This window comes from Pholcus phalangioides, unplaced genomic scaffold (genome assembly GCF_987345545.1).
Source record: "Pholcus phalangioides strain wild (caught in Gottingen) unplaced genomic scaffold, Ppha-v1.0 ptg000008l_1, whole genome shotgun sequence".
Lineage (NCBI taxonomy): Eukaryota > Metazoa > Arthropoda > Arachnida > Araneae > Pholcidae > Pholcus > Pholcus phalangioides.
Genome location: NW_028301601.1, coordinates 34,341,643 through 34,485,821, shown reverse-complemented (window position 1 = coordinate 34,485,821; position 144,179 = coordinate 34,341,643). Strand labels below are relative to the sequence as shown.

The 144,179-nt window shown below is 34.5% G+C and overlaps 1 protein-coding gene across 1 annotated transcript; it reads right to left on the bottom strand.

Moving 5' to 3' along the window:
* Positions 1 to 29,475: 29,475 nt before the first annotated feature.
* LOC149084200 (uncharacterized) lies at positions 29,476 to 138,501 on the bottom strand. The gene is made up of 5 exons (XM_089235456.1): positions 138,066 to 138,501; positions 75,589 to 75,957; positions 69,999 to 70,310; positions 33,869 to 33,975; positions 29,476 to 30,220 (listed from the first exon to the last, which is right to left on the bottom strand). Exons 1-4 carry the CDS (start codon positions 138,145 to 138,147, stop codon positions 33,878 to 33,880), a joined length of 861 nt encoding a protein of 286 aa, XP_089091582.1. The 5' UTR covers positions 138,148 to 138,501; the 3' UTR covers positions 29,476 to 30,220; positions 33,869 to 33,877.
* Between the last annotated feature and the right edge of the window lie 5,678 nt (positions 138,502 to 144,179).

The window sequence follows — 144,179 nt, the reverse complement described above, 5'->3', positions numbered from 1 at the left end:
CAATCTACCTGGGCAGAGAAGCCATAAGACCTGTGAAGGAAGTGAAATATTTGGGATGTATTCTAAACCAATCATTATCCTTCGTTCCGCAAATAAATCACGTAAGAACTAAGGCTACCCAAACCATGGGAATGATGTCACGCATTACATTTCCAAGTGCAAGACTAACTCTTAAAAACAAAGTCATATTGTTTAAATCAATCATTAGACCTATCATGACCTATGCCGCCCCAGTATGGGCTCATGTTTCAAAAACCAACATGCAGCGTCTGCAAAGTCAACAGAATAAAATACTGAGAACTCTTGTGCGTGCACCAAAGTACATCAGAGGGGCTGACATTAGAAAAGACCTGAAGATTCCAACCATCCTCAGCTACATCCAACAAATCTCAGAGGATCACTTTGAAAGGATGAGGAACTCAGAATACGAGCATCTGAGAGAGCTGGTCGATTACAACCCACGTGAAAGACTAAAATTTCTTAGGCCTCAAAACGTGCTGCACGTGCCATGGTCGGTGCGTTAGGGTCTGAACTACTGAGCTGTATAATCTTTGTCTATCATAATATTTTTGTACTTTTAATTTGCTATCGAAATAATCGATCAACTCTATTGCATAGAGTGGTATTGTGGTTTGATGTACATGACTGATCTTGCACTGCATCAATTTGTATAATTTCGGCTAACGCACTTGTTTTTCTATGACTTCTTTTGTATGTTAGATTTATTTTTTATTATTATTTTCTCATTAGTGCATTATGTAGCGTTTTGGTGAATTGTACATAAGTAATTTCATTTTGGTGTCTATTATAATATACATTTATCGCATAATATGTATGTGTATATATGTGTGTGTATGTATTTATATATATGTGTATATATACATTTTTTTTTTTTTTTTTTTTTTTTTTTTTTTTTTTTTTTTTTTTTTTTTTTACTACTATTGATTTTACTGATCAACTGCTCTATTGCATAGAGTGCCATTTTGGAGAAGTTTGTCTGATCTTCGTGTATTTTACTATTCTGATGGTAGCATTTATCGGACTGTATGTGTTTTTTTTTTTTTTTTTTCTCTATTAACTTACAAGCACTTCACATCTACACAAACACGCACAAACTTGTCTATAACCCTCTTCATAGCTAGCAAGAGCAGTCTGTAAGTCGCCAGGCAGCCCCTTTGGGCTGGGCAGCGACGAGAAAAATTAAATTCTGTCTGTCTGTAGGTCCAATCACCAATGAATTGTTTTCATGCAGAGCCCTCTTTCGACAAAATCGTTAACTAAGTTTTCTGTCAGTACCTACGACGGAGATCCTCCGTCAGAAAAACGTTTTTGCAAATCGCATTCAAATGTGATAATTTCCAATTATTATGAATTATCAAGTATTTACGAAATTACGGAGCACCCTGTATATGGCTATGTATGGATGTAAATATTCATCATACAAAACCCCCAATTTAAAATAAATCTTCTTTTTCCGAAGAGCACATTTTAATTCACTGCGGATTTCAAGTTGCAACTTTATCCACACAAATGGGCTGTTTAGAGACAATAATGAATTATTTCACTGATAAAATCGGGAATTTGTCAAGATTGGCGATTTTCCTGTTTATCAACAGGATTTCATGCATTTTCCCTGCAAAATATGGTAAAATTTCGAATTCATACAAATGATTTGAAGCATCTGATTATAATTTTTAAGTAGCCCGCGGCATGTTTAAAGATGACTTTTTGTGACCCTCGCAGAGTTCAAAATCACTTGAGCCCCCAAAGGTATATTTACAGATCACATGAAGGACCCGCGCCATAGCTCTAGTTCACTTAAACGACCCGTGACACAGCTCCAGAGAATTTAAGGGATCCGCAGCATCTTTACAGGTCACTTTAGTGACCAGCGACACTGTTTAGGTCACTTAAGTGACCCGCAGCTAATTTTCTTATCATTCAAGTGACCTGCAGAACATTTATAGATCACTGAAGTGAACTGCGATACATTTATGGATCGCTTCAGTAACATGCGGCGCTGTTCCAGATCGCTTAAGCGACACATAAGCCCCGTTCAAATGTGCAAGATTGGGGAGTCGCTTTGGTGATAATTATCAACATGGCAATTTTTTTCCACTCGCAGGGAAAACAAAGGTAGGAGAGAAGCTCATCAAAAAAGCCCATCTTTCTTGGGGTGGATTGGTGGTCGGCACCGACCTTCTCTCCCATAATCCTTTGCGCCGCGAAAACTACTGCAAGTTCCTTCGTCAGCCATCTTGAATCACACACTTTCGTTAAACCCACGTAACCAGTGACGACTTCCGGAAAGAAGAGGGGGATTACCGGCATAAACTAAACGTCATGTGAATGGTTCGTAGCGAAAATCCCCGTTACCGGGAAGTTCCCGGGATGTTTTATTGCACATGTGAACGGGGCTATATGTATATAGATCACTGACCTGCGTCACATTTAGAGATCACACTTAAGTAACCCACGGTGTTGTTCCAGATCACTTAGGTGACCTGTGGCACATTTAGAGATCACTTAAGTAATCTGCGGCGCTGTTTCAGATCAATTTAGTGATCTGTTGCACATATGTAGATCACTTAAGTGACCGGCGGTACATTAATAGATCACTCAAATGACTTGCGGTGCATTTACAGGTCACTTAAGTGGCCTGCGGCACATTTACAGATCAGTTAAGTGACCTGCGGGGATGTTCCAGATAATTTAGTAAAGAGACCCGTGACACGTTTTAAAATACATGAAGTCGCCCGCACTCCTCTAGAGATTTTAGACACCCTCAGTCTAATATAATTTATTTTTGGTAACAACAAAAAGATTTCACCGAATCTTCGATGTCGTTATACTCGAGTTTAACTATATAACATATAAAAAAAAGCGTTTTGTACACCTTTATATTCTTATGAGAATTCGAATACTTGTAAATTTCAACGACATATTATAGGTTCAATTTTTTTGATTATCGATATCTAAATCTGTCGCAATCAACATCCTGAAGTTTCCCATTGTCATTTAATGAAATTTAACATAAATAATTAATTTTGCATCCCATCCACTCGACCTAAGGAATTTTCACACGAGCGTAATGTGCTTAATATTAGGATGATGAGAGTCACCGAGGGCTTTCTACCATCATAACCTTTTCTTCGTCGTTCATTTTGCACCGTCACAAATTATATATAAAAAAAAAAAAGAGGAGAACATTTTTCCAGGCGTCTTTTGAACTTCTCGAGAAATAGGGAGAAAGACTTGTATAGTTCAAGAGGGGGAGTAGCTCTCAGGGCTTAAACTTTTGGTAAGTTCTCTTCTAGCAAAGGAGAGGTAGGTATTCGGAATAAGAAAAAGGCAAAGAAAAAGAATGATCTCGAAGCAAACATCAGAGGCTTTGCTGCGAAGATTGATGAGGGTTAATAAATTCTCTTGAATCCAACTACTCAATTATGCATGCAGTCTAATGCATCCGTTTTGTCCCTTTTGCTGTGTGCACGTGGCTTTAACTTGCCGCTTCTCTTCTCTTTTTTTTATTCTACTGCACTTTAATTTGCCTGTTATAAAACTCCTTAAAAATCTTCTTAGGACTCGTTCTCACTTCACTTTACTTTAAAAGCAGTAAAAATATATTGAAATTTACGAAGTGATACAAATTTGCGTTTCTCATAAAAATTTTGCACCTGATTAGCCGAATTCGAAACTTTCTCTTATCCGTCTCCAACATCTATTAGTACTTTTAGCTAAAAACCAGTGGTTTCCCACCTTTTTTTCTTCCTCGCACCCTCAGAGCAATGCCACTTACCTCCACGCAACTCCTTGGATAATACGTTTTTTATCTCTTAGAAAGTTCAGGTTTTTTTTCTTTCTGTAATTGATTACATTAATTATCCAATAGTTAACTTCTGTGAATTCTTTTACTTATTGATTAATGTCTTTTACGATTACTTTCTATGGATAATGTTTAATTTTGGCTTCATTTTCTTTTGGAAATTATTAAATAGTTCTTCACTTATATAATGATTTCAGCTGTAACAACTATAAATTAATGCTTCTTTGAAACTTGACTGAATTTTTTTGACGTTTTTCCTGAGTCACGTGTGTTCACAATAATATCAAATCTGTGTACAACATGCTAATAAGAGTAAGGGGAACCCAAGAGGTACTAATGTAAGGGGAAACCACGAAATATTTTAAGTAAATAATAATATTTTTTCTCACCCGAAATGGAAAACAAACGGTCACTAATCAAAAAAGAAACTTTTACAACGCAAAATTCGTATGACACGTTTCTGCGAGCAGAAGTCAAAATATTGGTATGATTCATATTTTTTTTAGTAAATGAATAATTCGATTTTTATCATCATTTTATATATATAAAAAAATTTTTTAATGAATAATTTTTTTTCCATCTCTCACCCCAAAAAACTGTTCTCCCGCACCCGTAGGAGAGCGGCTGAGAACCTATGCTATAAATATAGGTGGTTGCAAGTTTAAAGCAATGTTTCTAAACACTATTGTCCACCCATGGGCAACCTTTTGGTCATACTTTCTGTCATCATTTCATTTAGAAGAGCGAGTCTGTTTCTACTTATTGAATTGAATCGAAATATGGTAAAAGTATATTTTTGGTAAATAAATATGTTATAATATACATGTATAATACGTTATAATATATAAGTATAATACGTTATAATATATAAGTATAATACGTTATAATATATAAGTATAATACGTTATAATATATAAGTATAATACGTTATAATATATAAGTATAATACGTTATAATATATAAGTATAATTTGCTATAACATATATGTATGGTAAAATTATATCTGTTCTCAAAAAATTCATTAATTTTTTGAGAACAAATGTTTTATACCGTGTGCGGAAAATTTATCGCCAACAATTCTCCACTAAGCAATTTACAGAAGGGAAAATTTACCGCAGTAAATATTCAACGCTACGCAGTTAACTGACTACGCAGCAATTTACTGCTGGGAAAATTCAATTAAGATTTCATTATTGATGAAAGAAATAAGGATTTCATTATTGATGAAAGAAATAAGGTTTCATTATTGATGAAAGAAATAAGGATTTCATTATTGATGAAGGAAATTTTCTCTTCCTAAAGATTTCATTATTGATGAAGGAAATTTTCTCTTCCTAAAGATTTCATTATTAATGAAAGAAATTTTATGTTTCTCAAGTTTTCATTATTGACGAATGAAATTTCGTCTTCCTCAAGATTTCATTGTTTATGAATGGAATTAATATTTCATGAATGAATGAAATGAATCATGGTTAATGAAATTTCTTCAAGTTTTGCTAAGTTATGATTACGTGTCTCTTTTTCAAGATTTCATTATGGATGCTTGCGATTTTCATAAGTGGATTATGCACCTCTGTTGCGTGTGTACCATTTTTTCCCTCAAAGTAGCGAAAATTACATCTGTGGATTATATGCATGTTGTTGTTAACATCACAGTAATCTAACTTCCAGTGTAAATTGTTTTACTAACTATTTCGTCACATTATTTCATTCTCTTAGAAATGAACGGACATACAAATATCGGCAGATTTTACCATAAATTCAGAAGATATTGAGCTAAGTGTAGTATTAAGTAGTTACTATATATTTTCAACATTTTTTGGGAATTTTTTCGCTTCAGAAAATCTTAGAAATGGACTTTTAACGATATCCAAGAGTCAAGTATCCCGTTTTTTTCGCACTCAATTCTTCTTCCCATAGCCCATCATTTTCTTCAGAAAAGAGGAATCGACGTAGTCAGAGGGTGAGAGAAAAAAAAAAAGATAGTGTTAAAGGTTGAGGAAGAGCTCATCTCTTTTTCTCCAAAGAGTAGGTGATGAGGAAGGACATGGAGGTAAACATCTTCCAAGTCCCATTTAATGAGCTGTAACGAGAAAAGACTGAAAGTACAGTTAGTGATAATTGAAGGCGGGCCAAAAGACCTGCGGATGGATCAAGATATAAGGTGAAGTAAAAAAAAAAAAAGGATGCCAACCTTGGGCTGATGCTGAAGCACACATTCAGAGAACGATCATCATACTTAGGCTTAACGAGCTACTTTCAGAGCCTTAGCTGAACCATATGCGGATCAAGTAAATTGTTACCGAAAGGTATGAGAAGGAAAAAAAAAACACCCATGAGGATAAGTCCAGGGTGAGTATCAAAGAGGTGACGAATTTTTTATATGTCAATCTTCAGAAAAGAATTACCCTTTGATTTTAAGAATAATCAAAGTTTTTTTCTTGTACCTAGAAATGCTCATGATAACGTTGAGAAAGAAAATTTTTTCATGTTGATTAACGAAATGGCAAACTACATAATGTTCTAATTATGTATGTACAAATGCTGCAGGAGAACTAGCTGGAAGCTAATAAAAGAATGGAGCCTTTTTTAATGCGAATTCTTTCTCCATCTAAATGAAAATATTTTGTCTAAACCTGAGATGCACTTCGTTGAAAATAACATAAATTAAATCCAATTAGCTAGAGTTTTGAGATCAAATCGTTCAAGTTTTGAGATCAAATTTCTCAATTTTGGAACTAAAATAAATCAAATTTGAAGTTGAAGTAACTGAGCGTAGTAGAAATTTCATCCTTAGATGTGGAGTTCCAGAGAGAGAAAAAAAGACTTATCCAATCATCTGCATAAATAGTATAGTCTGCAGTGGTGTATAATTCGCAGATTTCATTTATCAATAATATAGTGTTAAGGAATAGAGGGTGGGAGGACATGTTTCTGACGTTCTTGAAAAAAAAAAGTCAGAAAAAAAAAATTAGGAAGAAAGTTGAAAATTCAGTTACTACTTGTATGCAACAGTAGCTGAATGTCTTTAAAATGTATGGTTGCTGTTTATTTCTAAAGGTAGGAAATAATGTTAAAGAGGTTGATAAAATAATTAAAATTGACAGTTTGTTTACTATGGTGTTACCAAGTATATGAATATAATCGTCAGATTCAATATTTGCTATTTCGAGAAAAAAAAGTATCATCGTATAGTCCGCACCGGAGTCCGGCACAAAACTCTTAACTGGTATTGTGGGGTCATCTTGACCTCATGCATTGCTCATTTTTTACCCCTTGAGAAAGAAATGCATCTGAATCAACCTATTTCAGTACCTTTCAAGTCAGCTGTTCACACGTGTTTAGCAAATTTATGATGATTTTGTTCTTTTTCATCCTCTATATCCTTGATCAAAGTTTTCGTGGGGTCAAAATGAAGCCCCTACAACAATGCGTAAGGCTTTTTTTTGTCTGATGACCGCAGTGTTCAAGTCGAAATAGTGTCTCGAAAGAGCGATTTTTTCTCGATTATAGAGTTTTCTCTATAATAGTTTCAAATTAATCGTGAAGCATGGGATATCCGAGGTTGAGCATAAGAGTAGTGCTGTCAGTGAATTGTATGCAAGATCTGAGTTATCGACATGTTGTGTTGCTGTTTGCAAGAACTGCGTTTCTGACTTCGAATAAGACTAACTTTGTTGCTTTTGAAAATATGCTACATATTATTTCAATTTGTAAATTTCATTTTCTGGGTATATTTTGATCATATGCCATTTTTTAATCATGAAAGTTGTGTTTAAAAAGTTATTATATAAATTTTAAAAAAATGTCAGATTCATATATCTCTCAATTTCTTTCAAATGTGTATGTTAGAGAAAATTTTGAGATAGTAAATACAGAAATTCGAAGAAAAAGTATTTGTTGGCTCAAAAAACTGATAGATGAATGAAGTCACGTGAAAAAACTATTGCTGTTATTAAAACTCTTTTCATTGATTTTTTAAATGCATCAATACAAGTTGGAGTCAAAATGGCCCACGATGCCGTTTAAGCACAAAATTTTCACAACGCTAGTCAAGGCATAACCTGCATGCGATGATTTCATTCATCAAAAATGAAATCTTGAGGAAACGAAGATGTGGATCATCTTCAGATGTGGATTTGTTGGAAAAATTAAAATTTTCCTAATCGTAATCATACGCAATCTATTAAATCTATTATTCTTTAAAAGAATTTTTTCGTGAAAATGCGAATATTTCTAAATATCTATTTATATCCCACAATCCCAGAAAAATAAAGCTGCAGATGATAAACAGGGCATTATAAAATCCGCATTTGCGAATTCCAAATGTGTTAAACGTGTATACTGTGGAATTATATACTCAAGCAAAAAAATTACTATGCTACTTTTCAATTTGGGACATGCAGTTAAAAATTTTTTTGGACGACGGAATATAGGGAGAGAAACATTTTTTTGAGAAAAAAATCTTTTTGTGTTATTTATACTGAGAGTATATTTCTTTTTTTCTTTTTATCACTCCTTCTATTATTTAACATTGAACAAGAGCTGACTCCTCCACTCGCATTTGATTGATTGGCAAGGGTCGATGGAAAACATGTTTTACAGTAAAAACAACTTCAATGTGTTTTTGGAAGACGAGATATTTCGGGGTTGCTGAAATAAAAAGCAGAGAAAGTTTGACGAGCTCTCTCGGGATTGTCGTGAAACGGTTAAATACTATGTTTTTTGATCAGCATTCAAGGAAGTTATCCACATTTCAATTTTGGAAATTTTCCCTTTTGAAATAAAATTTGTGGAAATGTTACATTTTGCATAAAATTGCAGCTGGTCAAGTATTCCACTATCGCCATGGTGGTGGTCGGCTGAAGTTGGTTTTCTGTTATTCCCAACTTCAAGGCGCGAATGCGAACCGATCTCCCCTTTAAAAAGTCTCGTCACAGAGAGCAACTGGCCTACGCAACAATACAATTATTCAATCATTACACTTCACTCATTGTTAGAAAAATTGATATCACATGAAAGCACTACACACGACAAGCATTACACAGAAAAAAACTTCACGTCAGGTTCACTACACATACACATATATATACGAACATGTACCAGTTCGTTAGAAATTCCGTCGAGAAATATGTACGAGGTGCATATTTGGTTCAGTAGTTCAGTAGTAGTAGCTGGTGAAGTCTGAAGAATTAGACATTTCTACGTCAGCTGTTGGTTTCACCTAGCCCAGGAAGGTATCCTTACTGCTCTCTCGTCATTGATATAAGAAACACGATTATTCTGCAGTGCAACCTCACAAAACTTCACGACAGTACAAACGATACACAGAAACAAACTCCACGGAAGGTTCACTACCCGCACACATTCCTCCATGTGCCAATTCAATGGTTTTAACAGCTGGCAGATCTGTTGGTGTCTAAATCTGTAAATATCAATCTTTACAGGCAAAGCTCACAATTGCTGACAATGCCACCAGATGGCGACTTATCTGAGAATGATGCTATCCATTCAAAGATTTTTAACAGCTGGCTGATGCGAAGATATATTTTGGCCTGAGTTAGATCCGTCTGCCCATGTACGGTCCCGTTCAGTACACACGAGCTACAAGGAAAGATTGAGATGTTCGTTGCCTCTGTAGTCTAGTGGTCTAGACGTGGGTTGGATTCCCCGCAGGGGCAGTTGAATTTTCTCTGTTTCCAAATACATCTTCTCATCAGCCAGCTGTTAAAAACCTTTTGTATAGATAGCGGAGACTGACATCATCCTCGGTTGTGCCAATTCATTAGAAGTTCCGCAGAGGAATATGAACAAGGTTCATGTCTCGTTTAGTAGTAGTAGAACCTCGCATAACGGACTCTTCCACAAATGGACATTTTTTTGGAATTACGTAGTCGGGACTCAATGTGCTTTACTGTCCATCAACGGGTACTCCTCATCAGTGGACAAACTTTTAGGTCCCACGGGTTACCGTTTTCGAGAGGTTCTACCAAACCTCATCGTAATTTTTACAAAAATATTTCCGTTGAAATAAACACTGCTGCGTAATCCGATAGAGCTCATCCCAAACATTTAGAAAACTTTCAAAAATGAATTTCGAAAAAAATGGAAATGTTCCCTTTTGAAAATAAGCTTCTCAAATGCAGTATGATATAAATGCTTGAAATCACAGTGAAACCCCTCTTTTGCGAGACAAAAAAAAAACTCCTTAAAAGAGGGGTGACCGTATCAGAAGGAGAGGGGTCCTTTAATTGTAATATTTATTACTAACAATAACTGAAATGGTTTTTCATTTGAATATGAATGAAATTCTGTCAATATGAGATGCTTTCATGAAAGTCATGAAATACATAATTATTCATAGATACGAAATTAAAATTACAAAAAGAAACGTTCCACAAAGTTTGTATACTGAACTAGATTGTTTTGGAAAATGATGAATCGCAGTTTCGTGGGTTTTGCTATTTCAACGCATTAAAAATTCATTTTGAGGTTTCGAGATTAAATTCGATGACTTCCCGTGATTGCGTTTACAGGAAAATGCATTCCATCAATGCATTGAATTCATTTATAATAGCACTAACTCCAATTTTTGCGTGTTTCACTGTATGTGAGACACACACACACACATCAATTGTTTCTCTTATTGATAGAGAGTGACGATTATAGTCGAGCTGGCTATATTCAACAGCGTGGAATAATGCAAAATATAGGAGCACAACCGGCAAGACATGGTTTCAGATTCTAAACGGATATCTGAAGTGCCAAACATTTATAACCTCCAAGTAGAAATTTCATCGAAGTATCGGAACATAAAAAGTTGATCAAATATTTAAACTTTTGCTGTCATCTAGTGAGTGTAATTCGAAACAAAATTGCAACTATCGACGTCCGTACAGGGGTTTTAGTCCAATACAAGAAATGAGGAAAATCGTGTCCATGACCGCATCTGAGGTTGACTGTTGATCAGGGGTTCGAAACACATTATTTAAATGGGCTTTTGCCGGGATATTTTTATTTGGCCGTAAGACAGGAGTGACCGTTAATAGGGGTTTCACTGTTCTTATATTTCCAGGTACGCAATACTGGTTCAAATAAAAAGCATTTATGCACTTTGAAATATGATAATGCATACAACATGGAGATTATAATATGATATAATAATGATAGTGATAGGAACCGAGAGACACCCAGGCTCTGTCACACTCAATATGATATAATAATATATATTGCCTCTTAATTTTTAAATTCTCTGAAAACTGAAATTTCTAAATCAATGAATGTTTGCGGATTGAAATCCAACAAAACCAATCAGAACACGAAAATAAAAATCATAAGCAACTTATTAGAAAAAGCTGATATGACAGAGGTTTGAAAACACAGAAACTAAGCGAAATTGCGTTGTTTGTTGTTAAAACGTGGTATTTCAGCATCACAGTTAACCAAGGGTTTTTATTGAAGATGTACAGTCAATTATATTTAGAATTCCTTGAATTGAAATTTGTTCGTAGAAGGCACTCGAAGAGAATTCTAAAATAAATCTCCAATGAGATCCCGAAACATTTGAATGTAAGCCATAATCCAATTAAAATTGATGTAGACGAGTAGTGACGAGTATTGAAATTCTTGCTTCCATGATAACCCAGAGATTAGTTCATACCCGTAACAAAATTGAATTTTCAAACTTTTCTACATACTTTTAACAAGACTTTTCACAGAACTCCTCAGGCAGTGAGTGAAAATTTCCTTCACAGTCCAATGAAAGTTTCCGATCCAGGAACACGTGCGCAATATTTCTGGTAGAGCATGTTTCTAGACCATAATGCTAAACAAACAACTCCTCACAGATATTGGGGGATAGGCGCAATAGATGATTTTCTATGATTTTAATAGATTTCTACACAAGGAAATGTTGTATTACTTTGTATGATTCCACGAGAGTATCTGTTCTCAATCTTCTACATTGAAAAGGGGATTCTAAAATAGATCTGAATCGCAAATGCAGAATTACATTCGAGGAAAGTCCTGGAACAAAATTACGCACGAACGATTAGAATATCAGACATTTTGAGCTTATGTGTCCGATCCGTGCTGGGGAAATATTTCCAATTAAAAGTTAAATCTTGAGATGTTTGACTAGTCCGCTTGCATTAATGATTTTCCTAGCGAATTATAAGATCTGCTGGCGTAGTTTCTCTCTCTATGGAGACTGAAGTTATCTATTCAGAATTTTACGATTATGTAACAAACTGGGATTGCTGAAATTAACTGATACATTCGTTGCTATGATTATGTTCATATATAAGATTAAACAATAGCGAAGAAAGAACAGAAATTTATCATTATCTTTTCTTTGAAAGAATGAAATACCATATTTACTCGCGTATAGATCGATGCTTTCATTCAGTTTTCACTTGCTACAGAAACTCTAATTCGTCTTATATGCGCAAGTATATGAATATCTAAAAAACAAAATTGCCACCAAAAGAGAAAAAATAAAGTCAAGTGAAGAATAGAGGAATTAACATAAAAAATTACTCCAGAACTTATAATAATTTTGTCTCATTGAAAATACAATTTGAAATTTATTTAAAATTAAATACTGATGCACAATTTAGTGTCAGAATGAAGGAGTAAAATAATTGAAAAACTAATCAATAGGGAAATTGAAAATCAATGAATAAAGCAATTGAAGCTCGCCCCCGTCCCCGTTTTTGATTCAAGGCCCTCGGCCGGGCACAGGATTCCAACAGAGCCAGGAGAGCAGCTGGTGCTCAGGCAGACACAGTATATTCAAAAAAAAAAAAAAATTTCGAAGCACCCACCCCAAAAACTTATTCAGAAATCCCCTGTGCAATGTAACCTCGACCCGTGTTCGCCAATACGCATCTAGATGTGTGACTCCTCCAAATTTCACTGAGGAGTACATACTCCTTCAAATATTTTATATGGTTGCTTTTTTATTATTTTTTTGTTCTTTCTGGAAAAAGAATCGCATCCCTTTTCAAAACTACCCTCCTCCTTGACATCGTGGGGAAGAATGAAATTAATCTTTAGAATGATTTTTGTCGGATAAAACATTGATCCCCGAATTACGTCACACTGCACTTGCGTAGCCTTACCCTAAAAATCCAAAAATCCCATACTAGTGTGTGTGAATAAACGAAATAAAGAGATGAATCAATATAAATAGAATTTACTCTATTTCGCTCTTAAAAATCATACCTCGTCTTATTTGGGACTAAATACGGTAAGTTCATTGAAAGTTGTTCCAGAAATTAATTGTCACTTGAATTAATTTGAAATTGATTTTTTGGAAGATTGATTATGAATGTTCTGTTTTGTTATCAAGGATATGTTTTTTGTTACGATTTTTAAAACACAGTAAATCTCCGTTATAACGACAGTTCACAATCACGGGGAAACTTGTCGTTAGAGTAGACTTCTGGTTATAACCGTATTCTGCATGTTAGGTGTGTTGAATGTATCCCAGCTCTCTGTGGAGATATTCTAAAGGAAGACGGGCTGCATTCGCGCCTTGAAGCAAAATACCAGCAGGAAACAAACTTCAGTCTGCCACTATTGCCCCCACCAGTGGAGTTCGAACCTAACGGGAGTCTAGAATGATGAGACCACTACTACTACTTAACCGTGCATGCACCTCGTACACATTCCTCCACAGAATTTGTAACGAATTGGTAGATGTTGGAATGTGTACAACAAGTACTGTGTACACGTACAGTACTTGTGAATATAACGTGGTTTGTTTCTGTGTAATACTTGTTATGCGTAATGCTGCCATCTGTCATCAATTTTTGTAACTATGAGAGAAATGTAATGATTGAATAATTGAAGAATGATGAGACCAGATGACCGCACATCGGTTATTTCAGAATTATTCAAAGAAATATTTGAAAAATAATTCACAGGATTTACTAAAAATAAATATATTAAGAGCAACTGCAAAGTCACTGAAATTAATTTAAAAGAAAATCATATAATTTATTTATTGAGTTAAAATACACATTGATGTTTTCATTTAAAAAAAAAATTCCTTGGGGTTAGTGATTCAGTTCCTAGCACATAGATAGTTACGGCTTGGCGGGCGTCTCTCGTTCACGACGTCGTCGCTGCGCAACTATGTTTTTCTAATTGTGCGGAAATTCGTCAAAATTACGTTAATTATCATCATCAGAATGATGAAATAACTGTTTATCGATTTCGTTCGGGGCAAATCAAAAGTATACTTCACGTCTGGGTACTTCTGCGAGTATCAATGGTTCTTACGGTTACCGTATAGTGTCGTCGTGGAAACAGTTTCTCTTCTGCTGGAAAGTGTCGTCTCTTTTCAACTGTCTTGTTTTGGATGGTGGTTCCGGTCTTTGCAGATAATTCGAATTCTTGAAGCAGTGAAAGTGAAGTGTCGTCGGAACTGGTGCACTTGCTGTTTTGTTTTGCACTTTGTTTTTGGGCAGAAAACTGGAGCTGAGATTGGCGGCTCGAGGTTTCTCCTTCGCCGCCATTTTCTGGTAGCCCGACTGGGGTAAGTACAATTGTTGTATGCGCTCTGCCCCCCAGTAAATATGCCGCTTAATTGCCCTTATTCCGATAAGATTGAGTTGGCAAAAGTACTTGAGCTTTGCAAACTTGCTGAGAATAGTGTTGATGATGAGGATAATGACTTGGAGTCATTTTTACAAAAATTCAAACCATGGATATGTGAAAAATATGACTTAGCTAATGATGGTATTGTTGATAACTGTGAAATTACGAAATATTTGCAAAATGTTATCTCGTCTTATGTTGAATATTAGGCAGAACCTTCAAATGGGTATATTATAAATAATTTGGTCACTAATGCTATGAAGTTCTTTGATAACATAAATGATTATGGTTGTATTCATAAGTTGACAAACAGATTCAAGAAAACTGAAGTTGTAACGGTGGCCCATAGACCAATCCAAAGTAAAATCATCGCATCCGTTAAACAACAAGCTTAAAAGCTGTGTACTTTGTGAAGCAGTAAGCCCAAAAGTGCCACCGAAAAATACCCTAACTAAAGGGCCTATGATACCCAATCGAAGGATAGATGTGATTGAGGACAGTGAAAAAGCTTCAAAACACAAAATCTCTGATATTGCTCCTACTGTAGAGGAGCGTAAAGCCAAAATATTATTGGCTAAAATGAAAACTCGCGATGAAAATGTCAAGTCCCTGTACACCGACTCGATACCCAGTACTAGAGCTATCACAGTCGAAGAACTACGACATAATAATAAAAAAGGATAAAAGCCTAAAAATAAAGTTTAAAGTGTTGAAAATTCTCTATCTACCCTAGCAAAGGAAACAATACAAAGGGGGCAGTGAATGTGCCCCAATCACCCACTGCGGTGGATGGCAGCTCTGTGACTGTGGACCGCGCCGGTGGCGTTGATGATGGTTCTAGTTGTGAACGTGAGTAAGGACTTCCTCATTTATCAACGGAGATGTGACAGAAATTGCTCTTGAGCAGAATACTGATGTCAACGGGGGCTTTACTGAAGTAAATCGAAGACGTAAAAAAGCCCCCCCGCCAACGTTCCTCAAATAGTACTTACTAAATGGGGGGATGATTGGATATCAAGTTTTAAGAAAATAAGAGAACTCTGTGAATTCGTTCCTGTATCGGAACCCACCAATAAAAATATATTACTTAATGTTTTTTCAGTAAACGACCATCATACTACAACCAAATTTCTTAATAGTCAGGGTATAGAGTATCATATCTATCAACTTGAGTCGAAAAGGACTAAAATTTGTCAACCGTGGCCTACCGGCTAATGTCAATATTGATGAAATCTCTCAAGATCTGGAAAAGAAAGGGTTCGAGGTCATCAAAATTTGTAATATGAAAAGTTATATGACCGGAAGAATACTTCCACTCGTTCTCATCGAGGTACCAATTGGTTGTAAGGAAATGACATATATTCTGGACATTGATGATTTTCCAATAGAGATTGAGCGCTACATGGGGAAAAGATTCCCTCTGCAATGCCGGAACTGTCTCCTCTTTGGACATACATCCTATTATTGTTTTCGAGAAAAAAAGGAATATAAAAGAAAAGGAGAAATTAAGAAAAAAATTGAATTAGAAAAAAAAGAGGAGATATATTTGAATATATATATATATTTTATCGTGCATTTCTATTTTTATTAGTTCTGCATAAGTTATCCTATTATATTCCACTTTACCTACTTTGCCACTGGTATATTGTACTTATTCTTGTATTCGTATGTGTTATTATCTTATATGTATTGTATGTGTTATATGGTTTTGTCTACCAACTATTTTTTTTTAAATATTGAATATTTTAATTCTCCCCCCTTACTGTGACATTTAGAGTGCATACTACATTTGTACTTTGGACGTGACGATGTTTACACAAACACACACTCATGCTTTACACACATACATGAACAAACTTGTCTTTTTCCGTCACAACGCCTCAGAAAGGCTATTTGTAAGTCGTCAGATAGCCTCATTGGGCTGGGAAACGACGAAATAAATTAAATTCTGTAATTTTTAAAACACAAACGCAAAACATTTTGGGGCCAAGATATCTTGAGCCCCCATGTCTCATAAGAACTTATCCAAGAAATGAATCCAAAATTTGAAAAAAGGAAATGGTTCCAGAATTATTATAAAAAATAATAACTCCAGAATTATTGCAAGGAATAATAAAAAAAATTACTCTACGATAACAGGAATATTTATTACAGAGAAAAATATTAGGACTACTGAAACAAATATTATAGAAATATTTTTAAGAATTACTGAAACAAATATTATAGAAATATTTTTAAGAATTACTGAAACAAATATTATAGAAATATTTTTAAGGATTACTGAAACAAATATTATAGAAATATTTTTAAGAATTACTGAAACAAATATTATAGAAATATTTTTAAGAATTACTAAAACAAATATTATAGAAATATTTTTAAGAATTACTGAAAGATATATTTTTAAGAATTACTGAAAGATATATTTTTGAGAATTACTGAAAGATATATTTTTAACAATTACTGAAAGAAATATTTAAGAAAGAATTGCTATTTACTATTTTTCTGCAATTTTTTTCTGTGAGTCACATTGTCTAACAATTTCATTCTCATTATGTGATTTCAAAATTTGCATTTTGTTTAATTATTGAAAAAAATTCAAATTGATAAGACAAATATAATGAAATAATTTTTTTTATGAATAACACTATTTAATACTTTGAGGGACACATTTATCTATTGAGACACCACTGCATACTTGTAATTCCTTGTAGATTTGTAGGGCGCAGTAGTCCAGGTTTATAAGATACTCGCCCAAAATGCCAAAAGATGTTTAGAGTTACGACATCGATACTCGGTTCGTCCTCGTCAGAAACTTTCCTGACGCAGGGGTACAACAGATACGGCGAAATTACCATAGAAAAAAATTGCTACCCCAGTGAGTCTCACACCGAAGGGTCAGCGCACGAACCTCTCGGTGAGTGTGAAAAAAAAGCTGCTGTTTTCGGTCTAATTAGCCCTCGAGTGCAGAAAATAACCGTAGTACGACATCAAAGATTAAAAATTGTAAATTTGGATATCATCTTAGAGTTTTAAATACCGCAGTATAACTTGGTGGTCCCCGGTTGTCAAGGAAACTATTAGTTTTGCCTATGACGTCTGAAAGGTCGAAGACCCTTCTTCTGTATTTCATTTAATCACCGATACATAGAAAAATAAACTTATCTCTTCGTTACATTCATCAGATTTGAAATTCACAGCATAAAGTGGATGATATATACAATGTAGAGGTTGAGTGTTCCTCCCGAGATGTCAAGGATCAATGTTACGAAATCCATTTATAAAAGATTTATAAATAATGTTTTCAAGATAAGCATACGAAAACATTTCTAATTAATGTTTCTAATTAGAAACGGGTGTCTCATAAATATATATGGATATACTTGAGTTTAACTGCAATTAAATTTGGCTTTGATCATAGTTTCCAATCTTATGAAATATCCTAAAAAGTATTTTGACAGAGAAACAAATTCAACTCATGAAATTTCAGATAGTTTTGAATAATTAATTAATTGGTACTTACTTTTATGGCAGATTAAATTCATAAATTTTTGACTTGGAATGAATTTGACATTTATTTCATATCGTTAATCGAGATTTCAATATCAGTTAGTAATTAATCTGTACACATAAAATGACACGTCCTGTCTGAGTGATTCACTGATTCATCATCGTCCAGCCAAAACCACTGAAGCTATAAGCATGAAATTCTATCAGTGGTTTTACTTCATGACGTAAAGACTAAATACGAAGGGTGTTTTTTCGAAATTTTAACCCTAAGAGATCATACGTGAAGTTCAAAGGTTTTTGATCATTTTTGTCGCACCACGGTCATTTTCTGCACACGAGGGCTAATTAGACAATTAGCTAATTAGACAACTACAATTTATTGCCGATTCTGAACGGCAGGCTTGTTTTGTCAGGGAATCCTTGCGGTAGCAATGATTTTTCCCCTGCGGTCTTGTCGTATCCCTGTGTCAGGAAAGTTTTCTGACTAGGACGAACCGGGTATCGAACTCGCGACACCTCTAAACATCCTTTGGTACTTTAGGTGAGCATCTTATCGACCTGGGCTACCGCGCCCAGTTCAAAGGTTACAAGAGAAATCACACGGAGCCGAAATCGGTGAAGCTACAAATGTGAAAATTGTTCAGTAGTTTTATTTCATGACATAAAGGCTCACAAAGACGGGTTTTTCGAAAATTCGACATCCGAAAGGGGTGAAAGGTTACATAGAGAAATTATGACAAGTTGAAGCTGCAAATATGAAATTTGGTCAGTAGTTCTATGTCATGATGAAAAGATTCACTAACAAAGGGTTTTTAGAAATTGCACCTCTAAAGGGGTCACAATGGAGTTCAAAGGTTATATACAGGCATCAAGCAGAGCCGAGCTGATACCGCTGAAACTCAAAATATGAAATTTGGTCAGTATTATATTTTATAGTATAGACACCTACTAAGACGGGATTTCTGAGAATTCAACATTCAAGTGGATTGTGATAGGTTTAAATGCTAGATGGGCGAATGATCGCCTAGTAATTTTCAGATTACCAAATCCTAAATCCACGTGAGCGAAGCTACGGATAACAGCTAGTTATTTAGTATATATATATATACATACACAGGTAATTCTCTGTTTCTCTGCAATAGAACTCATGCTGCAGTGAAACTTACATCAAATTCAATTAGAACTTTGGTATTCTGTGTATCGTGGTTATAGGAATCAAATTACTAATTGACCTTTTTTTAAATTTAGATGATCTAATTATTTTGAATTTTTGTTGAAAATTTGGTATAAATTTATTTTTATTGCTTTAAAATGCATGGAGATGGGTCATAAAATGAGCTTTCGTTTGGAAAAGTCTCTCCGCAGAGAGCAGGAAGACGTTCAACACGATATTAACATATCAAGAATGCTCAAGTATTAACCATCTTCACTTTTAAAAACACGAATGCCAATTGGCAGCACTGGTAAGATACGAAACAAGCATTTCTCTGATTATTTAAATACGTTAGGGGCCGCATACTCAGGACACACATTACGGCATGTACCGTTTCTTTAGAAATTATGCTGAGGAATGTGTACGTAGTGCATGTACAGTTGGGTCGTAGTGTAAGAGTCACAAAATAATTTTTCTCAACTAATTTCATTCTTATTCCTCGTTTTTATATCCAAGTCATCCACATCTTGGAGAGCATCTGAGACAGAATTTTTCGGATCTTCACCGTATTTCTAAATAGATCCCATAGTGAATTTTGTGCAATGAAAAATTGAAAAAGAAGATAAAGGTGAATGATGCTTGGTTCAAAGGCTAGAGATTCATCACAATGCCTCCTAGAGGTACATGCAGGAGGAGGGATGTCATGGAGGTTTCGTATCTCTCCCCTACAGACGATAAAAATTGTTTTTATATTTTTGTAAAAGAAAAAAAAAAGAATTAGATTCCATCTATAGTGCTGTTAATTTAAAATGTTTCTGAAAGTTAGGAGTTAAAAATTTCTCTGGAAAAGATCCCTTGTGCTTTACAAACCCTATGTGTTTCCTTCAAAGGTCTATTTTGCGTGCGACTTCGTATTTTAGAGTAAGAATCCTCGATACTGTATTTGATATAGCATAGTAGAGTGCAAGACCCCTCCCACGAGATTCAGGTATTTTCCCTGAAACACCAAATGATACCGAATTTTCGGTTTCTAATTAGGTGTTTGCGATTACTTGATTAAGAGTGCAACGGAACCACATGATTCAAAATTGAGTCAAAATTTAAATTACTCGTATAATGGTCTGGATGGGGGAACATATCAGAGTGAACACATGGGAGTAAATATGGCTCCTGACCAAAAAAAAAAAAAAAAAAAAATATAGGTTCCAGTTGTTCATAACCTAGACATGATAAAAATAATATTTGTACCTCACTTATCGCCAACTATTTTTTTGTGAATGTCTCTGACTTTGATACCCAAGAAGTATTCAAAGTACTTAACCTTCTTTTTTTCCTACATTGACGAGATTTCTCGTAAAAGCGAAAGCACTGTATGATTTGTCGAGTCATGTTAGTTGCTTCAATGATACTTATTACAGCCACGACAAGCCCAAATATTATGCAAAGCCGAATTCTCGCCCAAACAATTGTTTTTTATTGGAAAGCATTCATCGGTTAAAAAATGGAAGAAAAGATGCTTCGTGTAAAACGATGTGGAATCTCACAGAAGCTACCAAATTCTGTTGTGCTATTTTTAATTCAGATCCTAAAAATAATCATGCCAATGGCAGGGTAAGATAAATTTGAATAAAAGTTCAAATTTTAGAATATAGACAGATATAAGGATGGACTTTTTAGAGATCTGTAATCAAAACTCTCCTTCGCAATTTTAAAATGCTTCCATATCCACAGGAATCTAAACTTTTTATGTCCAATGCATTATATTCCCTGTAATGTTTACTTAAATTTTCGGACCGAAAAAAAAAGAATAATCCTTTCATTTTGAAATAATATACATCTTGGAAAAAAAAGAATAAGCAATGGATCGAAATAAGAGATGGTGATGAGTTCAGCATCACGAGTCTCGACAAAATGTCCCTGGTAATCCGAACGGACTATGTTTCGACGCATCCATGAAGTTGAATTACATCCTAGACTCGTTGTTCAACATCGGAATTCTTAGCGGAGTAAAGAAAAGATTACTTTCTTCCTTTCTCAAAAGATTAAACGAACAAAAATGTAAAAGAAACCGAAACTTTTTTTTAGAGATGAAATCGAGGTTGAACAAGAAAATAGAACTAGGAAAAAACAAACTAAGCCGGGACACACATCGCGAAAATCCCAACACCACATATACATTCCTAAGGGCAAGGTGAAGGAAAAGGACGTCATACTCCTCCGGGATAAAGCACAGAGAAAAAAAATACCATCAAAAAACCGTGTATACAAAAGGAAAGGATAAAAGAGAGGAGGGGAAAAAAAAGCACTGAAAACTAATACGTGGTCAATCTGCTGTGGTAATATGTTTGCCGTTAACAATATCGGAGTAGGACACGGTAAGAAAAGGTGGGGTTGAAGCACAAATATCCTGCAAGTGAAAGGACGCAAACAGCAGTGAAAAAAAATGGGTGGCGGTGGACAAGGAATAGGATGAACCAGGAGAAAAATAAGGCTAAAAAAGAAAATAGCTGAAGAGCAAAGAGGATGAGAGGAACCTAGGGATGAGGTTGGTATAAGAAAAAGATAGTCCCATAAAGATCTGATCAGCACCAACAAAGCCGGGAGTGTTATCTTTGTAAGCTGATCCCATGGGGTAGGTATAGGTGGCGGAAGACATCACATTGATCAGGAGCTACGATGTTGAAAAAAAAAATATATATATATAAGGAGAAGAAGGGTATAAGGGCTGTTGGAACAGCCCCTGGGCGAACAAGGATTCCCTTGCCACGGAACTCAATGGTATCTCTTCTTGTTCACTCTCTCTCTCTCCCCTCTTTTTGGTTTCTTGTTTTCTCTTGTGAAAGATACCAAGATCTTGGCCTAAATAGAGTCTTGATTAAATAAGCTTTCAGATATCTCTCTGTTCATGGTCTTACCTATTTTTCTACGTTTTTTTTTTGTTATTTTCTCTGTTCTACTTCGGGCAATGTAATTTTTCTTGATAGGATGATTATCCCTTAAAATGTGTTGTTGTTCTTCAATTTTTATACCTTTTGTATTTTTATTGGATGGTTATGTACCATTCGTAGTATCTAAGCCGTAGAAATTAAGAGTAAATTAAAGAAAATAATAACTAATGTTTTAAAATTATTTTTAAAACTTTGGAAAGTATTTTATTATTTTATGAAGCTATTTGAGTTCATTAACATTATTTCGATCCCTCTAGATCAGTGGTTCTTAACATTTTTACATCAATGCCCCCCCCCCCCCCCAGCATATTTTCGTCTCATGACCCCTAGGCCTGGGCCCCTCACGACCAGCTTTGAGACTATTTCTACATCTTAAAGCTGCGTTATTTTTTGTGTAGTCCATAGGCCAAGGAAAACCACAGAAACTATCTTCAACTCGTTTTTCGACAAAAAGAGTCTCTAACTCACGGTAATGGTTTCATCCAACTGCACAAAATTACCCTCTCCAATCATATGGGTACACTTGCACATGAATGTCATAAATCCTGCTTTTGCAGATTGACCTCTCTCAAGTGCTGCTTCAAAGTTGAGACCGAGGAGAAGCCGGACCATGCACATATTTTACTCCCGCTATCTCGAGAACAGCTATAAATGTTAATCTCTACAAGCATTACAGAGGCTCGCATGGTAATGGAAAGTCAACGCTGTGGGTTTGCTAGGATCGAGCAAGATCCCTCTGGCATGAGCAAACATGTTCCTATCACGCCCTCACGATCTTTGCTCCACAGATAAATTTTCATCAAACATCCGTTAGATATTTCATAAGTATTATGTGCAATCAATTTTTCTTGTTTTGCAAATACCAATATTAATAAGAAAGGAAGGAGATTTGTGTGAATTTATGCAGCATCTTGTTACAATACAAGTCCATAAAATATTCCGAAAGGTTTTATCAGGATCGTGTACATTTTTATATATCACAAATATGCGTGCTACTTGGTAAACCTACACTACAGCGTGTCCATTGAATGATTATGATAAATTAATGATATTAACGTCGGAAGGTAGACGTCCTCGAAAGTTCAACAGCAGGAAGAATGGTTATCGAGAGAAATGCGATAACAATAACTTTCATACAACATTATTCATAAGCGACTTAATGACAAATCACACTGAGCATGGTACCACGCCGTATTTCCGGATAATTCATATAAAAGTTGGATTATGGAACGCCGCCCGCGTAAATAAATTTTAAATATATATAAAAAACAACTGGAAAAAATTAGTTGAAAAATAAATAAATAAAATTATGGCGTGAAAGTAATGGTTTGGAAATTTAATGGCTTCTCAATAAAAATGCAGCAAATAGTGCATTCCAATATGTATCACTTCTTTTAATACAAGATTTCCTCGCAAGACTGGTTATTTTTGGAGATGATGATGATTACAAGGAAGAAAATTCATCTCTGCCTCCCACGATGTCTCGAACCGCGGTCTCTCGTATGCCGGACGAGTGCTCTACCAACTAAGCTATGGAAACAGAAAGGATATTTCAACCTTGAGCGTATATATATATGTTGAAAGGCTACGGCATAAGCACGCACCAACTAAGCTGTTTCCATAGCTTAGTTGGTAGAGCACTCGTCCGGGTTTCAAGTCACCGTGGGGGCAGAGATGCATTTTTTTCCTTGTAATCATCATTATCTCCAAAAACAACCAGTATTTAGAGGAATCTTATATTAACGAGTGGTGAGGATGTTTCTACATGAGCTCTCTTGGTATTCAACTTGAAAGTTGTGTAGTCATTTTCTGGGCACTGTGTACAAGTATCAAGGTTATCATACCCTAATCACATGATCCACCAATATTTTGGACAGATATGATGGTAGTATCTGTGATGCATCACTCAAAAAACTGTTTTCGAATTGATTTTTTTTAAGAAGCTTTACTTCTTTAAAAAAAATACACATTTTTTTTCGCCCATCAATAACAATAAATCAATTTCATTAATTCACGTTTGTTATATATTTACATCACTTCCATAGAATATTTACTATTTTTTCTTAGACGCGGAGAAGGATTTTTTCCCGAATTCCGTTATTTTTTTATCGGATTTTTGTTCACAAAAGTAAGAAAAAAAGGAACTTCATAGGAAGCTGAACTGAAACCAATATCGAAGAACCAAGTGCTAGCGTATTCGTATTGTGAAATCCCGGTGTTTTTCCTTCTATTCGTGATCATCAAATTTCTACTTTAAGAGAAAGGGGAGGGAGGGGGGGGGGATAAAAACTCTCTTGTTGTCATCAAGTGCAGTTGGTTCCCTTCCTTTAGACAGACGTCAAGGAATAGAATGTCTCGAAGACAACAACAGCAGCAGCAGGAGAGAACGAAGGATATATATATCATGACCACGCCCGAGAGTCAGTCCTATTCAGATAACGAGAATACTCGTACATAGAGCATCATAGTAATACTTAAAGGAGAAAGAAAAAGAATTTCTGAATATAAGAATCTCTTAGTGATCAATATTGGGTGTACTGTTCGAGATATTTCCAATGTTAGAATCGATACAGACATCTGTGGGTTTTTACTTGAATTGGTAATCAAATATCTCATGGGCGAATACATATTTTTTTTCTTTCTTCCCTCTTAAATACGATACTGTTTGTTTCTAGGAATTTGAGTTTTTCCTTCGAATCGTGGGACGTAGAAAAAATGGTACAATACACTCCAGAAAAAAAACCTCAAAATTTATTATTTTTACTTGTTTTATTTTCGACCTGTGGTGTGGCATTTCTATCCAAACCGATTCTTCATTTTTGGTTTTTGGTTGAATGATGCATTATATTTCCACAGAGTGACTAGATTCGTTGAAATATCATTGTGTATAAGAAGTTTGGGTTACACAGAATACCATTTTTATTTTTTGTTTTCGATTATCCCAATTCATAACACGATAGATACCTGATACTTGTATTCCTGTAGAATTTGGATCGTTTATCGTTGACAAATGTATCGTATTTAGAAATAAATGTTATGTCTGACAAAATATCATTGAATAGTTTTTAAGGGTGATATGGAATAGTTGGGTGATATGAAAAAAAGAGGGGCTCAAAACATTGTTTCAAATTTATCAAAAACAAGGTTTAATGGGTCAATGATAATGAAAATCCGAATTTCATTCTTTTTGCTTGTAGTTGATGATGTGGTCGTGTCATAGTCAATGGGTTTCCAAATGTTGTTTCATGGCAGCTTTTATTTGGTTCAACATGATCAAACGCCACTAAACCCTTAACTATTCTGGAACCCATAGAGCTTTCAAAGAAGAAAAATGTTTTGTAACTAATACTCGCAAAGCTGTTTTTTACTTTGAAATTTTAACGAGCTAGTGTCTTTAAAAAACCAGCAGATTGAAAGAAGGGTATAAATCAAGGTAAGAAGCATTATCCATTAGTTTATGCTGTTTTCGCACAATTTTACTCCGGTCATTGAATTTAAATATCTCGGTGAATATTGTACTTCAAAATGTGATTTTTTTTGTTGACGTCAGTAGAGACGTGGCAACAACTTTTTAATTGGCTTTAAGGTCACAAGGTTGTCCATATAAAAAGTTAATATCTTTATTTTAATAACTATATTTTAGTTATGTTTCTCACTTGCAACACGAATCACGTATCCGAGTTACGTTATTTGGATACTTTTTGTAATCAGAATCATCCCTATAGAATAAACGGTTTGTCAGTAAAATGTGACAATGGGGAATTACCTGCATATAGATATTATATGTAAAAAATATTATACACTGTTAGATACACATATTATACACATAAATAGTTTATCACTGTTTCACTTGAGCGTCATGCTTAAAGGCGGATAAAACCCGGCATTCCATATTACTCGGCTATAATATATTCCAAAAAACCCGCATTGCCTCTAATCTGGACAGAAAGGGGATTCATAGACACTCTTCTTAACCGTACATGAAACCTCGTACACCTTTCTCCATACCGGAATTAATAACGAATTGGTACATGCCGGAATGTGTGTTCTGAATGTAGGTGTGGCCTCTAATGTATATATGCTTGCCAGAATTGTGCATGTTTTTGCTGGTGCTGCTACCCACCTTTCATATTTTGCAAGTGAAGATGGTAAATGTTTGAATTTTTGTGTTATGGTAGTATCGTGTTGCAGGTCCGCCTGCTTTCTGCAGAGAAGCTTTTCAAATGAGAGACCGACTCGCATTCACTCCTCGCAAAGTTGGAAAACCCACAGACAACCAACTTCAGCTGACAACCACTGTGCCGTCAATGGGGGCTCGAACCTGGATTCTCACGATACCCACACCATCCCACAGCGGCGATTCGTGAAGATTGTCCGTAACCAATGAAATTATATTGTTGATTATAAACTGGAAGTGAGATATGAAGTGCGTTTTATAGTTGAGTGAATTGTCCAAAATCTTAAGGGTATTATGAGCAGAATTCTCGCGCATGCCTACGGTTATCCAGCGCACACATGGGGAAGCATCACCTTACGTTGGGTAAACGTGGTCGTCAGGTTGAGCCGGCTGCGATCACTCAAAGATAGTGAATTCCGCAGAGTAATGTGTACCAGATGCATGCACGGTTATGTAGTAGTATTCGAAGGCAGTCAGTGCCACAGTGCTCTGAAGAAATTACTGAGCACGAAGTTCAATACAAATTAGCAAAGAACGATGTCGACATAAAAGTGCGCGGGATGGAAGCCATGAGAACAAAATATGTTTACAGCTGAGGAAATGAACCACTTTGTTGACGAGACATGACCAAGCGAATACAATGAATCCTGGCACGAAATCTACGACTGTGTCTCTGACGTAATTTTCCTGTGTAGTTTAAAGCTGAACGCCAGGTCAGCTATAGTGACATGATCGGGAACTCTGTGTTATTATCCACTTAATTAATTAAGATGGAAATAAGTGCCGTGGGAAACACAGAATTAGAATATGTTGGTGGCGCCCAAACAGCGGTCCATACGTTATATACCGCTTATACCATATACCGCTTTTAAGTGAGCTTTGGTTCAGATACAGATAGATCACAGCCTGCGGTATAATTATAGACCACTTCAGTGATCCTCGACACATTTATAGATCAATTAAGTGGGCAGCGGCATATTCTAATTTTAATTTAGTGGTCCGTGGTACATTTGCAGATCTCTAACTTCACAGGCTATTAAGAGATCTGAACCTCAGGTTTCTTACGTGATCTGTAAATGTGCCACGGGCCATAAACTGATCTGTAAATGTGCCACGGACCATAAACTGATCTGTAAATGTGCCACGGACCATAAACTGATCTTTAAGTTCGTCGCGGGGTGTGGAATTGTACTGCGGCCCATTATTTGATATGGTATTACGCTGCTTTTAGTTCATTTTCACATAACTATGTTCAGGAAGGGCCGTGGATTGAGCACGTATTATCTAAGCTTAGGGTGGCCAACTTCTCACTGTTCGATGTTCGGCATAATGGTAAGCTGCCGCTTCGCGGAGAGCACCCGGGCAACACTTTGGTGCATAAGCTACACCCATAAAATTACCCGGAAAATTCATAAATTTGTCTCCGGTTTATGGTGGAAACAGGCAATTTAGTCATTAAAATTTTTCCCTGGGCTCCTCATAAACTGATACATATCCATTGTTTTTCTGGCTCCCAGCTAGTATATGCACTGAATCACAAAATTTACTGTTTATTTTCCCAATTATTTCATTAAGTTACATCCATAATATGAATTTTACAGACAAAACACTTTTTTTTATAGTTTTCTGCAATTATTTTTGACCTGATCTCCTGATTTGGCAACCGGTGGGGCCACACGGGACAAGGAATTGATTCACGCACCAATAGACTTACAGAGGAGTTCTACTATTGGGATGGAAAGCGTGACAAAAGCCGGCCATGTGAATGATATCAACTACCATGGGTAAACCCCTGATGGAACCAAGTTAAAATAGACCAGCTTCGCATTGGCTCAGTCGGGCCACCTGTAGATGCGAGAGTATGTGCGCACACGCACCATTAACTGGTGCTCTTGGATGTCCATGATGATTACAAGAAACCAGATTCACGATACACGTATTCTTATTGCTTGAGATACTTTCTTGGAACAGAATATCCTGTGTTATCCTGTGTAACAAATATCCTGCGAGTCCTGTATTTTGATTTGAGAAAGTGCTAGTCCGCTTCAACGTGGAATGCCACCAACTGACAAAAAAAAAAAAACACACGCGCACACACAAACCGTGTTCGGGTGTAGAACTCTCTTGTTCAACGAAACAATATGAATCCGACCTTACAATATAACACATTGTTTGCTCTTTGAACGTATTAGGGTGTACGGTTGTGGCAACTATTAACGACGGTTTTTGTTAAATAGGTGCTGTCATCGATGTTACGACGTAAAAGTGAGGAGCTTGATATAAGTGAATGTCACCTATCGATGTCGCAGACTAATTTCTTCAAGAGAATAAATTTTTTGTATCCGTCAGTCAATACGCTGAAACTTATCTGACGGGGTTCGACATTCGCAGCTCTAAGGTTGAAAAGCCTCAGAAAAATACATCCAGTCTATAAAGAAAATTAGTAAAAGAGACCAAAGAGCCAGAGAAACAAATATAATATTTATTCCGATTTATCTTACAGTGCTCAGAGTTCAAAAATGCGATGTCAGCCACGACGGTGACCAATCAATAACAAAGTGAAGAATAAACTTTATAGCATTTGTAAAAGTCACACTCTATAGTGTGCGTATGAATCATATACGTACATACGTATGTGTACACATATACATATGAATTATTGCATGAATGAAGTATTTACGTCATCTAGGATTTTTCAAGCATTTCATTTTTATTTCCACTTTAGCAAATTTCACGAAATACCAGTAGAAGTAAGGTAAATTATTAAAAAAAATTAATAATTACGCTTTCAATTCCGAGCTGAAAACAATAATGAAAAATAATTTAATTATCTGTTTAATTATATCAGTTTTTTAATACTTACAATTATAGTGAATAAATACTGTAGTTCAATTGGTATGGATTTTTTTTTCAAAAGTATTATTTTTTCAACATAAAAGAAAAATAAATAGTTTTGTATTGTATTATCAAAATAACAATAATATATTTAATTGAGTTAACTGTATAGATTATATTGAACGCTTTCCCAGTTTCATTTGCGTATGATTGAATTATACAACAAAATTATCTTTTTAGACTTCAGATACCTGGGAAATTAATGAATTGAATTTATTTAATGTTAAAAAAAATAATAAGTTAGTATTAAAATAATAAAATATTATTTTATTTAATAAGATTAAAATATAAAAAGATATATATTAAAAATAGCAAAAAATATTTATGGCGGTGCCTTATTGTTATTTATATATATAATAGGGTATAGAGTATATATTTTTCTCTTAAATCTTTCACGAAAAGAATACCAATTTTTTTAAAATTCCATTTGTTTTTTATTGATGAATAAATGAATAATATGATGTGAAAATAAATGCTTTAAACTTTATCCCGGATAATATACGCAATAATAATATCAAAATCAAATATATTTCCCGTATTGTTTTAGATGAATACATTTTTATTATTCAAATTGCATGCCTGACAAATTTCAGTATAGTAATATCTGTATTTATATAATTAAAATTTCAAAATAAAGAAGATAGAAACGCATATTCCGTCATTATAGTACTGAAATTAAACTGTGCCATTTTTTATTTGTATAAGAAAATCAGTGAAAATAAAACAAAAATAGTATAATTTTCTGCAATGATTAATATTTTTCGAAAATTTAGTTCGATATAATTTCCGTTATCCTTTTACGATTCATATCAGAAGTCATTTAAATGAAAGTATGTATCATTATATTTAAACACCATATTGTTCTCCGTACAACACACAGAGTCCTTCCAGGATTTATGACACATGGATATAACTAGACACCGATATTAAATGACCATTTTGGGGGGTCTCCATTTCGACATTTATTTGAGTCGTTTCCACGTGAATATCATATAACAAGAATCATTTCTTTTTGATAGTGTCTTTATATCATTGATACTGTCCAGCTCAGATAGCGGATGGTGTATATCCAAAGTAAGAATGTCTATTCCCATAACGGTAGGCACCTACAGAAAGAAAATAATTATTATATACCGTCGAATTTAATATGTTAAAATGATAATCATTACTACTAATGCAGTAATAGCCTAACGGAGACTCCCCGTTGGCAACACTTTTGCCTATTAAATCCCTATCCCGTGGATTAGGGATTTAATGTATTTCACTCCCCTTTAGCGGACAGTAAAATCAGGAAAACTAATTTTTTCTGTAGTCTAATTTATTAATTTTTGAGCATAAACCGAGAATTATGATCATGTTTGATCCCAAGCTCGTGTTAGTAAATATGATAAATCGTTAATAAATTACTTAATTGATCCAGGATAGTGAAATCTAATGGTAATGGCTTTGTTTCTTGATAACGTGTGAAGAAAGCCACCATGAAAGTTTTACACATCTTCTTTACACTTATTTTAATGTAATTTTTTTCACAAAATATGTGTGGTGTACGCATCATGTACGGACAAACACAGTTACTTGGTTTAATGAAGAAAAGAAATGTTATAATTTTTTTTCATATTTATCAGACTTTTCAACTTCATTTGGGAATTAAGCATAATCACCGGTAAAATGTAGTAAAATTTAATCAAACTTTTTTTTTATCGAGACGATTGATGATTATGCGTAATCACCGGGCTATCACGTTTGCAGTTATACAGTTTACACACATTTTAATACATATACATTTTAACGATAAAATGTATAGAAACCGATTGCTAACGAAGCCAAACGTCGTATAAATGTGAAAGTCGCATAAATGAAGCTAAATTCTACATCGCACCTCTCCACGTGTATCCGGTTAACCCAGCGAACCGTTTTTCATTTGGTTTACTTTTCCGCTTTTTATTTATTTTTAAACTTTCTACGGACTTTTTGCCGACCCTGCATTTCATGCTTAACGAATTTTTGAAAGGTTCTTTCTTTTAAAGTTATCATTTTATAAATTACAAAATTAAATCATGAATAAACAGTACTCACGTTTTGCACAGTAAACAAATGAAACTTCTATGACGATGTATGGAAGAATAAATAAGTAATACGCATCTGGATGCATGATTCACTGATAAAATTCACTCCCTATTTTGTTGAGGAGTGAAAGTGCACCTTCAAATTTTTGATAATACATTTATTTGTTTTTGTAGTATATTTCACTGGTGAAAAAAATACCCTTTATCGTTTTGGAGAGGAGTGAAATTACCCTTCAAAATTATATTTTTCGGATAACGCTGCACCCGTAAATCCAAATATTTTTAAGAATCGAAGGTGCTCAAGACACCCATGACATAAATAATCCAACAGGAATTATCCGAGCTCCGAATGATTACGAAGGAGAGATTTCTGTATCCAAGAAAACTCTCGGAATTATCTGGCATTGCCAACAGAAAGAATAACGTTTCGATATCACTGCTTGCCAATCAGTCTAGTCACAGGATTTCTCAGCGTCACACCGAGTTATTTGCTCTTGACAGTCCATGACGTTTCCGTGCACGTACCACCGTGAGTTTGGAAAGGGGGAGGGGGGGGGGGAGGGATGAAGATGATTGTTCTACCAAGTTTTAGTTAGTTTTGTCCTCTGTCTACCACCACCAACCAGTTGGGGTATTTCTATCTCACACACACACACCACCTGTAACTTTCTCTCACAATCCCCAGCAAAATCAATACAAACGAGTAACACCCTGGATCTGATACATCCACGATGTATATATGCGTTTGTATTTCTAACAAACTAGTCATTTAGGACGGAATCTTTTTTTTTTTATGTCTGTGTGTATTGGAGGCTGGCGTACAAAGTGTCACGCAATTGCGTGGATGTAACATTGGGTTCCTATTCTATTTCTTTGGTTACGTTGATCATATAGGTTTACTTTGCAACACTCCAGGTTAAAATCACGGATATATAGGATTTGGTATACGATAAAAACGTGTCCATACCGTTCTAGTAATACTTTTCTTATCATCCTATTGTAAAGAACTGCTGTAATTTGTGATTGGCATCGAATGGTTAGGACAGTTTCGCATGAAACTTTCATGAATGTATAGTGTCCGCAACTATGCATCGTTTCCTGTAAATGCAAAATGCGGCCTTTATCTCGTCAACCGTTCGTCGTAGAGATATGATTCCAACTTAAAAAATGCTCTAAAGGTGTTGAAAAAGTGAGGCGTTCCATTCCAAAACTCACTCATCGACGTTTTTTACAATTCGTGTTATCGATACCATTCCTTTCTATAGGAAAGCTGCACAGTTTTCAAGGTTTAATCCTTTCCAAAACACTTCCTATTTTTTATTTTAACTGTTAGGAGGACGCATGTATAATTACAATAAAGAAACATTTTATTGAGTTCCTGTAACATTTACCAAAACACGATGAGTGTATTTTGGAAACGCCTCAATTACGCTGTACCAGTTTTGACAGTAAAAATACATGGTTTCAAAAAAAATCTAAATTTTTTACAGTTTCTTTGTCCTCTAACTTCCAATTAGACAGTTGTTGTTCTGTATTTCTTGAGGCAGACAGAAAGAAAAATAATGTTTCCTTGTGCAATAATTCGCTAAGATATTTGAATTTAAAAACGGAGAAAATTTATAAAATAATAGCAAAAACTAATGTGCAACGCTTCTTTTCCCTCATTTGTGCTATTCTTTCCCAAATTTTCTCTTGAAACAGTTTTTGTGAAACTTTTCTTGTGAAACGTACAACGCCAAACTTGGTGATCAAATTCGAATGGAAATGCTTCTATTGTGTATCGGAGCAGTTTCATTCCATGATTTGGAAACAGTTATCCCGTGCAGCACTACAATCGGTATCGAAAACACCCGGAAGTGATGAATGCTAGAATTATTTCCTAACCTTCCATTAAGGCGTTCTGTTCATTAAGGCTGAAGCTTTCTAACTTTCTGATGAATAACTACAGCTATAGATAGGTAGCTCTGAATACGTAACCTTTTATTATGTACACTCTATATGCATTTCTAAAAATAATCTGTTCTAAACATAATGTTCTATTTCTTTTTTACCCTTTAAATGGTTTTTAAAATTTTCCCTGATCCACATTATAACTGCGGTAACGGAAATAAATTAACCTTATAAAAATTACCACTTATGTTTAAGGAGAATTTTTTTCCCCCGATTACGTGAGCTGATAAATGCTTTCCTTCCTAGCACTGGAAATGAAAAAAAAAAAAAGAACAAGGAAGGGAGAGAAAAAGTCTATCGTTTTCTGTGTTATTGCTGTACGCTTAATGGTATACTATTTCAAAGCGAAAGGGAAAACATCCTTTCTCTGTCTGCCTCTCTTTCTTTTCTGTTTCATCAGACATTGAACAAAAGCTGACTCCGCCTACTGGCAGTTGATTGACAAGTTGGGAGGGATAGGAAACATGTTTGACTGTAAAAACAACTTCAACGCAGTAGCTTGGTTTGCGATTGTCGGAATGAGAGGGTTTTAAAAACCCCGAAATATATTTCGGAACTGCCGAAATCACGCGGATAAAGTTGGAAGAGATGTTTCGTCATTGCCGTTTTGGGAGTTAAAAAAAAACCACGCGCTGTTTCATGCATGGCTATGTTATTTCATTGTTATGAAGGATGCATTTTTTAAATGTTAACTTGGATCATATTTTGCACATCAATCATGCCTAAATTTATGCTCACCCAGTATTATTAAGGAAATCTTATGAGGAGCCACTTCATGGCGAACCACATCATTGACATAATCCAATAATTTATCGTTACTGGGCTGGCTCTGTCTGTTAGGCTTCCTGTAATGATAAATAAATAAATAAAGATTTATATACAGATATCCATATCAAAAACCAAATTAATATCTCACAAATGATATGGATTTTTTATCCATATCACTTGTGATTTACCCTGGATTTTTATTCTTCGAATATCATATAAAAAATAATTTAATATATTGTATTTAAGGTTACAGAAGAAATAATAGAAAATTGCTAATTGGTACTGGGTGCGTTCGGATCAGCAAGCGCGGGGCTCCTTCTTTCAAAACTTATTTTTGTTTGATAATCAGTGACAATGTGTATTTGGGTGTTACTACGTGTCAATTAAGAGGCACAACCATTTCTTTTAACAGAACAGGGCTATCCGAATAAGTTCACTACCGAAAATGCTTTGGGGGGGGGGTATTTTTGACACCCGTGAGAGCTGGCTTTCAGTGATTAAATACTGAACGAAATTGTGAAATATAATGTAATAAAAATCAAAAGTTCATATTTATATGTTAAAGCTAGGAGAGATAGAGAGAGAGAGAGAAACAAAATCAGAATGAATAAAAATTTTCGGAAATAATTCTGGCCTCGCTTTAACCGGTGGTTTTGCGTCTGGACGCTGTTAAGACGCTGCAGTGTATTACAGATCAGTCGATTGAGAAAACTGGAGCCCACCTTTCTGCCGAAGAAATACAGAATATACTGTATTAGGGTGGTATATTTGAGCTGACACTACTCAGACCTATTTAACGCCTGTTCTGGTGAATGTGTTTCGTTGATAGATAGTACTAGGTAGATACGCTGTATGGTTCATGGACAGCAAAAGAAGAAAATATCTGCAATTTAAAATGCACCACATTTTCACCTACTGGCCAAAAGTCGAACTATTTTTATTGCAGCTTCCTTTTCCCTATAGTCCATATAACCTACATGCCGAGTTTCAACGAAATATGCCCACCAAAATAGGAGCTACACAAGTTTGCGTAGTGTCAGTTTATTTATAACTACCCTGAAAGGAAGAACAAAAACACATGCGTGTTCAAGCGTCGTTTGAATCATGGAGAACTGAATGATAACATTCAATCGACACTAACATCAAATATGGCATGTTTGTAGCCTGATGATCCAAGTTGTACCTGCGCATGAGGCAAGTTCTTTCATGCACGTCTGAGGAGCTGTTCGAATTAGCGAGTGTGCTTGATCCACTGAATAATATTGCAAAAAATTATATGGAACACGGCAATTCATGTAATGAGATCATTAAAATATTATTTTTCATTTTATCGAAAAATAAATGTGAGGATACTCGGTGATAGGTGAGACAACCATAATTTCTTATGGGCAATATACTTATATGTCATCATAATTATTGGTTCTTTATTGCACTTATTGGATTGCTGTATTTTCGGTATAGTTTGGATATGTATTCAACATCCATAATTTTTATGGGCATATTTTTTTCAACCGCCTCGTTAGGCATTTTCTGAGTACGACAAAGAAATTCCATATTTGCAAATGCAACATTCGCCAATGTATTTAAATTCAAAAATCAGAGGAAAGTGGGAAAAGAACAAAATAAATACGGGAAAGAAGCGTTGCTCATTATTTTATGCTGTTTTTTCACTACTTTCCTCCGATTTCTGAATTCAAATATCTCTGAAAGGTTATATGAATAATTATGAAATCACCCTGTATATTCCTATGAACAATAATTAAAATGAATAATATTGCAAAATGGAATATTGCTACTTATTTTTCAAACCAAAAAACGCGTTACCATCAATGTCCGTATTGCACATTTCTTCTGTGAAATCATAATTCATTTTAATATTATTTGAATATTATTTTTTGTGAGAACAATCATTTTTATACGTCAATGAATATTTTTTACATATTTATTCCTGAAATAAGAAAATATTTCTAGATTATTCAAGTACTTGCAAAATTTTTCCGGCATCGTCAGAAAATAAAACAAAAAAACTGGGGAAATCCTATTTGGGATTCATAACACGCATGTTTATGAGTGAGTTCGGCACTGCCGCCTGATTTACAATATATTTTTCGAGAACATCATAAAGATGAGTTGATACGGTAAATCTAAACGAAACGAAAATATCTGAAGTAATTTTTATTGAAAAAAGGAGAAGGAATCCAACAATTCGCATTCGTTTTATATAGATATATAGAGAAAAAAAAAATATGAGGGCCACAGCTTGGCTCGGCTCGGCCTGGGCTCCACTCTGAAGCTCCAGGGGTAATTACAACCTCGGTCGACTACAGAGACCTCTCCTGGAAGAGATTAGGAGAGCGTGTAAACATTGTGGGGGCTATTGATTGATATTGACCAGAAGGCAACAACAGCGCGACATTTACACGGTCGGCCATTTTGTCAGCCAACGTAATAACCTGTACGAACCCCCCCCCGTCCCCCCCACTGTACCATCAACCTGTCTCCAACATCTTTGGGTTCTTATAGTTGTTGGGAAAAATTTCTTGCTAGCTGGTTTGGTGCTCGACGGAAACCAAAAACTGATTGGATAGGGTCACGCTCGATATGCTCGCTCTTGTGCCGTGAGAAAATTTCATGCGGGAGAAAAAGACTTTTTTTTTTGTTTTTATTATAAATCTAATAATTAAGAGCGAAATCAATGAAAGTGAATCAAACCTGATAATTAATGGAAAACAATTAATTAAATGCAATTACGGTTGCACAACGGCTTTGCATTTATTATTTAGTTAAAATGCGTCGGAAGTAGGGATATATTATTCACAAAGTTTTTGAGACGAGAAAGGTCATGAAATTCGCATTGGATTTATTCATGTATAAAGATTTATTCGTCTATTAATTTATATAAAACTCATTAACCCTTTCAGACCTAGTGTCCATCTCAATAGACATAACCTTCAAATGTCAACAGTAAATTTATCTCTTGTTATAGATGAGGTTCATTATTGGCTTTTTGGTATTGACGTCAATTCCTTTACTGAAACCGAAATATATTACTACAGTCGAATCCCGTTTTAACGAATATCGTTATAGCGAAAATCTCGTTTTAACGAACACTCTTCTAATCCCTCAAATAAGTTTACATAGGAACAATGCAAACAACATGAAATTCCTTTATAACGAAATATCGTTATAACGAAGTGATTTCTCCGGTCTCTTGGAGTTCGTTATAACGAGATTCGACTGTATGTTGATAACACTACGGTTACAACGCCGCCACAATTTATGTCAGTCATCGGTGCTGCTTGCTTACACAATAAAGTATGTTTTTATTCCTTTGTCAAAAAATATTTTTACTGTAGAATTTTCTTCACTATTCTCTTACGGCCTCCCTGTACCTTATACCATACAGGATTTTTTTTTTTATTTGTACTCGTATTTAAACATTTGCATGAAGATAATGGGATGTCTGTTTAGATGGACAAACTAGGTTTTAGAGGTAGCAAAACTTCTTCCAGAATTTTGTTGTCGTTCTTATGTTTAAAATTTTAATTATATCTTTGATGGAAAGGGATTCTATGGTAAAGAATTTAAAAAAATGAGCAAATTTATTTCAGGGGTTATTTGTAATGTACAGGGTGCTCCAAAAGACCGCGACGTATTAAAAAAAAATCAAAATAAACTCAACAAACTGACATCTTACAGTGATCGTTGCAACATCATGGCCAGGCCCGTCATTTCAATTTTTTCAGGGGGGGGGCATATATTCACCGTATGCATGTATATATATACACCATTTCTAGTGTATTTTATGAAGCACGGAAGGGGGGGGGGGAAATCACCCTCTTCCCCACACAAATGACAGGCCTGGTCATGGCCGAGTATTATTTTTGGGGAATTAAAAGAGTTTGCACCAAATTCCATGCAGTGCTTGCATTGTACATGAAAACATGTAAGCAGAAAAGCGAGATTTTGACATAATACGCCATCAGTAACAATTAAGATTTGAGTTTTTACCTGTTTTTCGCCACGCACCGTTACACTTTGATGGATATACCCTTTGTAGGGCAAGCCAGTCGTATCTTAAATTTACTTTATTCAATTTGCTAACATCATCAGTAGTATCAATTGCACGTAATAAAGTATCGATTTTTTTGCATGATTTGTTTCACGACCCTTCCAATTAAAAACTTAAAGTAAGTGCTGTGCGTGGAAACAAAATTAGTCAATATTCAATTTACCATTTTCGCAATCATTGCCTCAATTTTTTTCTCTTTTTTTTTGGAAAATGCCGGACTAATTCGGAGACATGATACGTCAATTAACGAATTTCTTTTCCAAGCATTCAAAACTTTATTACTCACGAGATCAGCACGATAAACCAATCACAGTGTCCAAAGTAGACAAAACATCCTATGAAATATCCCATTGATTGAAATTACCGATTTCTAAATACATTACAGATATCAGAATTTACGAGTCAGTCTATATTTACCAATATATCATAAGTCATACTTTATTTCAGTTGAAAATTCGTTTAACACTTGTCCAATATGCCCTTGTTTAACCAATAAATCGAATTTGAATTGACCTACGCCCGAGTGAATCCAAGTAGACTATCGGGAAAATAGAAATAACAATAGTAGCAGCAGCACCGAGTTATGAATCAATGCAAATATTTCATCTCGTTGTTCAATGTATTTCATTCTTTCTCCTCCCTATACCACGAGACCCTCCAGGGTAAAGTTGCGGAGCCAGCAAGAAACAAGACGCATAACCCAAAATATAAGGGGGAAGTAAACGCTGCAGGGCACAATTCGAGTGAGGAAAATATGCATATGTCGTCGTTGTTTGGATAGACGAATATTTCAAAACGACTTATGGCCATGTGCTGACTTTTCCGGGGATACAAGAAAATATATTTTCATATCCTTATTCCATAGTGTCTTACTCGAAACAAAAATTATTTCTCCCTTCTGTGACATTAGATGCGTGAAAAAACAAAATTTCAGCCGCGTTTGTTTTCTTTCGTACACCATCCATGACGTTTTTTCTGGTTTCTAACAAATCAAAATTGTATTGTACAAATCCTCTCGCGTAAACACGAACATGAAATATACATTTATATATATTACGTGTACATATATACAACAAGGCTTTGAAGAATTCTGCACGTATGGTCTGTTCATCAGGATGAGAGCCTAAGACTATTGTCGATCTTTGTCGTTTTCATGGCAAGGGAGACATTAGAGTCAAGATTTCGATCTGTGGAAAGTGGCTATAACGTTTTTATGGCTTTCTGGTAAGCCTAAAATCCATTGGAGGCATTTTTATTTTTGTGGATTGGCACATACATGGATACATACTTTTATCGGATCGACTTCCATAAAGAATACGCAATTCTTACGGTTGTTATAACATGGATTCGCGTGATGGGTAGATCACAGCCACGTATCAGGTAGGAAGCATCAAAAATGTTTTAATAAAAATTGATTTTACATCATTGATAATAATTTAAAGTGTTATAAATGCTCATCGGACTTAGTATGACGCGTGGTTCATCTATGGATCCATTCATATAGGGAGATAAAATAGTTTCTTTCTCTGTGTGTGAATCCAACTTGACTGATTTTGACAAAGCTAACATTTATATTTAATTTTCTATCAAATAGAACAGATAATGAGAATTTGTGTGACAAATTTATGAGTGATTATTTAATGATTTTTCGAAGATGATTGAAATATTTTTGCAATGGCATATACGTACTTGAAAATTTTGATTGAGACACGTCATTTAAAATCCCAAATTCTTTTCTATTCACAAAATAAATTAAAATTGTAACATTCCTAAAAGCTCTCTTATATGCATATTATTGTTTTAAATCTTAATTTCCATGCATCATTTATTTAGATGAATTCTCATTCTATGCATATTTAATATTGATTTTTTTGAATTACGATGGTTTTAAACACTGTTTTCAACTCGCTCTTTGAAAAATGCAGTGTGCATTAATTGTTGTATATTTCTCAACATCTACGAAAAGAATTTTCAACCCAATAGTATGCATTCAATTATGAACACTACTAGAGAAAACAAAAATTCCCCAATGATTCTTCTTAGTTATTTAGGAAACAAACATTTTACCAAAAATGGCGAAAGAAACAACTATGACCTTTTGAATTTCTGACGAACAATGACGTACTTCCAACTATCACCTAAAAAACAGGAGTGACATTTTACAACCTAAAAGGCAAAATTTATTGCCAAAATTTACCTTAGAAGAAAAATACTTTTACGAAAATTCACGTAGAAAGCAGCAAAATATTTTTACCAAAATTTAACTAAGAAGCGAAATATATTTCTCTACATTCACATAAGAAACGTAAAATGACTTCTTGATAAGTTTCCAACAAATAAAGATTTTCTGAAATAATTTATAAAAACATTTTCCTCAACCATTCAACAGTTATTTAAGAGTCGTCAAATTTTCCTGAAAATTATTCGACCAATAACGAATTTTCTAGGCTTTACATGATGAAAGACAATTTATTTAGCAAAAATTATCTAAAAAATATCGAAGACCTTTTCAAAAATTTCCCAGAAACGCCTATGATTTTTTCAAACATTTCATAGCAAACACTGATGGCATTTTCCACAATTATTTAAGAAACAACAATGACATTTTCAAAAATTACATATTAACATTGCCTTTTTGTTAAAAAAATTATCTTTTAAGAATCTATGGACGGATAATTTCTTTTTCAAATTTCACAACCAAAGACTCGAAATTTCTTCAATTAACATACAATTTTACTGCATTTTAGATGAACAAAATACTGTTTGAGAAAAATAACTTAACATTACATTAAGAAAAAAAACCCATTTTAATGGAAATCATTTAATATTGAAAAAGGAAACATTTAATACCAATTTTCAAAATGCAAGATTTTTACAGAAATTAAACGGAAAGTAATAATAAATGCATACTAATGAAGCTTTGAACGTGTTTTTTTATGCATCATATTTATATTTTGTTTTCTTTTCAAGTTATTTGAATGAAATAATAGAAATTCTTTTCTATTCACAAATAAATTAAATATTTAAAATTCCTAAAAGCTTGTGTATGTATATATATATATTTTTTAACTTTCTTCACTTTCCATATATATCATTTATTTAGATGAACTTTCATTCTATGCATGTTTAATATTGGATTTAGTGATGCGTAAAAATGTTATAGGAAATGGAAAAAAAAATACCAAGAAAATAAAATAGGAGTTTATATAGAGCATAAGATATTCTCTCGAAATCGATTAAGAGTGTTCCTCTCGGAAAAACTGTTTAAATTAAGAATTCATACATAAAGCTGAAAATTCATAAATGAAGATGCCTGCGGATTTGCATAAATATATGCTGCATAAGACATGCTTATACCATCATTTAGAAGTCACTTGAACCTCATTTAAATGAGTTTTAGAATCGATGGAAGGCTCGAGAAGAATTCATTAAAAATCATGAATTTTGGGTACCTTCTTAAGAAAAAAATTACTTATAATATGCGTGTTTAGAGATTGAGATTTACTTCTTATGTTTATTGTAGGGTTGTTTCTTTTGAACGTAAATTAACGGAACAAATTCAGAGAATATTTTTCGATGCAAGTTTATTCAGAAGCACGTGTTTAAAATGTTTGATGGTGATTCAATTCTGAATAGCAATTGCTTCTCCATTTTGTGAGGAATTTATTTATAAGTATTTCGCTTGTAATACAAAGGTTTGTTGTTGTCAACTTCCGTAGGCAGAAAAAAGAGAAGATTCGGTGTGATGAGTTTACGATTTATGATATAGATGGCGATAGCCAGGGTAAACACAAACTTTCTGCTAGACATTCTCAATGATTTGATGTGAATTTTCGGTTCATGTGATATATTAATTGGAAACGTCTCATATCATCATATGTGAGAGTTACATATCGGAGAGATAAATGGTATCGGGAGAATTTTTTTAAAAGGTAAGCAGCATCAATCTAAACAAAGTATTAAATGCAATACTAGTGTATATACGTAGATCTTTTAAGTAATTTATCCTTTCAAATAGAGTTTTTTTTTTCCATTTGATTAATATACTTGGACTATTATACAGGGCGACCGGTTGAGTCCGTTGGTCGTAAATTACTGGCGAACGAGTGATCCTAAAGGCATACATCTAATTAGAAAAAGTATTCGAATAACGTGCGGATCTCTGGCAGGTCATTCATATACAGGGTGATTCAAAATTCATGGGACTCCTATCCAATCATTTTTGGCCATGAAATATATGGTCGAATCACAATAGTGAAGGCGGTAGTGGGTGTTTTTACAGAGTGGAACAACAGCCAATCAATAAATCAAAATAATATATTTTTGCTGCGATTTGTGATATCAACCATTCCAGGGTGCATAGCAGTGTATTGTAATAGGCATACTCATAGTGCAACCTGGATAACGCAAATTCTATCGCAAGCCATTGTACCTGTTGGCACAGCATAACCTTGATGGTCCTAAGAACCAATAGAAAACAAACCGCGATCCAATGAGAAAGTGCATATGTATCCGTGAGTGGTTGATAGTACATATCGCAGCAAAACCGTCAGAAAAATATAATATTTGTTTCTGAAGAAATGTTGTTGTGCACACTCTGAAATCATCCTCTACCGCTTTTGATATTGTGATAAAGGAAATCAAATTTCTACACAAATACATTTACTTTCTAATGCTGGTAAATTTATTCAAAACCTAGAAAACATGCATACACATGAGGTCTTATTATATTGTTTCAATAATAATAATAATAACAATGAATAGTATTATTATTATAAGAAATATTAATAATAAATATGAAGAAATTCAAGAAGTATTTATCGTATTTTGCAAGGTAAAATTCTGTGGTTTAAAAATGCATATGAATATAAGCCAGACTGCAGATAGCGTTTGATTCAAAAAAGTGTGATTTCTGTTCCCGAATGAACAAAAATGATGTGATTTTAGCTTAATGATAACCATAATTATGACGTATAAAATCACTGTCAATAGACCATATTGAGTTTCAGATTAACACGTTACAACCAAATTTGAATACGAAGAATAAAAAGAGCATGAGAAAACACAACAATCCATTATAAAGGTTTCTCTCAATTTTATGTATGTAAAGAATCATAATAAAAAAAATCATGTTCAAAATTTTCTTGTGTATTAAAACAAATAAGCTTTCCTTAATCAAAATTGACCAGAAATTTAGCACAAGAAGAAACAATTAACCAACAATTAAGAAAATATTAAAATTGTTTTCGAAATGCAGGTAGATTTCTAACGTGATGAGAAATTCCTCCATATATGAGATATCGTCGCATTGCGTTAATAATAATAATTATCATCAGGCTAGTTCAGTTCAACATGTGTTTAGCGTATTTTGTGAGGTTTAGTTCTGCGGTTAAAAAGTGTTCACACATACATAAATCCAGTCTATATATAGACAGCGTTAGATTCAAATGAATATAACTTTCTCTGCAATTGCCGCATGAACGAAAATAATTTGATAGTAGCTTAACTATCATGTCACAATTATGACGTGAGAACGTATCGCCAATAGAGAAAACTGCGTTTCAGATTAACACGTTAAAACCACATTCTAATACGCAGGATAAAAAGCTACACGAAAAATACTATGATGACTTTGTCTTCTCATTTTTTTTTACGCATATAAGGAGATCATGTTCGAAAATTTTCTGCGAATTAAACTATATCAATTTTCCTTAATCAGAAAAGACCAGAAACTTCAGACAAGAAGAAAGCCATCAACATAAATTCAAAGATAATTTACACAGAAAAAAAAAAGGAGTTTATTTTCTAATGCAAGTAAATTTCTTTAGAAATCAGGAAACCCAGCATATACATGAGATCTTGTATAGAAAGCAAAAGAAAAAAAAAATCATACATTTTATATCAGCGTCTCGCTCACTAATAGGTAATATAGTCTCGGTGGGTGTTTATAACCATGGAATCACTTTTATGAAGACATTTTAACGAGACACTCTCTTTTGCCCACCAACCTTTTGCGGACGAGATTTCACAAGCCTCAGTGGAGAAGCAAAAGCTAATTTTTCGCTGTGCTGCGTTTTCCTGTTTCCATTTTCCTCTCTCACTAATGCGAGGGGGCATTACAACTGTGATTTATATAAATTGGGAGATGGTTTCAGTCATTTTTCCACATACCCTCCCTCTCTATCTCTTTCTCTTCTCGCTCTCTGTTTGCTAGCATCATCTACATCCACACGAATTTTGCTTTCGGCAAAATGCTTTTCTCTCATTTCACGGTGTTGAAGACGCCCTTCAACGAAAATAATCTAGTACTGCCTTCCCTCTAATTTGCTTCGAATCGCACAAACCGTTTTAAAGCAAAATAAACGTAAAATAGATGATGTCGGGGGAGCGACACAACTCCTTTTGCACTTAGTGGGGTAAAATTCAGATAATTTCAAATACTACTTGTATGCCTTTTACGAGTAAATGATGGCGGTGGAGCTAGATAGGTGCCTGATGATTTCGATAGTAGTATTGAATGACTAAAAGAGGTATAACTATGTTTTTTTGAGGTGATTAAATTGCCGTAGTTACACAATGGGAAAATTTTGCGGAAACAATGAACGATCCAAACTCATGGAGTTGGAAATTTGCTTATAATTAAAATTATGTAGTAGATATTCTGACTATTTAAATGTGCAGTTAAAAAAATGAGGTTGATGTACAGAAATGTTGACATGAAACAGGCTGTTACGCAAGCATTCGAAAAGAATGAAAACTTTAAGATTGATTATAGAATAATGATTTTTACATGTCCCCCAATCAAAAATTGCATTTTTCTATTCTATTTATCGTGATAAAAAAATTTCTTCCAAATATTTAGATAGAAATTCACTGAGATATAAGCGATTGAAATTATTGATAAATGCCAGAGTTCACTTGTGTTTGAGGTATTAAAAATTCGTATCTATTTCAGCTCCTAAAATCTGATCAAATCCCACAGTTTAAGAAGGTGTCAACCCCTGAAGTGAAATTTTCAAAAATGACTTCAAAAAAATATTTCATTCGATTGCAAATGAAATATTAAATATTCCATTTGATTGCAAATAAAATATTAAATATTAAGTGTCAATCGGTTAATTTGTTCTTTCAAAATGAAAAAAAGTAATAAATTATAGTGTAAATGTATACAAAGAAAAAACACTTTGAACGTAGTTTTCTCAGATTATAGTTTTTACGTATGATTAAAAAAAACTGCTACACCAAAAAATCTGAAATTCTGCAGAGATGATGTTTATTTGACGTGTATTAGTAAAATGATATATGTAATATTACGGAATGCATGTATTATTAGATATGTACATCCTTATCATATGTATACACAATGATGCAAATTAGATACGGTTATAATTGCTGAGATGTATAGACACGATAATGAATGCAGTTGATGAATGAAATAATAATGTTGAGTTACAAACAAACGAGGCGTTGATCAGGCCGTTTAAAAATATCGATTGCTAAAACATGCTTATAATAATGTAAAAGAAAAAAAAGAGAAGAAAAATGTATAGGAGTTTCATAAATATATTTTCTTTTGAATACAAGTCAAGAAGGATAAACATGGCAAACAAGTATACAAGAAGAAAATGCTTCTCGATTTTCATTAAACGCACTTCTTTATTAAACACACTATATAAATAAGATTATCATGATCTTTTCAAATAAAATACTATATATTACAAAAAATTTAAAAATTTTATCGTGATTTTTTTTTTGTTTTAGAAAGTATATTTATTAAAAAATTTAGTTTTACTGAATTATTTCCATAGCTGAAGAATATATTCAGGTAAAATAAATTAAAATAGAACGAACTTGTGCTCATTCGAATAACTGTTTTTAACCAGGCGGTATTTATGCATTAAACAACTACATAAATATTTTTCTCCTAACACAAACCAACACCGAATACAAATACGATCTTTCCACGATCATAAATCCATCATGATATGAACCTCAAGAAATTTATTGCTAAAACTTGCTTATAATAAAGTAGAAAAAAAGAAACAACATATAAGGTTTTTATAAATGTCTTTTCCTGAATACAAGCCAAGAAGGATAAATATGAAAACAAGTATACAAGAAAAAAAAAATGCTTCTCGATCTTATCTTGCACGTATTTCTCCAGAGAAAGGCACGAGAAAGAATGGAGCCTTGACTAGACTGGAAAGAATACAAAACTCTCTCTCTCTCTCTCTCATTGCTATAACTTTAACGTCAGATAAAATAAACAATAAATCTACAAAATAATGCCGCCGTTGCCTTATCGTGTACACCTCGCGTATTTATTTATTTTATTTTTTTGCCTCCTTATCAAAAAAAAAAAGGGGGGGGGGCTAGATGCTTAATATAACCAGGAGCAATTCCCAGCGTGTTTCTTTCTCTCTCATACACACTGAACTCAGGATCGATGCCATGCACAGTAGTAAGCAGTATTAGGCGGCTAGGCGGCCCTGGTGTAATGGCACGCGAGGCAACGATGTAAGAAAAAAAAAATGAAAGGAACGCGAATTATTATTTTAGTTTTTTTTTCCTCAGTTTAAACGATTTTTTTTGTGCTCAATTTGGCGTTTTTGCCTGAGGTTAGGCGGCTTTTTTTTTGCTTTTATTCAGCGTATTATGCCCAGGGATCCTTTTTTCTTTATCCCTATTTATTTCTATATATTGTTCTTTCGTGTTCCTTTATCCAATTTCCACTTTTTCCGTCTAATATTTATCTTTTCCCCGAAGGCCCTTGCGTTAAATTATTAAGAATATTATTTTTTTTTCCTTCGGCATCGTAGAAGCGGCTATTTTTTTCCGTCTTATTTCTTGTTATTAACTTAATTGTGAGTAAAGGCTGAAGTATATATAAAAAAAAATTAGCTATTTTTTTCCCCTTGGATAAGCAAATTTGAGCGAGATAATCCTTATCAAGAAAATAGTAAATTTTATATGTTGAATAATTCAAGATGGATTTTATAATTTTCAAGTGATAAATCCGATAGGGTTTTAGTGAAAAAAGTATGAAAATTCAACATTAAAAAAATTATTATTATTATTCTGGGAGACATTACACGTTTTACTACCAAAGTCAAACTTCCCTTATACACTAATCTATAAAATAATTTTCTGGCTAAAACGATTACTTGAATCCCTCTTTCGGTTAAGTGATCTTATACGTTTTAACAGTAGAAGGGCCGTTATATCTAAAAGGGCGTTATACTTAAAAGAAAGTATCCTTTTAATGCAATATATTAATCAAATTAAATTTTTACAATAAAAAACAAAGAAGCATTATCTCACATGGTTATATTGTTAATGCTGAAGAAATTTGCGTTTCCTTAAGCATACAGGGTGTTCATAAAATCCCTTCCCAACTATAAATATGAAAATTTAGAGGGCAACTGTGGAAAAGATTCACAATGAAAAAAGATAGATAAACATTTCACTTACATTACATCGTATATTGCTGCATTTCGATGATGCCCACATTTTTAAATGTATATCACGGTTTTTTTGTTCCCTTTATTCAGTTGTTCGCGTACGCTATGGATAACATACATTATTATGCCCCTATAAATTTGCGCTGTGTTTAAAAAGTCTCGCCACAGAGAGCAAAAGACTTAGCAACAGTACAAATGTAATTCAATCATAACACATCACTCACTTCACTTCTGAAATATAGATGACAGCACTGCAAAATCAAACACAACACTACATACGCACTCAGACTGTTAGGTACACACACAGTTACACTTTCGGCACAACTCACTTCGTAGTAAATCGCCCATAGATGGTGATAGACCTGAGTTGTGCTCGGTTTGAAAGAAAGGAAGGAAGTATTGATTGGTCAGAGACAATTCTAGGTTATGTGGTCGCAGGGAATTTTTCTCTAATAGGGTTCTTAATAATTGGAATAGCTTACCCCCGGCGGTAGTAAATTGTAACACGATTCACAAGTTTAAAAAGAAATACAATAAACATGTTGGGGTATATCGAGAAGTTATTCATACTTAGAATGAGACAACCCTTCTTTATGAGCATTTTATAATATTTCATCATGTAACTTATATATATTGTTCGTAATTGCATTTCTAACTGGGTTGCTGTATTTTTGAAATATACCTCGTTGGGAATTTTGCTTTTTGTGCTGTTGTATTTGTATTTGTTTTAAATTAACTTTTGAAAAATATACAATTTAAGAAACAGTACATTTTTTTTTTGCCAGAATATCTGATCCAGACCAGTCACTTCCGGAATCGCTACTTTCTCTTTGGAGCAGAAAATCGTAGAAAGCTTTCTAAGCAGATGATGGCGTGAAGATTTGTGAAATATCAAACTAAAACAAGAATTGAAATTAAAAATTAAAAAAAAAATCGGTGTTTGGTGTTAGAGATGTGTAACTTTTCATACTGGCATAGTACAGGATATGCCAGTATATAGCAATAGAAAATATGTACAAAACTTTTCAAATAAATCAATGGTTAGTTACTATTTTCAATGATTTTTCAAATACAGCATAGCATCATGCTTAAAGGTATGAGACCCCTTATACTTCTTTAGCTTGAACGAGGGCATACCAAAATTGGAAATACATTAAACGTGTCTGTTTCGAGCTTCTATGCTGTACGCGATTTACTGCCGTTAACAAATTGAATTGGAAATGAAGACGCCATCTATCGATAGTCACCTCAAGCTCGTTAAGGAAAATATATTTTTATTCCCAGCATCGAACTTGGGACATGACGGCAACCTTCATGGTGGTAGACGAGCATGACACCACGACGCCACTCGGACGCTCAATTTCGAGCCGTGAAATATGTTCGTTCTGTAACTGTGAATCAATAGACACATGGAAACGCGTCTTTCTTTCGTATCCTTTATGCATAACTAATAGGCAAAAATACACCCTACTTGAAATATGAAATTTGTTGCTGTTACGGTAAATGTGATAAATCCGGTTATTATATGCACAATCACCAAACTCAATGTAAAGTTTGATAAATTTACCCAAATTTATCACTTTCACCGGTAATTATGCATAGTACCCAAGCGTCGTTGGTAAATCTAATCATATCATATTTATTTGTGAAAAAAAATGTTTTCAGTGAAATTTATGATTTTAGAGGAAATTTATTCACACTGATTATTAATAAATCTTCTGATCATAAACTTCCATTGATTCAGGACTTGTAATTTCAGGTTTTGGCTTTTAATAATTTTTTCTATTAAACGACAAATATGAGAAAATTACTTGTTTTTACTAAATTCAGAAAATTATAATTTCTAAAATATGTTTTTCAAGTTGTTTAGGCAGTTTTTATTTGGATATTATAGGGGAAACTTGTAGATAAAAATCACCGTAGCCGCAACATGCAAAATGCCAACGAGATGGTTGAAAAAAAGATGCCCATAAAAAGTATGGATGCCAAATATGTAGCCAAAATATACCAACCGAATATAAAAACACATTCGAAAGAAAAAATAATAATTAGTACCAGATTCCTAGAAAGACCGGTTATATTTTTTGGGATGATGATTACAAGGAAGAAAATTCATCTCTGCCCCCACGAGGACTCGAACCCCCGCCTCTCGTTTGCCGGACGACTGCTGTCGAAGAAATATTCTAGACATTGTCTCTGTTTCCATAGTTCTTAGTAGTAGAGCACTCGTCCTGCAAACGAGAGACCGGGGTTCGGGTCCCAGTGTGGGCAGAGATGAATTTTCTTTCTTGCAGTCATCATCTCTCAAAATATAACAAGTCTTTCGAGGAATCTTGTATTAACAAGTAACATTCCTACATACATATAATAATTAGTTCTATAATACTCTGCCCATAAAGATTATCTTTTGCTTAATATGAGTGTGGATAGCTTCTCGATTTATCCCAATATGTTTATTGTACTTCTTTCTGAACGTATCAATTGTGTTAGAACTCACGACGCCGGAGATAAGCTATTCCACTTATTGACTACTATTTTTATTTCAAATGCTTTAAGCCGTTTATCCTTATCTTGAATAGTTTTTTTTAAATGGTTCTTTTTTTTTTTTCAAAACAGGAACTTACTGGACCACCCTGTATTTATTTCATAAATTACAAATAAGAAACGGAGTCAAATCTGAGAACAGAATTCCAAAAAGATATAGATTTTATTTTCTATAACTTAATTCGGTGGAAAAAAAAAATGACGTGGGGATCTCTGGAAATCTGATTACCGTATGTTTTCCATCCGTTTCTCTTTAGTATTAAGGTTCTTTTTTTTTGTTTTGGCATCAAGCTTGATAATATTTCTGGCCTGCACAAAACTTAGATTGGCCTGTACTTCGATCAAAGGGGGTTGGAGAGAAAGAAAAATTCCAATTTCCCATCGGGTTCGTCCTGCTTTGTTTTGTTCGTTCTCTACATCCTTCTCGTGTTTACGAGCTTGGAGATTCCCGAGCCAAAATCTATATATGTTCCATCAATAAATCCAATCTTAAAGGAAGGGTAAAGCACACTTCGGCAATCACATTTTCGTTCTTATATTTTATCTATTACGTTATCTATTTTTTTGCTTGTCCTTTTCCCCTACTCTGTGAATAAAAATTACTGATTTCCTACGAGACTGTAACTGAAAGAATGCCTATTTGGTAGAGATTTGCCTTGAAATATTTTGCATTCTCCAACGTCCGCGTAGAGATTGCTTTGTCCGGAGTCCGTATTAGTCCATATATTTTGTAGCTTGTTTATCATATTTTTTAATTGAAAATATACTCTAAAAATCATGTGCCGATGGAATATAATCGAAAAAAATGCTTGAGGGGAATCGATTCTCTGTACTCTCTATCTTGATGACCGTAATGATGTAGATAATGTAAAAATGCGTTGTGGCTAAGGATATTGATTGGAGTTTGAGAGTAATGAGTTCTCATCGTTTGATATACAGGGTAGGCAAAAAATCCGTAGAAACTTTAAAAATTCATAAAAACCAGAAAAATAACCGAAATAAAAAACTGTTTGCACGGTTAGCATTGCTAGGTCACGGGGATTTTTTTGATCAGATATAAATAACTCAAAAACAGCCGATAGGTAGCGCTGACGTACACATGTCAAAGAAAAGATACACAAATAATAAACAGAATGCCTCCAAATCTGTTGTTCCCCATGACCACCACCACTGGGGATAACACATGCAGGTGAGTCACATATCAACGGCAGAGTGCAGCAGGTCCACTTACATGGTTTACAACAGTGAACTGATTGTCGATTAGGAGCGCATGTTCTTATAACCATCTCATTTGCATATTGCTACCGAAGTCGCTCGTACCAGCGTCACTTCTCGCCGGTTTTTTTAGTTATTTTTGATCGGGTTAGCATCGATAGGTCACGGAACTTTTTTTTATCAGAAAATAAATCACTGGTTTCTAGACTGTTTTCTACTGATCATTATTTGCAGTCATCTTCCTTCATTGACTCTGCTATGATGGAGAGATTTTTCGAAAAAAAATGGCCTTGTTTAGCAGAGAGTTGAACCTGCTAACGTAATTAAATCATTGATAAACATCAGCTGAATTGAACATCATTTTATCTACCTAACTACTTTTTCGTCGTTCCCTGGCCCGAATGGGCAATCGGACGACTTACAAACTGCCACGACGGGCGTGTGAAGAGAAAGACAAGGATGTGCATGTGAATCAGTCAGTAATGTGGTGTGTTAGAGAATTTGTCCAGTCGAGAAAAAGGGCTTTAGTAGGAAATTCACTGAGTTCTAAAATTATTCAGAAAATGTGAAGTCAAAGCTGGGCACAAATGTCATTTAAAATTATTTAAACGTTGAACTTTGTTTCTCGCTGTCTAACCTGAACTATGACGTCACTACAAGAGAAACATCATTGGTTGGAATCGGAGCTTCTTTCCTATTGGTCGAGAAAGTATTCATCAAATATTCGAATATGTTGATGAAAATTTCTTGGTCCAAAGTGACTGCCTGCAGAGAGAAAGGGGAAAAAACCAGCCCGTGAAGGCTGTAACCCAAAAGACCCTCTGATGGTAAATAAGTCACTTCATCATTATCAACGACATAGCTCGTTGGAGCGTGTTAAAATATTTAACGTGCCATATATTATATATAGACTGGCTTCTATCAGTCTCTGTTTAACCTCTTCGGGATCTTGGAGATGATTTATCAAGATTTCGTTGCGAGTTTCCTTGATGGTTACAACAAGCATGTTTACAGGATCAGATTGATTTTAATCTTCGGCAGTACCAACCGCCGAATAACTGGAGTTTATTGTTCTTATTCAACACTATTTTACCTTGTATACGTGTGTGATGTTGTAGAATATGTGCATCATTTAATGGATAAAAAAAATTGTCGGTGTATGAATTTTTTTCATTTATTTTGAGAGCATGGGGTTAATAAAGCATTTTCAGTGTATTTTTGGAATATTGATTATATATGTTGCATGTGTAATGATGATTCAGATCCCGATTGTATGCATTCGTCTAACTAGTTTCAAGATATAGATGGTATATGTCCCTTTGCTTATGCTCAAATTTTTCAATTACGCTGTGACGTTTTTGTCCTATTGAACACGAACCGTTGTCTTCCAGAGGAACTTTCAAATAAATGTGAAATAAAGTGAAATCGTGCGTTGCTGAATCATAAATGAAAATAACTCGCAAAATTAATGAGTACATAGATTAACTCAGTTAAATAACATAAATTAACATTATTAAAAACATTTAATAAAATTTAAATAATATAAATTAAAAAATCCTTGAAAAATGAATGATGGTTGACATGTGTCAACAAACAATAGATTATTTTTATGGACCTATTAGAAGGGCACTTTAGTCCCGTGGGGTCACAGAGTGAATGTTCCTAATCTATATATTTTATACGTGGTTTTTTTGTTTCTGTCTTTTTGTACCAGTATTTTCTGTATTTTATATCTTTTGCATCAGATTCTACTTGTAGTGTTATTGTCAAATTAAAAAAAATCTAACGTTTGATTTCTTAACATGAGTGCGTTACATTAGTATTAGATGCGAACAAGTAGTTTAGCAGGAAAAGAAAGAAATCTCGAATTGCTTGTATGACATGATCTCCTGCGTATTTTCCGCAGATGCTACTGTTTCGAGGAAAAAAATAACATTTTATAACTCGCAGTGACCTATAATCTACGCATGTACGACACCCGTAGCTATTAAGTTTGTCTCCGACAATAAAATCTTGAAAAATGGAAGGATTGGTCACACATATCTTCTTCAGAAGAAAGGGGAAGAAAACTGATTATTTTGCTTGCATCTGTGTACTATAAAGATGCTATCTCTTATTTATAAATAAATCAAGTTTTACATAAAAGTTATTCGTAGAAAAAAAATGTTTCTTAAAACTCTATCACCAACATCTATTGCCTCAACATTAAAGCCTTTTTATTTTAGCAATGACAAAAACACATATTTTTAGAGCTGATTTTTCTCAATGAAAAATATTTTCTAATTCCCCTTATAATAATCGAATTACTGAACATCATTTCCTTTTTTAAGGTGGACCGATTGTTCGAAAAATGCCAGTGTTAGCAGTTGAAGCTTCCAACGTAATTAAATACTCAGGTGTAAGTGGAACTAGATCATATTACCTTGTGTATCTTTTAAAGGATATAAAATTTTTTTGGAACGGGAAATCTCTTCATTTATATTTGAAATTAATTCCTAATTTTACATTTTATAGGGTATTCAGTGATTTCTGCTTTATCGGTTAAAGGGTTAATATTCCAAAATCTGAACGGAGAAGGTAGAAATAAGTGGTCATTCAAGTATTACGTATTGGATGGGGGGGGGGGGGAGTGTTTTCGATCTGCTGACTTTTGATGACAAGGGGGGGGGCAAGGTTTGGGTGATGCTTACGTCATCAGCCACCCTTTATATGAAATATTCTTGATAGCATCTTACTCGGTGCGCCAAAAGCTAGAAAAAACTTTCACTAGTTTGTTTTTGATACGCAGGCTAAGGATTTACCATATACAAATACAACACCACAACAGGCAAAATGCCCAACAAGGTAACTGAGAAAAACATGCCCATAACAAATATGGATGTCATATATTTCAAAAATACAGTAACCAAATTAAAAACAATATATACACATGATTTAGATGCACATAATTAGAGGGTATGTCGCTGAGCTCTTAGCCTTCAAATAGCATTGGAATTAACAGAAATTGATCATAATAACATATAAAAGGTATTTTCTTTCGAAATTTTTATGTATTTTTTAATATTTTTTGCATTTAAAAAATAAATTTTTGATCGTCGGGGGGGGGGGGGACCAGACGCGCTATCCTCCCCTCCCCCCCGGTTACGTCCCTGATGCCACCAATATTCGTTAGGAGGTAGAGGGCAGAGCTGTGACGAAATTTAGCTGACAAGAGTATTGCTGACGGGGGGGAGGAGGGGGGGTCGAAATGAGAAAAAAATTCCTAACGTAGTATGAATCCTAACACACAACGGTCTCTATAAGCTCTTCATCCTTGAATCATATACATATATATTTATTTATCATTATTATTTTTTTTCATAATTTCTTTTTTTATGTGGTTGCTGTATTTAAAATATAGGACATCCATATTTGTTATGAGCATTTTTTTCTCAGCCATCTCGTTGGACATTCTTCTTGTTGTGGCCTTGTAATTGTATTTGCGTTTTGTTTTCTTGACTGATTTGCTTTATGATATGCCAAAATGCCTCTTAAAAAGAAAATTTCATTTTTAAAAGTTATTTATATAATTAATTTGGATGGCTATTTTTACTAGGATCATTAGATTAAGGCGATTAACGTGAGGTATAAATAACTCAACCTCAGGTCTTAACTTGAAAAGAGAATAATTATAAACCATTTAAAACTTCTCAAAATCATATTACCCGAGCACCCACTTATGTAGACCAATGGAAGGAAGAAGATAATCTGCACGAAGACTTCATTTAAATCATAATAATTATAATCCGCGTATTCTCGGCACACGAAAGTAGTGTGGTATCAAATTGGACGATAAACAAATTTAACTGAATAAATGGTAATGGAAAACGTAGGGACGAAAATAAAAGGCTTTTCGGAGAAGAAGAATATATAGCTTTTCTCAAGCTTTCTGAAAACAAAAAAGGACCAATAAAATGTCTGAAAAATTTGAAGGACCACTTCTGTCCCGTATTACGGGACATTCCTGCCATTTTGGTTGTTTCGATTCTTTTAGTACATATTTGTCCCGTTTTTCCAACGATGTGTGCTAATTTGAATTTGTAATTTTTTCTAAAGTCGTGGATACACAGCGTTTTCATAATACAAAATAATGTTATGATTATCATGGAAAAGAAATTATAAATATTCATCCCACATATTTGGGAGGTTTAACGTTATGTTCACAATTTTTTTGGAATTTTAATCACGATTGGTCATTGCCTCTAATTCTGACAAAGTTTCTTTATGGTAATTTGCGGTGTCCCGTATTTTATGGAACATTATTTAAGATCCCATTTCACTGAATTTTGTTTTTCCTCAATGAAATATGTGTTGTTTTTTTTAATCAGCTCATCTGAATATATTTTCGCAAAATACATTTTCTTTTACTACAACAGTAGACCTTTATTCCTACAAACTTCGGCAATTTTAGCAGTAATTAACAAATTTCATTTGAAGCAATAAATTACAATTTCCGGTAAAATTTAGTGATATCCCGTATTTAAGTTCGCAATTTCCTACGTTTGCTTCGATGATGCACGGTGAACCTAACTATGAAGGTATATTTTTATTTGAATCCATAGGCGTATAACTAATATCAATCACAACAGGTGAATAATTAGATCTAATCTACTTGCGGACCAGTCTGCTATGCTATTGTTATGGATCACCTCTGGCCGGCGGTTGAGAAACCCTGCAATAACTTGAAACGGAATGTCACGCAGCAACAGAAAAGTTATGAATTATTGATATACAAGCATATTTGTAAATACTTTATCATGAAATTGTACAACAAAATGCAGCCTTATACGAGTAAGATGGGTTCCGTTCAACCGCCTAGACATATGCAAAATTCTCCTAGAGACAATGATGAAAGAAAATGTAAGACGTGATCGCCGAAAGCGTTTGTTTTAAGACTATAGGAGAAAGAAAAAAAAACCACCAACGGCTGGATACGAAACTAAACCAGAAAAAGAGGGATTAGAAAAAAAATACAAAACCCTACTGGATATAAGAAAGAGATGAAGAAAATAGCATATATCCAACCAGCAGCGGTCTTATGAAAGGAAAAAGGAACAAAAAACACACACCGTGAATATTCTAGAGTGGCCGGTATGAAAGTATTTGAATTTTCTAGAAATCGCCAGAGCAGTTTCTTGGATGCGCAGTCTTGTAGTCTTTTGTTCAACGCAGCGTGTCCATCCAAGGGAAAATAAAATATATATATATAAAAAAATGGTTGGATAAATGGACATAGGAGCGTCGCTGAGAAAAAGCTTTTCCTATCATTTTTTTCTTTCTGCATCTAATATTAGATTTACTCTTGCATTTCGATGAAAGCTACTTTTTCTCCTCTCCATTTTTTTTCCCTTTCCTTGTCCAAGACTTCTGCTAGAAATACTTTTGAGTATTTCTTTGAATAAGGGCCTAGAAAATGCTCTGCATAAAATGTATTTTGAATGAATGGTATAAGAGAATAAAAAAAAACACTATATGTTGTTATTTTATAAGTTTACGATGTGTATGAAATTTACGATGCTGTATTTGATTGATTTGAAATGCATGTATTATGAAGATAAATATCATACGGGGGAATGGCGAAAAATAAACAAGATGTTATTTTGGATAGGGAATGATGTTATATTTAGTTTACGTTTGGGAATGATGAATTAAAAATAGTTTTCCAACGTTTTGTCGTTTAACGAGTGGTTTTGCGAGAGATATTTGAAGGGGTTACACTATAAAATAAGTTGCTATATATAGAGCAATTTAATATTTGGATACAGAATATTTGACGAACAACTCTCATTGTATTCAAATGCCCAAACTCAAGTTATACGAGTACATTGCACTACTATACTTGCATCCAACTTGTAAACAATCCTCTGAGAAATTTTCAACGAATTGGCAATTGTCGGAACCTATAATGGAATATGTTTGATTTTCGTGTTATACAGGTGTTGCCATCTGCCTTTTATTTCTCGAAGTGAAAATAGTATACGCCCGAATTTTCATGTCATACTCTATAAGTATCACGTTGAAGGTCTGCCGGCTCTCTCTGGGGAGACTTTTTTTTCAAACGGGAGACTGGATTATATCCGCGCCTCGAAGTTAAAATTTTGTAGGAACTTCTAGGATATCATCTGTAAGTTGCCGTTTGTACAAGGGGATTTATAGGTGTGAGCTTTCATAGGTGCCAGCGTGCATAGTAAGTAAGTCCCTTTATCGTGGAATAACTCTCGAACCGTTAATTCTAGAATCATTCATGCAAATTACATAAAATGGTATCCAAATAACGTAAAGTTCTCATATACGTCATCCGTATTGCAAGATGCTAGTTATTTAAATAAAAAATAATAATTTTTATTCAGTCACCCTGTCCTAAAAAACCAATTAGGGATATTTTCCTGTCTCTCCTGAGCCCAACAAAAATTCCATGTTTTTGTGTAAAATATTCGCTTGGATGCGAAATACACTGAAAATGAGGCGAAAGGTAAATAACATATGAAGCATAGAACGAACTTGTCTGTTAGTTTACGCGGTTCTTTCCGTTATTTTTAATGACTTTGATTTCTAATTCAAATAATTATCTCAGCGAGTATTGCATTGAGAAATATGGATTTCTTTTGGGTTCACAAGAAGCAGCGCAACAACTTTCTATTCGGGTTTTTTGTTTCAATGACTATAAAGTGTTATACAACGTATCTGAGTTGGACACGTCATTTCAATGCTTTATTTAATTGGAATTATGCTTCTAGTATCAATGGTTCGTCAGTAATTCTAAGATAAAAGAACTTAAGCACACCCTTCATATATGTGAATTCCAACCTAGGTCTCCACAGCTGAAAAGTTGATTTCTCGACTAATATGCAAACATTAACAATGAATTCTATATAAAAAATGAAATGATTATTTTTCAGTTTATATTGGCATGGCTATTTTTTAATTACTTATTTAATTTTACTAAACAGTTTATCACTAACCAAAAGTTTCGACCTTAGGAATAGGGATCTCAAGCTTGTTTTGCTACGATCTCTTCAAATGAAAGTCGGATCCTGGTTATAGTAAATGATTTTCAAGTGAATGACTTTTTAGTAAAATATTTTGTTGAACAATTTTTTTCTTCATTGAGAACTTGCGTAAGCACACAAAAATTCAATTTCTCTAATAGCAAATATGCAACGCAATCTTAATAAGAGCATTATAAAAAATGATGGTGGTTTGTGTGCACAGTATGATGATTATCAAATCAATACTGATACAGTTTGAGAGTTTGACGACTATTATTTACATAAACGATTTTTATTATCAAGGGTATGTTAGAAAATGATGAACATCGTCGGAAGAATTTCCATTTGAATTCCTAATAAAATGTTTTCCCTCAAACAGCGTTACTTGAAACCGACAATTGTTTTCAGTATTATTTTAAACTAATAAGTGTATATAGTTGCGCCCAAAATTTTGAAGAAAAAAGAAATTGGTACTAAACAACGTAATAGAAGTATTTAAGTATTAATGCGTATAATGTCGTTGAGAGCTATGGGGTATTGAAACAATTTTTTTTTTTGACACGGTATAAGAAAAACGTTATTACACACATAGGGGCGCGGTAGCCCAGGTCGACAAGATACTCGCCTCAAGTATCAAAGGATGTTTAGAAGTGTCGCGAGTTCGATACCCGGTTCGTCCTTATCAGAAAACTTTCCTGACACAGAGGCTCAACAGAAACGGCGGCATGACCACAGAAAAAAATTGTTATCACAAGGAGTCCCCCCCCCATCGAGGGATTACGGCATCAACCTCTCGATGAGTATAAAAAACAAGCCTGCCGTTCGGAATCGGCAATGAATTGTAGGTCCCGGTCTAAAAAAAAACTTAGCCCTCTTGTGCGGAACATGACCGTGGTACGACAAAAATTATCAAATGATTATTACACGCATTCTTGAAGTACAACATCTACACAAATCCTATTATTACTAATATAAGAATTTTATTTTATCAATATTTCCATATGCCAGTATTAAAATATTCCAAACATTGTATAAAGACTGAATTTTTTTTTTTTTAATATATGACTCATAATAATCACATAAAGGAAAAATTAAAAAAAAAACAAACAATCATTCATTTTATTCTACACAAATATTATCAAAATATTTGCTTAAACTCTCAGGTAATTAGCAAAATTCTCTCTTTCCAATTAAAAAAAAGTGCAAAATATCAATTACAATAAGGTGATTATTTCCCTCACCTCTGTTAATTCATATCTCGTATCTTATAGAACATATTCTTTTTGAAAATCTCCAATGAAAATACTTTCAAATATTTCCAACATATTACCGATATTTGCTTTCCCCATTGTTTTTATTATTATTTTTTTCCAATGTTGATTGGAAATTTCCACAAAATTACGAGAATATATCTCCTCAAATAACAAATATTTGTCTCTATTCATTACAAAACCGGTTAAATTACCCTTACGTGCTTTGCCAGTGTTTGTTCAGATGTTTGTAATTGATAAAGACACGCGCATTCATACAAAAGAAAAATCATATCGAAATTCTTTCAGGAAAATTTGAATAAATTGTTCTGTTGTTGAAAGAAGGAAAAAAAGTCGGTATTTATTCCGTGTTTGCTAAATGTTCACGTGGTCAAGATACAATCGTGGGCTCGAGATTTAACAGCTTTAAATTCACCAGAAATTAATTTATACCACAAAAATAAATACATATTATTTTCCCAATCTATCTTAGATATAATATATTTGCGTATATATATTTGTGCTTTTCTAAAAAGTATTTTATTTTATGATTTCAGGTTTTAGGCTGCATTGAGTAAATGGTGATATACGAACTAGAAGATACCTGAATATAATGGATATAAATAATGGTAATTTTTTTTTTAACTGTGAGCATATATAAAACGAGTTTATTTTAATTCACGCATGCATATTTATTAGGATGTGTTCCATGTTTTTAATATCCAAAAGTTTTTAATAGAGTTATTAAATCAAATTTCTATCTAAATCTGTTCTTTCTATTCTCACAACTATATCGTCCATATGCAAAAAATAAAAGGAGTTTCACCTTCAATACATTTTTTTAAACACTTAAATTGAAAATACTACACTGTTATTTTGAAACCAGCAATGGGCCACTTCTGGCACACAGTCCGTAGTTTCTCCATCACTATCATATACCATTTTACCACTAGAAACAATTTACAAAAAAAACTGTTTTCTTTCTCTGAGGTTATGTAATGAATATAACAATGTTAAGAGGCGAAAGCCTTCATTTAATATATTTAAAAACGCTTTAAAAATTGTGTGCCACAGAGTAACTGTGCCAACAGATACTGAACGGTTTATTTTATTTGATAATTATTAACACCGTGATTTTGAAATGAATCTTGTCACAAGTTACTGTTTTTGACCAAGAAGGATAATATCCCTGTGGGTTAAATGGTGTCTATATAGAAACTTCCACTCCACTTGTTAATACAAGATTCATTGAAAGACTAGTTATTTGTGAAGCTGAATAATAACAAGGAAGGAAATACATCACTGCTCCCACGAAAACTCGAACCCCGGTCTGTACCTTCTAAGCTACGGAAGCAGTCACGAACTATTAGTTGATTGCTGCCGCCGTCCATGTATGGAGCCTTTCAACATATATATACGCTCTAAGGTTAAAATATTCTTTCTGCTTCCATAGCTTAGATGGTAGAACCCTCGTCCGGCAAGCGAGAGACCGGGGTTCGAGTCCACGTGGGGGCTGTGCTGAATTTTCTTCCTTGTAATCTTCATCTCCACAAATAACCAGTCTTTCAATAAATCTTCTATTAAATGGTGCCTGTTTTGTAATGGCCTTTCTATCTTGTTTCTTGTGTTGTCTTATAAAAAAAAAAGAAATAGAGTGCAGCTTTAAAATAGATAAATCTAGCGCTTGAAAAAAGTAGTTACGCTATAGCTTAATAATACAGTTTGAATAGAGCAATTATCATTGTTAATAACATAGCTTAAATAAATAAATCGCTGTGGCTCCTAATATGTTCTGAGTAGATATGAGAGATTAAGTACAGCTTATATAATATAGCTTGAATAGATGAAGTGTTATAGTCCAGTGTTTCTCAAACTATTGCTGCCCGCGGCTACCATATATCCTTCAGCTGCGGTTCCTCCTGAATATTCTTCAGAAAATCACCCCAGGGCACTGAACGGGCCACACATCAATGCACCAACTTCTCGTGACGCCCCTCGAGTTTCAACAGATGCATTATCTTAGATGGTAATGCCACATTATTAGATGAGAGTTTAATATACCTAATAATATCGTTTTGTTAAATAAATCGTTATATCTAATCATATTTCTTTTCTAAATAAGTGTAATATAGCATTTATGAAATTAGTATGGATATAAAGACAAAAAAAAAGGTATATGATTTAACCCAGGGTTGCACAAGTTGGGTCTCCTGGCAGACGATTTTCTCTTGAGGTTCTTATTTAAACTCGTTTATGTACTGTGCGAATTTCAGAACCTCTTAACCTATTCCCGGAAGTGTTGATTTTTCTGTATTCGGGTCTGTGATAACCAACCCGTACAGTAAAGCGAAACTTCTTTTTTCAATGTTAATTGGTATGGTTATTCCAAAATTGACTGTAAAAATAAGATATGAATACTTATATTTTTGTAGTATAAGGTTTATTTCACATACATTAAACAATAATTTTATTCTTTTCGTCATTAAGTTTCTGCTTTTGTATGAATAATGTTATGAATAATCCAGAACTCTGTTAATTTGAAATTTACTATAACATAGTATAGTAATGGTTTATTGTATTCATTTTGTATTTACTGGAACAGTCCTATACAGTCTTACCGTCTTGTACGGTAAGTCATTTTGATGCAAGCAGTGTTCTCAAAATAAATTACCGTTTGCTCCAACCAGTCGCAAGTTTGCCATATATGAATGGAAGTTGCCAGCAATCTCTATTTTTTTTTAAATTCATCTTTTCATTATTGAGACCAATTCAGACAATCTTACTACTCAACGTACTCCAACGTTTATCTGTTACGTACTCCCAATCATTATCGTGTTCTTTGTAGGATTCGAATCCACATCTATCACGGGAACTAGGCGTGTTTGTCTTGACCAATTTTCTTTCTCGTGAACTCTACGTTTTCATCATTCATTTCTTGAAGAAAAAGATTTGCCTTGTATTCACCCTCCTTTGTTTCCATACATCGATGTCATCTTTTAAAGATTCCGGGGCTTTACCATTTCCGACGACAGATTCCGTATGCATTGAAGCAGCTTCAAAAACATGTGATGTTGAATAGAAAAACAAACCTTTCCTATTTTCACGAACACAGATACAATCCCTAACGTTTTCTCTTTCGAAAAAGACAATTTTCCAATGACATTTCCTCTATCGGTGTGAATAAAGTATCTCTCTCTAGCGATAGTCTGACTTGATTTATTTATGGACAGGGATTCGCACCTTGGTATCTAGTTTCTTATGATTCTTTCATGTCAGCCTGCATCCCCCCTGAAATCCAGCCTGTAATTGGCGGGATATATTAAGGAACTGCCTTTCTTTAGTTGTGTAGAGGAGATGAGGTTACGTTATATAAATGATCGATTAATAATTGATAGATAGTGAATTTGACCAACTCCAGAACCCACTTTTAAAACAATTCCTTTATTGATAAAGATTAATGTTCTACAAAGGCGTAATTTTTAACGAATGCGTTTAGCGAGGGTACAGGAAAGCTCAAAACTGTATACATTCCTTGATGCAAATGTCTTTAATCCCTTCCATGTTTTTTTTTTCCTCGCTCGTTCTTTCAATGAAAGATACTTTTTCTTCCCCTATGCAGGTATTCACCAAAAGTTGAAACAGTATTCCGGAGAAAACAAGTGTGAAAAAAAAGATTATTCTTGTCAGAATATTTTTCATATGCTTTCACCTACAGGACAACTTGCACAAACAGGTTTAGCGATTCAATAGCAATAGGCGATTGTGCGATATATAGAGATTGGGGGGGGGGGGGAGAAATGAGTTAATATTCACAAACATCATTGGAGTAGGTAGCGATTCTCGATCGATGAACAAGTATTTGTTCTAATTTGCTTGTCTTTTTGAAACAATCTTCGTTTATTATAATTATATTTTTTATTTTTATAACAAGCGATTCTAAAAATTCCTGCACGAGGAACTGTTTACATAACTTCGTATGGAAAGCAAACCGAGAAAACCAGAATTTATTAAAAACTATGAATTTTTTACATGAAGCTCAAGCCGACCCTCTCTCACGAGTCTGTGAAACACTTCTACGCGCCCATAAATTCAATCACCCTCTACTTAAATTGAGCTTTCAGATTCTAGCCCCATATCTAAATCAGTGACTCGGAATGGAAGAGATATATCAGATAAAGAATTATAGAAATTAACTCTCAAGCGGAATTAATCTTGTGTGAGAAAAAAAAACAAAAACTGTCTGATGTAACACACAATGTACAAATATCTATATAATGTGAAATAAACTGATAGCAAACTATATACAAGTGGAACTTCGGTTAACGAGTTTAATTCTTTCCGTCAATGTGTTCGTTATGCGAATCAAACTTCCCCATAGGAAATAATAGAAACTCGGATAATTCATTCCACAATTATTCATTCACATAAAAATAAACCACAAAAACGACATTCAATCAATAATTCGACACAAAAGAAAAAAAATCAATAATTAGACATAATAATGTACAATACAATAAAATATACATAATATAAATAACGCCATAAATAGACATACAATACTATAATGCTTATATACAGACATTATTGACTATTAACTTACTCTAAATGACGAGAGAGAGGAGGACTATCGTTTACGACAATTCACAGATTTTGCAAACTTATTTTATTGCATGACTTTCAAAAAGAGCCTTATCCAAAGACACTAGCTTTTACCTCCTTTTTAGGATTTCTAGGAAATATGAAATTGCAGTGTTCGTTGGACAGATTCCTTGCTCGCACACTGCTACAGCTTTATTTTGGTGGTTATTTTCTACAGAGTTTTGTACAGATTCCCACATTCTACACATTTCTCTAATCTCATTTTATGTGAGGGATATCTCCTTACTTCTCTCTTTCACAAACGAGATACCGTCCATAAACTCTTGCTGGTGCATGCAAAAGAGATCCATCGCTTCATCTATCGTCAGCTCCTACACATTTTTCACCACTAGTTCTTAAATGCCATCCTCATGCACCCCCAGTCCATCGTCTTCCCCAATCACACAATCTCTTCGACAAGTAGTGGCTTCTGTTCATGAGCTAGCCCCTCTAAAATCATGCTCAATAATTAAAATCAGCCCAGTTTTCTCCAAGCAGAATTTGAAAAAAAAAACCTTCAAGGCTTCAAGCATGGCAATGTTAATTTTCCGAGTGATGCACGCTTACCGGAGACTCTAGGGGAGAATATTACCGCAATTCCATAACACGTACGTGGGCGGAAGTAAAAAAATATTCAGCTCAGTTGTGGTAACACGGAAATGAATGAACAAAGCACAAAAGTTTTGGGAATCATCTCTCGTTAACCGAGTCAAAATTTGTTAAAAAGTTTTGCTCGTTATGCGAATTTCTCGTTAAGCGAATTGCTCGTTAATCAAACCACTCGTTAACCGAAGTTCTACTGTAATTACGAATTATCGTAGGTGCAAACTTGCATCCATTCCATAAGTCCGAGACCACTCATTTTTTTCCACCATCTTAATAAGACGTATAGAAAAATTATTGGGGTTTTCTTTAGCTCCCTCTCAAATTTTTTCAATAAATCCACGACTTCATGGATTGTACTCGATAATGTTTGTGATTTGATAACGCACTAGTTTCAGTTTCAAATCTTCTCTCTGTATGGAATTATTCTAATGTACAACCTCTCAAGCAAAGAACAAGCAAATGAAATATGGGAAAGATTTCGAGTGAAAATTGTGTTTTTCTCCAGGTACTCGCACAAAAACTTCTCCAGGTTACAAAAAATCGAATAGAGAGCTCGCTTTAATTCTTAAAAAGGTCTCTTCGGTTCTCCTAAAGCCATTCTTCCGTTTTTCCGAGACCTAGTTCGCCTTGCAATGAAGTATGCTGTAAGGTTCTGGGGACCATACCTACTGAAGAATATAGACATGGTTGAGGGTGCAGAGAAGAGCTAAGCGTGATCTTGTTGGCACACGGGGAATGAATTATAAAGAGAAACTTCATTTTTTGAACATGTTTACATTGAAAGAACGCAGGTGTCAGGGATATGATTGAAGTGATGAAAATTAATTTTCAACGGGATGGATAGTGTGGACCGTGAATTATTAATTCCCCGTCAATCGGCTGGTTTGAGAAGAGGACACCAGCATCGATTAGTCGGTTGGTAAGGAACAATTGTAAGTTGTGATGTCGCAGGGAGTTTTTTCTCTAATGGGGTTGTGAATTAATGGAATAGCTTATACTCGGGTTTCGTGAATTGTAACACAATTGACACGTTTAAAAAGAAGTACGATAAACATATTGGGTAGAATCGAGAAGCTATCCATACTTATAATAAGACAACCATAACCATTTTTATCTGTGGGTTTTGTATTATATTTTATAATGCATACATAGTTTTTAGGTTTTATAATTACATTTTTAATTGGGTTGTATTTTAGAAATATATGACATCCATATATGTTGAGGGCAACTTTTTCTCAGTAATCTTGTTCAGTATTTTCCCATGTTGTAGCCTTGCATTTGTATTCGCATAAGGTTACTTCCTTATCTCAAATCACCGCACACAGTAGGTGGCAAGTGAAATACAAATGTGTATTTTGTATTTCTTTCATAGCACTTCCGACGCAATATTAAGTCAGAAACATTGGGCAAATAAAATCAATTGAAATATATGTGTATATAATTCGTGGTTGTTTTATGAATGATAATTCAATACGGAAGAGGGGTAAATTTAATGAATGGGTAAACAAGAAAGTTTGTTAAGAACGAGAGGAAGGCGCCGAGACCATAAATCCATATCTGGGGTAAGCGAGTGTTCTTTGAAGAAGCTCATGGCATGTGCGTCGATATTTTAAAAGCTCGTGTGAAATGCATGCCGACGTTTAGAAAGCGTCAGCAAACATTTGAGAACCCTGGTGAGTGAAGGATAATGTTAATTGTGAGGAAAGCCAGGAGTTTTGTATGCAGCTATCACACTGATTGCAAAACTTAATGCAGTTGCTGATCATAGAAATTCCCAACATCCATATTGATTACAAATGTCCAAAAATACCTTTGATGAAATAAAAATTTCTTTACGCAACACGGATCAGTAGTTAAGACTTATCAGTAGTTTTTTTTTTGCTACAAAAGGAGTCCTTGACCTTCATTTCATTGCTGAAGGGAGAAAGGTCTGTGAACTTCATTTTGTTCGTAAAAGGGGTCTGTGGCCTTGTGGCCTTCATTGTGTTGGTACAAAGGGACTGTGTGGCTTTCACTTCATTGGCACAAAGTGTCCTTGACCTTCATTTTATTGGTGGAAAGGCTCCTCAGTCTTCATTTTGGGGTCCATTCACAGGGTTGCTGTTGCTTTCAGCTGTCATTTTGATTGTGCAAAAGGTCCATCGGACGTAAAAAGATAAGAATCTCTGATCAATACCAAAAAAGTAGTTTTTTTTAAGAAAATAAAAAAAAAATATCCCTTATATGTCAAATATGGCATATTCCGCAACTTGAATCATCATAATAACAATACTTGAACGCAATCAAATGGTGTGCCGTTCAACTGATAATAAGCCAGAATGTAATCGAGATAAATTAGTGCTTTGGTGACTGCGTGCATCACTGTCTTAGAAGCACTTGTTGAAAGTGTTCGTTTTGCTAGATAGAAGAAATCTATAACTCAAGTATATTTATAATTACGATGATTCATTGATGCATGTTTTGGGGTTGGACCTTCGCCTGCACGCATTCACTGAAATCCCTAGAATGTATCCAAATAGAATACAGAGCCTGAAAGCGATTTTGAATTTTAAAACGTACAAGCAGTCCACTTTTCTGTAAAGAAAAAATATAAGTATCTTCTGATTCTTCTATAATAAACACCATAGGGCATGGAAAATTAAATGGGTGCGATAACTGCTTGTTGTCACGATTTTATAGGATTCTCTGCCATTTCATGCTTATTCACGGGAAAAATAACATATTTATGTCGAATCGTTTTCGTGATGAGTTTATGGAACGTGAAAGTCATCGTTCCGTGCGGTTCACGAGAGAAAAATACTTGTTAAAATAACTTAACGGGGCTATTCGAGATAAATAGATAAAGATTTACTGCTGAAAACAATACGCCTTGGAATGGGGGGGGGGACAATTTTATAACAAGAAGAGAAGGCGGTTTTGATACGTTTCCAGATTTGATCATTATCAGATGCACTCTTCTTTGTCTTATATTTTCTCGTTTTCTGAGTTCCTAGCCGCTGGTGATTTTTCCTCCTTGTTCACAATTATTCCTGTGCTGAAGGAGAACGGGGTAGAATGTGATTTTAAAATGCGTATCTATTGATAGCATTGAACTCATTGAAGGAAATAAGAGTTTAGATGCAATTGTTCCCTTGAAATTCATTAGAAAGATACACATTCGGAAAATTCTCACAAGCAGTTGATAACAATGGCATGTGAATAATTTCCGTTGCAGAAAAGTTCACTTATCGAATTTAGGAGTATCATATTCATTGCTTTTATCGATGGATGGATGATATGAGCTATAAAGTTTTCTTCATTTTTCTTAATTGAATTTAGTGAAATTGATTACTTTCTATGCCAAGGATGCTCAACATTTTCAAGAGTGTTGGCCAGCCTCTTGAATGACGGTCGCGGAACACTTGTAGGGTTTGATAGCGTTTTTAGGACCAACGATACCGATTTAAACAGTTCAACATTTCTAATTGGGTGCCGCAATTAAAATTTCAGATAACAATAAGGGTCATTATTTTTCCCGAATCAACTCCTCCGGAATATATTCAAAGGTTTAAATTAGTCAAGGGTAAGAAGTGTGAACATTCCACGTGTTAAAATATTAGCGTTTTTCATCAATCCGCATACATTTAGGGTTTGATAGCTCTGGCTACATCAGAGGATTCCACAAGCTACATTCAACTCATGCTCTACGTCAGGGGTCTTCAACCCATAATTCGTGGCCAAATGTGGCGGTCCGAGATTTTTTCCGTGACCCACCGATCGTTTTTAGAAAATGACTACTTTACATAGAAAAGCGATTAAATTCCAACAAAAATTGTTGAAGAGCTCTGCTCACTGAAATCTGTACTGATTTAGAACTGTGAGATAATTTCCCAGATTCAAAAGTAAAGCTGTGCATTTGATACATTAAAAGGGCCGTCGTAACGCATTCGGGGATACCTATGATTTCATATAGGGCTACATAAATATGAATGAAAAAAATAATTTCATCATTGATAAAAATTTATATTTAATGAAAAGTGTAGTTATAGAATTACTGGAAGAAATAATTGAAGAATCATTTACGATAATTTCGGTATGGTCTCAAGTAATTTTCAGAATTCTCAAGAGTTATTTCAGAATTGTTAAAAATAATAATTAATGAAAAAAATTAAGATGTTTTGAGCGAAATAATTAAATAATTAATGAAAATTTAAAATTAATGAAAAGGTAACTTCAGAATTATCGGAACAAATTTTATATTTAATAAAAGAAATAATTGATTAAAACGAATTAATTATTTAATTAATTTTTTTCATCAAAAAGTGAATAGAATTTCCAATTTAATGAAAAAAAATAAATTCAGAGTTAGTAAATATGCCCAATTATTTTGTGGAACCCTGTTTAATAACCGAGAATATCACGGTCTGTGGGTCTTCCGGTACGCTTCGTGGAAAGTTTAATTTGGCCCGCAATGTCTGAGAGAAAAGTTGAAGACTCCCCTGCTCTACGTCGTTAAATAAACTAGGTTTCGTTATGATATTAGCTTCGTTCATTCATAAAGAGTTTTCCCTAATTAAAATGTGCTAGATAAGGGTTTTCGGCATATTGCTCAATATCTTAATGAATACCATTGGTATATAGTCAAGAAAGAGATGAAAATCTTATTTCAGGAGTGACTTTGAGAACTATAATATTTGGAGCTCATACATTTAGTACGCCCTACTAAAAGCAAATCAGTTAGGCTGTCCTTCCATGCTAACTCGAGCTGAAACCCTTTTTCTCTTCTGGAAAAAGGGGTCTACCTAGTATTATACGATCTGGGAAGTCCAGATACCAGACTAATTAACCGTACATGATCCAGGCTGTATCCTGTATCGACCATTGTCAATTTTAGCCATTGGGTGAAGTACCCGGCTATTTTGCACAAGAAGATGACAATTTGAATCAAACTCGAGCCTCAGAAGTACAAGCGTACTAGTGGCACCTTATCGGAATTGTTCATAATTTGAAATCTAATTGAGATGTACAAGTTCATCACGTCTCGTACAGGAAGATGTGCAGTCGGGGGAACGGGGCGACAACTCATATGACCATCACGAACGATGTCAGAAGATTTATATGAAAAAATATACTGCATTTACTTGTCTGAAGCAGCAGTCAAATTCCATTACCCAATTGGTATAAAGGGAATTCAAAACAAGGTTGCGCATATTTTTCAGCAAATACAAAGCATCTTTCGTAAACAAGAAGAGTTAAGCAAGGATATGGTTTGAAAAGAAGGAACATTGAGTGATTTTTTTTTCTTACCTGGTGTGTACAAAATCTTCTTTTGGTTTTCGTAATCAGTCCCAGGTATAGAAAGAATGCACTCGAACGTCGTGGGTTGCTCTCTTCGAAGTTCTCTGTCCCTAATTTCACGCGATACCTGGATGGTGTAAGCACCACCTCTGTCCTGGGCGACAGTCTTCACACCGGACACAACGGACTGGTCATCCTGTTCATCGTCTGTACGGAAAAGAGTTAACTTTGGCATCGGGAAAACTCCTTCAGCTTCACATATGACATTAACTGCGTCGTGCGTCATCTTCGTGAAGTTGAAAGCAAAACTTTTCGGTGGAGCTGCGAAAACAAATGGAATCGAAATAAAAATGTGGATTTTTCGGTAAATGTCTTCTTCAAAATTAGATGTAATATGAACTTATATTACTTCTATGTTACGATTCTATGTTTTTAAGAATGTAGTCGGTTGATTGTACACACGATACAGATGTCGAACGAATTTGGAATTATACTTATATGCCCAGTGACGAAATGACGCCAGTTTAAATCAGATGGGATTTATGCAGGATGAGATGCTGAGAATTACCTCGAACGAGCGGAATTATGCATGAGACTAAGGCGAATTCGCGTTTTAGTGAGCAATACTACTACTACACCGTGCATGCACTTCGCAAACGTTCCTCTGGGAAATTTCTAATGATTAAGTGCATGTCGGATGTGCAATCGTGTGTATTTGCCTATACCATGTGTGGCCTGAACAAGTTCATAATGTCAAAGTTTTTAAAATCGGCCATGACCAACAGAATCCAGCCTGAACGATTAGATAATTATAAACATATTAAATAAATTAGCCGGAGTTGCGCAGATCGCCCGTTCTGAATAAGAGGCTAATCATACTTATAATTCTCTATAATTATAACTCTATAAATGATAATTATAATTTATAGAGTTATTTTATAGTTTTGTATTTGTAGTTACTTCATAGTTGAGTAAATTAATTTATCAAACGTCCAAATAATTAGTAAGAACTGCAGAATTCTCGTTCAAGAGGTTGAAGGCGACTGTGGTTTAGAATTACTAGCATGAGAGCAGCACCAAAACTTTCTAGTTAGACGCTACTTGTATAGCGTCGGATAGATGTGACTGTGCCACTACGTAAATTTCAGAATAAATGTTTTATGTGGAATTCAGAAATTTCAAACATATCGTCAGCTCATAATGATAATCTCGTGTATACACAATTTCTTTCGAAATTCACTTTCGACAGTTTTATATTCAGGACATAATATCGCACCAATTACAGCTGCTAAAAAAATAATAATCGGCAGTGATTTTCTCTTTATGGGGAAAAAATATACCATATATATGTGTGTGTGTGTTGTGCAATAGGACGCGTTCAATTTTTTCTTTCTCTTCCTGTAAAGTTGGGAATTTTGGATGCACGAGGTTTCATTGCTAGGTGATGGTATGCTCTTCTGCTTTTACTCATTGTCGGATGAATATTTCTGTTCCATTGTTGAGATAAATCTTTTCTTTTTGGCAATTCATTCTTGCGGCAACAATGATCAAGAAAAGACTGTAATATCTCTATATAAAGACCATATTTCAAATCGTCTCTTCTGGAGTTCCGACGGTGAAGGTTAGTTCAAAAGGTTGACTGATTCTGTTTCGTTTTAGGCAAAGTAGAGTTTTCTGAAGAAATCAATTTCTTCATGGAGTTGGTGGAATGAAACGTGTAACTTTCCGCATTTAAATGTGGAAAGGCAACTTGTACTCTTAGCGAACGTGGTTGTCAACGCGGTGGGTCATTTGGGAGGAAGGCCATCGTCCGATCCCTGAAGTACGGAAGAATCCTCCAGTTCTCGTTCGGAAGGGTGAGGCTTTGGTTGATTAAGAGTCACCGTTAAGCGGAGGCTCCCATCGTTTCGTCAAGTGAGACATGTTTGTTGAGACAAGTATTTCAATGATGTCTCCCTTTTCGTGAAGCTGATAGGACGAGAATAAAGATTCCTTGGGTTTCACTTGGATTTTTTATTAAACCTCAAGTTTGAAAGGTGTTTCGTTCAACCGCTAACCTTCGGTAACTTTTTGTGACTTTGAAACCACAGAGCTGACTTCAGGGATGTTGTTGGGTTTGTGGCTCGTCGGAACTCCAGCAGCAAATAAAAAAAATATCAATAAAGGAAAGACCCGAGGAAGAGTATAGAAGAACAAAGTAATCAGGCAAAACAAATTATACATTAATGTAAATACAGGATTGTGTCTAAGGGAAGACCTGAAATTTTCTTGGAATGGGAAAAAACATCGCACAGTGCGTATTTCCATATATAAAGGAGCTGAAATAGGGATAGTCATGGCTAAGTAAGAGCTAAAACCTTGTAGTTTTCTTGTTTTATTCACTGAACTACAGAATCGTTAAGTGAGAAAAGTTGAATAAATTTTTAGTTAAAAATGTAACTAAACTTAGTTACAATTTTTTTTTCTGAATTATGATGACATTGTACGAAAGCAAAGCTGTTTCCTATACTTTTGATGAAAATCATATACTTTACTCTATAAAGTGAAATATCTGAGTAAATCACGAGTGGAAAATACAACTAAGTGTTCTTTATTGCATACGTTTACACTAGAATTCATTAGTTTCTCCCTTAAATATATATGAAAGATAATAATTTATAATAATAATAATAATAATTTTTAGTATACTATTCGCAACTGAATGAAATATTTTGTGATGTCATTTTTGAAAATTTGACATAGAGGGTCGTGACATCCCTTAAATAAACTCTTACTGAATATTGGGTATGTATCTTGAATCCTGATGAGAAATTTTTTTTACACAATTGAAAAATTTTTCCCGAATTATTATGAGAATAATAATTATATATATTATGTATAATTATTTATTTTCTTAAAATAAATAGATTTCTCTGAATACGATCGAATTTAATCTGAGCCAGTTTTATTTATAAATTCATCTTCGAAGGATCAACGGATTTCTCAGTCGTATCTAAAAGAATCCTCATTGGTTCGAGTAAATATTTTCTAAGCCTTTCTATTTTTAGTAATAATATTTTTTCTCCGTGGCATTTCCTTATTAGAAATGGTACTTTAGTTCCAAAAGACTTCACTAATCTCAGAAATCTAGTATCTTTAGCAGCAAACGTAAGTGGGAAGTTTGGTAATTTTTTTTTGGGTATTTTTTCTTCTAAAGAAAGGGGAAATTTCTTTTACTTCTCTCTAGAAATGTTTGTGTACTGTAATTTTCGTTCCTGGTATATCCCGAATATATATACATGAATACGCTTCCTAGTTGAGAGTGAATTCAGTGCCGCTTAATTTCACTCGAATTAGCCGCCTCGCAATTACCAAGATCATTATATAAAACAGAAGAAAAAAAGGAAAAATCCAAGTTCATGAGAGGAAAATTTTCATGCTCAGGTCATTAGTTTTCTTAATTCTCTCATCGCCCGTCGTGATTTCTTCCAGATCTAGTTCTGGAACATTCTCCTAGTTGTTATTATTATTACCATTATTATTTTTTTTCTCTTAACTTTAATCAACGTTTTATTTGAAAACTCCTGGCAACCATTACTCCAAAGTTTAACACTTTAGAAAATTGGAAAATTCTCATCAGCAATCACAGCGTGCTAGCATGTATTGGATAGAAAAGGTATAACTATGTGCATAAATCTTAATTTGAGATGATGCGACTTTGTTCAACTGGTACTTTTCATTTTCATTCGCTGTGATTACTTAGAGGAGAGAAAATTAGTACAGATCATCAGAGGAAAATATGTTTTGTTACTAATTTTCAGCGTATTCAGGGGGGATTTGTACAGTTGACAGTCTAATAGGCTGGCACGAATGTAATTGAAATTCAACATTGGCTGAGGGTGCTCTGAAAATGAAAAGAGGTGTATTTAAAAAGGTAGTATACCCCTGTACTACTTCAGGAAATAATACATTTCGGCTCGGTGTATAACGGTGTCACTTAAAACTCATCTGTGCCATAACAAATGCTGAATAGCTGAGGAATCATATGGGGAAAAGCATTGTTCAAAACTGATTTGCATATTTGCAAAATAGCGAAAAATATATGTCATAGTATTAAATAGGCGGAGATTTACCATTTCACGCGTGTATAAGAAACTGTTTCTCATTTTTCTGTTGTTCAAATATTTCTATTTTATTTTAAAAAAAACAGATGGCATTTGAACAAAAAAAAAAAATCGAAGTTAAGCCATGACGTGAAACCTTTGAAATAATCGATTTTACAAACCTTATATCGAACTTGAGGGATAAAAAACAGAGAAAGACCACGCTAGAGTTTCTTTCTAAACCAGGCAAATTCAAAAACATGTTTCAGGAAAAAGTGTGACGTCACTATTAACTCTAAAGCCAATCACTATTCCATAACTTCTTTTATTTCCAATGATATCCATGACATCACTTTTAAAGAGGCAACCCTGTTTTTTTTTGTTCTCGAAGTTCAACTAAGAATCTTTTCTTCTTCACCAGTAGGCTATAGGCTCCTTAGACTATGTTCGTCGTCCATCCATCTTCGGAAGTGATGCGTAATCATTAAAAAAGCAGGATATGGATCAGTGATTGGCCATAGCGATAATATTGACATCACTCTTTCATTCAAAGATGCCGGATGAGTCAGCGTGGGATTTCAGGAAGCTCCTCCTTGTACGAGTACTATACTACATCCACACGTGATGCTACACGATGCCTAAGATTTATATTCTACACGCTCTAGAACTCTAAAACATTTTTAGTAATTCAGATCATAAATAGATGATATGGTAGGCTATTGCGTCTTGCGATTGGAAAAGCTTATAAGAGTGAGGTGCCAAGTAAAGATGTAATTTCAAACTGGAATCAAATATTTATTTTTCTCTGAGTCATCATTTCAACCCCCTTTATCCTAATTTGCAAATACTCCGTTCGTCCAATAAATAAATAAAATAAAGTGAAAATATGTCACAGATTCTAGAACTTTCTTGAATCACCAAATAACAGAATCAAGATGAGTATTCAGATCGCGGCACTAATTTTATGAGCTCTTGCAATATCTCAATATTTACTATTTAGATATGTTTGGCATCAATGCTTCACAAAACTACTTGATGAATCAAGGACAAGTTGTGAATGACTCCTCAATTTCATCTCATTTCTTAGGCTCTCGACTGAATTTAAGAGGACTTAAGCAATCAAAGTATTCGAATAACTATTCGCCTTTTTATGATGATGTCCTTTGAATAGTTATGGGACTAATGTGTTGTGCCATTCTGGAACGTGATATTGCCTTCAGAAAGTAAAATGTGTGCTGATGAGTAAATATGGTCATTAAGTGGCTAAGTGTGCTAAAATACTCAACGGAGTTCATTTTATGGCTCACCTTTGTCCATAGCAACTATAACAATCGCAGGTCAAAATACTTCCTCCTGAGGATAGAGGGTAATAAAGTAAGTGCAGTAAAATATGTTACAGCTGGCAATGTGTGTATATTTGTTCAAGCAGTTTATATGTATAAACATTATTCCAAAGCTTAAATCTCCAGTCATGAGCAATGAGCTTGATAATAAAACATTATATGCGTTGTGCATACCGTAAACTACCATCACTTGTTCCTCGACGTCTTGACTCAAAATAGACACGACGTGGCACGAATATCTCCCACTTAGGTCTGTTGTGGGGCGAAGGATGTTCAGCGCCCTATATCTAGTGTGTAGGCTGGACGGGGACACGGTATAGTCTAAATTTAAACGGTCCTGTAGCCGTGGGGATGTCGACCTAGAATTCAGTTCGGGGATCCATTGGTAGATTGGCAGTGGGTCGTCGTTGAGGAACCACTTCACGACAAGCCTCTTGTCCTGGTCCGAGTAGGTGTACTCACAGTCCAGCACGACTGAGTCTTCGGTGCCGTTTTGAACCCATCTTGGCATAGAGAGGCGGGTGATTTGCACCGCCGCCGAGCCTAATATTAGAAAGAAAGAAAAAATGATTATCGTAAAAGGTGTTTCAAAATGCACAATAAATGAGAATAATTTCTAACATTTACTCTAGAAAGACGGATCGGGGGACTATACCTAGAAAGATGGAAGGGGTCTGTGTGATCCGTTTGCTTTTTCCAGCAATTTTTGAACATTTTAATGTTTTACAGCATAGTACAATAATGAGTTTCTCGTCTCCTATTGGCGTGGGAAGGTCTTACTATATTTCATACGCTTCCATCTACAACAGTTTCTTCGTAACCGACGGACGGGATATTTTTAAAATCTCAGATATTTATGGAATTATGTTGATGTTTGGGAGTAGTTGTAAGGATTTCATTGGTTGTTTCAATGTGATCTGCGTTTGTTTATAGTAGCATTTCATTTTGTATCAAGCTGAGGAATTTCTGGAGGTATAATTTCATTCTGATTCGCACATCCATCATCAATACTGTTGCTTATACTTCACAAAAGATCGCATTGGGTAGTTTTCATTCTCCTCTGAATTCGCATCATTAGCACTATTGTTTTTCCTCACACAATCTTTGCTAAGTTCTGAAAAGTTTTATCTTTGAAGAAAATCTCTCTGTTTGAAATTTCTACAGCAATCATAAGCACGTGGATATTTCTACTTTGCAGAACAAACAAAATTGGATAAAATGATTAAAATACTTGACAACAAAAGTTGAGACACACCTGCTGACCGACATCTACAGACAAGAATGAAGGTAAAATAAGTCTCATGAATAGTGATTAACACCGTATTAGATGCACAACGTGACTATCAGAAGAATTTCGATCTTACAAAATCAATTGTGACAATGTTGGTAGCATTATATGGCGAAAGTGCTCTAAAATATATGGGAAGGTCCGTGTGATTACCCCTTCCGTCTTTCTTGGTATATCCGTTCTTATCTCCATTGCTAATGAAGGTAATGAAAAAGCTTTGTTGTACGCTAAGAACATGATAATTTGGGAGAAGCCGAGAACTTTTAAAGATTTTGGGCTACTTGAGATATGGGAACAGAGAGAGCGCGAACGGTCACACAGACCCCGTTCGTCTTTCTAGTGTTAAATCAAAAACCACAAATCCATGTTAAACATATATTTATTTTTCAAAAAAATAATTCAGATATAATTCTTCAAACTATATTCCCGAAAAAAAATGTTTTCGAAAACACAGTGCTCGATGCACAATGATATTCGATGCTAACTATATATTTTATAATAGAAAGCACCACTTCATTATCATTTGAATATGAAACAAAATGGACGCTAAAATATACTACTACTACTTAACCGTACAATGTTCCTCATACACATTTCACTGCTGATTGCTAAAAAAACAGTTACATGGAGGAACGTGTTTAATGTGTAAATGCATATCCTTAACGTATTTTTGTTGTTAGAGTTATACTTGTTTCATTGCATATTAGTGCTGTCATCTGTCTCATATGTGTTCCCATGTCTGGTATGTCCCATGTGTTCTGTTACTTTCAACGTAACAATTCGAATTTTTTCTCAATATAAGTTGGCTAAAATTTCGAATACACATTGTACTTTTGTGTCCAACTTCTTGAATATCCTAAAATGTTATCGCTCAAAAAATTCGATTTCTTTTTAATTTTGTTCCCGCGTTTACTTATTTGCATAATATAACCTATTTCTTTAATTTATATTGATTTTTTTTTTGTTCTCATATATAATGACATTGGGCTCTAGCAAAGCTTAGTTACATCAATATGTCATGTTGTCTCTTGCGTTCCCTGTATGTCATTCACTCTTCAAATTGGAGTTCTGAGTCCAAAGTCTTTGAAAAAGACTCAATTGGCATATCGAACTCACGAAACCTCTGAGAGTACTTCTGTAAAGTAGAAGAATATATCTGTGGTGTTTGGTCAGAACATAACTCCAAAATCACATTTTTGAGATATAAGCATTTTCATTGTCATTTAAAAATAAGAAATAAAGCATACACACAAATGCAAATGAAAATATACGTCAGCATGTTGTTTAGCCGTACGCTCATATTTGTGCATTTATCTCACTTCTAATTAGTTATAATTAGCAAGACTTACTACTACATCAAACAGCCAAGTTTTGGAGATATCATGTTCTGACCAAACACACAGATATTTGACTTTCGGTATATCACCCTGTAGGTTGCGATTCATTTATAAAATCAAGATTACTCACCAGTTCTGCGTGACCCCACCAAAAAGTAATCGATTTACGAAATTGACTTCTATTTCTACGATTCAAGAAAAGAGATATGTGTTTAAATACATAAGGGTTGGATTTCTATCCGTTTGTATATCCCAATACAATCACACGTCCAACGAAATAAATGGTGGATAATATAAAGAAACCATAAACGATACAGAAAAAAAAGAGTAAATAAATCCCCAACGGGGAGAATGAAGTGCGACGCCATAAGTTATCGAACGTAAGGTTTTCATAATAAATCATGCAGAAAGATGTTTTTAATCTTCAGTAAAAGAACTGGGGTGGGTTGGAAGAATAAGGAGAATCTTGGGTGTAAGTGATTGATACTAACGTGTACTTTGAACACCGCCATTGTTATTTATTACACCAAGGATTGTATGGGGTAGAGGGAGGAGGAGGAGCCTGATCAAACACCAGGAGTATGTACCGAGAGCTAAGACAGAGAGAACGGTCATTAAATACAATCCATCTCCCACCTCTTTTCCTGAATAAAAAAATAAATAAATAAAAGATCACCATCGAGACCACCACCATACCACCATTGTGTGATTTATGCCTACTTGTATCGCGGCATAAATGAATAACCTGCCACAGCGCGTATTTGCTGAATTCGCAGCGGTTGGGTGGAAAGAGCGCGCGCGCGCTAGTATGTGTGCCTAAGAAACCTCCAGAGCTATTTTAATGTCGTTATCGAAAGACCGACGATCACACTCGAGTTGTTTACGAGGTTCGAATTTGCATAACAAGTTATCGGCGTATTATGTGTGGATTTCTGTTGATATGGAATCGTTGAAGTTGTTAATGGTAGGCTTTGTTTTTTTTTTTTGGAGCTGGAAAAAAAAAATCATTTTAAATTCCCCGTGGTGAGCAGAGATTGGAGTTTTCGCGTTTCTCCTGGCGGAAAAGGGTTGACTTTAATTCCTTGGAGTCTCTTCTGTAGTCTCGAACTGGTTGTTTGTCATGGAAAGATAACCATTTGTTTCGCTTTATGACTCATGTCGTGTAATTAAGGAGACACAGCGCTGTTGAGATTTATTATTATTATTTTTTTATCTAATGTGTTCTGTTTACTTGAGCTGACATTTTGATATCAGCTGTTTGAATGTGTCTATGAGCAATAATTTTCTAAGTTTTTTTCAGACTAAGTTCGAGGTGAAATTTGAGGAATGAGCTGGAACTCATAAAAGTCGCTGTTTAACAAATTAGGCGATTTCCATCCCATTCGCTTTCAGAGCTATACATTTCATCTGAATAAACTTTGCTGTTTTCCTGACGCGTACGAGTTTGTTCATCATAATTTGGTTACATACACCGGATTTCTCTTTTTTGACACGAATACGTCTTTTAAAGCGTCTTGCGATACTGGATGTCTTCAAAAAAAGTTGTACAACTAAATAATAGTAATGTTTATATGTGCATTCTCAATAGTATAAGGGAAATTTATGTAACGTAAAAAATATATGCGAGTAATTCAAATGTGAGTGCCCAGCACTGTCAACGGAGGCTCTGTTTGATTATTCCCGTCGCAGTGGATGATCTGTGTGTTTTCTGTGTGTGTGTGTACATTGCATATTCCGTAAAAGGGAAACAAAACTGCCCAGCACTGTGTACTGAGGCTTTGTTTCTTCGTTTCCCGTTACAGTGGAGGCGCTGTATATATATTTTGCATACATTTGTGTATTTAGACCATTCTCAAATATCTTCCACTTCAACATTCCAACTTCCTCTTTTACTTGCCCCACAAGTCTTTTTTTACACTTCTTTGAAATCCCAGGTTGCGGTTTATGGCCCTCATGTGCCACAGGGCGCACGTGCAATTTTTCTCCCTAGTCATTGGGTTCAGCTATTCATTTTAGTCAAATGGCTTGTACGTTGCATCGAGTTGATGGCTGTCTTCATGGGGAGAACGACGCGAGTGATTCGATACTTGCGAGCACGGGGCAAGGAGAGCCACTATTATTAATCTTTGCTAACTTTTTCCGACACGACCCTGCCTCTTTTCAGGAAACGGAAATAAGGTTCTTTGCATCAGTCCGGGGTTGTGAGCGGTTCTATCTATCTATACACTGAAATTATATAAACGCTCATACCTCAGGAAATATTTAGAATAAATCAGTCTTTTTGATGGCTGCGGATCTTGTTCACACAAATCTAATGATACCAATTTGATTTTATTGCCTATTCCGGTTTGGGCACCAGGCTTGCGACCCGCTTCCGTAACGAAATTGCTTTACGCTATATCTCTAGAGATTAGCAACGCAAATATAATCCGCTGATGTCGTCTCTCATATATCCGTTGATACCCTAAAGATGTTAATAAGTCTTCCGGTCTGGCTACCATTCTCGCGGAACGCATTCGTGACGAAATAGTTTATATCTTTAGAAGTTTTTGACGCTAATAGACGACATTGGTATCAACATTGTGTGAGATATTTCAAAGACAAATCTGTTGATACCAATTTCATTATGTCAGTACCTTCCACGTTATTTTTGGAGCAAAGAACGTATTAACGTCAAAACTTGCAGTCGTGTCTATGACATAGCCTACCAAAGAGAACGAAGCAGGTATCGAACTCGCAATACATCTAAACATTCTTTAGTTCTTTAGGCGAGTATCTTATCGACCTGATCTATTATTCTTTCAAAATAATCACATTCTATTACCATGGAGTTCTCCTATATCAGAGAAATATACAGAAAGAAACTAAGAAAGCATATTAACCCCCCCCCCCCGCCTTTTGCATGAACGGTGTGCTTTTCATATCCTGCTATGAATGTTTTGAGATGAGGTGTCGAGTATGATATGATCTCTCAAAACGTTCTATTCATTTTAGCAACTGAATAAAGTTTACAGAGTCTCCTGCGGCCTCCAAGGTGTAGAGATAACATTAACCTGACAGTACAATTTCAGTACGAAACTCATATATTTGATACTAAAATTTCTAAAAGAAAGAAATTCATTCGTGTGACTTTCAAACATTTTCGCCGAGCTAGTAAGTGTTGCTGTTCTAGGGTATATTCGGGCTACTGATTTCAAAACTGGTGTTGGTTTTGCCGAATTGGCTCTAGTTTTTTTGGGTAATGCTCACTCAACATTTCAACATACTCTACAGCCACTGACTTTTGCGTCGAATGTTTACATTATTTTATTTATTTTCCTATTTTATTCAATGTATTATTACATTTATATCATGATGAGAATTCATTGGCCTTTATTTATTGATATTAAGTTTATTATCGAGTTACATTTCGCAAACCTGAAATTTGATTTGTATGTTGCTTATATGTTACCACTGAGAAATTTAACTTCGACTTTCATTACTAAAAGTAGAGCAGATCTGGCAAAACCAATGCCAGATAAGGAATCAGCACCGCTCAAATCACCTTAAAATCATTGAAAAATCTTTGGGAATAAAATTAGTGTTGAGCGGTATTGTTTTATATGATTGAATATTTAATTTTTACAATATTTTCAAATACTATTTTCAGAAATGTATGTATTTATCTGATCCAAATACAAAATACATATTTAATACAAACACAAATGTCACAACAGACAAATTGCTCAATGGGGTGACTTCAATTTCAATGTGTGTTTTGCTTTGAAAAATAAAATATAATATATATATATATATATTAATGTAATTATATGATAGAGTATTATAATAGTCGGGAAAAAGACGAAAAAAATATTTCAGGATATTTCTTGATGCTTATGTCACTCATGTACGACTCAATTTATGCTCTTCTCTAACCCCAGTTGCGTGCAGATCTCGAAATCCCTTACATCTGACCAAATACACGAAGTAAAACCCATACCCACATTTTCCCGTAAGTCCGTTATTAAGTTCGTCTCGCGTGTATTAAGCATATCCTATGGTCTATCCACTATGTACGAATATATACGTCTAGTATATGTATCTAAGCAAGTACGTCCAAATAATAAGAACCACCCCTCTCCGTATTACGCGAAATTCGAGAGCGGACACAGATGTTAGAGCATTTGCCTCCTCGGCCAGGAGAGCTGGGGCTGCCTCAGGATGTACAAAGAGTGGGTTGTGGGCACTGGATAGCATCAGGTGACCATCGTGTTCAATAAGCAGTAAAGAATATTCCCGCTCGCTCGCTCTCTCTGGGGTAATTTAATTTTGCTTTTGCATACATACCGTAACAGGCTTGAGCATTGTTGGCTCTGCTTGGCGAGGAGAATAATGGAACACCTGACTTGGTTCTCATGGATCTTTTAAGATTTTGTTACGTTCTAGGTAACTTGTTGGACAAGTTTCGGAGCGAAGAATTACTACAACCTACTCATTATGAATGATTAAAAGTATGTGTGTGCATCGCCAACACGCTCTTTATGTTAGACTAGTTATAATCGGTTGTGTGTTGCGTTATATCCACAAAGAAGTAAAATGGTGGCAGAGGATTTTTTGATCAAGTAGCATCTTTAGAAATTTGTTATGTTTATGGGAAGTTTTCTTTGTGTTAGTTTAAATTTAGTGTATTTTTATTGTGTTAATTTAGACTTTTAGTTTTGTTCAAGAAAAGAATTGACACTCAGGTACAAAATTAAGTAAATGACTATCAAAAGTTTGAAAATAAGAAATTTAGATGAGTTTTTCGCATTTCTCGGCTTGGACTCTAGCCAAAAACAGTTGCAAACGAAAGGGGTTCTTTTTCACTTTTAATTTAACAGTTCGCATTTGCTGCTGCGCAAACATTTGTTATGATTCCCACTTTATTTTGTTAATATAATATTGTTATGTTTTGGCGAAAAATTGACTTTTGCTTCTTATCTTATTATTATTTTGCCACCAAAGTATTGCTCCTCATTTCCCTCTTGCTGCGAACAAATTGACTTGTTCCGATTTATTTTCATTATGAAAAGTATTAATTTCTGCTCGTTATCTTTCTTTAGTTGCAAACAGTTAATTTTTGGTTCTCATTTTTATTTTTCAAACAACTGGTTTTTCCTTTTCGCAAAAAAAGGTTTTTGTTTCTCATCTTTCTTGTTGAAAACAATTTTTTTTTGTTGCTCCTCATTTCGTTAATGCCGACGTAAGGTTTTTGCTCCTCATCTTTCTCGTTGCAATAAATATGTTTTTTATTCTCATCCTTCTCTTTGAAACAATATGCTTTGGTTCTCATCTCTCTCGTTGCACACACAAACAAAGTTTTTTTTTTGCTTTTTGTTTTTCATCTCGGTGAATACAATACCTTTTTGATTCTAATATTTCTCATTGCTGACAATGGGTATGACTTTGAAACTCTCTTTTTGCAAGCAATAGGTGTCCGTTTCTCACCTTCTTTTGTTTGACACAATTGGGTTCTACTGAATCTCTCTAGTTGCAAATTTTGACCCATATATACGGTGGTTAATACTTTTCTTCTTTCTTAAAAAAAAGGAGAGACTAGTTTGGATGCAAATAATTGTGATTGCCAATGTTTTATTTTTTTACCTCTCAGGCAAGAAATTAATAATGCCCTTTTTCTGCCTGATTTTTTATGATGAAATTCGGTTTTCCCTGGCATATATGCAAAACAACTGCAGTTTTGATACAAACAATGAGAAAAATGTTTATAATGAGAACAATCCGCCTCAGTTTTGTTTGACGATAACTTTTGAAGTTTTTAAAAATGCGCAAAATTACAGCCATTCCAGCAACCCCCCCTTCCCGATGGAGTGATAGTGTCCTTTGTGGGAAACACAGATTTTGCCATTCAGTTACGGCCCACATAATTTTTTGAAAGCAGTAACACAATTATTATATATTATTTTAAAAATTCAAATTTTATTTTGAAAGAAAATAGAATTCCTTATGATAGATATAATACATTTTTTTTTTATTCCTTACTGGTTCCACTGCCACCTCGAGGACAGCTTTTAATGTATATTGAACCATTTATATATTTACTGAATACACAAGTACAATAATGACTGATATGGTAATTATTAGACATCTTTCTAAAATATATCATATTCGTACGTGAGAAATCATAAGCATTTTTTACGGGACGCTACACAAAATCAGGGACTATATCAATAATGGAATCACACTATTCTACCATTTTCTTTAACATAAACATCGTTCTAGCCACTCATTATTACGAAACAAACTCACGTAAACCATTACCACAATAAATGGATATACTGACTTACACAACGGTAGCATAATCACCAGTTTCGTATTTCATTAACACTATTTAAATGAAGAAAATTGTCCGAATAAAATTTCTATCCACGGTCATGAAAATGACATTATTAGGTTCTACCAGAGAAATTTTCAAAATAAAAATAATGGCTATGGGCCAATTTTTTCCCCCATTCTGTATTATTTGGACATGCTTTATTGCTTATACGGAAACAATTTTCGTGGTACGAATTCATGGGGTAAAATGAACTTCCCTTCCCTCCTGTTAATAATTTAGTTTCGGCCATGTGATCTCGAAAAGTAATAAGCGGAGTATGGCATGTTTTTATCATACCAGCTGCTCACGCGATCACGCAAAGCACTACAATGGCATATAAGAGACGCAGGGGTCACACACGCTCACCGGTATGGAAGCCTCATCATGTGATTTGTCAATCACTGTAGTGTGTGGTGTTTTCGTGAGCTACCCCCGTGTACTTTGTCCATGTCTTTGCTACTTCCAGCGCATATTCAAGATGGATTATATGTGTTTCGACCCAGTCGTGTGTGTATGTGTTTACTAGTTTCTCCTTAAAAGTACAGAAGAAAAATAATCAATCATCTTTAGCATAAACTGTTCTAAACACCATGTGCAATTATAGTTTTTTTTTTGTTTTTATAATTTTACTTCTTATACTTTTGATTTTTCTTTGAAGAAAATTATGTTCATTTGTGTTGTATATTTTTTTGTTTTCTCAAACTTATGAATGATTTATGAATAACTGAGCCCTACATTATGTGTGTAAATATATATATATGGCGTGCTACTAGAAAATTGAGCGATTTTGTTAGAGAGGGGAAAAATAAATTTTCTAAAAATCGACGATCGTATACATTTTTCCAAATTTTGGTCTATAGTCGTGGGGTCTTGTTGTTTAACCTCATAAATTTTGAATTTTCCAAATTTTGTCTTAGAAGTATGACGTAGTAATATACTTGAGTAACATTTGTTGATAACACGTTATAGTAGATGATGTACATGCAGTACATTTTTATATCCGTGATGGGTACTGCTTGAAGCTGAGATAACTATATTTTGTTGTGCTCGAATTAATTAATTTTATTCTATCAATAAGTCTCCGAAATTTCTTATGCGTTAATCACGTTTTAATGAAAAAATTGAATCGAAGTAAAAACTTGAATGATTAAAAATTATTGATTTTTTTTTTATTGTATGGATTTCAATTTTCTCCCCTTTTCGAATAGCAAGGTCTTAAAAGAATAAAGGCGTAGAAAATATTGTTTTGCTGAATAAAATTGCATATACCTTAATGGAAAACTATTTACGTACTACTACTTCACCGCACTCCAACTCCGGTCATATATCGCCATACAGCAATTCCCAACCAGTGGAGTTGGGTGGGAAATGAAGGCTCCATCCATCGGTGGTCGCCCTAGGTTCGGTAGGTAAAGAACTTGCTTCTGATGTTCTATGCCCGGATTCGAACCCATGGACCTTCATAGTGGAAGACGAGCATCTTTACCACTGCGCCACTCGGGCGACTATGTACCACACTAGAACCTACATTTTAACAGCGCTTTCTATGCTCTACCACCGTTGGATAAATTTAGCCGTTTCCCAAATGGGACTTTTTTTCTCAAACTGAGCACAACTCAGGTGTCTATCGCCATCTATGGGCAATTTACTACCTACTAAGTTGTGCCGGAACTTTAAGTGTGTGTGTACCTAACAGTCTGAGTGTGTATCTAGTGCTGCATCTGATTTTTCAGTGTTGCCATCTATATTTCAAAACTGAAACGAATGAAGTGTAATGATTGAATTACATTTGTACCGTTTGGAAGTCTGTTTCTCTCTGTGGCGAGACTTTTTAAAGAGGAAATCGGCTCGCATTCGCGCCTCAAAAAGTTGAGAACCACAGATAATCAACTTCAGGTGGCTACCTCTGTGGCGACGGTGGGGTTCGGACCTGGGACCTCGCGATGCGAGTCCGTCACTATGACCAATCGACCAATGCAGCGGCCGGCCCCCGTGGGACTGGGCCATGGCGGAGTTTATTAATTGAATAAAAAAAATGATAAAAAAAGTGCTGGTGTTTTTTTCCTGTTTTATTGTTCACGGAAAACGTATGATTTTGTTATATTCTAACCGTTCACCCCTTAGCGTTCCAGATTTTTTTTTTCGTCACTTTTGTACAGTCCGTACTTCATAGCACCTCCCCAGCAATGAGGTAGATGTTAGGTTGAATCGTCAAATTCATCATAACATTACATTATCTTATTTATATTAAAACAGTTTTAATTATAAAGAAAATCAAAGGTTATCGTATTGGACAGATTGGCTTCGCGGGATGTTGCGTTTCCAATTTGTGCAGCGTATATCTTGAGTATTTAAGCTTATATACAACTTGTATAATAATAATAGTTGGAGAGTCCAGCTATTCTATTGAAAGTAAAGGCCTGAGATACCGCTCTACATGGTACTGCGGCCCTTGAGGCCCCAGATGGGAGGCATGGATCGACCCCAACAAACTGTTATAAGAGAGAGAGAGAGTAAAGGAGATGCCGTCAAGGAATATAACACAATTTTTTTAGGGCGGGGGAAGTAGTGATTAGGGTTCCTGGTGAGAGGGAAATCTCGAAATCTGAAGGTTCCTTTAAGATTTCCCCCTTTATAATTCTACCTCGATTTTTTTTTTCTCTCTATTTTCTCCGCTAACTTTAAATTAAAACGCCTTATAATTATCTTCAGGATCTCCACCCAGTACTTTTAATATATTTTTCTTTCACCAAGAAGCCTTTTTAGCATATACCCTTCGAAAATTCGCAACCTTGAAAGTTTTTATTCTGCTGGCGTTGTTGGTTGTTTTTCGCTCACTGTGATGCTGCAGGAACAAGTACGTCAACAATAATTATAAAATAATAATAATAATAATAATCTGTCTAACAATGGTCACGCGACAAAGTGTGAAAAAGTTGCGCAAGAATTCCGTGAAGAATTATTCGGGAATTTATATGTTTTGGTTTTAGTCATCCTACATCATAGACATAGATATCGTGTGACATATGCCAATATCTATCGCAATGAATATCGACCTTGTCAAGAGGTCGATAGCGGCCGTGTCCACTACAATCACCGGCATAAGTAGTTTTCTCCACTTCTGAAGGTGTCTGCGATTTCGACGAGGGTACTGGAAGCCGAATCTACATCATCATCCTACATTTGTCTTCATCTAACGTTCCAGACTCAGTCAATAGAATTATCAGTGATAGACAACTTCGAGTCTAACAATTGCCGCTTCAAGTGTTGTATTTTGTTCAAGCGTTCTCCGCAAGTCATGACTTATCTGAATCGATGCCAATATGTAAGCCAGTCTTGTGTGTTCTATTCTTGTCTGTAAACCTTCCTGTATACAATTAGTCTTTAATGCTAAAAATTCGATGAACAATTGTTCTTATTTCTGTTTTCTATATTGTCATATGTGTGAAGGAATGATTCCAAATATAAATAATTCACATTAAACATTTCCATCCTTTTAATCTTAGACTCTGATCAAGTTTATTTTTCTCGTCAGTTTTCTAAGTTAACCCTGTTTTGGTCCTATGATTTCTACATTCGAACCTTTTTAAATTGAAGAGAAAAAAGAATCAAGACAAAATCCCTGAATGTTTGTCCGTTTTAGGTCTTTTAAAGCTTATAAGTTTTGCTAAGAAGCCGAAAACACAATCGCATTTCTATTATTGTAAGGGACCGTTGTAACATTGAAGTTCTCTCGTTCCCTGATGCGATCCTACGCCGAGGATCGCAAAAAGTTTGCGGAAATAAAATTCTTTCTGTTCTTTTCACCGCTGACTGGAATAAAAAAAATATTTTTGTTGAAGTCTTATCTTTACCTTAAAAATATTTTCATGTTTTATGTATTTATTTTTAAATGAAGTAAAATTATTATTTTCATACTTATTGTTAACAGTAGTAAAACATTTTTGCTTCATTCTCATTTTTAATTGAAAAACACTTTTTTCTTTATTCTCATTGTTGAAAAAAAAATATTATTTTTATTTTATTCTTTTATTGCTAATTAGTCTATTTGTTTTATTCTTATTTTTAACCAAAGCAAAATTATTACGGTTTTCCAGCTTATTGCTGATATAATCAAATTATTTTTGTTTTATTTTTATTGTTAACCGGAATGGAATTCTTTTTGTTTTATTCTTATTTTTAGCGGAAATGAATTGTTTCATTCTTATTTGTTGCCGAAATGCATTGTTTTATTCTTATTGTTAACAATAATAATTGCTTATTCTTATTGTTTTCTTTCAAAATATTGATGTTGCAGGAAAGTCTGTACATGAACGCTAGGGAAAAAAATACTCTGCAAGCATAATATAGGAAGTTAATCGAAGAAGAACAGTAGGATAAAATAAAAACATGAAAAGTGTACCTAAGTGATACAAATTATTGAATGTTTGAATTTGAATTTCAGTTTTTTTTTCTCGATTCCTTTTATTCATTGCACAGAATCAATTCGGGGGGATTATATTTTGATTGTTGATCAAGTCAACATGGTCTAGTTCACTAATTCTAAATTTGCGAAACATTTATTAACAGTTTTACATAACAACCCATGCCGTTATTCACAGAGAATTAGATTTTTTAAGAGAATATTCAGGAAATGTGCCCAAAAATTATTGGAGTTATTAAATTATAAGATTTGAAATTGAAAAGCAACATTTTTGACAAATAACAACGAATTATAAAATGTTAAAAATCAATATTAGTGAGATGAAAAGGGGTATTTTTCAGAGATAATTTAGAAATGAATTATGTCAATAATCATGCAAAGAAGAGGTATTAGCTCAGCTTGAGAGATATTAGGTTTATCATAAAAAAAATATATAGCTTGGAGTTTCAAATATTGTTTCAAAAAAATCGATGAAGATTCAGATGAATTAATAAAGCATATGTGAAGAATATTCATTATTCTTATTGATAACACAGAAATACTGAAATATGCTATGGATATAAATGATATCCAATTTCAAAGAGTATTTATTATTATCATACAGATAAATATGAACATATATTTCTTTTTTTCCTTTTTTTGAAATTTTCCGATACATTGTATATATTAGACACGTTTTTGAGATAAAACATATTTCAACTCTTCAACCATCGTTTACATTATACTTTCAATTGTTACAAATTATATGTTTAAAAAAAAAATTAAACATATATATATTATATACATTCTAAATTTAATAAAAAAAAACATCCATAATTTCATCATGCAATAAATCTCATTTTATTTTGAAAAAATTGTAATTTTATTTATTCTTTTATTTAGGAAAAAAGAATTGGATGGAAGATGATGTATTAAGAGCTGAATAATAAATTGAATTTTTGAGTTTTTTTAAAAATATCTCAAAATTATTATTTTTTTTTACCTTTTCATTTTTCATTAGATTCCATTTATAATACGTATTATACTACGGTCAATTTATCCGGAACTCAAAACCAATGGATCTCGTACATATTATTATATACATATATATATATATTTTTTTTTTTTCATTCTTTATTCCTTGACTCTTATGAATAAAAATGAAGGCTCAAAATTAATCCTTTTTTTGAAGTAAAGAGGGGAAAGGATCATGAAAGAAGACAATAATTAATCAGATTTGAGCAAAAAGCAGAAATAATTCTTTATTCTATATCTCCGAAATAATCGTTTTTCCCTTATATTTCAAGGGAGTTTTTTTTCATCCCCTTAACATCTGGATTTTCTGTCTGGAGGAGAAAAAAATACGAAATTGCGAATTAAATATTGCTATTTGAGCTCAGGGATTTTTTATCTAAGAAAAGCTATTTTGCTTTTATTTTAGAAATTTTTAGGGGAAAGGTGGACCTTTTAATATGACTTATTAAACAAAATGATTCAAGATATTCTTCGATTTTTTATATTTGTTATATATGTATAGTTGAATAGTTTATATATGTTAGTTGAAAAATTGTGTACGATTTGTTGCAGAGAACTTTGATTTTAGCGTGGAATTCACGAATATTGGCATTTTTGTAGTGTAAAATATTTTTATTGTAGTGTACATTCAATGTATTTATAGAGCTGCGAAATAGATTGGACAAGTTGGCAATGGAAAAAAAGGGATGAAGAAAAGTATTTATTGTATTATTGACATTGAAAATGAGTGATAAATACAAGAATTGGTGGAAAGTCAGCAGAGTGAAATTGATTACAAAATTAAAAAGTACTTTTATTATCAAATTCATGTATTTAAATATTAGTCTAATTTTTTTCAAAATTTAGTAGAAGAATCGTGGTAAAAATTGTCTAAACCTTAGATGTCACTTTATACAGGTACTAAAAACCAGGCAAAAGTTGTTTGATACTGTGGTGTAATTCTTATCACTTACTCAATATTGTTGCAATATGTTGATCGCGCTAAATGACAATTTCCATGTATTAATACAGTAGAACTTAAATAATTGGAAGTTTTGACAATTCGAACTTTTACAAACCCCTTTTTAGTTTTTATCTAATTTTATGCTACATTTTTTGTTTAATTTAATTTTTCTTGAATTTTTCGGATAATTCGAAGTTTGAGGGAGAAATCATGATTTTTGTTTGAGTAAATTTAGTTTATAAAAATTCTACAAAAAGTAAGGTTTTTTTAAAAAAAATTTAATCCCGATTTTTAAACATTCTTTAGCTGGAGCGCATCGAGACCACTTCCTACCGATTATTTTGTTTACCTATGGATCAAAGTGTATCATTCAAAATCTGAATCTTTTTTTTTTTGTCATTCTGTATGGCAAGCGGAAAGCACAGATTGCACAATACGTCAATGAAAGTGTATTTCTTCGATATCATAGGAACGATAAGCGAAATTTGGGTGCAGTTTCGTAACGGATGATTACTAACTGTTTCCGTAAATCAGTCGTTAAATATGGTTAAGAAATTCTTCAGTGGTGCTGATTCTCTCCAGAACAATGGAATAACATAGCAGCTAGGATAAAATATCGCAATTATACATTATTAAAATTTCGGAAACAGTATCGCAACTAATGATAAAATTTTAATAATTGAAAATTATTATCGTATGTGAATGTCGATGTTCATGTTGCGTACTATTTGTAGTCATTTTACGAATCCAGGATGGATTTATTGGATAATTCGAATTTTGGGTAATTTGGACTTTTTCTAGTGAGTTTGGATTTCGTATTAACCAAGTTCGATTATAACTCTACTCCTTATTTTTGAATTATATATGTATAATTTCTTTTCCTTTTACCTTTTTCTACCATTATTTTATTTTTACATGCTTTTATATAATGTTAATTGTGTTTTGGAGCTTACACCTGCCATCTTAGGCTCAAAATGTTTTGTATTTGATTTAATGTAATGTATAATTTAATATATTATAATATAATGATAGCTAATCAAAATTTAGTCAACGAGTTTTACACGTTTCATCCTCAGCCAAACATCTAATCACAAAAGACGATTTTCTTAACGTTTTCTAATTTGTATGTGTTATAAAAGTAAAAAAAAAAAATCATTACTGAAATATCCAACACGAGACATTTCTTGATTTGTTTTGATCAAATGCATTTTTCTGTAACTGAAATTTATTTGGACATTGCGCATCTCAAAACGCACTAAACACATCAAGTTTGAACTTGATTGTTTACAGAATTATGCAATTATCGTGCAATTCCAAAAGCTAATGAACCCCTTTGTTTTTTGAATGCAAACTATTTGCTAGCATACAGTTTTCTATTCCGAGAGTGCATTGTTAAGTCAGTTTCCCAAGATAATGCGATAACTGTTTAAAAGATTTTTGTTGCTTGGAGTTGTTTTCTTTTCGTTGAAATCTTGTCAAAAGAATTCACGTTGTGGTCTGGAGATTTTCCGAAATGTTACGCGATAGAATTCCTCTTTCTTCTCGGTCCTGTTTTAAGAGCTTGGCAACCATAAACGTTTAATAAGCCGGAAAGTTTTACGAAAACTTTTGAATTTTTCCTTGTGTTATGCGGGCAATTATTTTTGGAACCATATTCCTCCTTCTCTGAGGATTGTTATTATTATTAATTTTTTTTCTGCTATCTTTTATGTTTGTGCGAGAGCTAGAACTATGTTTGTCTTTATGCTTTGCTTGAGCTCTTTTTGCTAAGACCCCGTAACTTTATGGCTGAGGGAAGACGGATTTATGGTTCCCAATTAGAAGTCCGGTGTTTGGAATAGAAAAAAAAATACATGTGAAGCCAGATTTTTACATTCGTTTATCTGGTTATATATATGAGCTGATATTACTTTAATTAATTTCACCCTTATTATAAAATGTTTAATTAAAGAAAATGTACATTAGTGATTTCATGAGTTTCTTAAATAACATTCACTATGGAAATAGTTTCGCGAGAAAACGTGTTTCCTTTTATGTATTAGGATCGTTTCTTTCACATATGTGACGGAGATTTACGTGAATAGGGAGGGTCTGTATGTCATGTTTTTGTGAGGAAAAAAAACAGTTTGGACAGGAGTTGGTGTCTACTCCTTGACCGAAGTTTGGCACGCCAATCACGTGCCTGAACTGGCGTGTCCGAACTGCTGTTGTACGATTAGGTGTAGCATTTGTTGTCGGAGTAAAAGGAAGACTGTCCTTACTATCAGCACCGTGAAACACCAGAAATGTCACCACTTATTCATTGAAACAGAACTTGGTAGTCTTATCTGTGTATGTGTGTATAATATATAAATCCAATGACTAGATGCGTCTTTTAATTACTAGCCTTACTCTTTGCACATTACCGTAGGTGTACACGATGCAGTTGTCATGCTGAGCAGCATGGATAACACACTAAAACTCAGAATTTCTACAGGCTTGGAATAATTATTTTTATTATTATATTAATTTTTTTCTTCATTAAGTTTAACGAGAACAAAATGAAAGATAATTTATAGCAACAAAATTTTCGGAAAAAGTCAAGTAATGCATGAATTTATGAGAAACAATGTTTTTAAAGACTTTAAAATGATGCCTAGTTATGCCATCAAAATTTCGTCCACCAGTCCTTTCCATTTCCAATTTGAAAAAGAAAGATGACAAACAGAACACGCGTAACTTAGACAAGTCAACACTTTTCAGCATGAAAAGTACGTGTGTTGATGTAAACCCTGGAATGAAGCTAAGAGTCTGCACGTAAGTCTAATGCAACGTTCTGATTGGCTGTTTGAAAAATGGACGCACTTCTTCGCTGAGCAATCGGGAGTCAATGTATGACAACCAACACAACTATGATTTTCGGTCGCGTTATTTAATCCTATAAATAGAATTTTAACGTGGTGTTACGCTCTTTGGCTAAAATCTCTATTACGTCACTAAAAAGGGAAGGCGGGGAATAAGAAGCAAGGGTCTCGAAATGGTTTACTACATAATATATTACAGTAAATGTAATAAATCTGTGATAAAATGCGTAATTAACCGATCTATTTGATGATTGCCTCTTTGTAAGTTTGGTAATTTTTTTCCCACATTTACCGGTAATTATGCATAATACCCAAGTATCGTTGGCAAATTTGATAAATACTAAAAAAAAATAATTACACAATTTTTACTGGTGAGACATATTGAATGCGAGCCAATCTCCCCGTTAAAAAGTCTCGCCACAAAGAGCAACAGGCCTACAACGTAACAAATATTCAATCATTACATTTCACTCACAATTTGAAGTATAGATGGCAGCACTGAAATATCAAGCACAACAGTAGCTACACACTCAGGCTGTTAAGTGCACTCACTTTGTTCCAGACTCTGCCACGAAGCTGGGCTGGAAGAGATCTCGGCAACGGGATAAGTCCAGTGGCAGAGCCCCTGGCGTTCATTCATTCATTGGTGATACATATTACCCAAACGTAGAAGGTCAATTTGATAAATACTTGAAATTTATCAAATGTAATGCATTTAGAACGATTTATCATGTTTGGCAATGACACTTGTACATAGCCAGCAAAAATGATGATATTTTTTAGAAATTATCAAATTTACCAACGGCGCTTGATTATATGAATAATCACCGGTAAAAGTGATGAATTCAGGGAAATTTATAAAACTTATCGAAATTTTCGGCGATTGAGCATATTAACTGGAATTATCACATTTACTGTAATCTATTATATTATGTCAAATGCGATAAATCCGTTCATTATGCGTAATCGGCGGTTTTATGTTTTTGACGATTTTTTACAGCAAAAAAATTAGATGCTGCTGGGAAATTTTCCAATCTCTGAATGCGACAGATCGAAAACCCATATTTTCAAAACTTGCACACTGTACGCAGATTTTAGTACGGTGCCAACCTAGATGATGCTATAATCATAAACATAGACCACAACTTGTCTCACTTTTCAGTGACGTAATTATGATCTTAGCCAATGAGCGTAAAATTATATGTATAGCATGGTAAAACGCTGCATAATAAAGAGTGGTAATAATTATATTTATCCTAACAATAGTAGCCATAGTGTCACGAAATGTGTCAGGGATTTCGAATATTTCTTTGCATTTTGATTTTCCGTTTGTTCCATCTTAAAAGTATACTAGGAAAAGAAATATTTAAATTTTCTTAAATATATTTTTCGATTTTTTAAATTCAAGTAATCAATTTTTTTGTAATTATTTTGTTCGCTATTTATTTTATGGATTTTCTTTTGTTGCCGATCAGATTTTTTATGGCATATAATGCTTTCAGATCACATGTTCGTGTAGGTATGGATATTTTTTGAAGATTCTTCCAGTCCTGAGGTTGGGTATATCATGTAGTAAAAGAGTGCATGCATTAACGTGACGCATTCATATGTTTTATTTTGGAAATATCAAAAGTGTTCACAAAAAAAAAAAGATTAAAGAAAAGCAAGTATTATAGTATCATTGCATTGTTTTCGAACATGTTATATACAACCTCTGACAATAAAGTTCGGTGAATGAAGTCAGAACGGCCGATCTGGCAACACTGGCGAAGCAAAACGCTGCACATGCGTAGCGGCAGGTGTTGACCATCTGCCGCCTCCGTTGTTCAGTTGAGCGTCGTTTGTGTTCCGTGAAAGACCTGAGCGAACGACGATGAATGCTGCAAGGTACATCGAAATTTTGACCCGTTTCATGAAACGTCTACGCAGGGTACAACCTAAGTACGCACAACAAGGATCATGGTTTCTTGTTCACGACAATGCTCGCTCTCACACAGCCAATATCGTCAAACAGTTCCTGGCAAAAAAGGGGGTGGTGCAAATTGAACATCCACCATACTCGCCAGATCTCAATCCTCCAGACTTCTTCCTATTCCCACGACTTAAACTCGCTTTGAAAGGAAAGAGATTTGACGATATTCCTGTCATCCAACGAAACGTGACGAGGCTTTTGAACTCATCCCAAAAGAAGACTTTTGCAAAGTTTCCAGGACATGTATAGGAGATCTCAGCGGTGCATAGTAATGGGAGGCGACTATTTCGAAGGACAGTAAGGTAACTTTCGTTAACATTTCATCTACATACGTTAATGTTACAGGACTGTTCACTGAGCTTTATTATCAGAGGTCGTACATTGAAAGTAAAATGTCGAATAAATTATTTTTTTGGTCATTCTACGTGACCTAAAATATTTCAGTATTAAAAGTTAGTAATTAATTACAGTGAATTTTTTCCACACATAAAAGTTATTCTGCTGTGGCCAGCGACCGAAAACCTAATTTTGTAATAATGAAATAAGCGGCGCATTTTAAAATCAACTAAGTTTGCGGGGCGCAGTTCCTTATTACGCGAAACATAGTCGCCCGCGTTTTGAGATGACTTTCAGCCACATTTTCATATCATTATACCCCCGGCATGCTTCCCTATCATTTGAGTGGTTGGCTGCACATTTACAGATCACTTAAGTGGCCGTGGTTCATTTCCAGATGGCATAAATGACCCGTGGCATACTTTCAAATAATTTGAGTGGCACATTTAGTTATCTCCAGTGGCTTGCGACACATTTACGGATAACTTAAGTGACCCACGGCACACTTTCAAAGGGGTCATTCAAGTATTACGTCAGCGTCGAAGGGGGGGTGGAGGGGGTCAGTGGTTTGCTAACAAGGGGGGGGGGGTCAAAAATGGCTGAAAATCTGCTTACGTAATACTTGAATGGCCCCAAATCCCTCGAGCGACTTGAGGCACATTTTCAGACAACTAAAGTATTGCATTTCTAGATCACCTAAATTACTCGCGGCACACTTTCAAATCACTTAAGTGACCTGTAGCACATTTAAAGATCACTTAATTGAACTGTTGCATATTTAAAGATCACTTCAGTGATTTGCGGTACAGTCACAGATCACTTAAGTGATTTGCAGTACATTCATAGATGACTTATGTGGTGCGTGGTACAAAATATCAGATCACTTTAATGATCCGCGGTACACTTTGAAATCACTTGATTGACCCGGGGTGGCACATTTATTGATCAACTAAGTGACACAAGTGTGCATTTCCTAATCAATCAGATACCCGCACTGCCTTTCCAGATCACTTAAATGACCCCTGGGCATACGTCTAAATAACTTAAGTGCACATTGACAGATCACTTAAGCGTCCCGCGACACGTTTTCAAACCAATGAAGTCGTTCGCGCTCTCCTAAAGGTGGAGCACGAGCACCCTTGATTCACCATCATGCAAAAAAAAACCTGTTAATAAACAATCATTTTGTTTGACTGATTCGCAGAAAAATCCTGTCGGAATCGAATTTTTCTTCCCGTACAAAAAATTTTGTTTTCAAAAATATAGATTATTTCCTTTTCTGAAATTTGAATAAAGAACGGAAAATACTTACAATTTTATACTTTTTATATATAAAGGAAAAGAAATTCCCGTGATTCGTAAGTCGAGATTCAATGTGAACTTACGAAGCATGTTAGGACTTACCCCTCCTCTTAGAGGCAAACCAATAAATTCACAGCTTATATGCCCTAGAGAATAATATTTTATGTTTAGTGGTTTCGTATCCATGTAGCGTGGAAAATTCCATTCTCTGTTTGAATTTAGATAAGGAACATGCAAACACCGAAAACGGGAAAAAAACACCGCTCTTTTTTTTTTCCCGTTTTTACTTTCACAATGAATACATATACATAGTCACGAATAAAAATTTAATTTAAAGCTTGTCGCTTCCAGAAAATTCTTTCCTATTTTTCCAAGTGAAATGTGACAATTTCTCCTCTTTTTTTTTCCCTTTCCCCTTCCTCTCTCGGGTTTGAAATCGCAATTTGCCGGAAATATAAGAACAGAGCAAACAAAGAACTAAGGAAGGATATGGGAGGAATACAAAAAAAAAAAAAAAACTGGAGAAAAAAATACAGGCGTTTCAGGCATTTTTAATGCTTTTTCTACCACGTATTTGTCGTTGTGATGCCATTTACAAGCTTTGGGAGATTTTATTGGAGGTGGGGGAGGAGGGGAATGGTGAAAATTTCCTTTTCCCTTTTTTTTATACATCTTCCAGAATTTTTTTTTATTTTTATGGATGATGAAAGTTTAAGGAATGAGGAGAGGAAAAGGATTGTGAGTGGGAAGGGGAGGAGGAGGAGGATTGTATAGAGCAGAAAGCACGACATGCCAAATGCACTTTTCCAGGAAACACTGACATCGAGGACGTCAACGAGATTTCGGGAATGTCCGGGAGATTGAGAACCACTCTGTGAAATGACGCGCTCTCGTTTCAACGCTTTCCGTTTCACCCCTCCATGCATTTTATTTTAGTATTTTTTTACTCGTTCTTTTTGTATTTCTTGTATTTGTCTTACGGAGAGAGGTTGGAGGAGGATTTCAGAAAACCCCTTTTTGCTAAAATGCCCTAGTATTTCTTTCTTTTTTTTTTATTATTTCTCAGCCCTGGAATTTTCTGGGAAATGTTTCATTCACAGATTTTCGCCATATAACAATCTTGAAACATCTCTGATATTGTTTGAATTTCGTTTATTTCTTTTCCAAGAATTTATTACCACGAAATACTAGGGATGAGTGCTTCTCGGAATATTTATTGGACGAATAGGTAGTATGAAAATACATATTTGGTTTGTCATGCATGAATTTTTACCTGGATTAGGTGGAGGGTCTCCTATATTTTTGCCATTCGTTTCATATTATAATTTCGTAATGAGACAAAACACGCTGGAAAGTTAGATATCGGGGTCGTTAAAGCGATGAAACGCTCTTGACTGCAAGATGCCGGAATCTGATTGTGACGAATCCCGCTAGACTACAAGACACCGAGTTCGCTAATGTGACCAACGACATGAGTCTATGAAATATTAAGTCATAGGTCATAAATGCGATGAACCACGCTGGACAACGAAACATCAAGATACTTAATGTGACTGGCTACATGACACTACGAAATGCATAGATCATAAATGCGACAAACCAAGCTGGGCTAGGAGTCACCGAGGTCATCAATGTGACTAAATACATAGGACTATGAGACAGTTCGCTATTGTTTCATCGCTTTCCATTTTACCCTCTATTCATTTTACTTTATTTTTTTCAATTTTTTTGTTTTTGTCTTACGGAGAGGTTGGGACAGGATTTCAGAAAATCCATTTTTGTTAAAATGTCCTATACTATATATATATATATACAGTCAAACCTCGTTAGTACGTCACGCGCTTAACACGTCACTCCGCTTACCGGGTCACTTTTGGGAAGTCCCAACTGTCCTCAGGCTGGAATTGTCACAGCTATGGCTTACTCCGTTTAACGAGTCACTCCGCTTACTGAGTCATATTTTTGCTCTCCCAAGATTGACTCATTAACGAGGTTTAAGTGTATATATGTTTCTAGAAAATGTTTCATTCATAGATTTTTGGCATATAACAATCTTCAAACATTTCTGATATCGTTTGCATTTTGTTTAGTTCTTTTCCAAGAATTTACACGAAATACTAAGGGTGAGTGCTTCTCAGGATATTTATTGGATTAGACAAATAAAGCTGGACTGTGAGATACAATTGTAGTGAATGCGATTAGCTACACGTGACTACAAAATGACTTAGATCGTAAATGCGACAAATCACGCTTAGACTACGATATGCCAGGATCGTGAATGTTGAGAACTACAAGGAACAATGAAATCCCAAGTTTCTAATAGGAACTGTGAGATACTGAGAGCATGAATGCAGTGAAGTAGATTAGACTATGAAATGCCTAGATCGTAAATGCGATGAAGCATGCTGTACTGAGAGATACTGCGATCGTGAATGCGGTAAACCACGTTGGGCACTGACATAACGAATCGTGAATGCGGCGGACTGCGATGATTGTGAGATGCTGGGATCGTGAATGCAACGAACCACGCTGGTCATTTTGAGGTCATGAATGAGACGAACCACGCGTGACTACGAAATGTCTGGATCGTAATTGCGACGGCAGCACTGCGAGTTGCAGGGGTGGTCGAAGACCTGAATGTAACAAAATACACGAGACTATGAAATGCCTATATCGCGATTGCGAAGAACCACTCTGAATTGCGAGATGTGAGACCATGAATGCGGTAAACTGTGCTAGACTGTGAGCTACCAAAGTCATGAATGTGACGAGAAACGCTAGAATGTGATAAATAACGGTGGAATGTGAGATGCCAAGATCATAAATGTAATGGACCACAATTGAGTAATACTACTTAACTGAGCATAAACATCATACACATTCCTCTAGGAATTTACTTGAGGAATTTCTAATGAATCGGTACAGGTCGGAACGTGATTGCGAGATGCGACATCTTGACTGTTGTGAGCTCCATTTAATTACGTTATTCAGACGTCTCGCTTACGGTGAATCACACAAGACAGTGAACTCGGCATGACCGTGAGATGACGAGCTCGGCTGCGAATCTTTGAATGGTAATCTTTGAATTTGCCGATTAGTGTTGCTTGTCCCAATCGTACGATCGTGAGATCGATATGACTTGGAAAAGTAATATGCTATAGATAGAATGCGAAAAATCCCAGGAATCTCAACGATAAATTAAGGCAATTATTTTATTTTCAAACCATGATATGAAATTGATGATCCATCAAATTCTAGATAGAAAAAAAAGTATTTTATTACTTGATTAAATAACGTAATATTTATGTTTTTACAAGAGGTTCCTGTGATCTACCCTGAAAATTATTGTAAATACGTATCCATACGTCTGTTTAGATCCACATAACCGAAAACTAGCGATCATCGGAACTACATAACTAATATATCATGCATTTTCGGGTACATTCTTTACTCAATCCCCAACTTAAGACGCTTTTGTTGTCTTTATTTATTAAATTTCAAAATTGATGACCGTCATAGACTTATCCGCAGGTTTTCGTGGCATTCTATGAATTTACGGGCTATTCTGAAAAAGCTGGAACATGACTCGCATCTTTGATCAGGCATGACTCGCATCGAGTGCAGGTTTTTCTGGAAAAGCTGGTTCATGACCGTTTTTAAAGGATGATTATTTTTATCGAATGCTGAGACACGCCGAGGATATACAAAGTATTCTAAAAATCCCAATCTGGCTTTTTTCTCATCAACCATTCGTTGTAGAGGAATGATTCCAATTTGAAAAAAGTCCTCAAAATGTGTTCAAAAATCACCCTGTACCAGTTTTGTGAGTGAAAATGCAGTGTGTTATAAAGTAATAAATGTACATTTATATACGGGCCCTCTGTTCTAAAAACCCGAACTCGGAAATTGTTGGTGCAATATTTGCTGAGATACTCAAATTCAAAAATCTGAGAAAAGCTGGAAAAGAACAACATCGACGATTTGAACAAAGCATCGTTCGTTAATTTTTATGCTGTTCTTTCCGAACTTATCTTCGAATTTTTAATTCAAATATCTTTGCAAATTTTGCACTTGAAAACGTGAACAATTTTTGTTGGCCTCAGTACAGACATAGCAACAACTTTGTAATTTTTTTTAGAAAAGTGTCCCCTTATCAATTTTTTATTTTGTGACACACTGTATCAAGACTTGTATCACACTGTATCACACTCTCAAGACTTGATTTTCAACACAGGTTGATTTTTCAATACATTTGGATAATTTTTGTTTTTCAAATTTAAACCATACTTCTATGGCTAACGATTGTTGAGACCCCATTAGGACTTTCAGGACACTTTGTATGTTTGGGATTTCAAGTGAAAAATTCTCTTCGATTCAATAGTAAAAAACATTTTCTTCCATAAATAATATATCGTAACGTGTACGGGGCCATCTAATTACATTTGTGATAAATCACGTAAATACTGTGAAAAATGTTTCGTTATAAAAGGTATGTGCGATATGTCTCTCTACTCAAAGAAAATCCCCATATACCCTCGTATTTCAAAAACAAAACATTACATTTAAATGATTCCAAGAACTTCCAACAGCTACGAGACGGAGAAAGAATAAAGAAACATTACTCTCATTCTTTAAGAATCTTCATTTTCTGATAAGGGGTACGTACACCCTTTGATGATGGTTGCATAAGACAAAAGCATGAAAAGCAAGAACCAGAGGAGGAGAAAGGCGAGGGGCTAAAGTTAGCATGCATGCCAGCATTTATCTGCAGACATACAATTCTCGAAAGAGCTAATACCGACGAAGGACTTCGAATCATCTACTCTCTCTCTCCCTCTCTCTCTCCCGCTTTCTATGAATAATTACGCTGGCAGTACCAATCGATTTTTAGACTAAGGGAGAGAGCACACGTTGCGTTTAGCTTTGTGATTTCCTCGGCTAAACATCGAACACATTCCAGTATACGGAAAGGAAGGGAATAAGAGGGAATGTCGCATAAAACCAGGTACCACTGTATGAGTATTTGGGAACGGTAAGAGGTACATTGAACTTGCAGTATAGATATATGCGTGTACATGCTGAGCAGTATCCATTATGACGACGGAAGCTATTCCCAAGTTAATCTAGCGGCGATATTTACCGAAGGAGGCAATTGGTTTCCAGACACAGAGATAGGACTTGCTATGCTCTTGCTTCCATGGCTTCGATTGATTTGCCTGGAGGCGGCCATGCCTTGTACCTTTAGATAAGGAACGACCGCCATGATTGTGAGGATGATGATGGCTATAATAATATACCCTCTCTCCGACAAAAATATAACCTCCAAGTAAAACTCAGTAATGGACCTCATAATATTCTTGTGGTATGATATAATGCATTCCTGTTTGGTAGTACGACTGAAATATTCAATTAAAAAACATATGTTACGGTAAATGTAATTAATCTGAGTTTTATGCAGAGTAACTGGTTATTATACACAATGTCCACGTTTTTGAAAGGTTTGATAAATTGTCCTAAACTTATCACTTTTACCGGTGATTATGCATAATACGCAAGTGTCGTTGGTAAATAAATTGTAATAAACTCGATACGTATATATGACGGTTATTATGATAATGATCGTCATTTCATGTGGGTAAATATGATAAATCGGTCCCTTTGCTTTGATAATATTTATTACTTAGATTTATTACTTGTGAGTCAGAGTCTGAATCGGATATAATCAACTCTTATTTAACGAATTGTACGACCTTACCCGGATATAACAAACTTTCATTTAAGAAATTCTTTGATTTAATGAAATTTTACAAGATTTTGTGTGTATGCAACCAGACTTCCATACAACAAGCTCTTATTTAACCAATTTTGTTATCGGATCCCAATATACTAATTTGAGATTTTTTTTTTCATATTTATCAAATTCATCAATTACAATAGGATATTATGTAAGCATGTTACTTCTATCAGTCCGGGGTTGTGAGCTGTTTTATCTATCTATCTATCTACACACAAAAAAATATAACTGCCAAATTGCCCATTGAAGTGGCTGAAAAAAGATGTCCATAAATAATATTTATATATACATGTATAATTATATACATATATAACTAAAATACATTGAACATTGAAGGACCGGACACACACCGCTTCCCATCTCAGAGAGATATCGAAGCTTTCCCGGGGGATGGGTGTATCCGGAAATTTATTAATTTATGTGAAAATAACAATGATATACATATATACAATAAATAATCTGGAATAAATAATCGTACAAATTGTGATCATATAGCATCATCCACAGATAACCAGTCCGTAATCGTAATAGTCCTTATATAAATAATCAAAGAATAATTTTTGTCTTGTATGTGATAGAATCTGGAAGTGAGTTTATCCAATCTAGAATATAACAATCTCGGCAATCAAGCTGTAATAAGATATAAATTGACGTCTACATGTCCGGCATCTCTATTTCATTCACACCCGCCGGAAAAGGATGAAACAGTTGACACTTGTCTTCTTGGGCGTAAATTGTATTGATTATTAGATGTCGGTGAAACAACCGATGCATGTCTTCTTGGCCGTAAATTATACTTTTTAATAGGTAACCGTGTTACCTCTCTTGTTGGCACGTAAGACGGGTCGTCCGAGCGCGAATGCCGTCCCCTTGATCCTGCAGCTCGTGTCTTATTGTGGAGTAGATGTAGGTTGCGCTCCAGGAATCGAATCAACCTCTGCAAACGTTGAAAGTTCAGAGGGCTGTCTAGAATTCTCATCTTCCAAGCAAGCATTTTATTACATGTTTCACGCAAAATTTAGGTCGTAAATATGTACGTATAGCTCTTTACACATATTTAGAGCTTATACTGCTTCTATGAGATATTCTGCAGACATCTAGTATCAAACAACAAATATTCACAAGATATTTTCCATATAATGCCAGTTATAAAATATTTCATTCAGGTTTTGCGAAAACCCTAAATTCTCTAGAATTAATAGCAAATTAATAGAAAAAAATTAAACAGTTCTTATCACAGAAAGTAATCTCCGAATTTCAGAAAAACAACCAATGCCTAAGGATAACGCTTATCTCTAACTATAAGAAAATTCCGAGGAATAAAAATTATTTCCCCCATAATAAAGGGTAAAATACTGTACACATATTTCGTGCAAGTAATTTTTTTTTCTCTGTCTTCAATATTTTACTTTCAGATTCACTCAACTATCAACCTTTCATATATATTCCAGTTTTTTTTCTTTATATATTATACGTGTGCACATATAAATATGTGTGTGTGTGCATTTCATGTTTCCCTCGCTTCAGATTTATCGGCTGTTATTGATCCGCTAGATAAGCACTAAATGGAAGTATAAGAAAATGATATGTGTGTCACAAATACGTTCTCCAAGCACCCCGTAAAGAAAGTAATGCCTGCTGTAAAAATAGAAACCGGAGAAAGAGGAAAGAAAAAGAATTGTAATGTGCGAATAGGATTAAATAAGGCGACAGATATTCCTATTCAGCTATTTCGGAGACTTTTATTTAGTATATACTCACTCACCGAGCCCAATAGCAAAGAAAGTATAGGCAATTAAATATTTACGAATTCGGTATGAGAATTATCCATTTGATGGAATACACGTTTTATTTTCACTTATCAAGATTGTTATGAATGACGGTTACGTAAGAGAGAGAAGTATTTTATTGTATATTATTAAATTATATAAATATATACACTTCAGCGCTGTACCAATCTCCAAAAATTTGCATGCTCGGTCCGGCATGTGATCAAAAATATTACTTACCCGAAAAAAATATTGCTAAATATCATTACTGGATGCACTAATTTCCTCTTAAAAATCACTTCTCATTGTTAAATCCACCGATAATTATAATCATCAGCCGATAATCATAGCCATAATAAAAACACGAATGTGTTTCAACTTTTAGGATGTCCGGTAAGAATTTGCACATGCACCAGACATGTCGTGCAAAAATTTTGTCCCGCCCTAACATACATCTAGTCAAGTTCAAGCGTGCTTGAAATATTTTTGTAAAATTTACAGTGTATCACAACATTTAAAGCTGCTATCTTTGAGTTTTTTAAAGTTTTGAATATTCGTCAGAAAATTATGATCGATGAAGAAATCAGAATGGAACCGGCTCTGCCCAAGATGTCTAAATAACGTGCCACATGAAAACTAAGCAGTTTGGCCACGCATTAGAGGAAAAAAATAGCTTTTGCCTGCACAAGTCGCATAGAAAAACTCTTAACTGGTTAATGTTGGAACTGATGTTTTTTTCTTTCGATGATTTTTTTTCGTCCTTTCATTAAATGTTCAAATGTTCTCAAACGTTCGTAGGTTTCTAATGGCCAGTTGGTTAAATTCCTCAGAAGAATCAAATATTTTTCACTTTGTCGTATAAAAGCATGTTATTGATCACGGAAACAATAATTTTGAAAGAATGATAATGATAATGAAAGAAACAAAAACAATTACTATTGTACAAGCAAAGATTGTATCTGCGACATTGGTCAGCTTTTTCTCACTAAAAGTGTTGTTTCTAGTAAAAGTGTTTTACAAGCGGATCACAGTGTCATCATTAAAACAATTTATTAATACGTAACCCCTCCCGCGATAATATGAGCTACATCATAATAGAATTTTTGTGAATCCTATTCATTCATGCGTGAGTATTTGCAGTGTATAAATGTGTATTAGAAAGTTTGACCATATATCTCCAGTATCGTAAATGACAAATTGGAAAACCCAATGTATATTTTTGGAATGTAATTGATACATTGTGTCCGCTGCTAAGACTTTTCTTAAAAGAAAATTGTTCGTATTTAGAACAAACACTGAAAACCAGGATACACACCCTGTATCTTATAATAATTATATTTTTCGAAACATGAATATATTCAAAATATTAAGATCTCTATATGTTTATATCATTCTCTAAAAGAAGATCAATGTCAAAAAAATAATTAAATTTCAATACTATTTTGAAAAAACCTCTGGTTTCTCAACAATTTCGGATTCTTTGAATTATCACTTCTTCGCATTTATATACATAGAAGCTTTTATATCGAAATTCTCTTGTGATGTTCATTCATTCATCATATACCGTTTGAATTGAAGTGAAAATTCCTGTCTCGAGAAAGCAAGAAAAAAAAGAAAAATATATATACCAATATATATATATATATATTTATATTCTAGAAGAAGTCAAAGAATTAAAGATAGGAACTTAGTCGAGCAGTCGAACAAATATTATGCAAGAGGTCTCAATCCACAGAATTTGACGTCAGAATTCTCCAGAGGGAACAGAAAAAAATTGTAGAATTTAAAATCCCTTGAGGGAAATGAAAGAAAAAAAAAAAGGTAGAAAAGATGGAACAGGAAACAGGCAAACATTTGCATAGATCGATATTTTTTTTTTTCCTGCTAGACATCTCAGTTGGAAAAAAAAATATGACAGATAAAAAGCTAGAATTTATCCCATTTTTCCCTATCCTAGATCTTTTGTTCAGATCGTTCTTTTTCCTCCTTTTCGGAAAATAAAAGAAAAAAAACTTTTTCTTTCATTTATTTTACTTCAGTTAGGAATCATTTACGTTGTGAATATAACCTCCCTCATTATTTTTAATTTGTTCGATTATTATTATTTTTTCTTCGATGCCGGGGTTTTTGTGATGGTGTATATGTGCCTTGTTCCACTTGCTTGACTCGTTTCATTCTGGTTCCAATTTATTTTTCGGTTTTATTTTTATTTTTTCAATCTGCAACCGTTTGCGATTAACAACGATTTAAATAGTTTTTTTTTTTTTTTACGTCTTGACTTCCAGGGAAATCCTAGAATTCTTTAATGAAATCGATTTTTTTCCCCTCCTTTGATATTGTCAGCAAGTAATTTTTATTTAGTTTGGAATTCATCCTTCATTAAGATTGACGTGTTTCATTAGCTGTTTAATTGCCACAATGCATTATGTATGAATACCGTTCGAGTTATACGATTTCAATTTCGAACAGGCACTTGGAAATTGAAAATAATTGAAATATTCCTGTTCTTAAAGGTTAATACTCAATGATTTCTCATGGCTAGCGTTTAGTTTGCATTCAACGTGCGATTAACTTGAAAGTTTGGAATAAATTGTTGCCATTCATGCAATAAAATTACTTATTTTAAAAAAAATGGTATTATGCAATGATTGTCCAGGATAGTGGTTTTAAATAGGTTGGTGCACGATCTTGGATTCTCATGCTTTGATCTGGGGAAAATTTTCCTTTAAGGAACATTGAAAACTTTTCTTTTCACTTTAGGCACTCAATTTTTTTCCCTTCAAATACAATAGATATTTTATACAATTTAAAGAGAGCATGTAATATTTTTATTGTTGGTTAGTTTTTCTCGAATTTTAACTTGAACAGCATGCAGCTTCTACAAAACTACTCAAATTAATTTCTACTTTATGCCATAATATTTTAAATTAATTTCAGTAAGAAATCCTCTCTATATGTAACATTTTATTACTGAGAGACATATAAAGTGTGTAGACATCTGAGCAGGTGGTGTTTGATAAAATGTTCTTTATCTGACAAAAATATAGTTTTGAGTAAAGAACATATTTTTATTGGAATTATTAGCATATATAACCCGCAAGCAGCTTATATTAAAATATGTCAAAAAGTACTTCTTGTGCAAGTAGAACAAAAACAGGGATAAACGTAGGCAATTTTATAATGTTTGAAAATTGAAAAATTCAAAAATGTGTATCTTAACAAATTCAAGTGCACCAACCCTCTTAACACAACATTTACGGGCCAAATCCGGCCTTCGGAGCTTTTTGACTTGCTTAAATCTTTTAGGAAATGCCGAAAACGGTGAATGCCGGTGAATATTAAATTTAAAAAATGAAATTAAAACGTTGATTATCACCACTGAAAGTCATCTTGCGGAATTGTGAGATGCTTCATGGACTCACCAATAAAACTTTTCATTTGGTACGTTAACAGGGTTATTTTATCATGATGGAGAAGCCCGAGTTCTAACAATTTGTTTTTACTCCTGATTTCATAAATTTCAAAATGTTTCGCAAGTGATAAAAATTTATTTTTCAGTGGAAGCATAGTCCCATATTCACCGAGAGAAATATTTTTGCTGGATTTTGAAAAAAAATATTTCAGAATATGGGAAAAAATAACTAAAAAATCAATAAAAGAAATGATTTCGTCATTGATTCTTAATGATTTCGTCATTGATTCTTAATGATTTTGTCATTGATTCTTAATGATTTTGTCATTGATTCTTAATGATTTTGTCATTGATTCTTAATGATTTTGTCATTGATTCTTAATAATTTCGTGAAGAGTAATTTCTTAACCATTTAAGAAATATTGCATAATTATTAACATAAATAATTTCACAATTTATTAAAAATAATAATTTTTAAATTTTTTAAAAGAAATAGCGATATACTTTATGATGATCTAATTTATATATAATGACTTTATTAAAGTCATTTCAGTAGAAAATGATTTATGATGCGTAATATCTCACTGGGAACGCAATCAGATAAGCAATGAATATGTGATAGCTCATAAAAAAGTGGAGGAATACAAACTTCCGACAGAAAGTTTAGTGATTCAATTGCTTCCTTTTCACCATATAAGGTAATTATAGCGCATAGAAAAAAATCTGTGAGTTTTCCTTGCCATTTTACTGGTGCTGCTTATACGCCTGAGTGATACTTTTAATACTGCCCGTGAAGCTGTAGATGTTCATTATGTTGATCCTTGAACAGGGAAAGGTTGGCCACCTCTGATCTAAATCTAAAGTTGACAAGTTTAGTATCAAAAATTATCCATTTAGTGTAAAAAATTACAAGATTAGGAAATGCAGAAAAAACCCATAGAAATGGTTAATACAGCGACGTTTTTTCTTCAAAACAGTAATTATAGTGCAACAAATCCCCCTGTAATAAATTTTCCGCCGCATGAATACACACTGTGAGGAGAAGCTAAGAATACAAATTTCATCAATTGACTGTACATGCACCTCGGGACATGAACTTGACGATGCGTGAAAACTCCCAGTAACGAGTATTACAGAAGAAATAAACACTTTTATTTACAGCAAAGAAAATTCTTGCTAAACTGCAGCAGCCATTCGTACGTACGCCTTCTCTCTACGAATTCTTCCGCCCGAGTCCACAGAATTTCGCTCATCTATTCTATCAATCACATGTCAGGCATGCCTTACGTTCACGAGCCTTTTCAAATTTCTACCGTTCATAAAAATATTATTCAAATTAATATTCAATTATCAGATACTGGTTTAGAATTTCAGAGACTACCCACTCAGCGGAAGCTTATTTAAAATAATGGGATGAATATTGGGTGTAAAAAATAAAGAAACTGCAGAATATCTTGATTTTGGAAGTCGATTAATCCCTATAACAGATGAGATTTGAAGAAGTTGAGATAGAAAATCGAGTCAAAAGAAAATTTAATGGACACGGATTTGATGAATAAAAATACGTATAAGTTATGTGTATATATATTTTTTGTGGAAATTCCTTACTGAACACACACACACACAGTCTTTGCTTTTCCACCCGAAAACGTTTTCTCCTAGATTCCCAAGTTATTTGTTCGCCACCTCGATCTCTCTTTGTCATAGAAAACGGCGGCCAAGAAATAAGAAGAGGAAAAAGCCGATATTCTGACATCACTTGGGCCTGTCTGTCCATCTTCGTTTCCGACGATCACAGAAGAAAAAGAACAAAATATAAAGAATAAGAAGCATTTCTCTAACAAAAAATAAAAGCAAGAGAAAAACTCTTCCTTTATAGTGCAAGGCAACGAGGCAAAGAAATGTGTGTATGTAGAGAAGATTTAGTCACTCACATAGGAAATCAGAAGAAAAAGATTTATCTGTTTCTAAGCTTATTTCGCTAACATACGAGCGAAAAAAAAAATATATATATATATCGTGGAATTCCGCACCTGTTATTAGGTGACAAAAGGCTCCTGATTATTGACTTCTCAAGACAGTGAAATGATAACGAAGGATAGAAACTGTCATTTATAAAGAAGGGAATTGGGAAAAGAATGGTGAAATGACTTCAACTGATTTTTTTCTGAGAAGGAAAATAAAAAGTGTTGAGACATAACATTTGTTAGAATTATTCATTAACATCAAATGTTTCGAATACCTAAAATTCCTAATGCAATTTAATTAAATATCTCTAATATTACATAAAATTTGAAGCTTTCTTTGACAAGAAAAAAGTGATTATCTATCGAAAACTCACATGATTAAAAAAAATTAGGATAAATCATTTGTGTAAGTGAAGGTGAAAATTATGTCAGCAGCAAGTCAACAGATATAGAGAAAATCCTAATACCACTTGGACACATAATAGGAAAAACTGATAAAAAGAAATCGTAAATTTATATAAAAATGGCAAACTACAATTTTTGCCATCTACGGCATCCCTCCCCCCCCCCCCACCATATATATTCCATGCTTGAATTTCAGGTGATAGACAGCCGTATATTCCTAAAGTACATTTTCATGTATCATACTGCACTGGGGCTTCTAAGTTGAGCCCGTGACGGCTTATTATATAACATAATTACACACCATTTTGATCTTTCCCTCCTCTGAATTTGACGGTTTGTAGAACACAGACACTTGATACTAGGATGTACAATCCTTTCTTCGGAATATAAAACGGACAGATATTGCCTTACCATTAGGCGCTGCAATCATGGGTGTAAAAGCGGCGATTTCGCTTGGCTACTATAGCAATATGTTGATTATGCAAAAAAAAAAATTACGAAAGACTTGTGCCCTTGTCAACCAAGGGTTTTCACTCCTTCTGATGTTTGGTATATTGTTATAGTAGCCAAGAGAAATCGACGAGTGACCACCACAAATGTTATATCCATGGTTGCAGCATCACTTAGTAATATACGAAGGTACTGTGTGCCGAAGGCTCCACATTTAGGGAATTTTTATTCAAATAACTAAATTGTAGGGATTTTTTAAGTTTCACTAAAGTCATAAGTTGAGATTGCAGTTTTATAATTAATTACAAATTAGTATTTTGTAAACGGAACTTTACTAAGTTGAAAATAAAAATAAATTTAGGACGTAGAAATGTTTGAATTACGTGTGTATTTGAATATATATTCAGCAATTCAGGAAATCTACTCATGCGAAGTCCAAAATATATCTTTTGCTCCAAAAGGACATTAAATTTGTAAAATTTTATGAGAGAGAGAGATCACAAAATAGTTTCGAAAAAATAAGCAGGTGACGGCTTTTATAACGTAACACATCAATTGTTCTTGCCCCCTCCCCCTCTAGATTGGATAGTTAGTGACACACAAACACTTGGTAATTGGACATTCAATCTCTTCACGTGGAGCCCCCGGCGCACAACGGCTTACTGGCATACTTACTTTTCACCATATAAGGTGAAGAGTAAGTATGCCAGTTAGTAAGTATTGTATATTACCAAGTGATTATGTAACCATTGACATAACATTTGTGGAGATCGCTCATCGATTTCAATTGGCTACTATAACAATATAATGATCATTAGCAGGGGTGATGACCCTTATTTGACCGGGACAACTGCTTGATAGCTTCGAATTTTTTCTTTAATCCTTGCTAAATTGCTATAGTAGCCAAGTGATCTCTCCACAACTATTACATCACTTGGTATGACGATATCTGTCTTTTTTTGTGCGCCGAAGGCTCTACAAGAAGGGATTGTACGCCCGAGTAGCACGTATCTGTGTTCCACTAGCTGTCTAATTCGGGCAAGATCAAAGTGGTGTCGTTACATTATATATAAGCCGTCACGTTCTTAATTTTTTGAAGGCAGTGTAATTTCTCTCTTTTTTTTTCATCAAATTTTATGAATCAGCAAAACAGTCGATTATCGGACATCATATGTTCCGATTTCCTGAATTATTGTATTTATAGATTTAATTTATCATAGTAATTGAACATTTCTATATATTCTGAATTTGTTACATTTATTTTCAGTGACTTTAGTATAGAGCATCCAAAAGTTTATAAAATTTAGTCACTTGAAAAAAAATTAGATTTATAAAAATATTGAATTTTTTCAGATATTTAAATGTAAAAAGTAAACAGAATTCAAAAATATGGTACAAAAACTATCTTTCTCTTAAATGTATTTATTATACAAGATGAGCGATAAGCCCATGAGACACTATAAGAATTTATTTAAAAAAAGGAAATGATTGATATAAAATAAGTGTGACTTTTATGCATCAAATACTTACGACAGCGTATAGATATAATTTTAATAATTTAAAAAAAATAGTTATATATTGCACTAATAAATTGTGTACACTGTGTCACGAAAATCTTGACAATACACATCAAATGTGATACAAATAGTGCGTAATTAAAATTCATAATGATTTGCGTTACACATGAATCTACCACTTCTAAATATAAGCACTTTCACCAGTTTAGATGTTGCCGAAGCTCTGATACATTACATTATTTTATTATTCATCGAAAGATGAAGAAAACATTCCGAGCTACGAGATAAATATTTTAGTGCAAAATGCACTTTTTACGTCTATTGATTGATGTTTCATTGTTTTTGAATCGATCGAACCTGTATTTTTCTACTGCATTTAATTCGTCATATCATTCGTGAAATTTCTTATAGATTTAAGCCGATCAATGTGTTGCTGAAAGAACTAAGTTAATTGGTACGCGGAATTTTTATAATTGGAATGGAATGTGTTTGCTAATCTCTACATCATAAAATTCATAAACCCTCAACTCTATGAAATGTCGGATTAAATTTTTGTGTTACTCTGCATCCACACGCATTGAATCAGGAAAGTTTGTATAGTAGTGGATATATTTTTAACAGAAATGTGCAGTCATGTCATCCGGAATAAGCATTTATATGTGAAGATATAGGAACTGTTTAGTGGCTGATACTATCTTATACAGACGAGATGACGTCAGTCTTCAATGTATATGATAGGTCGTTTTTAGTTTTGGACATTAAGTGACTGAGTTAAGTTATTTAACAGCCTTGTAGATTAGATCGATGAAATTTCCTACAGTGTCATATGAGAAGTTATGTCTCAAAGTAGGATAAAACGGGACATTCATGTATGAATAGTAAGTATGATTTACTTCAGACTTTCAAGGTACAAAACTCTTCCCTCATTATTTCAGTAATCACTCTAAAACGTTCGCAAGAATCTAGAAATATTATCCTGAAACTTTCTAGACTAACCAGAGTTATTGTATCTCGGTACTTGTATTTCCGGATGGATTGCTCTTTACATGCAACTTGCGAAGTTTTCATTTGGAGTAACGAATGTGTGTGTGAGACGTTCTTCCACAATAATTCTAAAGAAGCCAATAGTTTTTAGAAACTTTCTGACAGTACCCGGCAGTTATTTCAACCAATGCCTTGTTTTATGTAGCGACGTCGGTACATGTAATTATGAGAAATTCACTAGTATGAAAAGTAGCAGAACAGTCTTGTGCCCATGAGGGAGATATATTCTCCGAACATGACCAAATACGGGTGCTTAGTCCACCGGCCAAATGCAGTGCGTAAAGGTGCGTCCCTCAGATCCGTGAAAGTTTTTCTAGTAAAAAAGTATCAATACACCAATAGGAAAAACATCCAAGCTGACCATGTTTATGTCATAAAAATATCGCCAAAGAAAGATGTCAAGTCAAGTAAAGCCACTATTCTCAGTCAAAAATTTTGTCAAAGGCAGGTAAAATTGTCAGTTATAGCCATGGAAAATTGTCAAGGGCCACTAAAGTTGAAAATTACGGCCCAAACATTTGTCAGGCGTGACTAAAGTTCTCATTTTCGGCTGAAAAAATTGTCAGAGACAAGTAAAGTTGCCATTTACAGCCAAAAAAATGTCAAAGACCAGTAGAATCGTCAATTATGTCCACAAAGTTACCAGAGGCCAGCGAAATTGTCAATCACAGCCAAAAATTTTCAAAGGCAAGTATAGTTGCCAGCTGTCACTAAAATTACTGAAAAGTTGCTATTTGTAGAAAATGATAGGTGCTGCATGTCAAAATGTAATTCGCCAAAAAAAGAGATTCACAAAAAATGTTTGACCACAAAAAATATATTTATATGATTTTTTTTATCAATTATGATAACGAGATTCAAAATTATCATAATATAATTTATAAGTCAAATAATATTCTTAAATCTTCATTTCAAAAATTCAACTAAGCCCCTCTGAAAACAAGGAGAAGAAACAGGACATTCCATGAAAAAAGCTTTGATGACCAAAATTACGTGGATATCTCTTTACCTGTGAAATACAGGTCATACGACCAACCTTTACATTTTCCCCCGCATGCCAAAAGCACGAATCTGAAAAGTTTCACTTTTTTTCCTATGGTCGTTGGACACCGTATTTTGCTATCTAAGTTTTACCAGAAACGCGAATTTGCATCCCTATTGAAATACATGTTAGAAACAATTTTAGGAAAACAACTTCCGTAAAGTAACATAGGTAGAGTAAACGCTCAAATGCCATTTTCCACGTTATTTTTTTTTCACAAGCACATTGAGCATGAGCGCTTCTGGCACGAGGGAGACAATATACAAGTTTCTGTACCACAGAAACACCGCATGTCTGACCCCGGAATGACAAGTTTTTCCATCCTGACGTGATACATAATTAAAAGTAAATATTTTGAGTATCTTTAATTTTACTGCAATTTACAAATAATTAATTGATATCAAAACGTAGAAGAAAAGTCATCTGATTTCATTCTAAGTACTTGTTTTTCAATGCATTCATTTTTCCCACCAAATGGTGTTATATATGGTACAAATGGGAATACAATGACGTCGTGCTTGCACATATTACTCTAAAAAAACGAAGACTGCAAAAAAACGTAAGTATCGACTTTTTCTGAGGAATACGTGGATTGATAATGCGTGGTGCAAATAGAGGAAAGTAAAAGATGAAAAAAATAAAATAAAAATAGAGAGAGAGAGAGAAGCATTGCAAAGAAAAGGTCCATATATTTTCCGACGTCCCACGGGAGAATGAAATGGCTAAGGCGGGTATCCATCTATTTTATTCGGTACCCAAAGGAGAAAATACTCGTTTCCAATGGCAGTGTTACAGAGAAACGAATGACCTAATAAATCTAGGACAAATGAAGGCTCGAGTCGTAGATCACAGGTGAGTTGTTTCGCTCAGACCGATGTCCCGATATTCATCCCTCATTCGGCGTGTATTCGGCATCCATAGCAAAATAATAATACAAAAAAAAATAAAAGTACCGTCGCGAGAACAACAGATGTGTTGTCGTGAAAAATTCCGAATAACACGAACCCCATCATTCGAGTTTTTCCCAAAAAAAGGTGTATTATTACATCTATTCATCTCCTTTCTTGCTAGTTTTATAACTTCCTCTGATATTCTCACAGATGTTTTCTTGAGAATATATGACCGTAGTATGATAGCGTACCTTTCGAGCATATATACATCAAGGGTCCGAAGCTACCGAATTCTATGATGATGAAGTAAACTAAGAAATGCAATACGAAAAATAAATCGATTGTATTACTCAGAAGGATATTACGAATAATTCGTCTCAATTTTAAATGAATAATGAACGAGGAAAAATACTAGATAAATATTGTAATTTAATTTTTATGTAGAATAATTTTAATTTTTTGGTAATTTCCTAATATCTTAGAAATAATATTTCTGAGTTACACATTGTAAACAATATTTGTGACGAGACATACTGCAAATAAATATTGCATGTTCACATACTTTCTTCAATAATGAGGAAAATAAATGAAACTTAATTACTTTCAGAGGAAGCTCTAATGTAAAAAGTTAGGTTTTAAAAAATATTTTACACCAATCTTTTTAGGTGTCCCAGATGGAGAAGACTTGTAGATTAAAGTGTCATACTTGAAATGTGTGCTATAGAAACATATCAATAATCTGATTGAATTTTCAGTTTCAGCGTCTCATGTTCTGATTGTGGGTGAATACACACATTCAGGACGTTTTCACTTATTTGGCACAACCTAGGGTCATATTCTTCTTGTTAGTAGAATACGGCCCTAGTTTGTGTCACCAATGATATTGATCTTGATGAATGATTTCATCCAAATATTTTCGAAATGATAGAGGTTAAAACCCTTTGGTGTTTTGCTCGTGTAAATGAAAAACAAATATAATTCAACAAGCAGGTTATATAAAAAAAATAAAACTCTCCAAAAGCTATCGAAAATTAAAGGAAAAAAAATATGTAAAAAAAAAAACAACTCTTAAATTTAACATATAGAATAAAAGATAAGCAATACCTAAAATTGAATGTGGTCTGAGGATGTTAACAGAAATTTGAATAATAAACTATAATTTTCAAAAGTTGATATTGAAATTGGAGTAAAAAAACTTCGAAAAATAATTGGAGACATTTCTATAAAAAAATTAAAAAAATTTAAACATAAAAATGCACTGGATATCTTGGAACGTTGTGAAAATTACAAAAATATAAATATATAAAATTTCACAACCCTTTAAAAAACAGTATTCAATAAAAATATCAGAAAGTGAAGAAAAATGACTTGTTCCATGCACATCAGAAAAATAATCTAAAAAAATTAAAAAATTTTGTTAAAAATCTATAATTTTTTTTCTTATATCCATAAAAGTACAGTAGACGTATTGCATGTGGTAGAAGCCAAGTACTTCATTGAGTATACCGAAAAAATTTCACCCAACGCCAAAAGTTAGACACGGACACCAAATATATTTTTTACACCTCAAAATTTCTCAAGCTTCACGTTACATACATTTTTTTTTCCTCAATGTTCATCAATTTTTTTTCTTCTCTGGACATATTACATGACTGGAAATGTTATCAGGAAAAAAAAAACCGTGTGTACTTCTCTTGTCAATTTTTTACTCTGAGATATCAAATTTGAACTTGCAAAAAATTCACTAAGTAAACTTTTTTTTTCTTTTTAAAAGTAAAATGGACAGTTATAAAAAGAAAAGAAATCAGAAGAAAAAGTGTTTGGAAGTCCCTTAGTCTGTCAGCTAGTTTTATTTGCTTCTTGTGCAGCCACTTGTCAATAAGCCTCTAGCGACGAACTCCAGGTTTGAACTGACAAGCACGTTGACGTTTTTATTACATATAGAGGGAAAACTAGACAGTAAGCAGAACTTTATATATATATCTGTTTAGATATATATTGTGAACTAAAAAAATGTGAATTCAAATCGAAAAAAAAATTATATGACATGTGAATGACAGTCCAGTATGGGACACACATTCTGTCTAATGCTCGTGAAAGAAATTAGATGAGCAGAATCTCGAGTGTTGCTATATATTTTTTTTTACTTTGCATTTGAATGTGGAAAAAAAAAGTATTCTTTTTACAAAAGTCGGAAGAAAATTTTAATTAGAGATCGATCAAAGGATAAATGATTCCATTACTGACTTCTATGGGTGGCAGGTTGACACTTGTATGTTTAGCTATCACTGAGACATTTGATACGTTGCTTATAAAAAATTAGATACATTCGATAGAGCTTTTTGTATTTTGGAATATTCTGTACTTAAAATGTGACTTGTTCTACAAATGTTTTCGATTTTTTAAAAAATGATGGTTTTAGTGATAAAGGATCGATGAGAATCACGTTGTATAGGGCTATCTTCATAACGTATCGAAAAAACTGCTACCATCTTGTATTTATGAATCTTGTCTGTTTTTTAAGTTGAGTATGTAAAATTGATTGTTTTCGGATACATGACATCTTTTAACTTATCAATAAAAATCCATGAATTCCGAGACTATTTCGCTCAAGGGTATGCCATGGGTCCACGAAAAGAAATGACTTCAGGAAAAACTGCCTCTTTGGAATACAGATCTAATCTTCAAAATTCGGGTGATGAATTAAAATACAGAAAAAAAATTCCTTCAAATTTTAAACAAATTCAGAAATCATCATAATTTCTGGTTAATAATATAATTTATGTCCATATTTATTATAGCAATGCACCTGATTCGTACGATGTCGGGTAAGAGAAAAACAAATTCATTACAAAACATACGCGTAGTAACCGCGTAGTAACCGTTGCCGCTGTGGTGGTCGAGTGGTGCCGCTGTGGTGGTCGAGTGGTTATAATGCCGGACTCGTGATGCGAGGATCCGGGTTCGAACCCCACAGTGGTGGTCGGCTGAAGTTGGTTTTCTGTGGTTCCCAACTTCAAGGCGCAAATGCGAGCCGATCTCCCCGTTAAAAAGTCTCGCCACAGAGAGCAACAGTCCTACAACGGTAAATCATTCAACCATAACACTTCACTCATAGTTAGAAAAAAACTGGGGGCAGATGACATCACTACACATAACAAGCATTACACAGAAACAAACTTTACGTCAGGTTGCACTACACGTACACGCACATTCCCGCATGTACCGATTCGTTGGGGGGTTCCGCGGGGGGGGGATGCATGTGTGGTCTAGCAGCAGTAGGTAGGGGCTCGGAGATCCATGATGATCTTAAGTCAGCCACCTCGTCGGGCAATTTGCCTGTTGTGGCGTTGTATTTGTAATAAAATACACGCAACCATTCAACACTAGACATAATGATGATAATGTTGATCTAGCTTCGAATAAGGCGTCGTGCGAACTCTTCAAAGATCACGTGTATTTTAATGTTTTGAAATTAGTATAAGCTTCTCATTAACTTCAACAATATGCATGAGCTTTCCCTCAAATTCGGAAATATACACCACTTTTCAATGAATTTACAAATAAACGAATCAGCTCTCCCTATGCTTTCAAAAAACAAAATGCAAGAGCTTTATCTTAGTCAACAAAAGAAATGAAAGAGCGTCTCTGAGCAGTGAAGAAAATCCAAGTACTCTCACTGAGCTACCAAAACGTGGGCAAACTTTCCCTGAGTTAAAAAAAATGCAAGATCTTTTTCTAAATGCAAGTTTTTTAAAAAAAAATCAAGAAGCTCTCCTTGAGCTTTCAAAACATGCATTAACATTCCCTGATATTTCAACAAAAAAAAATGTGTGGGATTTCTTTATGCGCGTATATTCTATTAATGTGTATATACATATGGTTGAAAAAAAATGTGTATGACTTTTGTCTCTCAGCTTGCAAAATATTCATGGATTTCCATGGACTCCATGAGCTTCCAAAATTTGGATCAACTATCCCCGAATTCCCTCCCCCCACAAAAAAAAAACAAAAAAACCATATAATTTATTTTCCTGCACTTCGAAAAGTATGCATCAGCTTTCTATGCCTTTGCAAAATATGCATGAATTTTCCCTGTGCTTGCAAAATATTCATAAAATTTCTCTGTGCTTGCTAAATATGCGTGGGGCTTTCCCTGAGCTTCCAAAATATGCATGCTGTTTTCCTTAGCTTCCAAAATATGCATGGTGTTTTCCTTAGCTTCCAAAATATGCATGCTGTTTTCCTTAGCTTCCAAAATATGCATGGTGTTTTCCTTAGGTTCCAAAAAGCGCTCGAGATTTCCATTGTCCTATAAAATGTCCTATTACCATTGTCATATTTCAATGAAGCAAGTGTCAAATAACTATGAAACAATCTACACGAATTGATTGATACATCTATGGAAGATTAATTGCAAATCATTTTACAAACCGAATTCAAGCATGGAACGATGAATGAATTACTAATTCTACATTTCTCACACTTGTTTTTTTTATTGGAAGAACGCAGGCGTCTCTCTCGGAGGGATATGGTCGAAGTGTTCAAAATTTTTAACGAAATGCATACGGACAACAATATCGATTGCTAAGGGGCAATTCTAGTTTGTTGTTTTGCAGGGAATTTTCTTCTAATAGGGTTGTTGATAAATGGAATAGCTTACCTCTGGGTGTAGTAAATTCTAACATAATATATACGTTTAAAAAATAAGATAAACATGTTGAGGTAAATTAAGAAGCGATCTATACCTAGATTAGAGAACCATAAATATGTCTTATGGGCATTGTATAATATTTCATCACTCATATATACCTTTTAGTTTTTATAATTGCATTTGTAATTATATTGTTGTGTTTAATATATGACATCCACATTTGTTATGGGCATCTTTTTCTCAGCCACCTTGGGCATTTTGTCTAGTGTGGCCTTGTATTTGCTTAAATATATTAAAAGAAATCATTAATTGAAGCTCAGGAAATATTAGCGAAATATATAAGAGCACATTACATGGGTATAAAAGAAATATGATAAACACGTAGGCGTCTTACTCATATGTATTTTTGGCCTCAAAAATTATTCCTCGACGGACACCATGGAATGAAATAATGTCCGCAGTTCCTATTTGATTAACTTCCTTCGGCTAATTTAATTCTGTTGGCTATGTCCAGAACAGCGCCATGCTCAGGAAATTGGCTCGTGTCGTTTCCGTGTCGCGTTCGAAATTGCCGAATGGCATGGAATCGCGTGCTCGGAAACGCTGATAGACTTGCATACACGCATGAGTAGAGTTATTCTTACATAGCATGACATTTTATGTTTTCGGTAGATTACCACTGATATGTAATCGAATATAGCGAAGATGCTGAATATTGTAAGCTCAGAATACTGTAAGAAGCTAAGAAAAAAAAAAAAGAAATAATAAGCAGTTTCTTTTTTCAGCTTTGTGTGATACAGTGATCTGTGATTTCAGTATAAGTACTCTACATGAGTTTACGGAAACTATGCCTTCCACATTTCGGCTCCGATATTTCATGCCCAGTACATTTTGTCCCCAGAAATTTCGCCCCTGACATTTCACCTGCCCTGCCCGTATAAGTGGCCAAGTGAGTGACCGTATCAGTGGCCAAGTGAGTGAACGTATCAGTGACCGATTGCTTGACATTATGATTGACGAAATGCTTGACGTTATGATTGACGAAATGCTTGACATTATGATTGACGAAATGCTTGACATTATGATTGACGAAATGCTTGACATTATGATTGACGAAATGCTTGACATTATGATTGACGAAATGCTTGACATTATGATTGACGAAATGCTTGACATTATGATTGACGAAATGCTTGACATTATGATTGACGAAATGCTTGACATTATGATTGACGAAATGCTTGACATTATGATTGACGAAATGCTTGACATTATGATTGACGAAATGCTCGACCATGTGATGTGTGGACGACAGTGAGTGATCGTATGATTGACCAAGTGAGTGATCGTATGATTGACCAAGTGAGTGATCGTATGATTGACCAAGTGAGTGATCGTATGATTGACCAAGTGAGTGATCGTATGATTGACCAAGTGAGTGATCGTATGATTGACCAAGTGAGTGATCGTATGAGAGCCCAAGGGCATGACCGCATGAGCAATCATTCCTTTGAATGAAACAGTGTTTTCATAGTCTGAGGATATTACAGAGAATTTGCATATTTTTCAATTATATAAAGTGAGTGACTCCGGTCACTCACTTGACCATTCTCACGGTCATTTACTTAACCATGCAGTTATTAACACTAATTGTGCTATGCCATTCACTAGCTATTAGGTGATTGTTGACGCCATCCATGTACGGTACCTTTCAACATATATATAAGCTCCAATGTTGAAACATTCTATCTGCTTCTATAGCTTACTTAGATGGTAAAGCACTCGTCCGGCAAGCGAGAGAGCTGTTCGAGACCCCGTGAGGTCAGTGATGAATAACCAGTCCCAATGAATCTTGTATAGGTTGAATACGTTCACTCCATCACAAACAGACATGGATTGAAATAATTAAGAGAAATGAATACACGCAAATACAGAAGCGTATATACAAATACAAAAACCACGTCACAACAGGCAAGATGCCCAACGAGGTGGCTGATAAAAAGATGTCCATAACAAAATATGGATGTCATATTTTTCTGAAATTCAGCAATCAAATTAAAAATGCAAATTAAAAACATATACGACATGGAAACTCGAATTTTATTTTGAATTAAATAAACTTGGCTACGGTAAAATAATGAAGTATTTCCAAATACATAAATATATGGATTGCAAAAGAAAAAGAAACGGAAATCCAAACTAACAATTTCCATCGAAATACATTTAGCAAGTGTCTTGCAATACTGAGAAAAGACTCAAGTGCAATACCAATTTCTGAGTATAACCGCTTGATACACGAGAGTTACTAGAGTAAGATGGAAATTATCTCGAAAACCAGAGGCCTGGTTGAGTCGTCTATCAAATCCTGAGTGGCCATTGCTTCTCCCGTCCAGCCTCGCGGAAGTTCTTTAGCGAATTACTGAGGCGGGCTTTGGATGCTGAAGAAGATTGAGGAAGAAGTGCTTTCTCTCTCTCTGTGGCATTATTATATGGCTATGGTTTTGGATGCTCACGGCGGCACTAGAAAACGGCGAGGTTTACCGCACCAACTGCTGAAGTCATGCGAGTGTGTAAGGCGATAACTGATGATGAACGAGCAGCTCCAACGGCTCCTATCCACCTATAACACACATACACACACACATGGAATCCTGTGCAGACCGGTGATAACTCATTTCACAGGTTCTGCTCTGCTCAGGGTTAGAAATGAAGGATGAGGCTCATTTAATTCCGCTCTTCCTCTGAGAATGCCTTTGAACTGGGGTTTGTATGGAAGGTTTGTCTTCACCGTGGGTAATGACACCTTGTTTGCGCAACATCCAGAGAAATTGCTCGGCAAATAACTGTCTGGTAATTTTTAAAATTAAAGACAATAGGAGAGAGTACTAAAATGAACGCATTAGATGTGCAAACGGGTGTGTGTGTGTGTGTGTGTGTGTGCGTGCGCGCGCCAAATACAAAAGAGTATAAGATCAATAAAAACAGAATGTCCGGACTGAACGTATCCATAATGACTTATAGCGAGAGAGTCTCATGATTACTTTAAATTTCACTTGCAATAATGAATTGAGGGGACGATTGCTCAAGTTTGTTTGCGGGTTAATAAAATTCACAGTGAACACCACTGTTGACTAATTACGTGCCTCAATAGTGCTCCTCGGCGTCTTGTCAACTGCTTAGTTGTATCAGAAGTGTTGTTGAAAGTAACTGCTGCAGATATACGCCTTTGATACGGATGTGGGAGCATTCAGTTCCAACACGACATTTAAAACGTGACACTGATTCGAATTCAGCTGGCCAAAGTACGGACTGAATCTTACGTTGAAGCGTCCACGTGCTGACTGCTGTGAAAAGGGTCTCAAACTACCTTTCGACATTGCACATGTGTAAATTTTGGTAGACCAAATAGATACAAAAAACATGGAGGAATATTTTGTACACAGTGCAGACTTGTCTCACTATAACTCATGATTTTTGTATACTTCTAGTCTGAACAGCTTTCATTATGTGATGTATATACATTTTTCACACATATTCTAATTAGCCTGTAGACGAAACCGAAGAACCATGTTCCCTTCCATCGAGTTTCAATTGAAAATACGTGAAACTATCCTTTTATTTTGCGCCCGAGTGGCGCCGTGTAAGATGCTCGTCGATGAAGGTCACCATCAAGGTCCATGGGTCCGAATCCGCTCATAGAACGTTTGAAGCAAGTTCTTTACCTACCGAGCCTGGGGCGTCCACTGATGGATGGAACCTTCATTTCTCACACAACTCCTCTGGTTGGAAATTTCCGTATGGTGATGTATGACCGGAGTTGGTGTGCGGTAGTCTTATATTTTCAAAGTCACTCGAAGGAGTTTTATCTGCAGCGGAATGCTCCTTCTCTCTTGTGACACTGTCCGAAATTGTCATGCACCCGATAGAAACAAAAATACTTCGTACGGTTATGATCTGTGTTATTAGCACTAGTGACGTTCAGAACGTCTAAACTGACTGCCAAGTGAAAATGTATAAGCACTAAACTCCTAATTCACCTAATTTAAAATGAAATTAAAAATCATACAAAAGTACCTACATAAAAAATCATAACTTATATAAAATCATACGTGGAAAACCAAAAAAATAACATTTTACCTTATAGACTATAAAAAGTGTTCTAATTGTTCAGATTAGCACAATAAAAGGCAATACTTTCATCAACAATATCATTGAAAATATTGCCGAAAGGTGGGACAAAACCACCCAAATCTAAGAAAGCCTAATATGCGCCTCTTAGTCAACAGTTTCATGTTCCCTATTCGTGAAATTGGGTTTCTCACTATGGTACGAACAATATCATACTGGGAAACTTGCAACTATATAATTAGAGCACTATTTGTCTCTTAAATTCATGCAAACTACACACTGAATTTATAGAATAAGAGGGAGAGCACTAGCTTTCAGGAGTAAAATTATTTTGGATTGTTCTCGGTTTCTGCGAACAGAAGCATTGTTTAAAATAAACGGAGACATATTAAGCAGCTGCAGAATTATCAATGATTTAAAAATTCAAATGTAAAGGCTATATTAGCCAAATTGCCCAACCACACAGCTGAAGAATGAGGATGCCCATAAAATATATGGATGTCAAATATAACAAAAATACAGCAACCCAATATAAAAGCATATATGACGCAAGAAAACGAAAAAAACTGATAATTAATATTAAATATTTGGCCGCCCAGATCTACACATCTATCCTGCTTAGATTATTTTCTCTGGGTGGGAGGGGGAACTGAAAAGCGTCGTTAACGAGACGCCCATCAAGTCACTAGAGGACCTTGCCACCCGGATTAACGTCGCAGCTGAAGACTTTCGTGAAATGTCAGGTATCTTCCAACGTGCACGCGATTCCCTCCATCACTTATGTGAAACCTGTATTACAGCTGGTGGTAGCTCTTTTGAGAATCTGTTTTAAAGTTTCATAATAAAGATTCGTTGCCCTTTGTTATTCAGCTTTACTGTATTCTCAACTTTCACCACGCAGGCGCTCTCTCATGGCTAGCCGTTTGTTCACAACCACACACTGTGTGATCAAAGTTGTTTGTTTTGGCGCGTTCTATCACGCCCTAACAGTTCTGACCATCAGTTTAGTCTCACCCTGTATACAGTCAAACTTCGTTAATGAGTCACTCTTGGGAGAGCAAAAATATGACTTGGTAAGCGGAATGACTCGTTAAACGGAGTAAGCCATAGCTGTGCCAATTCCTGCCTAACGAAAATTGGGACTTCCATAAAGTGACCCGGTAAGCGGAGTGACTTGTTAACCGGGTGACGCACTAACGAGGTTTGACTGTATATGAAGATAACTGGATTCTAACTTAACAACAGGGTTATCAAAATTATACTTTTCCCACTCGGAAGATTATGGGAAGCAATCTACGGGTCCAAATGACACGAAATTCGACAGCAGCCATTTCAGGTGGTTGAAAGTAAAGCGCATCCACTCTCTGCTGATAATACAGGGTGTTTAAAAAAATCATCCGATTCAAAAAAAAATCATAACTATTCAGCTTTTAATCCGTTTTGATCGAATAATGTATAGATAGAAGGAGGGATATCTCGAGTTCTACGCAGTTGCCGACAGGTAGCGCTAAAGCTCTTCCTCCGGCCGCAATTTCAGTGTTTGTCGAGATGGCGACTGCACAACAGGAATCGTTTTGTGTTCTAATTTCGCGAAGTGTGAGTTCGTAACAACTGTTCAGCGTGCTTTTCGTCGACAATATATTGGCGTTGAGCTTCCTACCACTCAGAGCATTAGGCGATGGCATAAACAATTTCGAGACATGGGATGTTTGTGTAAAGGGAAATCCCCTGGCCGTCCCCTCATGTCAGACGAAAATGTGGAGCGCATCCAACAGAGTTTCGCACGTAGTCCACAGAAATCCGCTCGCAGTGGATGAAAACATGCTCGCAAAAGTTTGGGATGAATGTGACTACCGTATAGGCATATGTCTTGCTTCCCAAGATGGAAATATTGAGCTCTTTTATTTTGGTTTGTAAAAAAAAACTTTGATTAGCCATGTGAAATAAAATTAATCTTTAGTGTTTATGTTCAATATTTTTTGTAATATATGCATTTCAAATTGGGTGATTCTTTTTGAAACACCCTGTATATATGCTGTACATTTAACGACTCATTCGTGTGAATTCTGACCACGAGGTACTGATGACGGGTCTCCATTGAAGAGCCGAAACGCGTCGACCATTCGACCAATTGAGTTTTATTTGTCTTGAAAACGTGGCAATTTTTGTATAAATTTAACTTAAAAATTATATTCCTGAAAATTGATTATCAGATCATTTCTCGTTCATATAATAGTCATTTCATGCATGTAAAGGTTGGCTGCGCCACGTCATTATCTCTTGGGTATGAGGAAAAATCTAAAAAGGAAATAATCAAAACACCTAAATGAATTTGGAAAAGTAATAAAAAATTAAGAAGAGAAAGGAAAAATAAATAGCATACATGAGATTTAAGAAATTAAAGTAATTCGAAAACTTCATTTTTTAATTGCTAGAGCAAAAATGCTGAATGAAGTGTGAAAAAAAGACAAAAAAAACTTATTAAGAAAAGTTTTTAAAATTCGAAATTTATAAACGAATAATTAAAAGTAACTGATTCATTGAATCAACATCTGTGAAAATTCATTAGAAATTTTCGATTGAAACACTAATTGCACAGGCATGAAAAAAAAATGTATCAGATCGGGAATTTGAAGAAAAAAGAAGAGAGATAAATTTATTTTCGTGTTATTTGGATTTTTTTCTTTCTCTTTTGAGTTCGAACGTGAGTTTGAACATACAAATATTTTCTTTCTTAATGGAAAGTAATTTTTCTGTGAGAATCGCGATGTTTTGCTTTTCACTTCTTTCTTTATCAGAAAAAATAAAATAAAACATTCATGTAAGACCGTGATTTCGAAAAAAAAAAGAGCATCTGACTTTTCAGTGAAAAAAATACATTGAACTATCTTCAGATTTTTTTTTTTTAATGACTTCCATTAGTGAAACGAGGAAATTTTAAAGTTACCTTTTGGCATGTGTTGGAATTTTTTCAAAAGCGTGTTTTTTTTACTTCCAACGTAAAATCTTAATGTATTCTTTCTGAAGTGTATCTTCAGGTCAAGTAGACAGCGATAAAAAAGAGGTCTGTCTCATTAATAATTTTTTATGAGCATGTGTGTGTGTGTATATATATATATATATATATATATAGGAAAAAAAATGCATTTAGGCATTAACATCGACAAGTGTCACGTACCAAAATGAAGGAAAAAGCAGCAAAGAAACGTGTATTGGGAAGAAATATATATGTTTTTGTACTTGACCTGTGTTGAGAAATAGTGTTTGTTTGTCACAAATTTCAATATTCTTGTGCTTAGGTGTGTAATAAAAGAGTAAGCATCCAAGAAATAGACGAATGATGAAAAATAGAGGAAAGGGAAAATGTTTAAGAGATAGATCAGAAGGATATGTTGTGGATATGTTGATAAGAACGGTAATAGGAAATGTCAGAATAAACTTATATAAAAAAAACGATATCACATAGTTGCAAATCAGTGAAAGTTTAGAATAGAAAGTTTGGATAGAAATAAAAGAAGAAAGAAATTGAGAACACAGAAGAATCCAGGCAAGTGAAAATCCCCATATGAGTAGTAATATAACTGTTCGAATATTGCAGTTATAAAAGCAATCAGAGACAGAAGTTCAATCGCAAATGGAAGAGGGAGAGTAAAATAAAAAGGAACAAAAATGAAAAAGAGAATTGAGTGAAGTAAAGATCAAACAACACACAGTTTTTACACTCTAACAAATAATATAACTATAATATAGAGTTGAGAACACACCATTCTCTACTGTATATTAACAATTTAATTAACAAGCATTGAAAAATGTAAAGGAGAAAAATTTTGAGGACGGTTATATTAGGCAAATAAGGTACCCTAAATGCTTTTACATGATAAAAAAAATATTGCCAACATTTACAAATATATGTTATGTTTTTTGCACTTTAGACAAAACATTTTAATTCTATGGTTTTCATAGATTTGAATAGTTTATAAATGTTAATTATTATTGTTTGGCAACCAACTTTTCTATCACTGTTGAAGACTGCACAGCAATATGTCTCCTTCACACATAGGTATTTCCCTCCAAATAGAACGTAAGGATTATAAAAGTTGTTCTTACTTGGCTTGGCAAGAAATAAGAGACGTGTACCTTTGAGTCATTCTACTGGTAATTTTAGAAAGTTCATTAACAGTTCACATGTAAAAATTTAATATTTAGGAGTTGCTTCAATGCCAAAACGGGATCAAAATATATGACTTTAATTGAAAAAACATACAGGGTGATCAGCGAATAAGCCCTTATTTCTAAATTAAATATCTCTCCAACAAAGATCAATAGAATTATGCGGTAAACGGTACGTTTATTAGCAAAACTGTAAGAATGTTGCACAGAAATTTCGAAAATTTAGTTTTTTTAAAAAATTTTCAAAATTAAAAAAAAAAAATCAAAACTGGAGATTTTGGGGTTCTGAAAATCATCATTTGTGTGAAGAGAAACCACTGCATTCGCCTAAAGTTACTGCTGGCTGCGGTATGCGCCAGAGGCATTATCGGCCCCTTCTTCGTGTGAGAAACGATTACTACTGAACGTTATGTTACAATTTTGGAACAATTTGCTAGCACACATGGCGCATACCGCAGCCCATGCAGTAACTTTAGGCGAATGCAGTGGTTTCTTTTCACACAAATGAGGATTTTCGGAACCCCAAAATCTCCAGTTTTTTTTTTTTTTAATTTTAAAAAATTAAAAAAAAAACTAAATTTTCGAAATTTCTGTGCAACATTCTTACAGTTTTGCTAATAAACGTACCGTTTACCGCATAATTCTATTGATCTTTGTTGTAGAGATATTTAATTTGGAAATAAGGGCTTATTCGCTGATCACCCTGTAAGAACACCATGTTGCTTGACAACAGCGGACTTGATAATTGACATTGGAACTTGTTACTATATGAGCCTTATACGGTTTTTCCTGTTTCCTTCTTTATTTATTTTTTATTGTTTTCTGTATTGAATAAATTAAGTAAACTTTGATTATGTACAAATCGAACTCAGAGTGACAACTCAGCACTATTCAAAAAGCGTGAGTAACTATTCAAATAATGTAGTACATTGCTTTCACACACCAGTGCAAGATTTTGTGTACTCTGACACTCAAATTCATTTTGATAGACATGGTATTTCACGAAGAGTGTCTGAAAAAAAAATCTCCACTCATATAAAGTCTTAAATATAATCGAAACGATGGCTAGAGAGAAAAAGGAATTATACCCTGCATTTTACGATTGTGAGAAGGGCGTTAGTTCGACTGGAATCAACTTGGTTTGAATCAGAGTTAGTTAGTGAGTTACTCGAAGTCACTTAACAAAAATATTATTATGTGACTTAAAATAGTGAAATTTCTGCTACTTTTTCTTACCTCGGAAGAAATTCATTCCATCTTATTTTGAAAAAAAAATCACCAAAATATCAATGACTAAAGTTCACCAACGTTTTCTCCGGCAATACCAAATAAACGAATGAGTACCATTTTAATCACTGATATCTCGGCTAATTTTTCTTTAGAATATCAATTTCGTTACTTAGACAAGGCAATTTCTCAAAAAAGAGAGAAAGGAATAAATATATTTATAAGATGAATCAAAATGATTGAGAGATATATTGATAAATGTATTAATTTTTTGGAAGATTAAAAGAACAAAAGAATTCAGGGAAAGATTAGAAAATTCAGATGTATGTCTGAAAAGGAAAACTCCATCAATGTATCAATCATTGGTTGACATATGTGAAAAGATCTACAGTCAATTCGCTATAAGTTGAGGTTATAGTGCCGGACTCGTGATGCGAGGATCCGGGTTCGAACCCCACAGTGGTGGTCGGCTGAAGTTGGTTTTCTGTGGTTCCCAACTTCAAGGCGCAAATGCGAGCCGATCTCCCCGTTAAAAAGCCTCGCCACAGAGAGCAACAGTCCTACAACGGTAAATCATTCAACCATAACACTTCACTCATAGTTTGTAAAACTGGGGGCAGATGACAGCACTACACATAACAAGCATTACACAGAAACAAACTTTACGTCAGGTTGCACTACACGTACACACACATTCCCGCATGTACCGATTCGATGGGGGATTCCGCGGGGGGGGGGGGTGCATGTGTGGTGTAGCAGTAGTAGGTAGGGGCTCGGGGATCCATGATGTTCTTGGGTCAGCCACCTCGTTGGGCAGTTTGCCTGTTGTGGCGTTGTATTTGTATTTGTATTTGTATTTGTTAATACTCATTCCCAGACCGTTTTGAGTAATATAGTGTTTAAATTGTGCCCTAACTCGAAACAAGAGTCTCCTCTAACTCCCCTAACGAGAAAAAATTAGAAAATAGCATTTGGCAAGATAATTTAGCATTTTTAAATAGAATTTAGCATTTTTAAATAGAATTTAGCATTTTTAAATAGAATTTAGGATTTTTAAATAGAATTTAGGATTTTTAAATAGAATTTAGCATTTTTAAATAGAATTTAGCATTTTTAAATAGAATTTAGCATTTTAAATAGAATTAAACATTTTTAAATAGAATTTAGCATTTCGCCAGAGAATTTAGCTGATTCCTTTGTCTGCTTGCAAGAAGTGTATGACTTTCTTACGAAAGAAGGACAAAGAAGAAAAAGAGAAAGCTATTAAAAACTCATTGCATTTTCTTGACGGAAAATAATCTCGTATACACGGTAGTTATAATTCATTTCATTTGTACATAGTGTCCCACAACCGGCTGACGGTTTTCAAAATGGGATAAGAAGAAAACTGTGACAAGTATTAAAGTAATTCTTGCGGAATATAAATATGCGAAGTCAGGAATTCCAGCTACGTCATTCATGTTTAAAGGGATTGTATAGTTATGAGAATAAAATGAAAATAGCTTTTTATATGCGCATCCTGTGCCCAGAAAACCAATTGGAAAGTTGTTGCCCTGTTTCACTTGGTGCCACAAAAAAAAGTAACATTTCCAAGTGCAATTTACGGATATATTGGAATTCGAAAACGGAGAAAATTTGAGGGGTGGGGGGACAGCGTTACATGTGGTTAGAAAGGCTTTTCTGCATTTAGAATTGTTCTATCCCAACTTTCTTCCGTTTTTCGAATTCGAATATCTCAGTGAATACAGCATTAAGGAACGTGACTATTTTTTGGCATCAGGAGAAACAGGGTTAAATCTTCAATTGCAACCCCTTGGAACACGAATGGAATATCTGAATACTGCACGTTATTTGGAAACTTTTATAACTGGAATTATACCTCAAGAATCTACGGTTCGTCAGTTAAAATGTCGCACCTCCTGTTTTCTATGCACCCTGTATATGTGTATAATGTCGTTCAACCCACATTCCCACACACACACCCACATTCTATTACAAAACGTTAGTTTTGCTTCTGATCACAAAAATCAAAAGCTTTTGAATTCTTCAGATATCCTTGTCTTTGTTTTCGACGTAGTTATTAGTAACATATATGTCAAGTTCTTGTGACAAATAGACTTTCAGTTCCATATGACTTCAACACTATATATATATACACACACATTTTACTCATCATTTTATATTTTCTTGTTCACGCACGTGTCCCCCTCGGAGGGGGCCCCTCCCCAAATTCGATTCTTATTTTTTTTAAACAGAAAGTAAATACTTCAAATGAAATACGATTAATTCATTACATATCCATTCAATTTTTCATGTCAGGCACAATAGAAGTAAAACAGTTACTAATACCATTATTATGATGATTGATTAGATGAGAGTGGTTTGCCACAGATAAACACAAATCATCTTAAAGAGTACTATGGTAGTAAAGAAAACAGAAAAATCATCTTTCTCTCTTGGTGAGCAAAAGGGATTTTTCAAGGAGGAAAAACCGAAATAGCATCGAGTGAAAATGTGGATCATCAAGGCGTTTCCATCAAAGAATTTTTCTTTATTCCTCCGAAAAAGAGGGAAGCATTATTTCCATTCAGTGGGTAAAAAAAAAAAAAAAATGGCATGCCTAAAGCATCGAAAATAAGAAATGTAGAAAAAAAAAAAAGAGAAAAATCACGAAAAATGGTAGATTCCCACAAAAGTCGGCGAAAACTATCAAAACAACACAACAGACAGACTGCGAGACAAACAATAACGCACCCTAACATGTCTTCTTCTTTTCTTAAAAATCGCTGATCAAGCAATGAAGCGCGAGAATAGTAGAAGGAGAATGGAGAGAAACAGAAAGGAAAAGAATAAGAGATAGAGAGAGATGTTTTTTTCGGGAGGGCTTATGTTTCTATAGAAAATCTCTACAATGCGTCGAAAAGGAATTGTTGCGCTTCTTTTACTCTTATTTATTTTCTTCTACTTTCATTTTATCTATCTTTTTTTTTTTTGTATACGCCTCATTCAACTATTATGGAGTCGGAAAAGACAAATTGAAAAGCGTCTTGAACAATGCGGTCGTGTGAAGTGATTTACGAGGTTGGGTCTATGAAGACAACAACTGTATATATGTATATGTGAGTATACACATAGATGGTGTATGGTAATAGAAAGAAAAGGAAATATTATAGGAAATTTTCGCAGAATCGGAAAGAGAAAGAGAAATGTTGAGAAATGGACTCTTGGAAAAAGGATTTTATGTATGATTTATTTGTAATATGCAGTGAAAGTCCGTTATAACGTGCACTGCTTATAACGAGAATCTCGATATTACAAGTAATTAAGTGATTATTTATAAGAGCTATATGTTAAAGATACAAAAATTATTCGCTTATGGCCAGTTATTTATGAAAATCTGAATACATTCGCTGTGATGACATTGGATGTTAAAGGATCGGACACACACAGCCCGCTTCTTCATCTCATGGAGATATCGAGACGTTCCCGAAAGATGGGTGCATGCGGAATTTTATATGATACCTATACAGGGTGCATAGCAAACAAGGCGTATACCCAGGACGTTTCAAGGGGTTGTATAGATATTAAAATCAAAAAATGCATTTTTGTACAGCCCCCGTGTGCCCCAAAACCCAGTAAAAAGTTGTTGCAATATTTACTACGAATTCTAAAAACTGAGGGAAATTAGGAAAAACAGTATTAAAAGCAGGTAAAATGGCATTTCTACATTTTATGCGACTTTTTCTCAATTTCCCTCAGTTTTTCAAATTCAAACGTCGCAGTGAATATTCCACTTAGAAACGTATAATTTTTTGGCATCAGAAGAGAAAGGACAACAACGTTTTCACTGTAGTTTGTGTCACACGGGGAATGTATAAAAAGTTTATTTTGTATTTAAATAACTACACAAACCCTTGAAACATGAATGGCACGTCTGAGAACTACCCGTTATTCGGATACTTTTTTTAAATTGAAAGTCCTCCTCTAGGACCAACGGTTCGACAGGAAAATACCATACCCCCGTGTGTGCTATGCAATCTGTATACAGGATGATTCAGAAAACATGGGAGAAAACTTTAAGAGGTACTTAAGATAGTACACACCAATACAAACAATTGCCATCAGAGAATGCATGGTCTAACATGAGACGCAAACTTGCTAGCACGTTTCGAATCTCACCTACACACACAGGCGTGTAAATAAATAAAATGTATATCATGAGAATCGTAGTCTAAGAATATAAGTTTAAATTAATATTGTAGCTTCTTTAGCTCGTGTGTCTGTTCTTGCTGAACAATGTTCCGGTAGTGGCAATCCGTACACGGGCGTGAATGCCACAAGTTGGAATCGTATAAGCTGCACAACGACACATCGACATCACGTCTGCGTCATATGGAACCCTGTTCACACGAAGCCCCCCGACTCCCCCCCCCCACACATTATAACGGCCTGTACAGATAATCCAGCTATTCCTCAGAAAGTTCCTGATGGATACACATCAGGAACTTTCTGAGGAATAGCTGGATTATCTTTAATGGTTGAGAATTTGCGATATTTCTTTGTGCTATGGCTAACTCAAATGAACTCATCGAGACGTTGGTGCGCTAACCACTCGGTATGGGACTCCCTGGGGTAGCAATCTTTCTCATGCTGTCACCGTTTCCGTTGTACCTCCACGTCAGGAAAGATTCTGACAATGGCGAATCGAGTATTGAACACGCGATACCTCTAAACATACTTTGGTACTTTACACGAGTGTCTTATCGACCTGGGCTACCGCATCTTACTATAGTTTAACGTGTATAGGCAAGCCTTGATATTTTGGGCTTTTAGAATCTGGATGAAAGTTTTTAAAATATATTAAAAAAAAAAAAATTCCCATTCACGCACACGTCATAAAAACCCTTAAATTTCTCATCACTCTCATCTGACAGATTACAATCAGCTGCATCAGCTAGTTCATTTTCATCATCACAGTCGCTCTGATAGTAAATTGCAAGAAACTGAGTAATTTGTTAACATATATAATGCAATCTATGTATAAGAAATCCCCTTATGTTTGGGACCAAATTTTTGTGTAATCACCTGACCTTAACCGAATGAAACTTGTTTCGGCGGCACCGTGGCACCTGGGCAGTTCTGCCGCACTTACAAGCTGGCCATTAGGTAATTATGACGTTATTGTGACATAATTGTGTAATCATGACGTAGTTTTAATTTAAAAGGCAAAATAAAAACTTTTTAATGCCTTTATAAAGAGTGGAACTAGAATTCCTTGAATCATTTTAGAAATTCATTACAACTCAAACAATTGAAAAGAAACGAGTTTGCACCATGGCCAAGATTTATTTTTTTGACAAATTAAAAATATAGTTGAAATTTGACACACAAATGACACTGTAAAACGGAAAATTTGATATACATAAAATGCAACGCAATCAGTTCATAATTTATGTCTATGACAATTTCCGTAATATAAAACTATCATATTTCGATATGAGCGCCCTTTTCACCTTGGAATGCATCTAGAAGGGCGAAGCGATGCTCGTGTTTGAATGTGGTGGTTCTATGTAACGCGAACTGTCATAAATACTAATTACGCACTGCGCTGCAAAATTACCCGGTGTTGCCCCGGGTTGTCTCCATATACGGGGGAAATTCAAAAATTAACAAAGGTAGGGGTAAAGTAGGTAGGGGGCTCGGGGATCCATGATGCAGCCACCTCGTTGGGCAATTTGCCTGTTGTGGCGTTGTATTTGTATTTGTATTTGTATAATATAAAGGAATAAATTATAGTACTGGCAGCATTAAAAAAAGAAGAGGCAAGCCATTGTAAAAGCATTGCTTGGGAACCACGGTAACCGAAGTAAACATTCAGAAAGTGATCGTTGGGGGCCAAGAACCATTGTTGCCCGACGGGTTTTTGAATATTTCGGGCATTTGCTCTGCTCTGATGAACTTTTAATGTAGCCTATGCTTGAACCCCGGTGCTGCTTGGTGTATATGGGAAATTTCACGACGATCGGTATAAAATTGTAGACTTGTATAAACGACAAACATACATAGTATGTTGACATTTTAGAATATATGGGTAGTCTCTAGGATTCGAATTAGAAAATTTTTGCTCTGTCTCCCCTGATGCCAACAGAAAAACGTTCACGTTTCCAAGTGCAATGTTCGTAATTATGTTATAATTGAAAAATTCGAGGGAAAGTTGGTAAAGAACAGCACAAAGCAGGGGAAGAAGAACTGTGCGTTATATTTATACTGTTTTTTTCCGATTTTTGAATTCGAATATCTCAGAAATTAGAAACGTTAAAAATTTTCAGTTAGGCACAGAAGAGACAGGGCAATTTCTTAATTGGGTTTTTGGGAACAGGGTGAGCGTATGATTTTTTTTTCACACGCTTTTTGGATGAATTTTCTATTTCGGCAGTAAAATAGGCAAGGGAAATTCAGTAATCATCCTATATACATAAAGTGGATATATTAATATGCACATAGAGTCATCTCATATTTTTATGCATATTCAATACCGTATCACATAGTTTCCCAAACTGTTAGTTCCATCTCCCCCTTCTTTGGAATTCCTTTTCTTTCATCGCCCTCCCCCAACTCAACCGTACCCATACGATCCTGTGTTATTCCCGTAGCTTCTATCGCCCACCTGGACAATTCCATCGCTCACCAGGGGGCGATGTTGCCCACTTTGGGAAACACTGCCGTAGGAGATGCTTTTCTCGAAACTTTTGCTAAAATCTACCAACATATTTACGGACTGTTAAAAAACGTAATTTTGCTTGTAAGGTTATTCAGGATTTTAAAAAAAATCCACCAAAATACATTTTAGTTGTAATTAATGTATTGCCATTTTTACTTGAGCTTTTTTTTCCTTCGGCTGATTACTGAGCAGAGGTATCTATTGACGGGAAAATTCTTTTCTTACCCGTCATAATCCAATCCCACATGAAAATTATGGACTATATGCGAGAGATAAAATGTTTCGTATTTTCATGTCTGAAGAAGAACCGTTAAAATCACGTTGCAATTTCCGAAATTAAATTGCCATTCAGAATTACTAATCTGGTAAATTGCTAGATTAAATCATGTCATCCAAACCATGCATATTTCCAATCCGAAATAAAAGGCAAATTCACCAACACCAAGTACAGGTCTGTTTCAACGATTGACAAAATTCATTCATATGTTTTAACAATTAAAAACAGTACTGAATGCACGATGGTGGTTGAGTAGTAATGAAACTAACAGAGGAATAATCTATCTAATACAACCAACGATTGCCACATACTTTAAGTCTTAGCCCCCTTCTCCTCGGTGAAAATCCCTGTGTCTGCTATGAACCTCCATTTATAGCAGCAGAAACTACAGCCATGTGCAAGCGGGAAGGTTCTTGAACAACAGAAGGCGCATTCTATTCGGTACTAGTAAATGTGATGCGATAGATATGCCTGGACTGCCCGAAATCAAACACCGTTTCATACTCTCATCGAGAGATATCACAACAAGTGAAATTTTTTGTCAAATCATAACAACATTACTACTGCAATATACCAATGTTGCAACGGTGTTTTTACGTGGGAAGTTAATTAAATTTTTATAACTAATTTATTTATTTCATAATTTTCAACTTCGTTTTATTTTTATAACTCTCAAATTGGACTGTGTAAAAACACCGTCAGGCACTCCATTATAGGGAACCGCTGTGTGTGCGATCTACACCATTCAATTCAAATAGCATCCAGGGCCGTCTCAAGATCATCATAGCCCCCGGGCCAATTAGTTTTTATGAGGTCCTACATGGAAAATTCTCGAAAATTTCAGTTATTTATAATTTTTGTGAGCCCCCCCCCCCTCTTCTCTTCAGGCCTTCGGGCCGTGCCTGGGTGGGCCCGTTCATTAAGACGACACTGATAGCATCATCAATGGTCGCAACGATGTTTTGGAATAGTACTAAATATTTCATTTTGTCGAATCAATATTTTGATAAAACTGAATATGAAGTTTTTGAATGATGAGGTCGCAATCTGAAAAGCATCAAAGAGAAACTTTGCAAGCGATTCATTTAGTTGATTCTCTTGCAAAGTTCCAAACTACACGACCAGGTTATGTAACACCGAAACATTAGCTGAAAGAAGAAAGACTGTAGGCTCTGTTGTTAGTCTTTGTTTTGGTTTTTCTTTTGTTTTTCCTGACGTTTCTATAATTCAAAAATATATAAATTTAAGAGGAAAAAGGCCACGAGCAGAGTACGAATCGTTCGTGAGTTGTATACGGTTTGCGTTGTGTCAGTTTGAGACTTCTAATTTGAGTAAAACTTATATTTAGCATGAAATAAATGCGAATATTTTTACCTTGTAATAATGACGCCAGTTGATAACCGAAGAAGACTCGTAGAAAGACGATAACAAACCGTTCTGTCTTGCAACTAACCATCTTGTCGCTGGAATCTCCATCCTTTCGAGAAATAAACGCGGTAGAGCATTGCTTGAATTCACCCTCTCGATTGCCCTCTGGTCAATTTCGAAACTGAATCTTTTCTTCTATTTCTTTTTCAAATGTTTATTACGTTCAATGGATTTTTTTCATACACTTTCAATTTGTATTTTACTCTTAGTAGAAACATATTATCAGTCCAATATTTTTTCCCGCAGCCGGGTAAATGAATAAAGACTTCATTTAAATGGGTATTGTGATCAAAATAAGAAGAAAAGGACCACATCAATTCATGAGGAAGCGTTTGTTCCTTCGCTCGCGTGTGTGAATGCTCTAGGTATGTATTAGAGAGAGTTCAGAGCCGGCAGCAGCGCCACGGCCTGGAGGAATCGGTTGTTGTAAGAGCAGATGAGAGCAGAAGCAGCAAAGTAGAGAGGATGTGGGACATCCCAATCGAACACCATGAGGAAGATTTTCTACGAATCTGTCTTTGAACCGGAGTGTAGAAGTACACGACAGTTTCCACTCGCCCCTGGTTGACCTTTCTCAACCTCTTTCTATTCGGTGCATGATATTCACGACTAGGATATCAAACGATTGTTTTTCCGTTTTACATCGAGTAGAAATCTACACGAATGTTTATCAAGTGTTTTCTAAGTACAGTGGCACCTCGATACAACGTTACTCAATATAACGATAAATCCGTCCTCAAAAAATAATTGGTATATGAATTTGGAATAGTACTAAATATTTCATTTAGTACTATTGAAAAAATTGCTATTAAATAATAATAAAAATTAAAAATAAATAAATAATAATAATAATATATATATATATTCCAATTTTTTTTCGAATTTCTTATAGTCCAATGTTAAATTCCTCTCGATACAACGATATCCTGTACTACGACGAATCCCTCTGTAACGGTATTCCAATATCGCTACCACGATTGTTATTTATTTTTCACTCAAAATCATCTTTGATATATTTTTAAATCCCTCATCGGTGGTTGTTCTTTCAAGGGTATTCGATAACATCGGCATTTTGCACCATCTACCGCAGGGGTGCAAAGCACAGCCTTTTCCAGTCCGCGGGTAGCATATATAGTATTTCTTCCCTGTCATGAGCCAGAAACTTGTATATATATATATATATATATAAGGTGACCATATGACCTGTATTTTACAGGGCATGTGTCCATAATTTTAGGACAACCCAAACTTTTTATAAAAAATTACTTGTTTTTTTCACTTCATTTTCAGAAAGACTTACAACTAATTTTTACAATCAAGAATTAAGATTATTTCCATAACTTATAAATCAATGCCTTTCATCATTTTTTCACTGTAACTCAACTTGCCCTGTAATTAAACTTTTGACAATTTTCTTTTTGCTGAAATTGGTACTGTTACTTGCCTCTGACTATTTTCTTTGTGCTAAAAGTGACACTTTCACTTGCATTTGACAAATTTTTCGCCTGAAATAGACACTTTGACTTTCCTTTGACAAACTTTTCGATATATACTAACAAATTAACTTGCCTTTCAAAATTTTTTAGCTTATGTTTTATTTGCAAATAAAAAGCAATTTTATTTGATTTTTAAAATGTTTTGACACTATTGATTGTACTTTTTTAAATTTTAAAGCTCCGAAAATGATTTATACAATTTATTACAACTGTTAAACTTGCATTTTATGTAAAATTTTGATTCTTGATTATCTTATTAGGAACATCTATGAATAAGGAGAAACATTGGAGATGTAGAAAGAACGTGTGAAGTGTTAATACAGTTTAATTTGATTAACTATTTTTTCATACATCAGTAACTTTCAGGATCAAATCAATCTCGTATGACGAAGAATTACTACATTACGACGTGATAATTATCTGAAATCACCATAAATGGAGTAAAACATTCATGTCTTATTCAAAATATATACACAGGGTGTTCAGTAAGTGCTAAGGCGGCCTCATCAGCCATCCGTCATACAGGTATGATTCCAGTTTAAAAATATATTCAGATGGCGTACAGAAATTACCCTGTACCAATTTTCAGAGTGAAAATACAATGTGTCACAAAATGAAACGGTCCCGTTATTCTCTAACTTTCAATTAGAATTTTGTTGCTTTATCTCCTGAGGGCAACAGAAAAAATTCCCTGTTTACAAGTGGCAGTATTCGATGAGATAACCTAATTCAAAATTCTAATAAAGTAATGAAAGAACAAAAAAAAAAAAAAAAAACTAACGAATAATGCCTCGTTCATGCTGTCCTTTTCCAACTTTTCCTCGTTTTTAAATATATGTATCTCAGTGAATATTGCACTTATAAACTTGGAATTTTTTTTATTGGCTTCAGGTGAGACTGGGCAACAACTTTCAAATTGAAAGTTAAGGGGAAAAGGGGCCGTATAGAAATTTTATTTGGTTTTTCACTCTCAAAACTGCTATACGGTAACTTTTGATCGCCTTTTCAGCGTTTTTTTTAATTCAAACTACATACCCACGGCGAACGGTTCATGAGGAAAAAGGCCGCCTTCGCACTTGCACCCTGTGCAATAACTGAAAAAATAAATGGGTATTATTTCAAGTTGAAACGTAGTACTTTATTTAATTTTTAAATTCATAAATTCTATTTCCCAAAAAGTACCGTTATAAAAAGAAGCAAATATTTTTAAATTAAAGAGGAACGAATTACGTTAATTGAATTGAAAATACACAAACGGCATTATAAATCGTTTTTTTAAAGAACTTTGTTATGAAGAAAATTAAAGTACTCCAAGTACAATAACAATAAAAATTTAATTTATATACCAATTTAAAAAATATATATATTATTATTATTATTGTACTTGGAGCCAAAAGATTATTTAGCGCGAATAAAAATACTTCAATCAACAGCAATAAAACCAACCAAATAATTATGATTTCAAATGAATAACTCATACGAAATGAATGAATTGCCATGGTTCAATTTTTTAATAATTTATTAAATTGAAAAGGATAATAAATCATACTCTTATTTCTTAAAAATTAGAATTTCTGAAAAATTCTAATGTTTAAGGAATAATTGTATATTTTATTATAAAAGTTGTTGAACTACAATTTTAAAAATACACAAGGAACAACCCATCTCTTTCCTTTTGAAATAAATTAAATTTTTGAAAAATACATCCGGGTAATTTTTTTTAATTCAGTGCCTCAAACAATTTATTTATTATTCGGCTAAATGCCACATTTATTTTAAATCTAAGTACGGTTATTGAAAAAAGAATTATTGAATCAATGTCGAGCAATATAATTATATCGTGTTTTGATAAAATAATTTATTTTTCTTTTTGTATGGAACCTATATGATAAATAATTTGTTTCGTGATGGTTGCTAAGTATTGGAAAACAATAGGGCTAGGATTTTTATAAGCTAAAACCCCACAGAATGTGCTGTATAAAAAATGCAGTTATGCGCTATAAAAACTAAAAATATATCGTAAAAACCTAAAAACGTGCTTTTATGATTAGTCTGACCATATTTCATCGAGAAAAATAAGGTAATAACAGAAAATCGCCAATCATTCCCAAAAATGGCGCCATAGGTAATTAAAATTGCCAATTATTCCTAGAAATAAAGCTAGAGAAGAGAAATCTTAGGGTTGAAAATCAGTCTTCATTTTTATGGTGAAATATGCAAAATTATGCTCCAAAATACGAAAATACATGTATATATGAAAATCATGAACTACCTTGAAACTACTGAAAGCCTTGAAACTACTGAAAATCATGAAAAAATTCTCTACCACGCAAATGTAGCGAAATATGTAAAATGCATAAAATGTATGGAAAGTCATAGAAATCGTAGCCGTAATTACAAAATAACTAGAGGATATTTAGTAATGGGTTTATTATAGCCTGCCTGCCAAAATGTAGAAGAGCTACCAGACAAGTGCGTTGCGTTGTGGCACGATCGCTCGCGATGAAATAAATGTGAAGAAAGTAAACGACAATTAGTACTATTGAACTTTACATTTTGTTAAATGAAATGAAATTTTAATTTTTTAATCAATAGTTCATTAAGTATCAAAAAGGAAATTAAATTACACTCATGTCCATAAATTAAGGATAATTCAGAATCACACGGAAATCGAAATCGAAAGTGAAAATTTCACCTGTAGAATTATCACACACATCTGCAAGAATGATATGCAAATTTCAGGAAGCCACCAGATGATGCCGATAGTACGTCACAATGACGAGAGTGTAAGAGGGGGGGGGGTATATAAGGAATGGTGGCAAAGAAGTAAAATTGTTCACAAGAGTTATGTAAGGCGCTCAGTGCCATAAGCGAATAGTTATGACACAGAGAACGCATGTGGATGATTTTTTACGTGGTAGAATTATCGGCCGCCTGGAATGTGGGCGCACTCGGATGGAAGTATCCGAGGAACTTGGAATTGCCCAAAGTGTCATCTCTAGGCTTTGGCAACGATTCCAAGATTACGGAAATGTCAGTAGACGTTACAGTACAGGTCGCCCCCGAGTTACAACTCCGAATGAAGACCGGTATTTGGCAGTAACTGCCAAAAGAAGCAGATGGAGCACAGCATCCGACCTGTCTCGTCAGCTATCTGCAGCCACGGGTCCCACAGTTTCAAGGCAAACCGTGTACAGACGTTTGGGAGATATTGGTCTATATGTTCGCAGGCCTGTCAGATGTGTTCCGCTCACGGCAACTCACTGTCGGCAGCGATTAGCCTGGAGTAGAGAACATGCAATGTGGACATCGTCACAGTGGGCTTGTGTGATGTTTTGCGACGAGTCCAGGTTTAGCTTGCAGTCTGATTTCATATGGAGAACGCCAGGTACCCGTTACCACCAAGACAACATCATTGAACGACACCGTTACGGTGGTGAAGCATTGCTCGTTTGGGGTGGAATCATACTGGGCTTCAGAACAGATCTGCATGTTCAAACCGGAACCATGAAATCCCAAATTTATCAGGACATCATTCTGGAACAACATGTACGTTTGTTTAGGGCAGCCATGGGCGCAGAGTTTGTGTTTATAGATGACAACGCCCATTTTCACCGAGCAAACATCGTAAACGAATGCCTTGAATCTGAGGATATAACCCGTATGGAATGGCCAGCATTCTCACCTGACTTGAATCCGATAGAGCATGTGTGGGACATGCTTGGCCGACAAGTTGCAGCCCGTCAACCACCTCCTACATGTGTACCGGAACTTCGGAGAGCATTGCTTGCTGAGTGGAGTGATCTTCCTCTCAGTGGAGTTGATCGATAATTTGATACTCAGCTTGCCTAGGCGTTGTACGGACTGTATTTCATCGCATGGGAGACATACAATGTATTAGCCATCATACCAACCATGTAATAGTAGGTTTTTGTAAAGGAGATATTTTTTACAATTGCTCCAGGGAGCAAAAATCGTAGTTTTTATGAATGGTATCATACATACACCATCGTTTTTGTTCTTTATCTTTTGTTTAATAAATGGGCTTTATGAATAAGTAACGTTTGTGTTGTTTCTGAACCTTTATTTGCCGGAGCAATTATCCTCAATTTATGGACATGAGTGTATTAAAGCATATTAGAAACATAAAATCACTTTAATTTTTTGGTTTTAAAGGAGGACATAATTATTATATTAAGCAAATTTCGAAAGATCTTTAGAAGGACGAGGTGGCCACCTATGAATTTTTCGGATGAGCAAAAACGTATAGATTTTTTTTCGATGTCATCAATAAATTTTATGCCTACATTTATTTATTGATGAATTCAATTTGATGCACTTCGGTATATAAACTAATCATGCCAAAAAAAAAATCATGTCTTAATCTAATATGCTTTTAACAGCGTGTTCATTGTAATTCGCTGATTATTATAATTACACGATAGATAGCTTAATAACATAAGTTACTGTAATTTTACTAATTAAAGTAGAAGTAAACGGAAAGAAATATCCCTGAATTGATTAATAAAAAAAACCCAAAAAAACCCGATGAATATTATTTTCG

Coding starts and splice junctions, on each gene's coding strand:
- LOC149084200 (XM_089235456.1), bottom strand. CDS start 138,147: ATGGTTAGTTGCAAGACAGAACGGTTTGTTATCGTCTTTCTACGAGTC. Junction 75,958..138,065: donor ACTGGCGTCATTATTACAAG/GTAAAAATATTC, acceptor TTCTAATATTAG/GCTCGGCGGCGGTGCAAATC. Junction 70,311..75,588: donor ACAAGTGATGGTAGTTTACG/GTATGCACAACG, acceptor TTGTTTTCGCAG/CTCCACCGAAAAGTTTTGCT.